General features: G+C 48.7%; 3 protein-coding genes and 2 non-coding genes across 12 annotated transcripts; 3 read left to right on the forward strand and 2 right to left on the reverse strand.

The window, feature by feature from the left end:
* Nucleotides 1-11,458: 11,458 nt before the first annotated feature.
* Nucleotides 11,459-17,069, reverse strand: LOC133351720 (glutathione S-transferase P-like). Of its 4 annotated transcripts, none has more exons than XM_061567148.1 (5): nt 16,962-17,069; nt 14,726-14,942; nt 13,937-14,071; nt 13,262-13,415; nt 11,459-11,890 (listed from the first exon to the last, which is right to left on the reverse strand). In XM_061567148.1, the coding sequence occupies exons 2-5, from the start codon at nt 14,913-14,915 to the stop codon at nt 11,677-11,679; spliced, it is 693 nt and encodes a 230-aa protein (XP_061423132.1). In that variant the 5' UTR covers nt 14,916-14,942; nt 16,962-17,069; the 3' UTR covers nt 11,459-11,676. The 4 variants fall into 4 exon arrangements, with proteins under 4 accessions (XP_061423132.1, XP_061423131.1, XP_061423130.1 ...); XM_061567147.1 differs by having other exon boundaries at nt 16,938-17,033; XM_061567146.1 differs by lacking the exon at nt 16,962-17,069 and adding an exon at nt 16,610-16,955.
* A 1,593-nt stretch (nt 17,070-18,662) lies between these two features.
* On the forward strand, nt 18,663-18,734 carry TRNAE-CUC (transfer RNA glutamic acid (anticodon CUC)). Its single transcript has one exon. It is a non-coding gene; the product is annotated as a tRNA-Glu (tRNA).
* A 1,290-nt stretch (nt 18,735-20,024) lies between these two features.
* TRNAE-CUC (transfer RNA glutamic acid (anticodon CUC)) lies at nt 20,025-20,096 on the forward strand. The gene has a single exon. It is a non-coding gene; the product is annotated as a tRNA-Glu (tRNA).
* Nucleotides 20,097-22,224: 2,128 nt separating this feature from the next.
* Nucleotides 22,225-43,938, reverse strand: LOC133351676 (inositol hexakisphosphate kinase 1-like). 3 transcript variants are annotated; one of them, XM_061567072.1, is made up of 6 exons: nt 43,756-43,938; nt 41,194-41,668; nt 37,494-37,737; nt 34,105-34,286; nt 32,837-33,012; nt 22,225-31,128 (listed from the first exon to the last, which is right to left on the reverse strand). In XM_061567072.1, exons 2-6 carry the CDS (start codon nt 41,405-41,407, stop codon nt 30,601-30,603), a joined length of 1,344 nt encoding a protein of 447 aa, XP_061423056.1. In that variant the 5' UTR covers nt 41,408-41,668; nt 43,756-43,938; the 3' UTR covers nt 22,225-30,600. The 3 variants fall into 3 exon arrangements, with proteins under 3 accessions (XP_061423056.1, XP_061423057.1, XP_061423058.1); XM_061567073.1 differs by lacking the exon at nt 43,756-43,938 and adding an exon at nt 42,244-43,576; XM_061567074.1 differs by lacking the exon at nt 43,756-43,938 and adding an exon at nt 41,842-42,176.
* Nucleotides 43,939-44,108: 170 nt separating this feature from the next.
* LOC133351675 (endosome/lysosome-associated apoptosis and autophagy regulator family member 2-like) lies at nt 44,109-102,674 on the forward strand. Of its 3 annotated transcripts, none has more exons than XM_061567071.1 (23): nt 44,109-44,368; nt 75,723-75,843; nt 76,495-76,687; nt 77,275-77,422; nt 82,795-82,884; nt 83,665-83,767; nt 85,989-86,141; nt 86,904-86,992; nt 87,190-87,370; nt 88,127-88,255; nt 88,938-89,028; nt 90,149-90,248; nt 91,851-91,988; nt 92,512-92,769; nt 92,909-93,082; nt 94,512-94,692; nt 95,693-95,792; nt 96,623-96,724; nt 97,341-97,467; nt 98,274-98,452; nt 99,374-99,530; nt 100,392-100,482; nt 101,640-102,674. In XM_061567071.1, the coding sequence occupies exons 3-22, from the start codon at nt 76,527-76,529 to the stop codon at nt 100,455-100,457; spliced, it is 2,727 nt and encodes a 908-aa protein (XP_061423055.1). In that variant the 5' UTR covers nt 44,109-44,368; nt 75,723-75,843; nt 76,495-76,526; the 3' UTR covers nt 100,458-100,482; nt 101,640-102,674. The 3 variants fall into 3 exon arrangements, with proteins under 3 accessions (XP_061423055.1, XP_061423052.1, XP_061423054.1); XM_061567068.1 differs by lacking the exon at nt 44,109-44,368 and adding an exon at nt 48,370-48,619; XM_061567070.1 differs by lacking the exon at nt 44,109-44,368 and adding an exon at nt 48,370-48,619 and having other exon boundaries at nt 98,277-98,452.
* Nucleotides 102,675-118,297: the final 15,623 nt, after the last annotated feature.

Below are 118,297 nucleotides of genomic sequence, written 5' to 3' on the forward strand. Positions count from 1 at the left end.
CTCGAGGTCGCCTCAGAGAGTTTATTCTCGATTTCAAGAGTCGAGATCGTCGTCCTTCCTCCGCGCACCTCCAATTGGCGCGGCGAAAGAAGTTCAACAGGAGTGGAGCACATTCCCAAAGGCGCAAAGACAAAGACAAACCGCCAGCAACAAACGGTACTCTGAAAGATGTAACAGATGAGAGTTGTGGCGCGTGTCTTGCGTTGGGCACGGTGTGTGGGAGCTTGCGGGAGTGACAGGGGCTGTGCATGCGCTCGGACAAAGCACTCCGCATGACGCGCTGGCGTGTCAGGGCGACAGTGAAGAGGGCGACAGTGAAGATGGAGACAGTGAAGAGGGTGCCAGTGAAGAGGGTGCCAGTGAAGAGGGTGCCAGTGAAGAGGGTGCCAGTGAAGATGGTGACAGTAAAGATGGTGCCAGTGAAGAGGGTGCCAGTGAAGAGGGTGCCAGTGAAGAGGGTGCCAGTGAAGAGGGCGACAGTGAAGATGGTGCCAGTGAAGAGGGTGACAGTGAAGAGGGTGCCAGTGAAGAGGGTGCCAGTGAAGAGGGTGACAGTGAAGAGGGTGCCAGTGAAGATGGTGACAGTGAAGATGGTGCCAGTGAAGAGGGTGCCAGTGAAGAGCGTGCCAGTGAAGAGGGTGCCAGTGAAGATGGTGACAGTGAAGATGGTGCCAGTGAAGAGGGTGCCAGTGAAGAGGGTGCCAGTGAAGAGGGTGACAGTGAAGAGGGTGCCAGTGAAGAGGGTGCCAGTGAAGAGGGTGACAGTGAAGAGGGTGCCAGTGAAGAGGGTGCCAGTGAAGAGGGCGCCAGTGAATAGAGTGTACATGAGCTCTCGTCTGATTGAATGATAATAAATCACCGATTCAACCGCTCACACAGTCGTACTGCAGTGCACGGTTTTTATATTTGTTAAAATTCCCCACCACCGCCAGCATAGCCAAGAAGGTTATGATGATTATTATGCTCACTCTGTGGGCTATCATCAACATAATTGAGTTGCATTCCACGCCAGTGCCATTAATATGCATTAGCCTACTTCGCCAGTGATACACCCCGAGTGAACCCAGCGGTGATGCGCTCCACACAGCAGTAGAATAATCGCCAGCATCACTGCCATGATCATCAATAACAAATCCTGTGTGGACTATTAAATGAAAGTACAGCATCAGCATCCACTTCTTCACTAAAGAATGAAGGCCACACACCCATCATCATCACCACCATCATTATCAAATGCATTGTCTGCTATTGCTTGAAACCTCATCATTATCATCATCCAATCCCCTACTGATGAAGGATCATGGTCGTGAGGGTTTCATTTCAGTCCGGTTTGTCTGGATCAGCGACCCAGAAACATATTCCCGCGACCGGCACACCACATCCAGTATCACTCTCACGATGGTTTAGGCTTCAACGAGTCACGTGCTCCGAGTTACCTCTCGCCCTGAATCCAGCGGGTCGGTGTGTGACAGGAGTGTGGTGACTTCCATGCCACGCCTCCCACTGGAATATTCCAGAGCTGGGGACAATTAGTTTATCGAGTAGATTTACCCATCCAAAAATGTAATCGATTCAATCTTGATTTGAAGCTTTCGTGACTGCAGGAATCATACTCCTTGGTTCTTTCGGTAAAGTCACGTGGGTAGACAAAATAATAGATCACGAAGTTTCGATCGCAACGCAAGCAATCGTCCTCAGGTGTGCTTCAGCAGTGTTCTTGCTGTGGTTGTCTCACCTGATGAAGATTGCTTGTGTTGCGATCGAAACGTCGTGATCTATTATTTTGTTTTCTACCTACGTGACTTTACCGAAAGAACCAAAGAATATAGTTTAATGGATTCTTTTTTTTGGTCGAGAGGACTCATTTTATAAACGTTGGACACGCCCACATTCCGCCTCCCGAAGGCAGGAAACCCCTACAAGCCACGCCCAGCGTGACGTGGGATGATGATACCGATGACATCAGCAAGCACTGCCCATCGACCGCCCGTCCAGCGGCACGTCAATGTCGCAGCAAAACTGAAATAAACCGAGAGGTTTCATTTTCCCCTCCGTATAAAATCGATTGAGCAATGGAAGTGGCGCCTTCCGAGTTGGGCTGCGTGTTGAGGAGCAGCCTTCTGTCCGGGGCACAGCGCAGCCCTGCACACAAAGTCCACGTATTCACTTTAAGATGTATTTTGTTCATGTTTTTGTTTTTTGTTTGTTGCGGTTGCACCCGATTCAAGAGCGGAATGGCTCACAGGGCTATACCTAATAAATGAACTTGAACTTGCTTGGCGGCTGTGAAGACTGGCGCGGTAAATCGGTGGAGTCGCCAATTACTCTAATTCATTATCAAAGAGGCCAGCGCTGGGATAATTGCTGCTGAAAGGGAGAAGTGCGCGTCGGGAGAGCGCCTGCGTCACGACCCCAGCTGGAGATTCAGCCCCGCAAAGATGACGATATTGCTGCTTTGGGCGCCGCCGTTTTCAATAACCTCTCTGTCACGGGACGTTTTGTCCGGCAATAAAATGTCACCGCGCATTTGCTATCAACTCAAATAAGATGCCACGTGAAATTTATCGCTCGTGCGTCAAAAGGAAACATTTGCCTAGAATGTATTCATTTGATACGCATTTTAGAGTGATGGCGTCAGCCCAAAAACACGCTGAAAGACCTTGGTTTCAAATAGCTCATCTGTTTTCTCTGACATATATACATATATCTGTATATATGTATTTACGTATAAAACCTCTACATTAACCTTTTAAAAACGTCACACTCGTTTACTGACTTCCACGGTTGGACCAGGTTGATGAACATAGATATTCAGGATATCTCTGGGACATGCATTCAAGGCACTCGTACGTTTGAGATGCGATGAACACGTAGAGCTCGGTGATGACACGGCACATGCTCATCATTTACAATGTTCAACAAGGATAGGTGTGTTGAACAGAAGCATTGTATGTTGACCTTCTTTCGCACCGTACGTAGTCAACCATGCTAATCGGAGGTGCGGGGGAAGAACAACAAACTCAACACAAAATGCAGTTCTCAAGAAATTCGTTTTCAATATAGATGTAAAAGTGCATAGCTCCACTAGCTTGCTAACATCGGAAGGCAGAGCGTTCCAGACGGGCGCATGAATTGAGTGGTGCAGCATCGCTTTGCGTGGTGCAGCAGCGCTTTGCGTGGTGCAGCAGTGAACCACGTGGTGCAGCAGTGAACCACGTCGTGCAGCAGCGTTTTGCGTGGTGCAGCAGTGAACCACGTGGTGCAGCAGTGAACCACGTGGTGCAGCAGTGAACCACGTGGTGCAGCAGTGAACCACGTGGTGCAGCAGTGAACCACGTGGTGCAGCAGTGAACCACGTAGTGCAGCAGTGAACCACGTGGTGCAGCAGCGCTTTGCATGGTGCAGCAGTGAACCGCGTGGTGCAGCAGTGATTTGCGTGGTGCAGCAGTGAACCACGTGGTGCAGCAGTGCTTTGCGTGGTGCAGCAGTGCTTTGCGTGGTGCAGCAGTGAACCACGTGGTGCAGCAGTGCTTTGCGTGGTGCAGCAGTGCTTTGCGTGGTGCAGCAGTGAACCACGTAGTGCAGCAGTGATTTGCGTGGTGCAGCAGTGCTTTGCGTGGTGCAGCAGTGCTTTGCTTTGCGAGCTGCGCTGTGAACCAGGCGACCGAGTTCCATAGACTCGCAGCCACGGTGAACATCAGTAGCAAGTGGTCACGGCTGACCCAGTTCTACATGCCATCTGCACTAAATCCCGTTGACCAGTGTGGTGAAGTATGGTCAAACAACCCCGCGACTGACTCCGCATGGGGAAGACTTTAATCGAGCAGTGGATTGACAAGGTTGTGTGAACGATCTTTGTTATAAACTCGTCACCGTTAGCAGGCTTGTCCTGCTTCATGGCATTAATGTAACACTTCACGGGATGAAAATGACGCCCTTCACGAATAATGGGGGGCCTGTGCTTGCAAGTGCTTAGCGTGGGGCTTCAAGCGCGGTGACACTCGGGGCTCTGAGCCTGCCACGCGGTGACCAACACCGACAGCGGCGGAGCTACAGAGGAGGAGGAGGGGGGGGGGCATTGGACCCCCCCCCCCCCACGCCAAGCCACGAGGAATCAATCTCTGCGCTCTCCATGTGAGAGGGCCTCATTATTTTTGTAATGTATTTCGCTGGTAAGAACCATCAACTCGATGATATTGTGCTAATGTCATCTCTCTCTCTGGCTCTTTTAGAAGCTTGCCAGCATGGACACGACTCGGCTAAATAGCACTTATAGAACATTGGCAGAATGTGTGCACATCGCCGACTCACGAGTTCGTACCCTTACAATCACCGGCCTCTTGGATGACAATGGCACAGGGCCGCACCCCGAGATAACGCCACGATCATCGTCACGAGCACAGCGGCACGACGCCGCGCAGTGAAGCTCTCGGCATCCGCGCTCGTGCGTTGAGCGTCTTTCGCACCGTACGTAGCCAAACGCGCTAATCGGAGATGCGGGGGAAGGAACGTGTGGGAATACGTTCCAGTACGTTCCAGTCAAACTGACTGTGTGCGCACCACGAAACAACGACCGCGTGCACCAACAGTCCCCAACAAGCCGGTGCCTGTTGCTCGTTGAACCCCGGAGATCCCAGGAGACGAAGCGACGTGAAAACAAAGGTTGCTCGCGTCTCTGTGCTCGCGTTCTTCATCCTGCAACTCGCTGCCTCCCATCGGGCTCCCACTTCGTCCTTGGGCCGGTGTCGCCAAACGGACAACTGACGCACTGTAGCGAGTGACAATATGTTGCACAACGCGGTTCATTATCTACAACCGCGGGGATGGAGACATCGCTCCTGCCTGTTAACACATGTATAGGTGGGCTTAGGGAGGGAAACGTCGCACTTCCGATGAGCGGGGTTGGCTACGTACGGTACAAAAGAAGTTCAATTTACGTACAGAAGAGGTGATGACCGGCGGTCGAGACTAATTAAGGAGTGGCAGCCAAAGGAGGGAACACGCCTGAGAGGCAATGGGATTATCTCGCGTGCAGACGATAGGACGGTTGTATCAAGAGACGATCAGCGATGGTGATGGCTTTTGGGAGGCCTTCATTCACAAGTAGATAGAGCATGGCTAACAATGATGCTGATCATTAGGGGATGGAAAACGTTATCATCCCACCTCTGTCCCATCGACGATTCATTGCCACGATTCAGGGTTCGTAATTGAATTCAATAACACAATTATATTAAACGAATGTAGCGCCACGAGGGCTGGCTGCAGGGTGACGCGCACTCCTTGCAACGGCTACAAAGCCCAACATCAAAAGTCACATATGATGCGCAAATTCATGCACGTATCACGAGTTCAAGGATGTATATTCATTGATGCTTTGTTCCACCACATCTGTTGGCCGATTACCGTCTACAATTGCATGATGCAGAATAAGCAGTCGGCACATGCATGCAGCTGATTAAGCAATCACGCACGAGACAGCTGCCTTAGCTTTTGCCTGCTCAAAATCCCACTCGTTTTATTTCCCGCATCGATTTTCATGACTGGTCCAATCAATTGTCCATTCAAAAAAAATCGTTGCCTAGAAATAAACCTCGAGCGTGGGGGCATCGGTGGCACAATGGTTATCGCGCGTATCCTATAAACCTGGTTCCTCGAGTTCGATTCCCGGCCACAGCTGCATCGGTGGGGATCGATACCTGAACCGGTCCTGGGCCCCCCACTTCACCAACCCGCACTGTCCAGTGTGTGGGGGAGTATGGCCAGAGAACCCGTGCCACCGGCACAGTTCGAGGAGGGTCTCATTCAGTCGTGGACTGACAAAGGGACTTTGCTTGTGCAAGCAGACCATGCAACAGGGTTTTGAGAATGATGTGCTTTTTTTCCCTGGAAGATCTATTATTAAAAGGAATTTTTTTTAAACATTCCTTTCATTTTCCAACATTCTGTGTGTGTGCCTCTGGCAGGGTTAAATTGTAGGCCTGAACCCGCATTGTCAGATAAGCCTTTGCCTTTAGGAGGAACTAATTTAAATTCCACGTGAATACAGGTGCGGTATATACAGGCCCTTCAGGTTAATGGCGGTCACGTCCACCCTGTTGCGAATTCTTCGTGGAAGGACGTTGCACGTGTGGACGTGTCGGTAAGCAAAGCTAAAAAAAAATTCAAACCAACAAAAGTGAAACTATATCCCGCTCAAGCAAACACTGGGGCGGCGTTCCTCTCTTGTTTACAGCCCAAGGCCGGTGGTGGACATTCCATATTTCTTTGGCAGGGGCAAGTCAATCCATAGGCCAACCACTGTCGACTTCCCCATGAGGCGGTGCTCAAGGAGACTTTTATGAATTCTAGACCCAATACGAGGCAAAGGTGTAGCCCTGAAAGAGCTTTGCTCACTCCGCTGCTGGCGGAAGGGCATCTGCGTTGCGATTTTGGTGAAAATGACGGCGCGATTGGGGCCTGGTAACCGCTGCTACTGCTATCTGTGCCACTTCTGATTTTGTTTGTTCTCCAGTGGACGGCAGACGCATCATGTGACCAGACAGCAGCCCCCTTACACAACTGTGTCAACGTAGTAGTGTAGTAGACGTGGACAGCCCCTTTGTTTAGTCCACTGCTGGATGAGGCCGTCCCTATGCCGTGCGGCTCGTCAGGGCGATTGGACGAAGGACGGCCACCGCCACGCTGGTGCGTGCGCATTGGGGGACACGATCACCCATCAGACGCGTGAATTGTGCTGGAAGAGTCAGAGGAGCTCCGAAGCTCTTCTTCACAGATGTCCACGCACCACGCAGACTCCGTCGTGCTCAACTCGCGAGGTCTCCTCGTGAGACCAGATTGACCGCATCGCGGGCGATCCTGCCCAGACGCCGACACGGATTGTGTCAATCCCCTGCTGCTTGACAGTCTCCCCACGCTGCCATCGGCCATGGTGGTTGTTTGGTCGTGTTTTGTTATTTTCTTTGAACATATCTACGTTACTTTACCAAAAGACCCAGAGAATATGTTTGACCGTACTTTAACCTGGCCACCCGCTATGGCGTGGATCAAACACGTGAACGCAGACAGCACGATGAACAAATACTGAAAAAACACAGAGCAACGTGGAGAGAGATACGTGTTGAGAATTTACGTTGAGAAAAAGCATGAATTTGAGAACGGACACAAACCAAGAGGCAATGGTATCTGCTAGTAAAGTTTGCTCGCTGGCGAGACAGCTGGCGGGCTGGCGGGGAGGGCTGATCGTCGATGGACGAGGCTGGTGACGGAATGGCAGCGCAATGAGGGCTCATGTCTGACAGATTGTCTGCCATTGACATGGAGTGGTGATGGTAGTCGATGCACGAAGTCCGCAGTGAGACGGAGATGGGGTGCGGTTCGCATCCAGTCGCGGGTGATGATGATGGCTCTTGATTGCACGTGTGCACACATACTGTGCACAGCAAGATGAATGTAAACATGCATTATGTAATATCGTCGTCACGTGGTCATCACGCCATACGGTTGTGACGAGTTTCTAATTTCATGGTAATCTAGACATGCCAAGATATGTCAAGAAAATTGCTGTTTTATGCAAAAACACCGCAACACTTTGTCAGCACATTTCAGACGTTATTACAAATCACGCCACGCTCGCGTTCCCATTCCTCATCAACGGGAACACGCGCTCGGTCCCTTGGCTGGCAATACCACCCACTAGAACCACCCAGGAATGTCCTTAACGCTCGTGACGTCACTCCACATCGAACAGCCTCCTCGTTAATATTCATGAGCAAGTGACTCTGTGTTGCATTGCATTATACTTCTAAGTTTACTATGTTTGTTTTCTCATTCATTTGTACCTGATGATGGTAGCTTGTGTTGCAATCGAAACGTCGTATTCTATTATTATTACATTTTTTTTCTACGTGACTTTACCGAAAGAACCACATAGTAATTCCTGCAGTCACGGAAGCTTCGAATCAGTTGTATCCGTGTTGCTGACGTGTGGACAGATGAAGCTGATGGCCCGGCTCTCGCACCATGTCCGTGACGCAGTCACGTCGAGCCTGTTGATGGTGGGCGACGCGGCAGTCGACTCGTGTGGACGAGCTGTGCACCACGATGCTGCACCACCACCACCACGTGGTGTACACGATGCACCACCACCACCACCACCACGTGGTGTACACGATGCACCACCACCACGTGGTGTTCACGATGCACCACGTGGTGTTCACGATGCACCACGTGGTGTACACGATGCACCACGTGGTGTACACGATGCACCACGTGGTGTACACGATGCACCACGTGGTGTACACGATGCACCACGTGGTGTACACGATGCACCACGTGGTGTACACGATGCACCACCACCACGTGGTGTACACGATGCACCACCACGTGGTGAACACGATGCACCACCACCGCCTCTCAGCGCAGTCGTCGTCCTCGCTGCGTGTTGACATCGCGGAGTGGCACCGATGTCGGAGAGAAGTAAACCCCTGGACAAAATTAGTGTCCCAGAAATCAAGTATTTAATTGCCTCGGTCATTTAGCATTATGTGCTACCCCGGGGTAACGCCATGAGGATGAAATGTGAAAAAAGAGCTTAATCGCTCATCTGATTCTTCCAGTATAAATACATTCTGATTCTGACATGCATGTTTGTGCTCTATGTAGCATGCACAGAACGTCCATTTCATGAACCTAGACTTCACATCCCAGGGGCGTCGTACAGCAAGCGTGGCGTGGGTAGCGTGAGTGGGATGGTGGGGGATGGTGGGTGGGTGGGAAGGATGGAGTGGGATGGAGGGGGATGGTGGGTGGGAGGGATGGAGGGGGATGGAGTGTAGACCGTCCACTCACGGCTCATTAGAATCATTATCCGACCTGATTACTGCCATTTAATCGCCTCTTGAGAAAGGGTGTGGGTGGAAAGGCATTCGCGGTGGCTAATTATAAAAAACAGACAGGAAGCTCGCAAGCCAACGCACCACCACCACCATTATCCCCACCTCGCCAGTGAATGCAAAATATCTCTGGGGTTCACGTCTACTCTCTCGCACATTTCCATCAATTCGTGTTCCATTCTACAATGTTCTAAAACTTGTGGTCGTCTTTTGGTATTCGTTCCTTGTGACATATATGGGATGTGCTCACCGATGGGCAGATACGATTGCGTGGGGTGGGGTACAGTGTGCGCACTCCCGTTCTTCCAAGATGTCTTACCAGCGTGGAAGAGTAGACCAATACAGTACAGTGCACCTTTTACAGGAGCTCTCCAGAGCTCCCTCCCGTGGAGGCCCTTCCACCAGCAGTGGCGTGAGCCAGCTATTGCAGGGACTGCGCCTTGACCTTTATCGAGTTCACATCTTCCAAGTTGTAAATCCCCAGCACGCCATCCAGCAGTAGAGACGTTCATTCGAACGCCAAGAGAAGCTAAGTGCCTGGGAGGGATGTCGACTGCGGAGAGGGTGGAATTCTCCCTAAATATTAACGCCTCTGAAATCTCGCTACAAAAGGTGTTGCAATTTGCACTGTGAAACTATCAAGGGAGCTTAGTGTTCACATACCTCACTGGTTTATCTGTAAAATCGACTGAGTAATTTAAATATCATTATTTATGTTTATTATTTGTAGAAACCTGAAGTTGGCTTTGCACGTGAATTGGCAGCATCTACTGCTCATCTGTTGCACAAACGAAGTCAAGCGACTTGAGACCAGAGGCAAACAACAGCTCTCTGCTGCCACCTGCCTATCGCGAGCGGAACAACATGGAAGTTAAACTCGCAATGCAATACCCAGGGTGCAATCGTGCTCGATGATGAGAATAATTCACTGGTCAACACACTTTTTCTGGCATAAGGTATTCCAACGGTTCTAAGGTAATTTTGGGGTGCTGATTCCAAATCTGGCATCAGTTTTTGTCTTTCACATCAGGTATTTGAGATATCAAATATTGCATTTTCAATAAAAACTGCAAAAGAAACATTAAATAAATGTGGATATCTACATAAAATGATATTATAAACACACTATCCTAAAAATACAGCACCATATTTTAACACTAAAGCAGTCCCTGACTCGCAACAACTTGCAATCATAAGTGACAGAGTTAATTTCGGGTAAAATCAATGAGTTCAAGAAAATGGGGTATGCCGATAGCATAAAAATGAGATGTGATAGAGCAAATCTGAGATCAGATTTGGAATCAGCACCCTGAAATTAGTCTAAAACAGCTGCAAAAGTCCAGGCCAGAAAAAAGTTGTTTTTGTTGACCAAATAATCTGTCTTGAATGGCATAAAAGCACGACTTCCCACTAGCGGCGACGTCACCGCCACTTAGTGGTGAACGGCGGTTGATGTTTTTGTGAAACTCATCTCTGTCATGATCTGTACATCATGTTACAAACAAGTTGTTAGTCACGCACACTAAGCAATCCACAGACCTTCCTATTATCTGTAAATTACATTCCTAATTATCCAAGCCATCGCACGGACACGCGGGAGAGACGTGGAAGTGACGACATCTTCCCACGTTTGTTGCGCTTCGCCGCATTATATTGCTGCTCACTTTTACACATCTTGCCCGAGCCCCTACCGATGTTCTCAAGAGGTGCACTCGGGGGAGAGGAGGGAAGCCTTTGGCCCCCTCCATACGTCTTGAGAAGGCCGTTGTTATGTGAAGTATTGGAATTCACGGCAGGAACTTCTTGACGGGTAACACACTTTTATTAAATCTTGACGTGTCACAATACAACGGGTGGTCTCTATCCTTTGGACTATACACTCCACTTAACTAGTGTAGACTCTATGCTTCTGGCTACACACAATACACTTGACTCGTGTAGACCCTATGCCTCTGGCTACACACAATACACTTGACTCGTGTAGACCCTATGCCTCTGGCTACACACAATACATTCGGCTCGTGTAGACTCTATGCCTATGGCTACACACACTACACTCGCCTCTGGGTTACACAGAGTCCCGGTCCCGTTAGGACAGCGGGACTAGGTACCGCAGGGCCCTATGTCTTCATCCCCGTCTTCATTCTTCGCTGGTTACATACTGCCCTTACGCCTGTGTGCATCCCCTTTTATAGCCCCTGCTCACGAGAGACGGAGCTGATGCGGACGTCGACGTGAGCATCGCTCCTTAGTGAACCAATCACGACGCACTCTCTCTACGATCCGTTTTCCCCAGCACGTGTTAACACTACTCCACCAATCACACCGCGCTGCCACCCGGTCACTCCCTCTCAGCGCGTCACCGGCCCACAGCCAATCATTACCCCGTAACCCACGACCCCGCGCTGACCCCTGATCCTCCACCGTCAGCGCGCGTCACCACATACACAGCCAATCATTACGCGCTGGCATACGATCCCTAATCCCAGCGCGTATCACCACTACATATGCAATAGGCCATTTTTAAGACAATTCACAAATGTGAAAATTGCAAAGACACAATGAACAATTCTTCACGTGCATTTAATTTTAGATGCATTTTGTACAACATTTTTAAAATGCGTAAGCCATACATTTTTCTTCCCAAATTTATAAATCGCCTTCTCAGAAATTTTTTAATTGATACGCCACCACCGAAATTTACGGCCTTCCTGAAAAAATTTACCCCCTCTGAATTGCCACTGCGCCAGAGCGCGTGCCAACCAGCCACACTCCGTCCCGCCTACATCATGCTGTTGCCCTCAAAGGGCTTGCAGCGCTCGGAGCGGAAGTAGGCGGCGAGGCGAGGTCGCGCCGACACGCGCTCCTGGAACGCTCGCAGCAGCGCCGTGACCTCCGCCGCTGCCGCCCACTCCTCGGGGAACTGCGCCGCGGTGGCACGCAGGGCGTGCAGCAGCGCCAAGTCCACGTACGTCAGCGAGTCGCCCACCAGGAACCTGCAGCGCCACGACGACAACGATGACAGGTAAAGGTGTCGCCATCACTTGATCGCACGGCTGCTGGCGCAAGGAACTCCACTTGGGGGAGCTCCAAAGAGCCCCTGTGGAGGGTATTTGGCCTCCTCTTTCATGCTGGCTAGAGATCTTTGACGAGGTGGGAGTAGCCCACACGAGACGTGCCCACCGACTACCTGGGGTGTACACATTTATACCGCGAGGTGGACAGAGGTGGAGGAGATTCTAAAAAACACTTGCACCATTGTTTCAAGTGTCGACCTCTGGATTGAAAGTCTAGTGTGCTAACCTTAAGCCATGGCAGCATTCCAAATTATTTTTGAAAATGCCAACAGCCGCACAGCCTCATTTGTACAGCCTGTGCACAGCCGAGGTGGAACGCCTGGCACTTTCATCGTGTGCTGGACAGGTCAGTCTAGCTTACCCACCTGGTTTGGCCACGCTGGAATCCAGCGGGTAGCGTCAATACGGCTACCGAGTCTCAAGATTCGTTCTCATGAGGGGCCTGCATTGGGATGCTTGGCCAGTTCCACCAATGGCAGGAAACCAAAGTACCCGGAGAAAACGCTCGCACACGAAGAGGGTGACAATCAGCGCTGCCATCTCCCGGCCACGGCGTCGCCCCACCCATACAACACCTCACGGTCTAGGCCGCGGTCGCCCAGGTTTAAGCCTGCTTAGTTTCCCACACCTCACGAGGTGCACTCACAGTGCAGTGCGCTAATCGCTGCACCACTGTGCAGTGCGCTAATCGCTGCACCGCCATTCACCATATGTGAACACAAAAAAATAATTCTCGCACCACTTGATGAATGCACATCGAGCAGAAGACTCAATTTCAATCAATGCAACAATATACCGTGACATGCCTAACGGCTAAATCACACGCCCCTATTATTGTCGCAGATTGTCAACGAGTACTCGTTGACAATCTGAGAGACAAAAGGTGACCAGGTCGAGCATAATTCTATCCTTGCCATCCCACGGTCATGTTCCTCGGGACGTACTTAATAAATGGTCACGAACTGCGCTTGCATAGGCAGTCTGTAGCACAGAACGGCTTGTCTCTGTGTACACATATGACCAGGAATGTGCCCTATCTCACCACATCTCAGAAGTTGAGCATATTTCAACTTGCACAGTGCTGGGATGGGTGACCACCATGCACAAAAGACGGTGCAGCATGCAGCGGACAGTGCTGCAAAATCCGTTCTTCCGCCCTCATCCCCGCTTCGCCAACCTGCGCGAACCAGCGTGGTGAAGTATGGTCAAATACCCGCCACGGCTTGCCGGGCGTGGGGAGGTGTCCTCCTCCGGCACGCACACGTTGACAGCGAAGAGTCAAATACACACCCTTGGCCTCCATCGTTGGCCTTGAGGGTGGCCTCAAAGTGTCCGAGGAAGCGGAGCAGCCGTTCCTTCACGAATTTCTCGATGTACGGCTTCGTCTCCTCCTGCTGCGTGAAGTACGACGCATGGAAGTCCTTCCCGTGGAAAGCCAGACGCCCTGTGTGAGACACGGAGGGGTAAAAAATTTAACGAGATAAAAACCTTCAAATGACACCTGCAAATTATGGGTTAACCTTAAAAAAATACTTGCACAGCGTGCATGTTTAGGTACATTGTAACCTGGCGTAATGAGTGGGGCACACTCTAGAGAGTCTTTAATCGGTTACCTTCTGGCTATTTAATTCGACCAAGCCGTGCAGTTTTTCTTGCTTGCGCATCAGTTGGGGTTTTTTATTTTACAATCACAAAACTGCATCGGTTTCTTATCGTCGAATTTTAACGGACAATCACTGGAAAAATGTAACGATTATATCGCACGGCACACATCTCGCGACATCATTACGTGGCCTCACCCCAAGAAATCTTTAACAAATCATATTGGCCGTGAACCTCCACGCTACGATTGTCACATCGTCACACGATCCCCGCAGCCCCACCGAGGCACGGCTCTCGTGAAGACAGAGACGGCCGTGGCGACGCCGCCGGGGCCAGGGTTGGTGGTGGTGCGGGAGGACGCACCCTCTGCGATGAAGTCGTGGATCGTGGCGTTGACCTGATCCGCGTGCCACTCGTCCTCCTCGCTCTGCGGCCACAGGCCCAGGCGTCGGCCCAGGTAGCGGCAGATGACGGGCGTCTGCGACAGCGTGAACGATCCTGTGGGACAGCAGGTGCGAGGGCACCCATGGACAAGATACAGTACTGCGTTCATATCTACTTTAGATCGCGTAAGAAGGGCTCACAAGTGATGTCATCACATCTATCCCTCTAATATAAGGAACGATACAGGAGGATTTCTTCAAAAATCTGGCTATCGCCTGATGAAGCTAGTTGTAATTACTGGCGAACGTCGTACTCAGATTGTAAATGTTGTGGCTTTACCCTCCAACACACAACCGGTGTGCTGCACTAGTGACGAATTGGCCACGTTCTGTTTACGTGACAACCCTTACTAGTTGGCTGTGTCGGGTGGTGGCGGGTTTAACGACACATTTATATATTTACGCGATCTAACCAAAACAAACCTCTATTATGGATAAACCATTTAAACTAAACCCAGTTTCCAAAGTTCAATTCTTGGCCACAGCTAACGTGGCAGTGTCACTGAAATCTGTACCGATCTTGGTTCCCACCGCATCTTGATCAACCTGCACTGACCTGTACCGTAGGTCAAACAACCTCCATCGCCGTCACGGCAAGGGGAGGCCTTCACCTAGCAGTGGGTTGGCAATGCGCCGTGCGCACAGCGCTGTACTGCGTCCACGCGAAGGGTCGGGGAGGTGAGCGCTGCGGGTTTGATGACCACCGGACCTTTGCGGATGAGCGGGGGCGCAAGCGCGGGGTATTCTTGGTGCTTGCCCTGAAAGAACATGGCCTCAATGCCATCGTTGACCTCGGTGTAAGGTTCCCCGGCCTCCTCCAGCACAAGGCGAACGAACTCGGCACGGCCCGCCAGCTTGGGCCAGTAGTAGAGCACCCATCCCTCGTCCTGTGCAGCCATGGCAGTGCGGACAACGATGGAGGTCCCCTAGGGCACGGGTCGACAGCCAAAACCACGAGAGACGGTTTCTTCTCGAAATACGTGAAAAACGACTCTTCTTCAAGAGCCCCAATGCACTGCGTGGTGAATACGAGACGGCGCATCAGCATCACCACCACTCGTGATGCACCACCACCACCTAATGCAGTGCTGATGATCATCACCATCATGATGCAGTCATGCTGCATCACCGCATGCGGCATACAGTCTACATGGCCAACGCACCGGCTGGACTCTCGTCTCTGACTTGAGAAGCTAAGCCGGACTCGGCCTGGATAGGTGTCTGGGTAACGAGTGAACAGGTGCTATAGGCGTTGTTGGCTGTGCTGTGCTGGGGGTGAGGCGCCGCGTGGGGTCAGATGCTGCAGGATGTTGCACTCTGCAGGATGTTGCACTCTGCAGGATGTTGCACTCTGCACGGCGCCCTAACGCGAGTGCCCAGCGACACGGAACACGCGACAAGACGATCATTAAGCCACGTGACGAGTTGAGGCCTGGTGAGGCCTGGCGAGTTGGAGACTCTGCAGCAGCCGCGTGAACCTTCCTGCTGCTGCTCTTAGTGTCTAAACCGTGGCGGGCAGACAACCACCAACACCCCCGTGGCATGCGGCAGTGCTGCTGCTGCTGCTGGGGCAAGTGCTGCTGGCGAGCCGGCACGGCACACACGAGGGGCTGGGTGGTCAGCACCACGCCCGGCCGCCTTTGTCTCCCCAGTGGCGATGTTTACACCGCACCGGGTACTCAATTGAGGCCGAGTCGACCTAGGGGGAGGCGGAGCCCTGCCTGCCGTGCTCGCAGACTCTGGCGGGACAGCGACACGATGCACGCGAGAGAGCCAAGAAGCACTAAACTCTGTACTCAAACAAACATCGTAGTGTGTTTTGCCTTTTGTTTCATAATAAGTGTTATTTATACAACCCCTTTGCTGACTTGTAAAGTGTTACATCACAAAGAGAGTTGACATGTTAACATGTACAGCAACCACAAACACAAGACGTCGGTTTACAATCTGTGAGTAAAACTATCCACGCAATATGCACGGACGTAAAATGTAAAAACTTCAATATCTTGGGAATAGTAGCCAATCAGCTGTTTTAATGTCATATTTGAATTCAGAACATCAAAATCCAAAATGAACAGCACATTTAATCTCTGAAGCGGACGACGACTAAAACATCACACACACGTGTACTCACACACGTGTACTCACACACACACACGTGTACTCACTCTCACACACGTGTACTCACACACACGTGTACTCACATACACACGTGTACACACACACGTGTACTCACTCTCACACACGTGTACTCACACACACGTGTACTCACATACACACGTGTACACACACACGTGTACTCACACACACGTGTACTCACACACACGTGTACTCACACACACACGTGTACACACACACGTGTACTCACACACACGTGTACACACACACGTGTACTCACACACGTGTACTCACACACACACACGTGTACTCACACACACACACGTGTACACACACACGTGTACTCACACACACACGTGTACTCACACACACACGTGTACACACACACACGTGTACTCACACACACACACGTACTCACTCTCACACACGTGTACTCACACACACGTGTACACACACACGTGTACTCACACAATACCACTGCTCGATGCCAATGAGGCGCAGTTGACGCAGCACGAGAGAGCAGGAGACCTCCTTCTACTACCACTACTAGTACTACTCCTACTACCCCTACTACTACACTACTACTACACTACTACTCCTACTACCCCTACTACTACTCCTACTACTAAACTACTACTACTAATCCTACTACCCCTACTACTACACTACTACTACACTACTACTACACCAATACTACTCCTAGTACTACTACAACTCCTACTACTGCCCCTACTAGTACTCCTTCTTGCCGCGCTGCTCGCGACTCCTCCACTCGGCACCGTGGTGGTGGTGCTGGTGGTTACCGCGTGTGTGGTGCTGGTGGTCACCGTGTGTCGGGGTGGTGGTCACCGTGGTGGTGGTGGTCACGGCAGGGGCGGGCTGCCAGCTCACGCCCATTCCCCTCGCACTGCCCACACAAACTCTTCTGGACACGCACACACTACACACACACCACACACACAACACACACACAACACACACTGTCATACTATGTACACACACACACCACACACTATGTACACACACCACACACTACACACACACAACACACACTGTCATACTATGTACACACACACCACCACACACTATGTACACACACCACACACTACACACACACCACACACACAACACACACACAACACACACTGTCATACTATGTACACACACACACACCACACACTATGTACACACACCACACACTACACACACACCACACACACAACACACACTGTCATACTATGTACACACACACACCACACACTATGTACACACACCACACACTACACACACACCACACACACAACACACACAACACACACACACTACACACACACCACACTACACACACACCACACACACAACACACACACAACACACACTGTCATACTATGTACACACACACCACACACTACACACACACCACACACACACCACACACACAACACACACACACTACACACACACCACACTACACACACACCACACACACAACACACACTGTCATACTATGTACACACACACCACACACTATGTACACACACACACCACACTACACACACACCACACACTACACACACACCACACACACAACACACACACACCACACACACAACACACACACACTACACACACCACACACACACAACACACACACAACACACACACCACACACACACCGCACACACACCACACACACAACACACACACACTACACACACAACACACACACACTACACACACACCACACACACACTGCACACACACCACACACACAACACACACACACTACACACACACCACACACACACCGCACACACACCACACACACAACACACACACACTACACACACACCACACACACAACACACACACACTACACACACACCACACACACACCACACACACACCACACACACACACCACACACACACCACACACACTGCACACCACACACTACACACACACCACACACACAACACACACACACTACACACACACCACACACACACTGCACACACACCACACACACAACACACACACACTACACACACACCACACACACAACACACACACACTACACACACACTACACACTCACACTACACACACACACTGCATACACACTGCACACACACACACTACACACACACCACACACACAACACACACTACACACACCACACACACACTACACACACACTACACACACACCACACACACTGTCATACTATGTACACACACACCACACTATGTACACACACCACACACACACTGTACACACACAACACGTGCGTTTGCTATGGACAGCTCATAATCCGTGTGACCGCCGCCCCGTGCACAGCACGCGTCCCTCGTCAAGCGAAGAAGAAGAAAGAGGGCTCTCTGGTGAATGCGGCTCCCCTGGGCTTCACGAGACGTGCTGCTACTGCTGCTACTACTGCTGCTGCTGTTGCCGCTACTGCTGCTGCTACTGTTGCCACATCGACAGCGGCGACCATATCAGCGGCGGTGTGGCGAGCGCGCACGTGTCTCCCTGGTGGTCTAGTGGTTAGGATTCGGCGCTCTCACCGCCGCGGCCCGGGTTCGATTCCCGGTCAGGGAACTCAACTTTTATTTATTTATTTCAGTTTGGTTAATGATGAACCAGGAATTTAACTGAGGTTGCCCCGGTTCATGGTTCTACTTGCGTAATCGCTTTGGCGCATAGAAACCACGTTGTATGCATGAATAGTGTTTTACTCATTGAGGGAACACGTGCTTTTATGTTGTTGCTCGCGTGTTCGTTTTAGTTGGGTTATTCATTTTTTTACCCAAGTGTTACGAAGAAGGTCCACTTGACCGAAACGTCGCCTATTGCATATACTGTTTTCATTTAAGGGGCAGTCTTATTGATGAATGCGGTTAGTTTATTTTCATTTCACTGGGGGTTTAGCTTCGTAATGACAATTTCAGGCATTAGAGGCCGCTATTTTTACGATACTGTACTGACAGTACTATACTGTAGTAGTTTTTTGTAACATTTTAATAAAAACCTTGACATTTGTGAACTTGCGGGAAGATTGGGTGACTCGTGACGCACATGGCTTCATTTTACATTTAATATTTTCCGATTAAAACGAGGCCCTGCCGTCTCCTCCCCGAAGCATTGTTCGACGGTATATTGTGTCTATAGTTCATAAGGAAGATGTTTGATGATCTAGACCTGTTCATCATCTTTACAGTACAGTATTTTCACTTGCAGGAGAAAAGTAGAGAACCATATAAGAGGGGGACAAAAATCCAACTTTTACACAGAACAGCCACCTGCTTGCTGTACTGCCTCCCTGCAGCCCTCTGCTGGCCCTGCGTGATCTGACACCCAACCAACACCTCTGCCAAGCTGCTTTATCACAGATGTGCAAACATTTTCAGCTCCACGACTAGTGTGTGTACGTTGACAATATGAATGAAGCACGTCCACTCGTTCCGCTGACGGAGGCTTCCCCACATCATGCCAGACACGAAAGCCCTTTGACCATACTTCACCATACTTCACCCTATTTCACCATACTTCACCATACTTCACCATGTCACCAAACTTCACCATACTTCACCATACTTCATACTTCACCACACTCCACCATATTTCACCACACTCCACCATATTTCACCATACTTCACCATATTTCACCACACTTCACCATACTTCACCATATTTCACCATACTTCACCATATTTCACCACACTTCACCATACTTCACCATATTTCACCATACTTCACCACACTCCACCATATTTCACCATACTTCACCATATTTCACCATACTTTACCATATTTCACCATACTTCACCATACTTCACCATCATCAGCGGCGAACGATAGCAGCTGTTGTGCGGCCACTCCGCACGTGGCTCCCTGGTGGTCTAGTGGTTAGGATTCGGCGCTCTCACCGCCGCGGCCCGGGTTCGATTCCCGGTCAGGGAACTCAACTTTTTTTTTCACTTGGGTTAATGGTGAACCAGAAATCGAACTGAGGTCGCCCCGGTTCATGGTGCTATTTGCTTTATCGCTTTGCACATAGAAAGCACTTTTAATCATGGATAATGTATTACTCATTGAGGGTCTCTGTAGTTTACAGAGATGGCACGGTTACCCTCTCTATCAACAAAGGTTTTGAACCCTCGGTTGCTGGCTTGGGGTTGAGAATACAGGACAGTAAATCATTGTATTGGTGCAACAACTGTGTGAAACGTGAGCCCTGCTGGGCGAAAGGCGGCCAAAAGCGCAGCCATGCAATGTGTTGCTCTCACCACTGCTGGCGGAAGGGCCCCACTGGAGGGCGCTCTGGAGCCCCCCCAGAGGGAGGACGCGTTGACTCTTCTCGCACGCGGGCCAGATGGCTTGAAGCCGCGCTGCGAGCACCCACCCTCTACCCCCACCACACACGCCACCTGCCGATCGAATGTGGAGTTACACGCCGTTCACGATGCTGTGTGGACAAGGAGCTTTCCGATGATTCTCAGAAAACGTTCCATGGCCCTGAACAGAACCAGCGACCTCTGAAGTTGCGATTCTATTCGCGCAATATTCGGAGTGTGAAAGTGGCTCCTGCTGGGGACTTCAACGAAACCAAAACAAATACAGCACTGTGCTCTTACTGGTACTTTGGGAATTTTATCATTTGGTATTATACACCACTCGATATGTGCACAATCCCTGTAGATTGTATCATCTGTGTAAATATCGTGCTCAATGTTGCATTGTTTACATGTTTGCCTTCCGCTAGAACTTGAAACCTATTTTGGGGGTTTAAGAGACAAATATTTAAACCAAGAACACTGGCATCATTACTCGACGTCGCCTTTTCACATTTGCGAACTTGTCCTGACATATCGGTTGGATGTGTCAAGCATCATACATGGTGTCATTTGCCGATTTCACGTACATGACTGTTGCCTGCTTTCCATGGGCAGTGCAAAGCATGCCGACCCCCAGTGCCTGTCTCAGGCTGCATGTCGAGCTGACGATGTCTCCACACACCAACCCAGTGGGCTACACCAACCTCTTTGCGTTCCAAAACGAGCTCCCCAAGGCAATGCCGTGGTTTCTGTTCCCACGACCTTCACTCACCCACGTCTCCACCCATGGTGATGACTGTCGACGCGACCGGCATGCTAATAGTGGCACGTGTTCCCTTTTAGCAACAGGCAAACGTTTAAGACGATTCTATAACAAATTTAAATACGAAATGCTTCGACAACCTTAACACACCAACCATAAATAAGTTGACAAAGTACTTATATACGAGGCATGTAACACGTTCTCCCCCCACCCCCACTTCACGATTCGATGAATTATGGACAAGAATCGATATTAATCCCATAATTGACGCATCGTTAGGTGCCTAAAATATACATGGTAACTATATAAATACATGGGATGCTGCCACAATGTAATGGTTAGCAGGCTGAATTGCATTACAGAGGTTGCTCCTTCAATCTCCTGGCAGAGCATTGAAAACAATGAATACGTTTCTTAAATCCTCCCGCCTCGATCCACCAAGCACTATAAATAGGCACACGAGTCCACCCGTCGGCCCCCAGTGGTTGTATGTTGGGTCCACTCATCTCTTCTGAGACACCAGGCCAGTGTGAGGTCGGGCAACGTACCCGATAGAGCAACTCTCTACAGATCCCTTTGCACAACCGATCAGCACGCTTGGCTACGTACGGTGCGAAAGAAAGTCAACATACATACAGTGGAGAGCCTTCTGCGAGCAGTGGCGTGAGCAAGCAATTGCAAGGCTCCACCTTTACCTAGCTTTTACAATGTAACACGTAAGCATGTTTGAGCTGAAATAAATGTTCATGGTGCATCCACTGCAGTGTTTTCTTTGAAACTTGACCTGAAAGCCAGCGATTAAATCGTCAACCATGTTCTATTACCACCGATGTTATATTTTCCAGCACCAGAGAGTAATTTAAAACTTCAATGAAAATAACTTCAGCTGCAGTACATTCAAAGTAACCGTAGCTTAATAGAATATACAAAATGCACATTTAAAAGACCCCTGGCGCTATGTCACACAGTTTAAAAATCACGATATACAGTCTGAATTAAATGCATTTATTAATGGATTTGGATATGCTTACAGAACATCACCAGCGCTAGTGCTAAATGCGTTAGATAATAGGCAAACATTAATGGCTACAGCAAACACAGCAACGTACATGTGAAATAAAACTGCTAAAAATAGACAATACATTGCATTAGTTATACTGCAATAGACAATACATTGCATTATTTTTAAACTTTGTCCCATCAAATGCATTGCAAATGGAATTGATGACCACTTTGTGCTAATGAAATTCATAAAATACCATGTTTTCTTTTTCTACATACACGTTCAAAAGTATACATTAGAATCTGCATTTTTACATATGATACAATCACATCAGACTTGCCCATTCAGCTCGGTGCCTTTGGGAATTTAAATGCTACTCCATCACAGTATACGATTATTGTTTTTCTCAATATGTACAATGGTGACGGATATTTTGAACTATATTTAAATGGGGCCGTCTAATTTATCAACAAATTGAAATGTTCACAAGTTTGCTGAATTTGTTGAAATGGTGGCACATTTAAATTTTAACTCCAGTGTAAAACACGAGTTATACTATTTATGTAAGTGATGTTTTCACTGGAAAAGTAGCTTGCATGCCAGTTTCCCACATTCACAATCTCGAGTGACAAGGCAGGAAGTAAACAGGCAATCATTTGTGCATTATACAGATCGTAATTGATACTCCAACCAGTTACTCGATTTCCATTCCTTAAATCCCTCCGTAGAGTCCAACACTTGTTAATGGCTTGCGGTTGAGGAACCAATTGCTTAAATATTGCAAACTTACAACACAAGACTTGCGATTTTTTAAGCTTTTAAACTGTGTTCAGTGCTCACTACACCAACCGATAAAACACTTGATAAATTGTATTTAATAAATAACAAACGTGATAACTTGTGTTTTAAGTGCACAAAGCTTGAAGTGAACTAGTGGATTTGAACGTTGGGATCCGGTATTTAGTGGCTGCATGTGACAATGTTGTTGTCACCAGAGCTGACTGCAGTGCAAAATTCCAAGAAACTTTGTGTATTGTTGTCAGTGGCATGTCTGATATCTAAGCACACATCCATAGACCAGCAATGGTTCAGTGGGATAAAAATACATTACTGCAAATATATTTATATGTATATACACACATATACATATAAAACACAAAACACACACATCAGCGATTACATATTTTATATATTCAAATCAATGCCAGCACACTGAAATACACAAGATATGTTCTGCATAAACAACACGCTTGTATAGGCCACAAATGTGCAGTAAAATATTTTGGGGTTTACCATCAGTGTGTAAATAGACGAGAGAAATGAAGGAAGATGTATTATCAGATTAATCAAGGGATACATATGCTGTATGTACCTATAGCTAAAGGAAGTGAAATTAGCTACTGCATGTTTTAAACTATGCAGATATTTTACAAGTGTGTTACAATTAATTGCAAGGTTAACCCCAATAATGTGATACACTTCTTAGGGTTGAAAATGCTGATAATTTGCTTTCGTCTTACAGGAAGTGTAACAATATGTAACAATGCACTTAATGTTTTTAGATCGTAAAGTATGTTGTAGGCAACACTTGTTTCGTAACACGAGTGCAAAATGATCAGGTATATAAACCACACCAGTCAAAACGAGAGCCATTAAGAGTAACGAGTCAACGGGAAGAGAAGAGAATAAAAGCATTCCACAGCTCGATATTTGTAGATTGGTCCTTGCGTGGCCCCCCTCTGAGGGGCTCTGACATAAAGCCAAGACGACGCGGCACGCTGACGAGAAGAGTCTCAACACGGAGGGCTCGGACAGAGGCTGCTCACTACGCCACGTGACGTCCGGCTGGATTGGCCTCGATTTACGATTCACAATCGCTTCAACAGTAATTGACAATCAATTTCTACAACCAATATACATCGAGCGAAACATATCAAAGTAACACTATTTTCATAAATCATACACATCTAAAATAGTTTTTACCAAAAGCATAAAAAACAGGTATATACTTTCTTAATTTCCGTCTTATCAATAATCATTCGAGAAACGCTCCTTAGAATGAATTGCATTTGTATAGTACACCCCAGCAGCTAAGACAACATCCACGTCTGCTGATACTTTGAATGCGACAGATCCGTTTCGACTCTCGGGGCTATTTCTAGAGAATGAAATGTCCAACGAAGCCACGAATTCAAGTGAACGCATCTATTTCGAAAGGGAGAGTGAAGAAATTACACGCACAAAAGTAATCAATTGCAAAATGTAAGCGTAACAACTCCAAGACTCAAGAGACAGGACCGTTTGGTGAAATGAATGCTGTGCCTCCATGTTGACAAGCCCATGAGACAGACGCTCGTCTTCCAGCATTCTCAAGTCATTCAATAAAACGTAGAATATGAATAAGTGTACTCTTGTTAGTCTCCCGAGAGACTTTGAGCGTTTTCTCCAGGTCGTGAAGAAAGCTGCACCATTGTAGAACACGTTAGATATATATACGGATGTAGTTTCCTTGGTCCATTACATTTCCCCACTCAACTTGTCCTCTGAGTGATATAAATATTGCGCATTCCGTACGATGATGTAGGCTCTGAGTGGTGCCAAGAAGCGCGTTGGAAATATACATAACCACTAAACACTTACAGTTACTGTATTCTTAAGTTGCAACACTGCATACGTTTCACTTCAGTTGAAGACGTCCGCCAAAAAATTCTTCAAAGCATTGTCGTCATTCTTCTCGCGTTTTAAAACTAAATCAACTCAATGGTGTCTGGCAGTACAATGATTCAAATGCCCTTTGAATTATGATCAAAATATATAAATTACCCATTACAGGATAAACAGGTTCCTTCTACACTGATATTCTTGAATATTTTGAAACTCAAGAGTGGGCATTTAATAGTGCATAACATTTTAACGTAAAGCTCAACAGCACATATTGGCCTGGAAAAAAAGCATAACTACTTAAAGACCTCTTAATAAAACCCAACAGTTAACGCTTAGCAGTTGATATATTTAATCCAATGAACATTTCACCTTTTCAACGATGATATAAAATTGATTGAATTAACAGGAAATGTAGCACACAAAAAATTTCCATACTTTGGACCGTAAAGAAAAAAAATCCCTTGTAAACAGGGAATTTTTTAGCAAAAAGTTCAGCTTAATCTTAATACATAATTCTTTTTAGACACTTACAAGTGATGTCACACGTAGCTAAAGCAACACTACATGACAGTGCGTGTTATAAGAAAATAATCCAGTGAAGCACTTGAACGCAACTAGTCAATCAATTAACAAGCCTGCAAGAGGACACGTGGCCCACCTGCTATTGGTCACATGTACAATGCACTCCACGACAACTTTGCCAATCAAATTACCAGGTCACCATTGTGTCAAACATTCGCCGACTTACACAAACGCCTTCAATGCGACCTGAAATGGACTTATACGCGTTTTAGATTCGTCAGCACCGCAGAAGATATTCTAAACACAATGGACGCGTTATCCTTATGGCCAGTTAGGATGTATGGATGTTGAACTTATTTCGCACCGTACGTAGGCAACCGAGCAAATCGGAGATAATACATTTCATATTTACCAGGCGCAATTCATGTTGGGTCAATTACAGTAGAGTACGTGCCAATGATATAGTTTAATAATCGCACAAACTAACTGGGTTAATGAGAATGCAGGGGAATCTTGATTACAATCGTGATATGTTTCATTCATCAACACATTGTGGCATACAGCATGACGTGGAAAAGTCCCCAAGAAACAGTGCACACGAGGAGGAAAAGTTAACAGCCAAATTTCAAATCAGCTTATTCATTGACCGAAAAAATTGTAAATTTTTGGCCGGGAGTGGCAGTCAAAGCATAAGAGGGGGGTGTTAATGTATTACAGGGAAGTGTCTGTTCTCTTTCAACTGACAGTAGTACACCAAGGACATTCCGTTCTAGGTTGAAGTGTGAGATGCTTGCAACTCAGCTCTGTTAAAGGGAAGCAGAATGGGCTAACCCAGGCACCACGTTCTAATGCCATTATTTAGGCATTTCAAAGAACGTGTGTCATCTTATTGGTGGCTCCTAAGCAATAATTGTTTGTGTGCCAGTCTCTGGATGAACCGTCAGACACAACCCGTGTGCCACTGGATCATTTAGAACTCAATGGTTTAGAGAACATAAGGACCCTACACACTAAACCCGTGATGTCATCATGAAATGCACTCCCTACAGATGAGCTTGAAGTATAAAAAACAGCTATGCACTTGCTTTTCACAAACACTGCACACTTAAACATTAACATTGTCATGCAGACATTCTCATTTGTATTCCGATTGTCTAAATGCTTTTCTAATAGGTGCATGATCAAAGTAAAACGTTTAAACAATTGTGAAATACTATACGAGTGCAGGTGAACGAGAGCTTGTGCATTGGCACGTGCAAAGTACCTTGCAAATACTCTCAAGCATTACAGTACTGAAAACACACAGGAACTAATCACACCTCACTTCGAATAACAGACTGGGTATTCAAATGCTTGCATCATTCCTACATCAAAATAAACCACTTCAATATGAACTACCCCACACATTGTACAGCCACTCCAACATCTGCATATTAGCATTTCAGTGAAAAAGTGCATATGAACCAGAACATTTACAACATATGGCCATAGCACAATCTGTATTTATACAGACGCCTATTTTTTATTCAAACAACACCCATCCAGAGTGAAATTGTGAATTTACAATGATCAAGGTGGACAATGATCAAGGTACCTTCAGATTTTAACTAAGGTCCAGCAATGTCATAAAAAGTAAATTAATACCTGAACCTCCATCTACCTACCACCAATGGGCAGGTGCTTAAAGCTGTCATTCAGATACACTTATTATGACTTGTTATTCCTGAGCATGACAATTGTGTTGCACTGCTAGTTCACAAGAACAGCTAATATGATATTGCTTACAATAACCACATCACCCACACCGGTGCATACTCTTATACTTGCCAAGTACAGTACTAGACAACGCAAAATGTGTGTGGTGACATGACGCTCCGTGAAGATGCTCAACACTTTTACCAGCGGGTTGAGACTTCCATAACAATCAGAAAAGAGCATCTGTTGCCTAAAACAAATATGCGAAACAGTTAATGGGGGGTTGGCTGCATACATTTAGAAACGGTGTCAATAATTGCATTAAAATAAACTTGACTATGATGGCAGTGGTGTATACGTACACGCAGAGAGCACACACAATTAACACTGCCTTGCAACTGAAAGTAAAAACACACAGCTGATAATTCGGGCAACAGCCCTCAAGAAGGAACAATGCCAGAAACTTTACAGTTAAAAAGCAGTGTTCATGACAATGGTGAGATTCATTGTTTTAAACGCCTATCAACGTTCTAATCTGTAAAGCGAAACTAATGTTTGAAGCAATCTGCCAGAATAACACTTGGGCTGTGGTTGACAACTGCTATAAAAATGTCTTGGAGAAGTCATGCATTGCCAAAGCAGATGTTCTTTTGGGAACCATTACATTTACACAAGCCAGATATGTCAGCTAAATGCTTTTTGAGCCACACAGCCCATCTTCACAATGTGACTTAACCAGTGCGCAAAGCCCGTCAATCACAATGTAGAACAACTTCTGTTATGTCCATAGCTGGTACAAAGGAAACAATGTTTGGTAAACCTCATCTATAGTAACGATCAACACGTTTTGACATCAGACACCTTCTTCTAGTGCTTTGATTGATAACAGGGAGGTAAATGTTTACAGATGAATTTCAATACAGTTTGCTTGTGTTGCGAACGAAACGTAGTGATATTGTTATTATTTAGAAAAAAAATTATATCTACGTGGCTTTACCGAAAGACCCAAAGAATAGTTTATAAGATGTATTTCATGAAATTGGCCAGGGCTAAAACACTGCCATTTTTGCAGCTGAATCATTATTTGGCAGTAAAAAAGAAGACATGCCTTCAAATAGAAATAACCTTTTGGGTAAAGGTTACTGAAACTCTTCAGTTAATTTAAAGTAAAGTTTATTACTTTAAATTGCTTGGCAGATAACACAACCGAGAATTCGAAGGTCATTCCCATCCGTCCTGCAAATATTGGGGGGAAATGCAACAAATATTGTTTTTATGCCAAGTGGAAAGGTACTCACATGGAAAAACATTTTTGCGAGTGTTGTCCATGGTAGTTATTATGGATATGCATATTGGGAATGTGCTTACAATTTTAGAATATGAAAAAACCCGAGATTTTTAGGGGCATACATAGCTAATTTCTGGTGATTGAGTTTTTATTATGATTCCAAAACGTAAAGTGATGACACCAAGGTGACACTTCTGCCAACTGCCACCAGCATTGAGTGAAATCACTTTGTGTGGCTGTGAAGATACAAATACAAAAGAAGGTACATGATCCAGAAATGCCAAAGAGATCAGAGAATGTCCTTAAAAATCCAGACATTTATATCCTAAACGCATCCCGAATGCATATGGCCGGCATGTTCACAAAAATGTAATTCAATGGGAAGGCTGGTCAAGAATTACAGCAAATCCTGTTGCCTGCTTACCCAAATATCGTGTAGTATTTCAGCCAAAGTTGTGCAGACTCGACATAAAAATAATGAAATACATCTTATACTAATATGATTTCAATAATGAATGTAAAACCAAGATTGATATGTATGCAAATCTAATGCTCATATAATTTTAGGATAACAAAATAACCAAGAACAGGCAGATCACAAAAACGAGTGGGTCCACGAGAATCATTACATGCAAAGGGCAGCGGGGGCAGCACGAATCACAAGCAATACTGCAGCGCTGACCTTTGTGAGAACAAAGCAATACTTTGCCCTATTGTATCCAATTAGGACTGTGTTGTAATTTCCATTTTGTATGGTTCACAATTCTCACAGCATTGAATGTGTGTATCTTCAGAGATCACAAATGCATGAATTTTGTTTATACTTAGCCTTGTATTGAGGAAATTTTTGGATGGTTCATACTTTCTTGTAAATTACACAAACATGTACACAGATCAATAAAAGGTCCTGTGATCATGTCTAGGTACGCAATAATTTTGAAAACATTTGGCAATTTAAAGGTATTTTTATTGCAGACCGACCAATTTTACAATATTAACAATCTGCTGTGCCAATGTTATAGTTATGTCGTTATATTTTGCCTCCTAATTCTTTTCAGAAAACCCATTGGGGCTTTTGATGATGTAAGTTCTCTTGGTAACGATTCCAGTCAATTCCAGAAAGCTCCACCAGTCCTTACCCTTGTACTTGCCGTTTTATATTGGTACACTGGCAAACAATCTTCAGCAAAATGTTGTAGTATTAAAATGCATGGCTAGTGAAGTGATTAGTGCCTGTCTCCAAAATAGTAGTTCGAACCTATCCAGCATTCTTGCAGCATATATCCAAGGATGTTCCACATTGAAAAATGACCAAGTGAATTAACATTTTCTATCCAAACCTAACTTTAAAAAAACAAAGTTGGTATTGTAATTCTGCCAATTTCTATTACACAATTAATCGGGTAATAAAGTTGGTGATGAAGTCCCCTGCTTGCTGGCCTGCAAGGATTGTTACAGCCTTCTAACACACATTGTTTCTGGCCTTTCAAACATGTCAAAAACACTTTCACACGCATTCAGCTATATATGTATGTTGAACTTCTTTCGCACCGTACGTAGCCAACCGTGCTAATCGGAGATCCTGAGTGAAAATTTCCTGAAACACATTTGCTTCAGTGAGACAAAGTGAAAAAATTGTCAACTTGGAATCCATAAATGCCAGCATTTCAAGTGTCTGGGCACATCATAAAATCAAAGATGTGGGCATCACAATAAACATCTAGGCATTACAAACAGCAAATCAAAGATAATTTTTATGACGTGAATAGATGGAATATTTTAAATATTTTAACATTTTGTTTCATTTTTCTCTTTTTTAGTCACCTGTCTGTAGCTATTGAAACCCTGTTGATACCTAATGACAAACTCAACGTGCTAAAATTTAAACTGAAGACATCTTGCGGAAAGAAAATAACCATCCCCCATGGGAGTTCTTACGCTGCCATCGCACAAGTGCTCAACGTGCAAACACTCACTCAGGGTGGTCGAGGGTGACGATTACAGAGCTACTGTGCGCCCGCCTGCTTGACAAAGACAGCGTTCGGCAGACAGGGCCGTGGCGCAGACTGACAAAACGTACAATTGCTTCGCGTGCTCAAGACGACTGCCGTTGGCTCTGCCAAGACGACAGACGAAGCGCTGTCCCCCGCCCCAGCGGACAAGGGGGGGGGGGGGGGGTCGAGGTTCTCGGCCCATCAGGCGTTCTCATCCCGGATCTCCGTCAGGATCTTGAGCAGGCTCTCCAGGCCAAACACGTAGCCGCGGTCGTGCCCGTCGTGGATGGTCTGGTCGTCGCGGAAACCCTTGAAGGTGGAGTGCGCAAAGTCGATCATGCGAACGTCCACCTTGGTGTTGAGGCCGCCTCCGTTCCCGCCGGTGCCGCCGCCGCCGCCGCCTCCGCCCGCGGCGGTGGTCGCGACGGCGACGTCCTGCTGGTTGCCCTGCCCTGTCGCCTCCAAAAGCTGGCGCCGCAACTCGACCTTGCGCTCCTTTCCGTCGTAGATGATGAGCAGCGAGCTGGAGTAGAAGCGGTAGGACACCTGCCGCTCCAGCACGGCCTTGAGCGTGCGCAGCTTGGCGATTATGGGATCAAGGAGGTCGCGACGGAGGTGGCGCCCGTTGAACAGGAACTGGAAGAGGGTTTCGCGGAAGCCCTCCTCGGACAGCCCCCGTCCGTAGTACTTGTTCCGGCACAGAAAGTGCCCCGTGTCCGTATGGTACACCTGCAGGGTACGCAGCGGGAGAGATTCGCGCAAAGACCATACTGTTCCTGCGTTCGCAACACAGCCAGTCCGCACGCAGCGATTTGATTCCTGACGGTGCCCAGCGTGGAAGTGTTCTCCAAGGGTAATGCGAGTGACTCGCTGATGCCATTATAAAATAGAGTCAAAAGTGCATTTCTACTGCATGATAAATATCACCTTCAATTCTATTATAAAATGTTTACAACTTTGTAAAAAATAATAATTTCACTTTAAATATATATTTAAAAATAATTGTAACTAAAGTATCAAAATCTGGCTCTCATAACACTAGCCCTGAATGTCCCACCAGTTAGGACGCTGTTATGCTGTTGATATCAAAACCAAGACCTCTGAAATCACACACTAGTGTAACAACTGCTACCAATGCGTCTGCTCATCGATTAATCTTGAACCCTCAGGCTCATTATATATGTGTTGAGTGTAGTAAGTCATGTTTTTCAATTGGTATATGTAGACATTGTATGTAATGGGTTTAGGTCACCCCGACCGATACATTCACCACAATGTTAATAAAAAAGAATCTATTCTCAAACCATGGGCCAGAATTACAAAATTCAGCAGTGGGGACGTAAGAAGTCTGAATCGTTCCACTCGCAAACCACCAAAGCAATGTGCAAATGACGATCCAGAAGCCCTGCCAGTGTAACACATCATCCCTACAACAATCACAAGCCCTGCCAGTGTAACACATCATACCTACAACAATCACCCAGGAATGTCTGTCCTTCAACTTTGAATAGTGTGCATCGTGTACATTATTTTTTGGCAACTCTGTCCCACAACGCACATAAACGCCACGATCCACCTGGCGCGGATCATTCTGTTGTAATGTCGTTCAAGTGAGGCGAGGACGAATGCGCAGAAGAGCTCAACAAGCAAATGCACTCCATGTACTCCATGCTCGGATATGGGCAGGATCATAAGTCTTATCCAAAGCTGCTCAACCTGCCTACACGACTTAAGTCCTTAATTTGTCATAACAGTTTGCACAATACAGCGAAACTGCTCTCTTATCTTCATTATTATTTGTGACCTACCAATGTCTGCAGCCAGAATCAATCGATGACAATCCTATTACCTGCAGATATTTAAGAGATGAGATGCGTTGCAGCGTTAATTCCTCCTGTTTGATAATACTTCTCTTGTCCGTATGCATCTGTGTAGATAGGCTTTTTTTGCGGTTAAGCCATAGTCCCCACATACCGCTCGTATCAATGTGGATAAGAGCAGCGGCGACCGACTACTCTGTAGAGTAACATTGGCAGAAACGCTTGTTGCAATATGAATAGCGCATTGAAAACGCATACTATTTTATGTACTGTTTACAAAGTGTGTTCACAAATCCACACTATAAGAAACACGATGATTAACAGAGGGGTGTGAATAATTTTTTCGATAGTGGATTTAAATACATGTACTGCAGGTAAGTAGTTTTCAGTTTTAAAGGCATAGTTTAACAAGACAACACTTGCCACCATCATTCAAACCCGTTGGTGAAAAAGAGCTAAGTTTTTGTTTACATTATAATATGTTTATGCGAGTGCCGGGGGCTTATGGGACCCCGGGGTCTCCCCCGCCATAAAGTTCAATTGTACAAACGACGTGACGATTCTACAGGCACCGTTGCTTCCGCCTCTGCGGCGAGAGCGCACGTGAGACCACCTGCCTGCATGCCGCACACGCGCACGCCCAGCTGGGCGGACGTGCTCTGCTGGCACTTGCGTGTCTGCCGGGCCGCCTTCTCCTCGGACGCGTCGTCGCCGTGCTGCCGCGTGCCCATCTTGAGGTCCAGGATGCAGGGCAGCTTGAACTGGGACACGACGTTCTCCAGCAGCAGGAACTCTGCGAGTGCCGCCGTTAAAGGAACCAGCCGCCTTCAGCGCAATTTACACGGGACCGTTATTCCTCGAACCGTCTCAAGTCTCATGTTGGTGGAAAAACCGTTAGCCCCGAATTTTTAAGTCACTGAGCCAATCGCTTTTTAGGAAACAAGGGTTTCATTCGTAAGTTTCATTCCAATATTAAGTGCTTTTTATATTTGTTTGCTTATTGCAATACCTTTAAAACCTTAAACCTCTACATCCACTGAATGAAAACGACTTCAAAAATCACACCAGGCTCAAAAGAAAGCTGTCTCTGGTGTGGACCCATCAGTTTCAAAGACAATGCATATATTGATTTGAAGCTTTCGTGACTGCAGGAATCCGTACTCTTTGGTTCTTTCGGTAAAGTCACGTGGGTAGAAAATAAAATAAATCACGACGTTTCGGGAGCAACACAAGCGTCTACCCGAGGACGACCGATTGTGTTGCGATTTATTTTATTTTATAAATACGTGACTTTACCGAAAGAACCAAATACAATGCATATATTATCAGAATAAGTTTTTTATTTGCATTCTGACCACAAGTATTGTGGTTAATTCAGACATGATTCCTTGTAAAAAGGTTTAAGTTTGGTGTTTTAACATCTTAACACCTGTTTTGTTGACAGAAAAAAAGGGGAAAATCTATTGTCATATTTTAGTACTGTACAAAGGAGGTCCCATAGATAGCTGATTGTGATTTAACTGGGATCTGCACAAGAAAAACATCACCTAACATTTTGTTATGGACTCATTTGGCTAATTTCCAGCTCTGATAATGAAAATATCAGTTTGACTGCCCTACGATGAAAATGATCTCATATGGCCGAGCAGCGGAGAAAGTGCTGCCCCTACTATACGGTTCATAGCTCACTTGAGGAGAACTTAAGAGGTAACTCTGCAATATCCGCGTCCATAAGCCATTTGCGAATGCTCAGGTTTGCACTGCTCTACGAGAGAGACCCCCCAATGGATTCTCCGTCTCATGAAAGCACAACGGGGATCCAATTGGGACGTTCATAAAATGAACACCGATGACACATTCTGCACGGCTGCATGGGGGAGGATACTGAACATCTTGCGGTCCTTGGACTCGGAGCGCATGCGGTTCAGCTGCTTCTTGTGGCAGCGCAGGCTCCACGGGTTGAAGCTGATCTTCTCGGAAGAGGAGCTGCACCCTCCATCGAGCATTTGGAAGGGAGCCTCCGACTGGATGTGCAGCTCAACCTTTGGGCTCTTGAGGTCTTGCATTCTGTATATACGCGCATGTACAAACACGGCATGAACTTGGGATCATTTATTTCAATTCATTTTTAAGTGGCAGGAAGAAAGGGAACTGACACAGTGGTTAGTGTACTGCATTCTAAACCCGGTGAACTGAGTTCAATTCTCAGCCATGGCTGATATCAGTGATGAGTGATGTGTGAACAGCTCCTAGGGCCTCCCCAAACCTGCACTCGCCGGCATGATGAAGTATCGTAAAAAAAACACAGACGGCTGATAGCCATGAAGAGGCCTTCATCCAGCAGTGGAGTGACAAAGCACCGTAGTTATTACGCACATGAAGCCCTACAAGAATCCTATTAGTAATAATTAGTAATTGTTGACAATTTCTGACTCAAACTCGGATAAAAATGCCAGTAATGATGCATGCAGTATTGCTGCTGCAAACTGCAATATGTATACTGCCAACACAAACTTGGCTCCCTAATTCAATCGCACTAGGGTCCAATTTTTTGGGAACGATAACAGAAGGGGACTGCTGATCAACATTAATATGGCCAAGTAGAAAAACTGCAATTAATTTGCAGCCAACTCAGTATTGAGCCAAAACAATCTAAAACTTAGAAAATGCAGAGCAACGCAGTTACTTTTCCAATGCAGCAAAATTTATTGAATTGGTAAAAAAACGAATTGCTGCATTAGTATTAAATACAAAGGCAATGCCATCACCTGGATATGGTAAATAACTCCACAATGCACATTAGATATGGCAGGAAAAGGGCGATACAAAAAATCGGTTTACGTTTCCATGAGACAACGATGCACTGCATCAACGCAAGCCACCCAAACACAGCGTGGCTGACGAAGCAAGATATTGTACAGGAGAGACGTGGACCCTATTAATAACACATTCTCAGGAAGGTCAAAACAATGTTAACAATAAACGACGCTTAAAATAAACTCAGTCGACTGGTTTAACTTACAGGGCTGCTGAAATGAGTATTCTGGAAACAAGTTGGCATGCTCGCGATGTGTGGAATGGCACCCCCTCCGTTTCATTTGATTCATTGGCAAGAATTTTCTTGAATGTTCTGAAGCCTACAAATGTGGGTGGTGTACCTGCGGGACTTGGTGGGAAACGATTCTCATCCCAGCGATTCAATTGTCATCATGGTCCAGGGTAATGGTTAAAACTAGTTTTGTTTAATTCGTTCCATCTCATTTTTGCCGTCTCTTTCATCTGCAAAGTTTGTTGTTTCTCATCTGAATGCTGGCTCATTTGTTCGGTCTCATTTGTTTTGTCTGTCTCCCTTGTGTTGTCTATTTTACATTGCTTGCCTTGTTTAAATTGTCAATCTCCATTGTCGGGTCTTGCTTGCAGTGAATGTCTGTCATGTTTAGGCTCACTTGTGATGTCTAACCAGCTTGCACTGTGTCTGATTTGTAATGTCCGGCTCATTTGTTTTATATCTGCACGGTGGTAATTAACACATTAGCATATCATTTGAATATACATTTTATACATAAATGATCCAATGCATGTATTGCAAGCAAAAGTACAGTAAAACCTTGGATTGCACGTAACTTGGTCTACGAGTGTTTTGCAAGACGAGCAAATTTTTTTAATACATTTTTACTTGATAAACGAGCGAGGTCTTGCAATACAAGTAGTACGTACAGTATACGCTTTGTCTGCCGAGCGTCACATGATCACAACTGAGCCGATGGTTCTTCTATCTCTCTCGCTGCGGGATTGTGGGTAATCGTCCCCCATGCTCAGTCTCAGTCGGCGTGCCTCGCTCGTATAGTCAACATCCGTGCGAGCGTAGACTGTTTACTATCGTGTTGTGACCACGTGTGTGCGCGTAAAGCATTGTTTTTATTTTGTGTCCAAGTTTAGTGACTTTCTTTAGTAACTGTACTGCAACAATGGCCCCTCCTCCTCTCCCTCGTCTCCCTCACACCAGCCACGATTAAATGTAATTAATAAATTTGATTACTTTATATTAAATTTAAATACTAAAAATATAAAAAGGTATTTTGTATTAATAATTTTACATGAATATTTCTGGGTTGTGGAACGAATAATCTGAGTTTCCATTATTTCTTATGGGGAAATTTGCTTTGATATACAAGTGCTTTGGATTACAAGGACGTTTCTGGAACGAATTATGCTCGCAATCCAAGGTTTTACTGTATTCGTTTTAATGAACAAATCTATGCACAGTAACTTTCCGATTTGCTACAAAAGTAGCTGATATTCCATTAAGTGACATCTTACACTGAAATGTACAGTGAAGAAGCCACCTTTAACAACAGTGCAACTCCTGGGGAAATAATAACAGCCTCTATTTTTATATCTCGACAAGGCATTACAAAGACTGAGTAAATATTGCCACAGCACTAAATTGAATCCTTAAATATGTAAAACCGTACGTGAACACAAATTAAACGCACACAAACACATGACATGAATATCAATGAGATACAGGGGCACACTTGTAAGCAGTATTTCCTTCATCGCTGAACATGTAAATGCACACAGCTCGAAAGTGGAATTCTAATCGAGCTCCATGGACGTGAAACGGTGCATTGAATGTATTTGTTTAAGCATCAACAGGTTGCTTAATTCACCATAACTGTTTTTATATATCTATACTTATATAGACACAATGGAATATAATAACCAAAATATAACTACCACAATATCGGAAGTGTTTAATAAAAAAACAAGGGATTAGCAAGTTACATTCTGCTTAATAAGAACATCTGTGTGTAATCCAGAGGGCTTAAGAACCCCACAGACAAAGCATTGCATTGCCCAATCAAAATAAAATGTTGTCCAAGAAGAAGCTTGCAAAAACAGATATCGTTTGTAGACCATTTCAAAACCAAGTTACAGGGTTGTATCTGACACACGAGGGATAAGATCCCCTCACCCTGCTTTTTAAGCCAACTTAAAATGCACACCAACGACTCCTGGAAAGAGGCCAGATAATGTGAGGATTTCTGGGCGGTGCACTCGCCTGCCCACAAATGTAAAACTCTCCAGTAGTGCGCACCTGTGGTGCTCCAGAACAGACCACACAACGTATAACGGCGCAAGGTTCGAAGGAGACATCACAGCGACACACTCTTCCCGCTGCTCTCGACGCGGTCGTCCTACTACCTGAATGTGAAATTGTAGTTGTTTGCTCTGCATCGACATCAGCCGTACGACAAGAAGAAGACTCACCCGCTAGTGGTGAACACGGAGCATTCGCTCGTGTCGCTGCCGTCGGGCGCCGACGAGGCCCTGTCGGAGCCGTGCTCGCTGCCGCTGGTCGAGCGCCGCAAGCTGCGGCGCGAGTGCTTGCGGCGCGGCTGCTCGCTGGTGGCGCCGGCGTCGGCCTCGCCCGCGGGCTCCGACTCGGCGCACAGGTGGGCGACGAGCGTGAAGTAGCCGTCGCTGTCCTCCTCAAAGTGCACCGACACCACGCCTGCGGGAACGCGAGATGGCGGGGGGAGATGTTTAGCGGTGCTGAGCAAACGGGTCGGCAACCTGCTTAGGTTTAGCAATTTGGGTCCCACCTGCATCGCTCCTATTTCTCAGGAGTAAGGCATCGTGGACAGGCGTTATGAATGTTAATTTGTTTTACTTTTTTGGCTTGCATAACTGTAATGGTGACTTGTATATTAAAATTATTAGTTTGTGTTATTTGCATAATTTTACTTCCTTTGATGCTTTCTCTGCACTGCCAATCTCAATAATACTAAAACACAACACCTCAATTATCCCATTGAAAGTTCACTACTCCATGTAATAGTCCCTCATTAGAACATAAGGGTACAATCCATGGAATTGACTAAGTGTCTCGTGCACATCAGAGGCAAACATTTCAACATTTAAAGTGCAGGAGTAGATATCAGGCAAAACAGCTGCATTCGTGTGCTTCATCTTCACGTTTATAATGAACATCGAAATTGCAAGATGTGTGGAAAACAAAGAATGATTCATCAGCTTCTCCTCTTGCTCACAAATGTAATTGAATGACTATCCAAGCTGGTAGGGAGTAACATTGCTGATACATACTTTATGAAGTATTCTGTACTGTGACAGTCAATATCCACTCACTCTGAAAAATAACAATCGTTCAAGATACTTCTTGTTCCTTCAACAACTTCACCAGAACAATTGTCAAAATGCCAAATATTTACAGAATAAAAGTCTTGAAAGCGTATGACCTGTGAAGGGCAATGCCCGATGACTGAGGCACTATATTTCTACCTGCATAATGGAAGAAGCAACCCGAAAGCAAACAGTGGTGATTGATAAATCCCGAGGATGTGTGCCCCAGACAAACACAGGCTTCAAACTTCATGAGACAAAGGACAGGAATATCAGGGTCAAGTTCAGTACCATATCGCTCTGGCGAAGCCTCTGCATTCACGATGTATTTAGACATATCGGTGACATCATTCGAGTGCGTAACAATTCATGTAAACTGAAGAGAATTAAAAGCTTGCAATGTGTGACACAAGTGCCATAATGACACTCTAAACTCTAAATTAAAAGTAAATTTTTTCCATTAACAAATCCAGCCAAAGTATGTTCGAGATTTTTATTTTTGCATTTCTTGCGTGAAGGAGCACAGCCTTCGAAGGACTAACCACATTCCAGCAGGACTCCATTTGTGAAATAAAGGACCTCAGGTTATCAACCAATGACCAAAACTGTTGAAGGCATCACTTAAAATAAGGACCACCTTCACATTCGTATAATTGCTCCCCTCAAAAGCCTGTCCAACACGCTTAGTGCACAAGCCACACTGAGCTCGTAAAATAATTTCCCTCGCTCTTAATCAGCACGCGCAGTGCTATGTGCGATTTAATCACGCACATGCTGTTCAGCTGCACACTTTCGACACTGTTCCCTGGGGGCAGTAGGTGTTGTATTTAAAAGACAACTATTACCTGAACATTCAGAACTGAATTTGAAAAACGAAAAACCTTCTGTTTCCTGTAGTTCAAAGAAATAATTGGGAACAAATTCAAAGTTTGGTTCGCACGTCCAGAGCATGTTTCACTCGTTGGTAGCACATATTTTGCAATGCGCATAGAAAATAAATCACAAGCCACAGCAGCTCAAGTGTCCATCTCAGGTATGTACCAAAAGCCTATACACTGTATTTAAAAACCGAAGAAAATGAAAAGCTTGCGATTCTGTTGTTCTCAGCTCGTGTAACCATTGAGAGGAAATCGGGGACCATTTAAACTACAAAATGTGTTTTTTGAGTCGGCAACGATTTTACAAAGCCCCGTTAATGAACCGCATTCCCCTCGTAACAATTGATGGGAGCAAAATACACTAACCATGCGGTATTTTGCTAAATGGATTGGTCCCCCCCCCATTATTTGGTGCTGTAGACAAGCACCATGGCCTGGCGTCTCAGTGACATCACAAGCATCATTTAACAGAAATCAACCTCGAGAGAACATAACTCAACGTGAATTTCAAATATTCATGTTGACATTCAAGTCCTCCTCCAAGAGTAACTGTATCAAACATTTACGAACGGCAGGTTACATTACCCCACAAATATTCCCACAAACACGGCAAGTCATTTTAATAGTAAACATACACAATGCACATAGGACACATTATTCGCGGCCTAATACCATATTGCATACAGCTGGAAATCAAATGCAGTAGAATTTACTGCATCAAATTTCACTTTAATCGGAGTAGCATTCAAACGCATAATAGATCTGACGATGAATTAAAAACATTAATTTTTCCCCCAATTAGCTTATGGAAAAGCACATACTGCACATACCTGTCAAATGTTGAAGTTTTGTTTTGGTACTAAATATTTTATACAAAGCAATTTAGAATTTTTTTTTATGTTGTGTACAGTAATGATTGCTGGGTATTCATAAAGGGAGTGAATCGAAGTTCTCGCCGATATGATTTTTTTTACAAAGTGTCCCACCGCAATTTATCTGGATTAGCGAGTCTCCACTGTATTGCGTGCTATGGCACTAACTGGGAATTGCTGGCCCTCAGCAAATGAAAAGATTAACGTTTCTAAAAATATGCCACACTGTAACTGCATTACACAAAGCATAGCTTAATCCTGGTTAAACGAAATCTGTGATTCTCTTCAATAAACAGATGGTGTTTAAAAGTGTGCTGATTTGTTAGCCTGTGACCTGAAATACAACAGTCAGCAAAGCCATTTTTATTCAAGCCAAAGTAGTTTTTTAATCAAACAACTTGGCAATGTGCATCACATAGGATGATAATTAAGCATAGCAAACATACAAGTATACTTATAAACATATATACACGCAGAATGACGGTGAATTTAACAATGGCTCAGTCGACCATTGTACGAAGAGAAACATTTCACTGCCTGGTTCTCTTCACGGTTCACAGCATGAGCAGCCGGTGCAGCGAAGTAAATGATTCAGTCGTAACCCTCCACCACCCCACACAGCCAGTCAGGTTCGTCACGTAAACAAAACGTGCAAGTTAGTTACTACTTCAGCCGACCAGTGTGTTGGAGAGTAAATCCACCTTACTGGCACTGATAATTACGTGATCTAACCAAAAAACTTCATTATGAATAATATTGGTCGCGAAACCCCATGTGGTAAACTAAATGACTGTGTTTCCCCACAATTGATAAGTATATTGTAATGTGGGACTGGTGATCTATAAAATGTGAGCATTCCTTTAGATACTAAATTTTATCCAGAAGTTAGTGTACATGGAATATAGGCGGGGGAGCAAAGTACAGCACAACAGTGGATTGCGCTGCACTGTCCTCAGCCATTCACCACGTAGCCCCGCAACCCGTAACAGCTGCATGGCGGCCGCACCGTCCAAGCACTATCCACAGGCTTAACCCCGCTGAGCCTCCCACATCTGCGATGACGAGGAGCCCCGTTACCTTTGTATAGCGGCGTGAACTCATTCATCTCCTGCGGCAGCGACTCGTAGAAGCGTTGCTCGCGCGCGATCAGCGGCTTGCAGATGGTGTCGTCGTCAAACTTCATCATGCTTGAGTGGCCGCCCACCTGGTGCACGAAGGGCTCCAGCAGCACTTCCCTGCGCGTGCTCCCCGTGCCCGACATGGCCCCCGGCGCCGCCCCCCCCCGGCACATCGCGCTCTACGCCGCCATGCGCCGCCCGGGAGCATGGGCCGGTGTCCCGGGCGACCGGCACTAGTCGCGGTGGCACGCCCGGCGCAAGGGCACCGGATCGTGTTCCGGCTCGCGGTGGCGGCGTTGGGACGACGATAAACGCCTCCAAACCGGTGTGCACTGCCGGCCTCGAGCACCACGCCACGCACATCAAAACCGCAGCGGCGACACTTCACGCTCCGGCGGGCTGCGAGTTAAGCGCCTGCGTGCCCCGCCGGCGCCCTGCACGTAACGAGAAAGCGGAGAGCGATGTTATTGCCGTGCCCGTCCGCGACGGCTGGTACATCTTATGTGTTGTACTTCATCCAGTGCCTGTGATCAACAATAACAAGCACCAGTGCATAGGTGTTTTTGCAGTTGTGCATATGGCCCTCCGATGTGTTTTTAGGTTGTACCACGTATTGTTCGGCATGGTGTCTGACGGCTCACTCCACGTGCGAAAGATGTTCCCAGCACGTGAAGAAACTCCAGTTATAAACACAAACACAACACATCATATCTTACCTAGACTTGTCACGATTACTTGGAATGCCTTTCTATCAAATGACATGAGTTTTGTTTAAATGTACACACATGCTAAATGACCATAAATTCGGAGATTAAAGTGAACAAAACATACCCCGTCTAAACGCCAAGCAGTTACCTTAAACGCCTAATGCATGTCCTCTTTAAATGCTACAACTCAGTTAAGAGCCACAAGTAATCCGTTTAACTCACCCAGGCAAAGAGCTTTTTAAATGACCTCCATTTAGCACCGTTAAAGGGACAGTCTGTCATTTTTAAGGGTACCAACTTACATTTTTTACGACGGTGCGTTGTCAAAACACTCATGTAGAGAAACACCTCCCGAAGGTTAACGTGTGGAGCGTTTACCACAGAGTCAATATTATGAGACAAAAAAACCTCCTTGAAAGGCACACGTGATTGCTGATGAGGATCTGAAAGTTAAAACCGGCCCGTAGTTGTCCCGCTCTGACAGCTGCTGCTGGAACACGCACACACACACAGGCAACGACTAACACTGCCGTCACAATTGTATACGCTGGATGTTACGTGATTAGCAGCAGAGGGTAGTGCAGCAAAATGTCAATGTTGTACCGACCTCCTATGCTCCCACTTCCATGCTCCCTTGCTTCACTAACCCAAACTGCTCAGTGTGGTGTAGTATCGTAAAATAATAACTCAAACCGGTTGCAGCAACGTTTAATTATATTCTTGTGGTTTATAAGTTTGAAACAATGCATTTAAAATCAAACCTTTGCCGTTAAAAAAGATTCTACATCCTGTGGTTCATCACGTGATGAACCATAGCGTAAACACTCCACAATAGCGTGTCTCCTAAAGTACCATCTAACTTCAACCAAAATTTAATAACTAAATAACTCGTTAGATTACCCTACAGTGAATTGTAATATTTAACCCAGTAATATCACCAATAAGTGAAAACTGACTAAATAGAATTGCAATTTGGTACAAGTGAACTACACTATTTAATAACCATAACACTGTAATAACAGTGAACTGCAAGAATGTTTAAAACAAATAACACCATAAACAATTGATTAAAATAAGTGAATTGCAGTAACGTTGATGTCATTTAATCAAAATCACCTTTGCTGCAAGACGTTTGGCCAGCGTGAGAGTCGGCCAAACCTCTGCCTAGAGCCCCCCCTCTTGTGGAAGCCCTTCCCCCACGAGGGAGGCGAGCGAGCCCTTGCAGGGCTGCGCCTTCACATCGCCCCCGTAATCACATTGCGTAATCAGCGAGGTGTTATAATGCACATCACGTGGCCCAGTCGGCACAGCGATGCACTGTGTAGCAGACAACAGCTCGTCACTGCCAAAGAATAAAGCCGGAAAACTCGCGTTATGCGCCTGAACTCCGCAAGGAATTCCGATATGTAACTACAATAACGCTATACATGCAGGCATAATGCATATTTCACATAGTTGTATCTCCACGTAATAACAATATCGTGTACACATTCCATCAGCCACACGTCACTGCTGGGGAGCGAATCTCATCAGCAGGACTTGGCTCAACATGTACAGGCAGCCAGCCTCTTCGTCTCGGCATCGCCATCGCCGCCGTGAGGAGCCGGGCCCCGGGTCACGGCGCGCAGGAGCGGGCCGGCCTCCACGGACTCTAACGGCTGAAATAATGACGACGATGACGATGATGATGATTTACAAACCGAACAAAACCGTCAACACACACCGACATGACTACAGGAAACTGTAAATGGAATTGAAACTTGATGGCAAAGAGTTCATTATAACCCGCTAGGCCTCAGCCAATGCGAACCCACCTCGTTACTCCAGCCGGGGGCGGGGGGGGGCAATGGCATTGACAAACTGCTGCTGCGGCTGCTGTTGCTGCGGCTGCTGCTGCGGCTGCGGCTGTCGTCGTCGTTGTGGCACAACGGGCGCGTGTCGTGGCTGTCGTGGCTGGGGTCGCGAACGGCGCCGCCTCCTGCCGCTGCTGCTCGCGAGTTGGGCACGGCAAAACAACATGGCGTAAACAAGCCCCGCGGCGCCACGTCATCGCGTGCTGACGTCATCGCGTCGTGACGTCACCGGCACGCGGCATTTGCATAGCGACACAACAAAGATGCCCCCCACCCCCCCCGTGTCGCCTGTGACAGAGGGCAGCGCCTGTGAATGCCGGCACGGCACACGAGGGGTGGGTGGGCAACACCACGCCCGGCCGCCTTTGTCTCCCCCTCCCCCCCCAGTGAGGATGTTCACGCACCGCGCGCCAGGTGCTCGTTTGAGGCCTCAAGTCCACCTGGCCTGGCACTGGCGGCGTGGTGACGTCACCGTCACTCGGTGCCTAATGACGGTTGTATTGGGAGGCCCACGTGACCGCTTCAGATAACGGCCACCGGTGTGGGCCTGCGAGCGGGAATCCAACTCGGCCAGGTTCGTGGCGCTCCCGCTCCCCACCGACACATTTTGCTTCCAATCGCATTGACGGCCGCGCTATGACGTCATCGGCCAGTGTTTGCGTCTTGTGCAGCGGAGCGGCGCGCGAGGCGTGCGCGGTGACGTCATCGAGCGGCATCAAGCTCCGTGCGTCCGGATTGTTACGTCATGTCCTCACGGAGCACGTCTTTACTTTGTGACGTCACGAGGCCGTTGCGTCACTCTGTTATGTAATTAGCGCTCCTGCTTTGACGTCTTGCTGACTAATTAAAGAGGACTGTAAACCACTCTTTCGGGTCTTTAGACAACGCAGCGTGATGGGAATTAAGTTTTTTTTTATCTCTGAAGATCAGCTTAAATAGGCATTGAATAGTTACACAAGCAGTGGCCATCGCAGGCCATACACGTGATTTGCCTGCTGATGTTTAGTGCTATCTCGTGGCAAAATGTAGAAAATAAAAATATTGGAGACACGTATTCGGGTTTTTTTTACAGAAAATAAAACTGATCAAGTTTACAAAATTAACGAATAAAATGGTGTCTGGCTGCATGCAGGGTGATGTACAATTGAGAACATGCAAGCTGTGAGAGTTCAAAAGTCATCCACCCACAGCACGTGCCTGGACTCACACGCTTTTTTATTGCTGCGCGTGTGTAAAATGTACTTGAATCAATTAATCAATGTCTCGTTACAGTTGTCGGTTTGGATTATAAGCACGTTAATCTACAAGCGTCTACTGAGTATCAGATACGCCTGTAGCCCTTCCACAGCCAGGTGTTTTTCAACAGTACATGCCCTTGCAGCTCGCCACTTTATTTTTTTATTAATTGTGTAAACTTGGCCAGCTTGATTTTTGGTTCAATGTTTCAGAAATTACCCTGGTGCTGCGAAATATTTTTTATTTTCAAAAATGTGCCACTAGATGGCAGCAGACACATCACGTATCGTCTGTGTGGCTCGCAAACAAAACATGCGTTTTGTTTGCAGCCTGCACGATCATAATCCTCTTCTCATCGCTTACAGATTTGAATACATTTGATCAAGTGGAATATCAAATTCACCCGAGAGTAGATGGGACGAGCTGCGAAAGAGTGAATTTGAAAAATCGAGTTCATGACATCGAGGCCCACTCAAAACTGCAGGTGGGGCTCTCATGGTGGAAGATCGAGAGCCCTGGAGAGAGCATTTGGTCGAATCTTCCACACACCTCGGAATAGGGAGGAGTTCTCACGCCTTACCCCGCCACACGTGATCTACGGATTTAGTAATTGTGGTGTACCCATTTATACTGCTGAGTGGACAGAGGTGTGGGATTTAAGAAGCGTCCGTCTCTCATAGAACCAGCAACCTCTGAAATGCGAGTGCAGCATGCAAACCACTCCACCGCGGAGCTGTCCCATCACGCATCAGCGTGGAATTTGTTTAAATTGTAAATTCGTCATACGCACGATTTTATACATCTAATGTGAGCTGAAGAATTGCTATTAGTTGAATCGATATATCTTTACGTCGTGATGAATGTGGACGTACGTGTTTGTGAGTGTGTGTGTTAGCGCTGGGGGGAGCGGTAGTGTCGTTGTTAGCGCTTCGCTGCGCTATGAACCCGGCGGCCCCAGTTCGATTCCCGCTCACGGCCAACACCAGTGGCGATTGTTTGAACCGGTACTTGTCCTCCCCTAGGTCGATTCGGCCTTAAGTGAGTACCTGGTGTGGTGTATAAACATCGCTACGCGGGAGACAAAGGCGGTCGTGAGTGGTGCTGGCTACCCACCTACTTCGTGTATCGTCCGGCCTTCATAGTTGCTCGCGAACAGCACTTGCCCCAAAATTCTGCTATGGCTATAAGGTGGATGTTTGTTTTTGTTGGCAGGTACTATACTCTGTACTATTCGCCAAACCCGCCGGTTATGCTTGCAGCATATCACAAAGCACCCTGCCTCACCATCTCCAACCCTTAATAACATCCCAGGTGTAATTGTATGTCTGCATTGACGCCTAACGCTTACACTCGTTCTCATGGAGAAATCTATCTTTTTGTAAACCGTAGCTCTTAGGCCAGATGTAAACCTCCCCTTTAGCATGGAAACGCACGCAAGTAATTGCCCCTGAACCCTCATCACTAGCCCTAGCACCTCATCCTGCATTCATGATTGACATTTCCATGATAAGGGGGCCATGAATGTTCGCTACTTCTCGTTGCAACAGTCGATGCACGGGTGCTGTTGTCAGTGAAACAAATATTTTTAATCTCAGCAAATTATTTGCAGATAAGATAATGAGATGTAATTTTTGGCATATAAAACCAGCACATGCTGACATCTTACTCTTGCCAATTATGTAACTTGGGTTTTAAAGTTCACTCTGCAATTTAAAACAAGGTTTTTCTAGTGAAATTTACTTATTTGAATATTGTTACTGAATCATCCCTTCAGATGGAATATCTAGCTTTTAACGGTGTCCAGCAGACTTTGGTAATTACATTTAAAAATACACGCTCCTTATCATTGTGTTACATAAAGTATATTTAAATAAGGTTTACAGAAACAGTGATGGCTTTAGGAGGTTGCCAACATTTCAGAGTACATCACAGCCGAAGCGGAATGCTGTATTGTTTTCTATATATAAACAAAATGTAATAACTTAATGACGCACCACAGACTTATGGGCGTATGTTAATCTGCAGGTTGAGAGATGAACACCCAGCAGAGGGATTTAATTAAGATCTGGATAGCCTCACCGCTGCCGATGAACACAGAGGCGACACAGCGACACGTGGCAGAAATATCTTTATCATAAGCGGCTAATGCACGGGCCAGAACAGTGGAGCTATTATTAAACTTAACGTGATAATGAGCATTCCGGTCACAGTTAGGGATTTAAAAACACAGCTCACGCTAAAGTATAATTTTTGAACGAACCATGCGTGCTTCAAAATGGAACTATCATCACGATCCATCTCCAGCCAGAAATATAGACCATGAAAAGACATTTGACTTGGTGATGGAAAGTGATTCAGCCATACATGCCGCATTGAGACGACAGATCTAGCGGGGGTGGAAGGGGGAGATTTGGGGGGGAGATTGAGGAGGGAGGTGGAGGGGGAAGGTGGAGGAGGCGGTGGAGGGGATAGGTGGAGGGGGAGGTGGAGGGGAGAGGTGGAGGAGGTGGAGGGGGAAGTTGGAGGAGGGAGGTGTAGGGGGAAGGTGGAGGAGGTGGAGGGGGAGGTGGAGGGGGGAGGTGGAGGGGGGAGGTGGAGGGGGGAGGCGAAGGAGGGAAGGTGGAGGGGGAAGGTGGAGGGGAGAGGTGGAGGAGGAGGTGGCGGAAGGAAGGTGGAGGGGGAAGGTGGAGGGGAGAGGTGGAGGAGGAGGTGGCGGAAGGAAGGTGGAGGGGGAAGGTGGAGGGGGAAGGTGGAGGAGGAGGTGGAGGGGGGAAGGTGGAGGAGGTGGAGGGGGGAGGTGGAGGGGGAAGGTGGAGGAGGAGGTGGAGGGGAGAGGTGGAGGGGGAGGAGGTTTCTGATTTCCTTACCCCAGTAATTTCTTCACATTTCCAGCCCTGACGCTGATCCCCTCTCCACACGGATGACTCTCTGAATCTCATTTATTTTCAGGAAAGGGGTACATTGTGTTTTGTTCTTGCACATACTGTGTAATTGAAACTTTATATTTGCAAAAAAATCCTATTTTTCTGAGAAAAAAAACCTATTGTGTATTTTCTAGCCTTCGTCCATTGTGATGTTTACCTTTGCTATACTCTGCACTCGTGTTCTTATTTTGTTTGTTCTTGCACCCTTCTGAGCCGCCACTCGTTGGACATCTGTGAAAAAGAGCTTCATAGCTCACCGGATTCCTCCTCCTGCTGCTGTTGCTGCAGTCTCAATACAGAATCTCATCCTGTCAATCAACTCCGTGCTGGCGGGCGGGTGGGCGGGGTGGGGTGGTGACGTCACGGGGGGTGGGCGGGTCCCAGCGCGAGCCGCTCTTATGTGTGAGCGCCCAACCGAGCATCCCACACAGCATCTCGCAACTGCACACACACACCGCCAGCGCAGCTGGTTGGCGTGTCTTCTTTTGTTTAGCCTTCGGGAGGGTGGGGGTTTTGTTATTGTTGTTGTTTATTGATTAGACTGAAGACAATTCTATTTAGATTCGCCTGCTTGAGAAGACAGTATGGCTGGCCGGTGGTGCTGGTTGTGGCTTCTGCTGCTGCTGGTGACTGTGCAAGTCGAATGCCAGCGCATGTGTGTGGAGGTAGGTGTCTGTGTGTGTGGAGGTAGGTGTCTGTGTGTGTGGAGGTAGGTGTCTGTGTGTGTGGAGGTAGAGGTAGGTGTGTGTGTGTGTGTGTGTGGAGGTAGAGGTAGGTGTGTGTGTGTGGAGGTAGAGGTAGGTGTGTGTGTGTGTGGAGGTAGAGGTAGGTGTCTGTGTGTGTGGAGGTAGGTGTGTGTGTGGAGGTAGGTGTGTGTGTGTGGAGGTAGGTGTGTGTGTGTGGAGGTAGGTGTGTGTGGAGGTAGAGGTAGGTGTCTGTGTGTTTGGAGGTAGGTGTGTGTGTGTGGAGGTAGGTGTCTGTGTGTGTGGAGGTAGGTGTGTGTGTGTGGAGGTAGGTGTGTGTGTGTGGAGGTAGGTGTGTGTGTGTGGAGGTAGGTGTGTGTGTGTGGAGGTAGGTGTGTGTGTGTGGAGGTAGGTGTGTGTGTGTGGAGGTAGGTGTCACTGTGTGGAGGTAGGTGTCACTGTGTGTGTATGTAGAGGTAGATGTCTGTGTGTGTGGAGGTAGGTGTGTGTGTGTGTGGAGGTAGGTGTCTGTGTGTGGAGGTAGGTGTGTGTGTGTGGAGGTACAGTGAGGAAAAAGTATTTGATCCCCTGCTGATCTTGTACGTTTGCCCACTGACAAAGAAATTATCAGTCTATAATTTTAATGGTAGGTTTATTTGAATAGTGAGAGACAGAATAACAACAACAAAATCCAGAAAAACGCATGTCAAAAATGTTATAAATTTAGTTGCATTTTAATGAGGGAAATAAGTATTAACCCCTCTGCAAAACATGACTTATTACTTGGTGGTAAAACCCTTGTTGGCAATCACAGAGATCAGACGTTTCTTGTAGTTGGCCACCAGGTTTGCACACATCTCCCACTTCTCTTGCACACATCTCCCACTCATTAAGGTTTCGAGGCTGACGTTTGGCAACTCGAACCTTCGACTCCCTCCACAGATTTTCTATGGGATTAAGGTCTGGAGACTGGCTAGGCCACTCCAGGACCTTAATGTGCTTCTTCTTGAGCCACTCCTTTGTTGCCTTGGCCGTGTGTTTTGGGTCATTGTCATGCTGGAATACCAATCCACGGCCCATTTGCAATGCCCTGGCTGAGGGAAGGAGGTTCTCACCCAAGATTTGACGGTACATGGCCCCGTCCATCGTCCCTTTGATGCGGTGAAGTTGTCCTGTCCCCTTAGCAGAAAAACACCCCCAAAGCATAATGTTTCCACCTCCATGTTTGACGGTGGGGATGGTGTTCTTGGGGTCATAGGCAGCATTCCTCCTCCTCCAAACACGGCGAGTTGAGTTGATGCCAAAGAGCTCATTTTGGTCTCATCTGAACACAACACTTTCACCCAGTTGTCCTCTGAATCATTCAGATGTTCATTGGCTAACTTCAGACGGGCATGTACATGTGCTTTCTTGAGCAGGGGGACCTTGCGGGCACTGCAGGATTTCAGTCCTTCACGGCGTAGTGTGTTACCAACTATTTTCTTGGTGACTATGGTCCCAGCTGCCTTGAGATCATTGACAAGATCCTCCCGTGTAGTTCTGGGCTGATTCCTCACCGTTCTCATGATCATTGCAACTCCACGAGGTGAGATCTTGCATGGAGCCTCAGGCTGAGGGAGATTGACAGTTCTTTTGTGTTTCTTTTATTTGTGAATAATCGCACCAACTGTTGTCACCTTCTCACCAAGCTGCTTGGCGATGGTCTTGTAGCCCATTCCAGCCTTGTGCAGGTCTACAATCTTGTCCCTGACATCCTTGGAGAGCTCTTTGGTCTTGGCCATGGTGGAGAGTTTGTAATCTGATTGATTGATTGCTTCTGTGAACAGGTGTCTTTTACACAGGTAACACGCAGAGATTAGGAGCACTCCCTTTAAGAGTGTGCTCCTAATCTCAGCTCGTTACCTGTATAAAAGACACCTGGGAGCCAGAAATCTTTCTGATTGAGAGGGGGTCAAATACTTATTTCCCTCATTAAAATGCAAATCAATTTATAACATTTTTTACATGCGTTTTTCTGGTTTTTGTTGTTATTCTGTCTCTCACTGTTCAAATAAACCTACCATTAAAATTATAGACTGATCATTTCTTTGTCAGTGGGCAAACGTACCATCACTGTCACGCTGTGATGGTGATGGTGATAGTAAGTCACCATCACGGTGTGCAGCTGCTGCTGCTGCACTGACTGCGTCGATGTCGTCTTGCGACGTTTCGGCGTCTGTCCTACGCAAGGACACCACGCGCACACGTGATGATTACACACACAAATCGCCCATCTCGAATGGCAATGCATCACGTAATCAATGGAAGGTTGGCGTATTGAGGATTTCATATATTAGAATATCAGTGCGGTGTTTGTAGCCTGCTCGCCGTGTGTACCTTCACTTGGCACGACACCAACACAGTCCGTGGCGATGTGCACATAGCAGGGGTAGAGGGGGGTGCAGGGGTAGAGGGGGGTGCAGGGGTAGAGGGGGGTGCAGGGGTAGGGGGGGTGCAGGGGTAGAGGGGGGTGCAGGGGTAGAGGGGGGTGCAGGGGTAGAGGGGGGTGCAGGGGTAGAGGGGGGTGCAGGGGTAGGGGGGGGTGCAGGGGTAGGGGGGGGTGCAGGGGTAGAGGGGGGTGCAGGGGTAGGGGGGGTGCAGGGGTAGGGGGGGTGCAGGGGTAGGGGGGGTGCAGGGGTAGAGGGGGGTGCAGGGGTAGGGGGGGTGCAGGGGTAGAGGGGGGTGCAGGGGTAGGGGGGGTGCAGGGGTAGAGGGGGGTGCAGGGGTAGAGGGGGTGCAGGGGTAGAGGGGGGTGCAGGGGTAGAGGGGGTGCAGGGGTGCAGGGGTAGAGGGGGTGCAGGGGTAGAGGGGGTGCAGGGGTAGAGGGGGTGCAGGGGTAGAGGAGGGGGGCAGGGGTAGAGGGTGTGCAGGGGTAGAGGGTGTGCAGGGGTAGAGGGGTGTGCAGGGGTAGAGGGGGGTGCAGGGGTAGAGGGGGTGCAGGGGTAGAGGGGGGTGCAGGGGTAGAGGGGGTGCAGGGGTGCAGGGGTAGAGGGGGTGCAGGGGTAGAGGGGGTGCAGGGGTAGAGGGGGTGCAGGGGTAGAGGAGGGGGGCAGGGGTAGAGGGTGTGCAGGGGTAGAGGGTGTGCAGGGGTAGAGGGGTGTGCAGGGGTAGAGGGGGGTGCAGGGGTAGAGGGGGTGCAGGGGTAGAGGGGGTGCAGGGGTAGAGGGGGGTGCAGGGGTAGAGGGGGGTGCAGGGGTAGAGGGGGTGCAGGAGTAGAGGGGGTGCAGGGGTAGAGGGGGGTGCAGGGGTAGAGGGGGTGCAGGGGTAGAGGGGGTGCAGGAGTAGAGGGGGTGCAGGGGTAGAGGGGGGTGCAGGGGTAGAGGGGGGTGCAGGGGTAGAGGGGGGTGCAGGGGTAGAGGGGGGTGCAGGGGTAGAGGGGGTGCAGGGGTAGAGGGGGTGCAGGGGTAGAGGGGGTGCAGGGGTAGAGGGGGTGCAGGGGTAGAGGGGGTGCAGGGGTAGAGGGGGTGCAGGGGTAGAGGGGGGTGCAGGGGTAGAGGGGGTGCAGGGGTAGAGGGGGTGCAGGGGTAGAGGAGGGTGCAGGGGTAGAGGGGGGTGCAGGGGTAGAGGGGGTGCAGGGGTGCAGGGGTAGAGGGGGGTGCAGGGGTAGAGGGGGTGCAGGGGTAGAGGGGGTGCAGGGGTAGAGGGGGTGCAGGGGTAGAGGGGGTGCAGGGGTAGAGGGGGGTGCAGGGGTAGAGGGGGTGCAGGGGTAGAGGGGGTGCAGGGGTAGAGGGGGGTGCAGGGGTAGAGGGGGGTGCAGGGGTAGCGGGGGGTGCAGGGGTAGAGGGGGTGCAGGGGTAGAGGAGGGTGCAGGGGTAGCGGGGGGTGCAGGGGTAGAGGGGGTGCAGGGGTAGAGGGGGGTGCAGGGGTAGAGGGGGGTGCAGGGGTAGAGGGGGGTGCAGGGGTAGAGGGGGGTGCAGGGGTAGAGGGGGTGCAAGGGTAGAGGGGGGTGCAGGGGTAGAGGGGGCTAGAGGGGGTGCAGGGGTAGAGGGGGTGCAGGGGTAGCGGGGGGTGCAGGGGTAGAGGGGGTAGAGGGGGTGCAGGGGTAGCGGGGGGTGCAGGGGTAGAGGGGGTGCAGGGGTAGAGGGGGGTGCAGGGGTAGAGGGGGGTGCAGGGGTAGAGGGGGGTGCAGGGGTAGAGGGGGTGCAGGGGTAGAGGAGGGTGCAGGGGTAGAGGAGGGTGCAGGGGTAGAGGGGGGTGCAGGGGTAGAGGGGGTGCAGGGGTAGAGGAGGGTGCAGGGGTAGAGGGGGTGCAGGGGTAGAGGGGGTGCAGGGGTAGAGGGGGTGCAGGGGTAGAGGGGGTGCAGGGGTAGAGGGGGGTGCAGGGGTAGAGGAGGGTGCAGGGGTAGAGGAGGGTGCAGGGGTAGAGGGGGTGCAGGGGTAGAGGGGGTGCAGGGGTAGAGGGGGGTGCAGGGGTAGAGGGGGGTGCAGGGGTAGAGGGGGTGCAGGGGTAGAGGGGGTGCAGGGGTAGAGGGGGGTGCAGGGGTAGAGGGGGGTGCAGGGGTAGAGGGGGGTGCAGGGGTAGAGGGGGTGCAGGGGTAGAGGGGGTGCAGCAAGGCGACTTCACGTGTGAGTCGTGTGCTGGTCCTGCACGTCGCAGACTACCGCTGTGTCGACTCTCGGCACTTACATGGCGAGTGCGCACTCTGTGTATGTTTATATATGAAGACTGTATTTGATGTGTACACATGTGTACATATAAGCACACCTGTTGATTGTTACACGTTGCAGTACTGTGTAGTAGTATTATCAGCTGCGTGTGTGTGTGGAGGTAGGTGGTTTGCATACGAATGTATGGAAATCCGTAGCAGCGATATGCAAATGTGTAAAGGTATCACTACTATCGATACCTGTCAACCCATACGGGTTAGCCGTATTCTTGTGCAGGGAAATCGAGTTCTCAGGCCCATGCGGCGTACAGGCGTTTCGTTCCGAGCAAACACAATCTGTCAATGTGTTTGTGTTTCTCGCTTGATGTGACTTTGTAGCATGTGTGTTGAGATGTATCACGGGGCACGGGGTGCCCATGACGGTCTGACTTGGTCTGTTATAAGGTAAGGCAGCACTGATAAGGGGGTGGCAGATATGTATTATATTGTGTATATGTTTGTAATTCGTGCACATTATCAAACTCTTGGCCATGTTTGGTCGTGCTGTTGAACGCCTAACGGCAAGGGAGATGATCGTACTACTGTTACGCAGTCGAATGGTAGAGAAACCTTTCCCAAAAGGGACCGTGACGATGACGATGGCAAAACGACGGCCTGGCAGCTCGAGGTGAAAGTACGCACGAGGCTTGGGGAAGCCCTCATCCAGCAGTGGATACATAATTGTTTGAGATTTGGTAATCCGAGGTGCGGGAAGGCAGACACAGCCGGCGCTAACGAATGCCCACGCTCTGCGATCCTGTAGCTGGATGTTGGACAAACTGCAAGACCCGAGCGTGTGGGTGTGTTGCCCACGTAGGAAGATACCGGAGTACTCAGAGAAAACTCGCCCGCGAGAAGAGGGTAGGTAACACGATATGTGACGAATGTAATTGTTACCTGGCTGTGCTGCCATCCCAGACAACCACGGCGAGGGAGCTTCACGAATGTGTGAGCTCCCTCGCCCCCCACAAGTGCTGGGTCACAGCGTGCCCACGTAGCCACCGAGACGAGCAAGGCGGCATATTACATTTCGATTGCAGAGTTACCATACACTGGCCTAAGTTGGGGTTTACTACATTTACTCTATTGCCATTCAATACTAAAATGCACTACTGCGTGTAGTTGCACGGTGTTTCCCTGCGCACGTGGCAGAAACACACAGTCTTTGCCATCTCCAGTGATCAATACATCGTCAGTGAGTAACCTGTGCTTAAATGACAATGCACATACAGCAGGAGATAATAATGATGGCCCGTGGCTGTGTATTAAATGGCGCACTGGACTGGAGCCAGTTTGTAGGGTGAGTCACACCCACTGGCTTAACGCCTGCACGCCGTGCCTCGCCGTGTCCACGTGTCCAAGCAGGAGCACGCCGTCAAGGCCCCCACGCCTTCTCCACCTGGGTGTGCACGCCGGGCTATCTCTGCTGTCACTGTGGCCGAGTGGTTCACTGTGTCTTGCTTCAAACGAGGCGCCAATGTTTGGCACTGCGAGCATTCACGTGAGAGATGTTCCTGTTTTGGGGAGCGGTGGCGCAGCGATTCGGTTACTACGCCAAGAACCCTAGAGGCCGCAGTTCGATTCCAGGCCATGGCCAACATTAGCGGTGAGTTGGTCCTGGACTTCTCCACTTCACCAACTCGCACTGACCAGCGTGGTTGAAGTTGGTCAAACAATCCAGCAGTGGATCAATAAAAAGACATTTTATTTTCTGGTTGGAGTATATCTCCACCTGGCCTCGACCATGGCAATGTGTCATGTGGCTTGGCACAGTGCTGCCGCAACGCTTAATTGAGTGGGAAGACACTTGGCTTCAATATCACTTCTGATTGGGTTTTATATACTGCATTGTCTAATAGACTGTATTGTCTAATATACTGTATTTTTATAGACTTTATTGTTTTATAGACTGTATTGTACCGTACACATCTTACATCATGGTTGGCACTCATCCGTATTGATAAAGTACGAGTTTATGTCAGATTGTCTACACGAGTTTGATCTATGTTGAATTTGCGCTATGAAAAACCAAAACACCCAGTATAACTTTCCACATTTGTAAACCTTAAATGGAATTGTATATCTATATACTTTAGCACCTACTATATACAGTACCTGTATTTTTATGCCTAAAACTATTGCACTGCAAAATACAGGACTGCACGGTAGCTGTGAACTGCTAAACTAAACGATGTCACTGGCTATTTAAGTGTTGTGTTGTCAACATCAAAGCCAGGCCGTGATTGTAAAGGTCACCCCGTATTTCATAGAGGCTTGCAAGTTTAGTATTGCACAGACGTGGGAGCTTTCTGCATTTTTTTGTTTAATCCGATTAAAGTTCTGGCATTCGATTTCAAACAACCAGGTGGATACCGAGCAACTGATAGACACATCAAATGTAGAACTGTGAATTCAAATAAATATTAAATGATAAAAAATATAATTGCAGTCCTTGGTCCAACGACTACTGCTGGGTGAAAGAGTCAGCACTCTCTGCAGGCCGCGTGGGTTGTTTGACCATCGTTGACCCCGCTGGTCAGTGTGGGTTGGTCACTCCTGGCCATGTCCAACATCATCATTGATGTTCACCAAGGCCAGGAGTCAAACTCGGACCACCGGGTTCCCATGTAGTGAGCTAATCACTGCTCCATGCCACAGCAGTATTAATTGGGTATAAGTTAATTGCGGTTATGAGTCATCGGTTGTACACGTTTCAACTTATTTTGCTCAGTATCGTCATTATCAGCTATTTTATGTTCTTTGTTGGATGAAATTTCCATGGGTGGGAAACCATTTCCTATTGTTGACGCCCAAAGGTTTCATTTTACTGTAAAAATGCTGTACGTTCACAAATGGGCATCTCCAGTCGCTCTCCAGTGTTTTCTGCTTGTACTCTTTGGCATGATGTTTGACGTGTCGCTGCTCGTGCCGTGAGCTTGTTTAGAAGCTGAATTCATTTCATGAAATCAACTCAATTGGACAATATGGGATAACTTAAAGCACAAACCTACGGAGTAAAATCATCTACAAAGGTTCATAAGACAAACGAGCAGCCATTGTAACAATATAATATCTGTTATTCACCTTAGAAATCTTCGCTGTCCCTAGACATTTTCAGGAATGTCCTGCTTGGGATGTGTGGTCACATGTTTTACTTGTATGTGTGCTTGTGGGAGGAACACTGGAGTGCCCAGAGAAAGCACACACATACGATGGGATTACACTAAAATGATCCACGTTCTATTGATAGTTCAGCAGCTTATTTTCTGTATTGTTTTCTACAGGACACCTGCGAGCATAACAGCTGTGTTGTGCACTCAAAAATCCACAAGCCCTGCCTCCTGCAAATAAATGAATTGGAGGCGTATACAACCACCGCTCCACCACCACCACCGCTACACCACCACCACTGCTGCACCACCACCACCATCATTACACCACCACCACCACTACACCACTACCACTGCTGAACCACCACCACCGCTGCACCACCACCACTGCTGCACCACCACCACCATCATTACACCACCACCACCACTACACCACCACCACTGCTGAACCACCACCACCGCTACACCACCACCACTGCTGCACCACCACCACCATCATTACACCACCACCACCACTACACCACCACCACTGCTGCACCACCACCACCACCGCTACACCACCACCACCGCTGCACCACCACCCCGCTGCTGCGCCTGGCACAATGTCACTGTGCCCTACATCCTCGGCACCCGGCGGTGTCGTGGGTTTACGCTAGATCCCGTCTAGTGTTGCGTGCACCGCCCTGCAAGTGTTTCCATGAGCACAACACTCCTGTTGCAATTCGTGAGTGGCAGAGAATGAAGGATAAATGGTAATTTGGGAGCTTTCTGGACGTGCTTTCGTCCGGTGCGAGTTCATAAAACACCCCCGACGAGAACACATTTTCATATAAAAAAGGCAATTTTCAGCGATGGGTTTTCTCATGTCCTCATATCTTTGGGTGCATGTTGAGAATTTTAAAATTGAAGGCTTGGAGGCTAGACATTGGTATTAGATTGTACAGATATTCAGCCATACATCCATTCACTCGAATCTCTAAATTGATCTTTGTTTGAGATGGTGTATTGAGAATCCACCACAGCATAATACATGTTTTAGTCATGATGACACATGTTTTAGTCATGATAACACATGTTTTAGTCATGATAACAGCTTACTGGAGCAGTGATAATAAACACCAAATTAATGGACTGCGTAGGCAGCGTAGTCCATCTACACATTTAAAAAATGAGTGTCACATTTACATTGCTCTGAAACAGTTGTCAAGCATTATTGCAGATGATGATACACTCATCTGATAATGTTCTTGTTGGAGTAAACAGCTGTACAACAATGCTCGTAAATTTGAATCAAGGCATTTATCTTCGTCATTAATTTACAGGGTCCATGCACAGTCCTTAGGCCAATCAATGGTTGGATGAAGGCCTCCTTCATGGCTTGCGTATCCATGGACGTTATTTGACCATTCTTCACAATGGATGTTGCTGCCCACCACGTAGGCCCACAGCCTATAACACTTTATTTGTATTGTATTTATGGTTGCCACCCATGCAATCGCTGCTTAGCTTTTCAGTCCTGACGAGAGTGTGTGCATTATGGATGCTTTGGTCATAGGCGAAATAGTCCATATCATGTATCATATGTACTGGTGTAGAGAATTGCATGGTACTCTTGTTATTACAATTATATAGCGGAGTTCTTGAGCTCATGAGGTTGTCATCATCATCATCATCCCTCTTAGTAAATAGTGCCCCAACTGGTGAGGCTGCATTACACGGAAGAAAGTTCGCTCTGGGTTTTAACTGGAGAGGCTTGTGGCTGCCATCGGAGTGTGGAATATACAACCCTGGCACAAGATTCCCGACAAAGGTGAGCACCACCCAACGATCAATGTCACATTGGTAGGCAGCATTGAGCTTGACTGTGAAAGGTGCAGAGCAGAGCATCTTCATGAAAAAGCAATGGCGCAGTGCACATCACTCTGGACTTGCGCTGGCAGTGGAAATTCCTCATTCCTATGGCAGGGGCGAGTTTTTTTTTTATCATTGATCGTCCACTGTTGACTTACATCAAAATGATGCAGTACATATTCATAATGTTGGCCCGAGAGGGATGGTCGTAGTGGAAGTGTTTATATATACATACTGAACACGTATTAAGTCGTGTGTATTTCCTGCTGTTACGCATAGACACCGATAAATAAAATTAAAGAAAATCTGTAAAATGCACAAAGAAGCAAAGCAAGATCCATGATTATTATAACACACCCGTGAGACAGTGAGGAATGTGGATCAGAAGGCACGGGCAAATTAGACACAATATTAACAGTTAAACAAAGTAAGTGGGCTTAGAAGGACCCATGCCCATAAGTGATGATGGCAGCAAAAGGATGGACCACGCTCGAGAGGAGACCACAGCGGAGATGGAGCAATGAGATTGGCTCATGTGCAAATGGATTGTCACATCACGAGATGGGGAGGGATGGCAGATGGCTCGGGGGGAGACCTTAATGCTCAGTGACTAGAGCGTGGTTGATGATAACGATGAAGAAGTACAGTATGTAAACGTATGCTTTAAACAAATGTGTAAATTTATCCCCTACCACTGGGCTTTGCCGAACAAGTAAGGTGTGGGTTTGGTGCATGTAAAGTGGGAATTGCCAATGGAAATGATCCTTTAAATAAATGTAGTGCTGCCACCTTCGCAGCCCTTCTGGGGACACACAGGTGTCCTGTTGAGCAAGCTCCCTTCTGCCACGTGTCACAACCAGCAGCCACCCTGATGAGCCTGCGAAGCAGCATTCGTGTGCTTGCGTCATGTTCTTACGCGCGGCTTGCGGTGAGTTTTCGGCGTTTGCAATTGTGACTCGTCTAAACACGCCGCTTCAGGCAGCGTGTGTAGAATGCAGCGTTTATGCCCATGAAGTCATAAATAATGAATGCAAACTAACTGGCGGCCAATTTTATATGTGCCACATTAAATCTTGCTGCAACTTAACGTCCTTTCCAAAGGGCGCTTATTATCTCATTGAAACTGAAGCACACTGGAAAAAATGGGGAAATTAAACAATAGCAGGTGATTTAAACTGATTAATACGTTTAGGATCAGTGTTTATTATTGCCATACTTTATCCTTAATTTAACCAGGAAATGAAATAGACCCCTTGAGACGCATGAAGCACTGCCTCTTGCGAGCGCGACCTTGGTGACATTGCTTGCTCTCACACAAGGACCAGAAAACGTGGACATTGACAAAGCGAATGGAACAAAGGCTGAAAAGTGTTCCAGGTGTTGTAGCGTGGAGAGGTGCATGTGAAGAATTACGCTGAGAAACAGAAAATGTGATGTGTGGAGTAGAGAAGACGTGCAAGTTAGAGCCATCGGATTCACTGTTCGGTGAAGAACACAAAGTGGACTTGGACAAGGCGTGTGTCGCTAGAAGGGTTGATGATCAGTGCTCGAGACTTATGACAGCGGAAGACAAAGGAGGGAACACGTGTGGGAGATGACCACCGTGGACACGGAGAGACATAATCGGCGCTGGCTCTGGAGTTAGACGGGTTGTATCTCAAGACCGTGAGTGATGGTGATGACTGGGAGGCCTTCATCCAGCAGCGGATTGACAAAAGGGCAGTACAAAATAGTACAACTATATTGTACAGTATTGCACAAATGGATATCTTAGTAATTCGAGTCACCCATGGTTTAGTTATTGTAAAAGATAGAGGTGCAGCCCTGCAATTTCTTTATCGTGCCACTGCTGGTGGAAGGTCCACTGCTAGAAGGAGCTCTCAAAAGAGCTCCTCGAATTGGTACTTGGCCTTCTCCTGCCAGACACCTTGGAAGAGGTGGGACGACTTTTACTGTCGCGTGGACAGAGGGGTCAGGGATTCAAGCAACTTGCTCCATTGTTTCAACTACCACACCGAGGGATTGAACCGCGACCTCTGGATTCTAAGTCCAGTGCGCACACTGTTACAACTCCTGTGTCTGACACAAATGGATTTTTACAATTTATAAAACAAAAATCCACATCCTTAGAAAAACACCTAAAATTGTTAGTGGGGAGCGGACTCGGTTCAAGGCAGCAATTCCATGTTGCACCTTTCGCCATGGCATGACTCTGTGTAGTGTTGAACAGAAGGGTATGTTGAGAAAAAATGTCCACGATCATAACCAGTTGATCTGCTGTATACCCATGATTAAAACGTATAGTTGCATCAGCTACATAAGCTTTGTCTTTCACAAGCCCCCTTCATTATCTTAAGTCAATATGATACCTGCAATTTTCTCTTGTTCTCTGATTCATATGTTTTTCTTTCAGTGGCATTCCAACCACGCTCCTCTCCACGGTTATTTGTACAGGGTTAATATTTTGGTACATTGCAATTGCCCATGTCCTTGTTTGCTATGCATATGTCATAGCAGGTAACATACACCCTTAAAACTTTTGTATTACTCAGCACATTGATATGTTGTTGATTTTCGTGGTCAAGTGAAGTTTCCCCGAATCGCTCAAACCTCCTCTGTGCTACTGCTCTCGGCCATCATTCGAATGTGGAATTTCCACTCCTGGCTCAGAAGCCAGTACAGAATGAGTGCGTCCCCCAACTCTGGCTCGAGCAGGAAGACCCTGACTTGGGTCCTGTTTATGTTTACACAGTTGTGCTGCATATCAGCTCTCCGATATGTTTTTGGATTGCGCCGTGTGCCGTTGGCGATGATTTTTGATATCTCGCTCGCGTGCACTGTAAGCTTCTTTGGGAACTGAGTAATAATAGTAATAATCCCGTGAAAAAGCATTGGCACTGATTTGGTCATTTGCTTAAGGAGCCCCCAACACATGGAGCGAAATGTTGGGCATGGTGCCGAACAAACACGCGGTACATCCCAAACACAGTGGAGGGAAGAGACGCGTTCACTTCAGTCTCAACGCACATATCTGCTCCGGTGTTTAATTTAGAAACGTTCCGTTTGACCAAAACGCAGCTGCATAACCGATGAACAACCTGGGGCAGGTGTCTGGTTGCTGTTCCGAGTTGAAAATATTCATACATTCAGGAGTTCAGACGCACTGCCCTCGAATGAAATACAATACAGGTGTTTAAAATGTTTTTTATTTGAATGTCTGAATCGAGAATAGCACTGCTACATCGCACAAAACCTGTTCATGGTAGAACACAGTGTCAGAGAATATCATTTAAATACTGACTTTGGTAGAGGGGTCCTGGTTTCAGCCATACATGCTGGAACTGTGCTCTCAAGCGGAGCAAGTTTATGGTCTCAGCTCAATCACCTCTTATACATATATTTTTATTTACATTTTATTTTACTCCCGAAAGCCTCGCTGAGTGTCATGATTCGTTTTCAGGAGAGTCCTGCCAAGTTTTCACAGGACAGGGCGACATTGCTGCAGTGTGTAATCCCAGTGGAGTAATTGCATGTCATATTTCAGCATTAATATGTATGGCTAATACCAGGTACATTTTTATGGGGGGAGGAGGTTTAGTTATGGGAGGAAACTGGAGAACCTGGAGGCAACCCATACAGAACCGGAGGAGAACATACAAACTCCACACAGAAAGACTCCAGAATCAGGACTCGAACCCAGGTCCTTCTTGCTGCGAGGCACGAGTGTCACCACGTGGCCACCCTGCCGCCCAATCACGACAAGCACGCACATTACAACAAAATTGGTATTAACTGTTTGGAAAATTCTGTCTTTTGACGATTACAAATTCTGGTTTGACACGTCACTATTTTTAGGGCAATGAAAGGGGTGCCCCGACTGTGGATTTAGGGGCCTCGGTGAAGCGACTTCACAAGTAGAATCGGCTGGTGCCGTCAACTTAGCTCATTCATAAGTAGGCCTTCTTATATTTTATATATCTTCTTTAAAATAGCGTGACCATAATAACAATGTGAGTGTAATTTTAAGTAACTTAATATTGTTACACTTTTCCTGTTTGCCAAATTTAACATCACCAGATTTGCGTTTCAGCTTAATCACTATCTTGACGTTTTTTTTCCACAAATGTACGACGGGAAACAGACAAACATGTCGAAGACAATAGTTATTTAGTCGTTTGTCTGCTCGATATTGATGGGAATTTCATGTTTGCCAACACATGTAGCATGTTTGCATTTCTTTTAGTTGCCTTCCGATTTGATATTTGTACACCTGAAAAAGTTCTACCCTCTTCCCCTGTTTTATATATTTGTACCAAGGAATTAGCTTTCCAGATATTAATTCTAGATTTGAAGCTTTCGTGACTGCAAGGATTCATACTCTTAAGTTTTTGTTCGGTAAAGTCACGATATTCCTTTATAAACACACACAAATGGCCCGAACATACGGTGGCAGATGGGCAGTTGCCACCAATTTTCGGGAGACAATTTTCCAAGTTAATGTAAATGTAAGCAATGTTGTCATGATCCCACGGGGTCTCCGGGTTTTCCCTCCAGATTTAGAAACATGCATTGAGATTATTTTGGCGTTACAATGGGCCACTTTGTTGCTATCATTTGTGGCCAAGGTTGCTTCTGAAAAATAAGGGAATACCTCCGTGGGCTTTGCCTGGTAGGATAGGGTTGGTTGAGTGTTGTATTTGTTTGTTTACCTTTCTTGTACTTTGCACTATTGTGTTTTAGTATTGATTGTTCTAACGTTATTACCCTCCCCGACTGGACATCTGTGAAAAGAGCTGCATAGCTCATCGGATTCCTCCAGTAGAAATACATATTTAGATTCTGAAGTATCAGCAGAAACGGTAATTCCACTTGGCCTGTGAAGGTGATTTTTGCGCACAGCGTTGGTGTACGGTGCTTTTTCTAGAAGACTTTGCAGTTTTTTTCCTGGATTTTTCTGTTTGCGCAGTCACTTTAAGATGTTTTCTTGTTCATGTTTTTGTTTTTTGTTTGTTGCGGTTGCACCCGATTCACGAGCCGAATGGCTCACAGGGCTATACCAAATCAACTGAAAAAAAAACTTGTGAAATTTCGGCTGCTTCTGTGTGCATGCAGGGGCCTCTTGTTTTAGAAACATTCTCTCAAGAAAATTGTCAGCTCTAACTTTACTTACTCTTACTTTGCATTATAGGCCTTTTAACCTCTGCTTAACAAACTGTGATGAAAATAATGACACATCCCAAATGGTTGATTCAGCAAGAGCGCAGGCGTCGATACCGTCTTTCTAACAAATGCCACGTTGAGTATGTTTGACATGTTGAGTATGTCATGGATATGCAAGCATGCACAGGGCAGATGGTTTAGCCACTCCTTGCTAATGCAATTGGTGGAAAGGACATACCCAGCGCATTATAATCATGAACCTCCATCACGACTCTGGGGATTACATGTACAGCTTGCTGGAAAGTGATTGTCTCGCGGGTAAATAAATGTGTGGAAAACAATCATCGTCTGACCAGGTTCGTTTGACTAATACCAATCATGTTGCTCGGTTTTACCATGAACCTCGCTGGCTCCCCCGTCCGCGGTAATCTCCAGTTGTATATTCCATCTGCCGTGCCCAGGTCATTTGGAATATCATCGTTGTGTTTGTGTTGCACGGGCATAGTCATGTCTTGGATGGACTGGCCCCCACCATGCTAATGTGGTATTTATAAAATTACCTCCAGTCCACGGATGCAAATGAGCATTGCTCCAGTACTCGTTTGAGCACTGAGATAATTTGATGTCGGCATTAATTGTATCACTGCACTGTATTTGGAATTCCATTGAGAGACAGATAGTGGATTAGATGGATCTGAGAACATCATCATCATCAGCCATGATCAGTCCACTGCTGGAAGATGGCCTGCCAATATACGGCCATCCATTCGATACAGCAATGTAACAATCCACCCAGTACGGAAGCCAGTGGGTGTCCGTTGGCTGCCATACTTCTCACGCAATACTTCCAAAGACCTTTTGGAAAGAAAATCTATCCACATGCATGATTTTTCCTAAAAAAAATGTTTTACGCCACCACAGCTCCCCTGTGCTTTTATCAAGTTCGTGTTTTCCTGACGTAATCATAAAGAATCTAACATTATTGAGACTCAGGGATCTGAGCCTACCCTGGAAAATATGATTGCCTCTTAATTGTCTTATTAAGAGATTCATATGCTATAAATCACTGGCTTTTAAAACGTATCCTATAATTAATAACATTGAAAGGACAAACGAGATATATAATTCCCTTTGTGTGCATAAAGCAGTTCCATTGATGGCCACACAAGATTTGACATTAATTCAGGAAGGGCCAGTTTATATTTGCAGGTCGTATATTGTATTGACCCGAAGCAGGCTTTCAGCCAGGGTGCCCTCATAGTCCTGTGGTTTAGATGATTTGTGTATGCCTATCATTGGATCTGCAATAATAGCTGCAAGCAAATACGTTTGTTTTATATCTACTGTTCTGAGTCAATCTAATTCTGGATGAAGGCCTTGACATGCTCCTTGAAGTGACGTGCGTTGCCTGACCATACTTCAGATTCTATATTTGTACTGGAGGAATCCGATGAGTTATAGGGCAATTTTTTTACAGATATCCAGTCGTACTTCAGGCTGGTTATTTTTGTGTTGTGAAACAGGGAGGGACAGGACCAGTTCAGACATCACTCGCCGCTGATGATACCTGTGGCCAGGAATCGAATTCCAGGTGTATAATTTTTGTATTTACCAAATCTTAAGCACCTCACTGTTGATGTTATTCACCAGCCAATAAGCTAACCAAATCCAATTTCGCTTATCTTCCAAGATATGACAAGATCAATCTCGGAGTTGTTGCGAGACATTCTTATTTTTACGTCCAAATAGTAGTATGAGTGAGTATAATCAATAATTATTAACTGAAAATAATTATAATCAATCAGTATAATCAATCATTACAGCTGCTCACGGTCCACGGATCAAATTGTGCATTCCAGATTTAATTTTTTAAGATCCATGCAAGTTATTCTGTATGTTGTATGCTAATGTTATATTGAAGCTAATGGAGCAAACTAATATACGGAAAAGAAATGGGGAATTTTCGTCAGAAACGATACAATACAAATTATCCTGTAAACAATGAATGTCACTGTGAGTTTGTGAATTGAACCAAGACAATGTGGCCCATCACGGGGAGAGCGAATAATTACATGCTTCGCAGAAAGCGACGATGAAATATCTTAACGGAGCCTTTTTCCTCCAAACTAATCCTAATGATTGGTACATTTAGCTGTGCAAACTCGCGTGACTCATCTGCGGTTGATGACGTTGACAGTTGCACGGAGGTTAAATGCGCTGGTGCTCAGCCGGACCATTACTTGAGCTATGGGATCTGCATCAGGACCGGTTTTGCAATTTCCTCTTTTGATAAAACAGAGATAAATTTCACGAGACGATTAAAGAAGTAGCCGGCCAATTTAAATGTCATGATGGCATAAGGGAGAATTATTTTTTTAAAGATGCTGGTACATTAACAACCCCCTGTTGTGAACCCCCGACTGCTGGATGAGTGCCTCCCCACGCCGTGCGAATCGTGGTTTATCTCGCCATTGCTTCACCGTGCCGCTCCGTGTAGGCTGAAGGTGGGAAGCATACACGTGGGAGTCGATAAGAAGCAGGAGAGAGATGTATGTCACTGCCCTACGTTGCCTCCAACATATACCCCTTTAGCCTATAATACCTGTTGTGTATGTTGCTCATCGGAATACCGTTCAGGCGCAGCTGTGCTGAGTCTCTAAGATCTGTTGAGGTCAGATAATTCTTAGATTTATTTTACAAACGATGACCATTTGGAGAGGGGGGGGGCACCCCCACCTTGTTCCAACGCAGCCTCTCCCCACCTTGTGTTTCACATTTGGCTGCACGCGCTGGCTTCGCGTAGAGGTTGCGTCCCCGCTACTCTTGAGATGGGCCGAGAGAGGGGGGTGCCCTCTTTCCCTGCAGTGCTTGTGCGCCGTGGGGGCGGCACGTGTCAGCCCGCTCGCCGCCACCCTGGCCTCGCGTGTGCGTGAGAGCTCGAGGCGTCGCTGGGTCGATGGGGAATAAGACGGTCATTTTCTGCTCAAATGAGCAATGAGGCATTGGCGTTCAGCCGATGTTTGCTGACCGCCCCGAGCCATTGGTGGACATTCCTCATTCCTATGGCGGGGCGGATTTCTCTATAGGACACAATCAGTGTTGACCTCCCCGCAGAGTGGTATTGAATTTGATTGACCCCGGAGAGATGATCAGCTGGGTAAACTCAACCAGGATTTAAACTCAACCTTCTGATTGCCGGCCGCGTGCTGTATCACGGAGCCACAGCGTGGGTCCTGCGTCTCCTGCCCTGTCGCCGTGTTTATACTTGCAGCCATCCTCTTGCTTGTAAATTAAATAAGTCGCCATCCTTTTCCCCATATTGATGAGCGCCAGAGTCCAGAGTGCGCGTTGTTTTAACAAATGCTGCTGCTTGTAAGCTAATAGGAAACCGATCATAATGTGTTATGTCTGTGGGGATAAAGAACGTAAAGTGATTTATTTAAACTACTACTATACCCACAGGGCTCAGTGAGGATTACACTGTTTGTTAATGGTCAAACTTCGTTTATTTAGCGGTGTTTGCGGGCGTGCTTGTCGTCACCGCACTAGAAAGACTTGGGTTGCTTAATGAAAGGGACTGTCAGATGTAATGGCGGTGCTCAATAGGTGTGCTTGAAAGTGGCCTTTGGGAAGTCAAGAATGGTGGGTGCAAGATCCACAATTTTGTTTGTTCATTTGAAGTGCTGTGATGGCAGTGTCAAATAGAACGCTGGCATGTGTACACGTGGGGTGTATGTAGTGTGTATAATCTGTGGTGTGTATAATCTGTGGTGTGTGTATTTGTGTATAATCTGTGGTGTGTGTATTTGTGTATAATCTGTGGTGTGTATAATCTGTGGTGTGTGTATTTGTGTATAATCTGTGGTGTGTGTATTTGTGTATAATCTGTGGTGTGTGTATTTGTGTATAATCTGTGGTGTGTGTATTTGTGTATAATCTGTGGTGTGTGTATTTGTGTATAATCTGTGGTGTGTGTATTTGTGTATAATCTGTGGTGTGTGTATTTGTGTATAATCTGTGGTGTGTGTATTTGTGTATAATCTGTGGTGTGTGTATTTGTGTATAATCTGTGGTGTGTGTATTTGTGTATAATCTGTGGTGTGTGTATTTGTGTATAATCTGTGGTGTGTGTATTTGTGTATAATCTGTGGTGTGTGTATTTGTGTATAATCTGTGGTGTGTGTATTTGTGTATAATCTGTGGTGTGTGTATTTGTGTATAATCTGTGGTGTATTTGTGTATAATCTGTGGTGTATTTGTGTATAATCTGTGGTGTATTTGTGTATAATCTGTGGTGTATTTGTGTATAATCTGTGGTGTGTGTGTTTGTGTATAATCTGTGGTGTGTGTATTTGTGTATAATCTGCGTCGTGTCCCGCGGCTGTTCCGCCCGGCTCGCCGTGGTGCGCCTCTCTGCTTGTGCCACGTGGCTCGGCGGGGTGGTGGCTACTGAGATGTGCGTGCACACTTACGGTGGTCCACATAAGATGCTCTGATTTGATTTTAACGACTGTTTATACCTTCCTGTTTAGCTGTGGGAACATTGCTTATCAACTCTAACCGTTAATGGATCTGTATATGCGGGAGTGCAGGTCGCTTTACACTATAACAGCCTTCATTTAACTCCCACAACCAGTCATTACGAAATAGCGCCATTGTTACACTCCTCAATGGCTCCACAGTAACCTCCACAATAACGTCAGCGACATTTAGAGTGAGTAGACGTCTCGCGCTTAGATAACATCTCTCTCTCTCTCTCCCGCTACCTGCCACGCTGCGGTGAGCCCACAGGTGTTCCCCCAAGTCAGCCCCGTCCCCAGCGAGTGGTACACTGACAACAACAACAGCAGCAGCAGCAGCCTCTGTTCTGTACAACATTCAAGAGCCCCTCCAGTGCAACCAAATCGTCATTTCTGAAGAAGGGAACCGATTTTGAAACATTGCAGTCTTTTTTCCTTCTCGTTGATGCAAAAAGACAAACCTGTACACACCGTGAATAGTGTTGACCAGATGAGCCTGTATGTGCTCCCTTCTGCAGAGTTGACCACACGAGAGTGCTTGCCAGGTGTTGTAGGAGCGAGGCTGCGAGGTGGCCCAGGGATTGCCTTGTTGAGTATCCCCCCCCCCCCCCACCGTACGTGTGGCTTGTCTCTGCGTACTCCGGTTTCCTGCCACTTGGCAAATCCTCGTGAATGGTTCTGGCCAAATAGCCCAATTAAAGGCCCTCCTGAAAAACAGCCTTGGGACTCGGAAAAGTGTTCCTGGGGAAACAATAGCACTTTATCTTATTAATCTCTTTATCTTATTAATCTCGCTGTGCGTAATGTATCTGCAAGGACAACAGTAATTCAATGCAGTGCTTCTAATATTACTTATTTCAGGTAATTTTGACCCTAAAATACGACACTTGCAAAGTACATGGCAGTACGTGAGTAACATTATCTGCTGTCTTTGTGTTGCTTTATTTTGCTGGGTTGCTTTAAATATTGAGCGCCAATTGTTTTGACACAACAGTTTGTATGCAGCACATTTTTTATTTACCTTTACAGTTTTGAGATCACAATTCTGTTTGTAATTGCAATTAGAATCAAATCTTATTTATTTACTCTGAAGCACATTTATTTTGTTTCTCCTTTTATTTGTTTCCATGTTGCATCTCATTTTACATCTCAAGCTGGGCATTGTTGCTCTCTTACAGCTGCGATTACTTTTTTAAAACAATTTTCGACCCGAATTTTTTTTGTATGTCACCTGTGTTTTTATTTTCTACAACTGGCCCATCCTAACTTACTCGGTTGTGTCAGCATGGGAAGTTCTTCATCCATCTGTGGTTTGAAACTTTTATGAGCCCACGATGACGATGGCGTCTCCAAGTTGAATCGCATCACTTAGTAATAATCATGCATGCTAGGAAGTACTGTTCGGATCGCAGCAACAAAATCCCACAAGTAAACACTGGGGTCCGTGGGGAACAGCGGTGCAGCGATTACGAACCCGACCACCCGAGTTCGATTCCCGCTCACGGCCAACACCAGTTACGATTATCTGCGCTTGTCCTAGCCCTCCCCTAGGTCAGGGGTCGGCAACCAAAATAACAAGAAGAGCCATTTCTTTCCAATTCGGTACAAAATTCAGTATTTCAAGAGCCGCAATGCATCTGAGTACATACTGTACATATCGTCAAAAGCAGCCTGTAAAGAGCCGCATGCGGCTCCGGAGCCGTAGGTTGCCGACCCCTGCCCTAGGTCAATGCAGCCTCAAATGAGTGCCCGGTGCGGTGTGTAAACATCGCCACTGGGGAGACAAAGGCGGTCGGGCGTGGTGCTGGCCACCCACCCCCCTTCGTGTGCCGTGCCTTTCAAAGGTGCTCGCTAATGGCACTTTCCCAGAAAAGTAAAAGGCTATAAGGATAATTTTTGAATCTGGTATTCTCATTATGCCTTGCATGTCATGCGATTTCACTACTCTGCATGTTTAACGGACGCAGCTTTGTATTAGACGACCAATTCAAAGTGTTGAGTCAAAATTGTGGCCACCTTTCCCAAGCCAGCGGTGTTAGCTGGCTGGCCAGCTACGTATCTGCCGTGTGTCGTTCACCGCTTCGCCAGTTTGCAATGAGCCATCTGGCTCGCTTCTCACAGCCCCCCCACTCATTCATGTCTGAACAACATCATCGGGGCGTTGTGAGCATTAACAACTGTTTCACAAGAGGGGAGGCTGTTGTCTTCCATGATATCGTCATCCCAATCCCCGTTGATGAATAGCCAAGGTAAGAGACGGGGCCCACTGTTGTTACACAGGTCTCTGAGGTGTAACACAAATGCCCGGCGGGCGTTTGGCTGATTAACGAAAGGACTGTACAGTAAATCCGTACGTAATATTCACGGAGACATGTTCCTGGAGAACGGCTCGGATGTTAAATTCGCAAATATTAACAATTAAAGCTTAGGGTTAGGGGGCATACACATAGAATCTGTATATATAATTTAAAACATATTGTACATTATTATTTTTATTTAACTTACCCTCAATAGTGATGAACAGAAATATGTTAAAAGTGCAAACATTCAATTATTAATACATATATATGACACATTTTGGTAATTCCAAAAACCGGTGAAAGAGAGCGCTGGCGTGAAAAAACGGTGCGGCGGGAGGAGTGGGCGAGGGGGGGGGGCAGGAGGGGGGGAGGAGGGGGGGCAGGAGGGGAGGGGGGAGCAGGAGGGGGGGAGCAGGAGGGAGGGAGCAGGAGGGGGGGAGCAGGAGGGGGGGAGCAGGAGGGGGGGAGCAGGAGGGGGGGAGCAGGAGGGGGGGAGCAGGAGGGGGGGAGCAGGAGGGGGGGAGCAGGAGGGGGGAGCAGGAGGGGGGGAGCAGGAGGGGGGGGAGCAGGAGGGGGGGAGCAGGAGGGGGGGGAGCAGGAGGGGGGAGCAGGAGGGGGGGAGCAGGAGGGGGGGAGCAGGAGGGGGGAGCAGGAGGGGGGAGCAGGAGGGGGGGAGCAGGAGGGGGGGGAGCAGGAGGGGGGAGCAGGAGGGGGGGGAGCAGGAGGGGGGGAGCAGGAGGGGGGAGCAGGAGGGGGGGCGAGTGGGGGAACGGCGGCGTCACGTGGGGACCTCCTCGCTCTCTCGCGGCCCATGCCGCTCCGATGCCTCGCTCATTCTTGTCGGGGAGCAGCATGCTCTGGCCAGCTGTGAAAAAGAGCTTAATAGTTCATCGGATTCCTCCAGTATATAATACATATTCTGATTCTGAATACTTCAAATACAACCGCGCGAATTTAAAATTGCGCTGAAATAAAAGTGTCGCCAGCGTGCAATGCCGCGATTGTAAACCCCGTGAACATTCCGGGTTCACGGTCTTCCTTTCTGACTTCTATTACTCGGGGCCCCTTTCAAAAAAGTGGCAGCCCCAACAATCCCTGCCCGGCGTGATGCGCTGAGGATGTCATCTAGCCCCGCCCATCACCTCCCGTCCAACGGCACAAGTGGGAACAGGTGGTGACTTTTCTTTGTCCGTGGCCCAGCAATTATTGATTGCAGTACAATAATCAGATAACTCAGTTTCATTGCTGTGGTCCAAATAACGTTTTTGCACGTTAGTCTATTTCATTGTGCAAACCCTTTGTAAACTAAGCAGTAGAGAAACCCACATCTACGGCCAATTACATTTTTAGTGTAGAATTTTCAGAGCTGTAAAATGGCACGACCCAATCCCAACTAATTTCGCTTATTGACAGAGTGGCGGTCTTCTTTTTCTTTAGCGAAGAACATCTTGAACAAACATGACCACCGGGCCCTGCGCGGTGAGAATGAGCCATCTGTCGCTGCCGCTGCTGCTGCACTTGTCCTGTACGCCCAGCTAATTCCGGGCCTCGCCATCGGCTCACAGGGATTTGAAACGCGCCTCGTCACGATGACACATTTATTCAAGATGAATGGCTCAATTACAGCAGCAAAAGTTGTGCAAGACACATTTCTTTTGTTTAGGGTACTCAATCATGTGTGATTAAAAATAAAATGAGAGTCAGGTTGATGTTTGAATTCATTACAGCGTTGTGCATTTCCATTAATGACTCTGAACCCACCCTGAGCCCGTGGTGAATACCGGGGTCAGCAGAAGTCCAAGGTATTAGCAAGAACACGGTGTGAACGTTCTGACGATTCCACAGTCCACCATGCCAAAAGCACTGTTGACTTCACAATGTTATTCCATCTGGCCACCCGGAGCGATAATCGGCCGCCTTGACTTTACACCGCGACTCGTAATCGCGACCCTTCCCATTCCGACATGAAGCCGAACGGCAAGTGTAACGAGACAAGCTGACATCACAACGGAGCCATGGAGCACAGCCGCACGGTGGCACTTGCGGTTGTGAGTCACACACTCTGCAAGCACTGCAAGTCCACGACCCGTGGGAATAGAATCGAGAAACGTGACTCTTAAAAGACAGGTCCGAACGGTGGCGTCTTTTAGATCGTGTGCTGCTTGATGGTAATCGTCGGCGGCGGTCGCCTGCGGGCTGCTGTGGCGACTCGCCCGCCCGTGCGCTGGTGACGCTTGGTGCAGGTGTCTGTGAGCGCTCGCCACGACAGATGTGATGGCCGCAAGCTGCTATGCCTGCCTGGCTTGCGAATCTTATCAGCTGCTGGTGTTCTGGGCGAACGCTAAACAGAGCCCGGCACAGTGTATGTATAATGCATGACTCATTAGGCCGTCAGAGGTAGGGGTGCTTCTTCTAGAGGCTGTTGTTGCTGCAAATGATTGGTCAGGTGTGCGGATTGATGCCTGGAATCTATCGATTTAGATGTGGAGTTGGTGATTCGGTTGTTAGTGAGTCTGTGTCATTGGTCAGCTGCAGGGACATGTTAAAAAAATATACAAACCCTATATCTATGGGATCTTGATGCGAGTATCAAAAGGATGATAAGATAAGAATAGGCTTGACTCTCTCTGGCAATAAAACAGGAAGTGTTAAGATGTTCGAACACCAAATAATTACCTATCGCTAGGCATCATGTCTCTGCAAATGATGTGCATGGTCTGGAATCGAACCCAGATGTCCAGGAACGTAACACTCAGCGCCGCTGTTTCTCCGCGTACACAGAGACATGCTGTATTATTTACATCCTTTATTTTCTTAAACGTTGTCTTGATACTTTTTCAATGTCAATATTTTCATGCCTCATTTAAAGTATGGCACGTGACCTTTATTTACACACTCCTCTTTCGGCTGGAGGCAAGGCAGTCGTCGCACAGGATGAAATAAAATCGCTTCGCGTACGTTGCATCGTTAAGATGGAGCTGTTTTTACACTTGTAGTTAAGATGCAAAACGTTTGCGTGCATTTCAACGTTACAGGTGGCCGTTACATTAGGGGTCCAGACACTCAACGTAAATGCGTCTGCCATTGCTCGTGGCTAAATTGAGCAGCGGGTGAGCGAGACAAAGGGCAATGCATCAAAGCCACGTGGCTTTGTCTTGCTTTGTTGCTGCTTATGTGTATGAACAACTCGGAATAAAGCAGTCTTATCTCTGCTTAGGGGGCAGTCTCGTCCACAATGGCATGATTATTATTAAGCCTTGTTATTTACCCTGTAAATGTATGCCCTGAAACGGAGATAAGGTAATGCATGTTCTGGTTTTAAAGTCAAATTTACACCCAAGGCAAGCCCTAAGGTCCGCAACGGATTGTGAGATTAATTTAAAATCCAGTATAGCATCGTGGACGTGGTGTAAGTTTGACTTTGGCTTTCCAAGAAAGCTTCTGGTGATTTTGTAATTTCCGTCGTGGTGGGGTGCTGGGGGTAAAGTCGCCCGCAGTTCTCTCCGCGAAACCGTGACGTCGTGGCCTCGGGGCCCTGAGTAGGCCCGCGCGTGTGGATCATGGGTGGAAAAAACCCGATTTTTCCAGCGGCAGGCATCGGGTTTTTCCTTTAATACAATTAAACCCGATTTCGGGGAATTAAAACCTGGTTTAATGAATACGAAACTCAGATCCAAGGCTTAGGCTGCTTCCTCGTCGGTGCTGCTATCGTACTCGGGGCCGTCGGGCACGGGGTAGTCGTAGAATGCGGCGGGCAGGTTGGTCTTGATGAACACGAGCTTCTCCTCCACAATCGTGGGTGCCAGTGAGTTCCTTCGCTTGGAATGGATGAAGTCCATCGTTGAGAAGTTGGCGAAGTGCGGTTCTGCAATTAGAACCAATTAAACCGGATTTCTCCCAATCTCAGATGATCGGGTTTAATATAAAAAGACAATTAAACCCGATTGTAAAAAACCCGCCTGTGCCACCCTTGGTGTGGATCGGAGGACACGGCCGACCGCTCCGTGCGATGGGAATACGAGAACGGCGACGCCGCACAATCTCGCGATGCACTGCGAGCTTCGGCGGTGGCCATGCGAGCGCTCAAATGAAGCAGCCTGCAGTCCACGCTGACGCCGTACAGTGACACGTTCCGACACCTTCAGAGCGCGGTCGTGTAGAGAGAGTGTGTGTGTGTGCAGTGTGTTGTACCATCACAGTGACCCAGGTTTAGTTTCTGGCCATGTTCAGTACAAGTGTAAAATTGGTGTGTGAACCTGTTCCACGCCTCATAGCTGTCGAAATCAATAACTATATTCCATACCATTTCGTATGTATGTACGTATGTTGAACTTATTTCGCACCCGTAGCTAACGGTTAGTGTTGGGGTAGGGGAGCGTTGGGGTTGAGTAGGGTTGGGGGTAGGGTTAAGTTCGTCCTTTAACCATTCCTAAGCCTCGTGGTCAATGCGGGTTGGTGAGGGGGGGGGGGGTGAATGGGGGGGGACAGAACTGGCTCTGATATTGCTCACCGCCACGTTGGCTGTGGCCGTACATCCAGCAACGGGTCGCCATCGCTGGATTTATTCGACCACTCTGGTCAATACCTCGCCATGCTGGTCCGTGAAGGGGAGTGCACTCGGCAGGCACAGACCTGCTTAGCCTCTGACTTTAGATAGGCTCAACTGCATTCCGTGTGATTTGATCAGTGTCGATGTATCGGTGTAGGTATTCAAAATAAAGCCATTTTACAATAAACCCAAACCAAGACAAGCATCTGCTGAGTGTATAATAAGCATGCCGTGCTAGCCTCAGTATACAGGGTGTTTCAGAAAAATGGACCAAATTTGAAACGCTATATCTCTGCAACAACGATCCGCCCGTGAATGAAACTATTACCACTTGAAAGTGCGGGGCATAGAGTTTCAAATGATTACCGCTCGATGCCTCTCCCAGCGCACAAACTGCCCCTAGCCTCAGTCATTCGCAAGACGGCGACCCCGCAACACACAAGGGGCGTTTTGCGTTCTGCAGTTCAGCAAGACTGAATCCGTAATTGCGGTGCAGCGTGCGTTTCAACGGCGTTTTGGCATTGATCCGCCAATGTCAAAGATCATTGGTACCGACAATTTGAGGAAGCAGGCTGCTGTTGATGTAAGGGGAAGAGCACAGGGCGACCACGCACCTCAGAGGAAAACGTGAGAAGAGAGGCGTTTGGGACGAATTCAACTATCGTCTCGATGTTCGTACAGCAGGTGGAGGGCGCATAGAGCATTTATAAAATGGTTAGTAAAACTTGATAACTCATTAAACCGTTTGTAACTTTTTGTGTAATTGTAACATGTTCCCATCGTGAAATATACTGCTTTGAAATTGGGTCCATCTTTATTAAACACGTTGTATAGTTGCTGCCAGCACACTTTCCCCTGTGGTGTATGTGTGTGTGTGTCTAAGTGGGGAATGTGTATGTGTGTTCCCGCAGTCTGACTACCGATACCAGTACACGGAGTGCGACGTGACGGGCGGGCGGTGGCGCGTCGCCGTGCCGCACTCCCCCGGCGCCTGCACGGGGCTCCCCGAGCCCGTCAAGGGGACCGAGTGCTGTAAGTTTTGAAGAGCGTTCGCACCGCCATTGAGCCTGCGTGCACATCGTCATTACGTGTGGCAAGTTCATTAGGCCTGCAAGGGATGACATAAATTAATTTACGTAGTTTTTGTATGAAAATGTTCCTATTGTTGCTTCTCCGCACCCTCCCTCTTCTTTCTCTCACCCTCTTGTCATCTCTCATCTCCTTTGTCTCCTCCTCAATCTCCTACCTCTGAATTGAGCTCTTGTCTTTCGCATTCACCGCCTTTTTGCTCAACTCTAATCTGTTTAACGCTTCCTCTTCTCGCTCTTCGATGTTCCTATTGCTGTGCTGTACCTCTCCTATCCTTCTCCATTTCTTACCTGTCTTCTTTTCCTATTCCTTCTTACTTCTATTTTCACCAATTCCTTATCTTTTTTCCCTCTTGCCACTCCTTGTCCTCCTTCTCTTAATAATGCTTCTCCTATTCATCCTCCCCGCTCATTCTCATCTTTTCTCCTCTTACCCCACATCTCGTGCTCCTATTTAACGCTCTTCCTCCAACTTTTTCCTGCTCATCTCCTTCAAAGTTTTCTCCACCCGTTTTTCTTTCTTCTTGTATTAATTGGTCGGAACACTTCGCCCCCCCCTCTCGCCCCCCCCCCTCTCGCCCCCCTGCCTCGCCAGCATTCTCGTGCGGGCCGGGCGAGTTCTTGCAGATGCTGCAGCAGACGTGCGAGCGGTGTCGCGCGGGCTCCTACTCGCTGGGCGACGGCGTCCTCTTCGACGAATGGGACGCCGTGCCACCAGACTTCCTCAACATGGCCGCCATGGCCTCCGTGGAGGACGGGCCCGACACCCCCGTCGAGAACTGCACACAGTGAGCCGCTAGCCGGAGTCTCCTCCACACCTGGATTAGACCTCCGCTCTTCAACGCCTGGGTTAGGCTGGGAGCTACGAGGTCTGGGTTAGGCTTAGCGCTACTCGGGCTATTAGGCCAGGGTTAGGGCTACTAGGGGCTGCGAGGTCTGGGTTAGTGCTACTCGGGCTACTAGGCCAGGGTTAGGGCTACTAGGGGCTACTAGGTCTTGTTTAGGTTTAGGGCTACTAGCACGTTGTACTGCTATAATATGGTACGCGAGACCCTTGAATTTCGCGAGTTTATCATCCGCGGTTTCGACTGATCGCGGGCAACCTCTTTGTGCTCCAAGTTAACTATTTCGGAAGCTTTGGCCATTCATGGGTATTCTGTACCCAGAAGTCCTGTATCATTGGCTGACCCCGTGGTGCGGGGCGGGCGAGGGACGCGAGGCAGTCGGTGACACCTCGACCTTAGCCGCCGGCCTTCATAGGTGCTACTCGCTAACAGCACTTGCCTCAACGGTATGTTAAGGCTGTCTGGGGGGGATCTTTGAGTGCGTGTGCTCCCCATGCACGAGGCCCACGTCCTGCTTGTGTGGCCCGCAGCTCTGGCTGGACTCCCAATGGCGCCGCGATCGTGTCCAACCAGGACGAGTGCACCGCATCGCTCGTCTACGCCGTCAACCTCAAGAAGCCTGGCGAGTTGGTCTTCGAGTACCAGTACCCAGATGCCGGCCTCTTCTTTGAGTTCTTCGTGAGTACCCGGTTCCATCCCCTCCCAGTGTCCCACAAGGCTCGCACAAGGAGAGTGTCACATGAATTAGCAGTTTTGTTTAGTATCGTGTGATGTGTCTATTGCCCATACTGCGTTGTTTTGTACGTTGTATTTGGACTCACTCATTGTCATCTCTTGTCGGCAGGTCTCTCATCATCTCTGTTTCTTATTTGTCTCTGATCTCACTGAGCGGTAACACGTTGTGCCCCAGTGAGCCATAGCTCCATGGCAGTCTCATGTCCCTCGGGCCGCTCTTCATTACGAGCACCGGGCGTAGTACATATCATAGCAAGGCCGTAATTATAATATATATTGGGGAGGACACATCCCCCCCAATATTAAAATATGCTCAAAATGTCCCCCCCCCCCAATATATTGCTATGAAAAATGTTTTAAAATAATCATTTCTATGCTATGTAAATAAATAAAAACTATTTGCTTAACCTTGGCCACAATATCTGGACTTGTCTTCATATAACAATGCATAGATTTATGTTTATATTATTGTGGTTATGGTTGTACTTTATTAATCCCTAATCTCTGCCATTACATACAATGAAACAAGAAAAGGTAAAAAAAGAAAAAACAGAGCAATGTAATAGAATACACTATTAGACATTATTGTAAAAAATAAATAAAAAGCCCATCCCATGTGTTAGTGAATTTTTTTTTAGATTTTAGGCAGGAAATGAGTTTTCAAATTTAGATATTTTTCTGGGTTGGGACTCCCAGACCCCCTGGGAGATTTGGTCCACCTCAATGTTGTCTCCATGGCGACGGCTTTGTATCATAGCAATGGTACAACTGACAAGAATGGTATTTGGTACGTGCTCCAGTGTGCTTGTGATAGCTAAATAAACACGTGGTCAATGCAAGGCCGCAGAAGCATGTTGTTAACAGTTAGTAATGATTGTCTTGGTACTCCATCAGGGTCATGTGTTGGGTAATCTTAGAGCTTGCCACACTGGACCGGTTTGGTCATGACAGGTGACAATGCTGTCTGGAGCAGCTGTGCTGGGAAAGTGTGCTCAGGTTTGTTTACAAATCCTGCCTTGGCTCCTTTGTTTAATAGAAGGCAAACAAGCACAGATGCTTAGTTAAATAAAGATAAGATACATTCCAGGGAGGATGGGGGGGTATTTACATGAAGTTTGCAATTGTTTTTCCTACATGCAAATCTTTTTAGAATTGTAAATTAAATATACAGTGTTGGATCTGGCTGTGCTGTGGTTAGTGTTCTTGAATCTTAATTGGGAAACGTTGCGAGTCCAAAATCGGGCTCGGGCTCAGTTCATTGCCTCCAGCGTCTGTCTGTGGGATGAGGACCCCGCTGTGGGAAGTCTGCAGCGGTTGTCCTATGGAGAGCACTACCCCTGTCATGGGAGTGTGGAATTTTGGTATTCGCTCGCCATCCTCCAAATGCCAGCAGTTAAATCGCTCGTCGGTCAAATCCATACAAAAGAAGATCAGTGACGATGCCTCTTAGGCTTTAGAATCTATTTGTTGATGAATCCATGCATTGTTTCACCCCACTGAGGATGGTGAGCAGTGAAGCTCCCCGTAGGCTCTCACCTGCTTGACTAAAGGGGGCACTGCATTGATGCTCGCTGACAAAGCAGCTGCCGTCGCTGCGCCGTGCCCAGCGCCGCCACCGCCGCCGCCACTAATGGTGTTTTGACAAAAACAAAGTGCGTCTGAGTGCGGCGCTCTCTTAGGAACAAGCGTGCGGTGCGTCGGCACCATCGCGTCCCAGTCGGAGTGCACTTCTGTCTCTGCAGCGATCGCGGTCCCAGCTCTGTGAGATGACTTGCCTGCAGCTCGGGGTGGTCACGTGACCATAACACAGCAAGACGAGTTTGTCCACTGCTCTTTTTGGTGCATTTTTAAGCTTTTACTGTTGATCGTCCTGGTTTATGAATCAAGCTTTTGCACAAACCGTTTTATCATTTGTTACACGTCCTTAGAGGAGCTGCATTTTGTATTTCTGTGTGGGACGAGGGTGCTGTGTTTCAGAACCATCATATCGAAGATCGCATTGCAGGTTATTTCTGCAGTGTCAGCATTTCGTGCTCTCAGTGGGATACCATACCTCGAGTTGAGTGTGGCCGTGTAATACAAAACTCATGAGCAGAGAAAAATCCCAATATATACGTTCAATAACCAAACAGTGATGTCAGTGTAGATGCTTACTTATGTTCTCCGAGCACTCCATCACAGGTTAGAAGCCCTGGTAGCCACACGCGTTCTTGCAGAGGAGGATTACAGTGTAAGAGACCCTCCATTTAGCCCCACAAACTCGTGTGGCCGTTTGGCCGTCACTTGGTGAACAATCTCCGAGCACAGTGTGAGGGAGTGCCGCCCTGCTGTGTAAAGGATTAAAAGGCCACTTGAAGGCTATTTCAGGAGAAGTTCTGTGAAGAAAATCTTCCACCGGCCATCCTCCGACACGCGCGACACTCCCGCTCTGTGAGATTTCCGAATGGCCAAAAACAATTTTTGGACTTAAATAAATGGCAGACAATCAACGTCCACACGCGCACTTGCACGTATGCACAGATGAGCAGATTACACGCTGCCCTGGTGGGAAGGACACATGTCCTTGTGGTGGCAGCCAGAGCCTGTGCTGGTGGTGGCAGCATGCTGCACTTGCTTTGCGGGTGCACTTCCACTCTGAGCAAAGAATGTGAGCAAGCCGAACAAGCATCGACTATCTCCCCGTTCCATCGTCTGCCACCTGCAGGCCACGCGGAGGCATAGAAATGACGTGATCCGGCCCGTGTTCACAACACAATCCAACTTCTATTTTTAAAGCGTCCGAATGCAAACAAAAAAACTCACAGCTCGTGATTGTATCTACACAGTGTGGTTCTTACTCTGAAGCTTTACATTCAATCTACCCTTCATGTAGAATGAGGGTTTGGAGATGAGGGTTACATTGGTGTGCGTAGCGGAACCTTCCACGCTCGCACTGATTGTTGCAAGTCCGAAATCGGCTCGGCCGCTCACCGACTCGTCCCCTCGTTGGGGTTGTGTTGCACCACATTATGACAAATCGACCATTTTTGTCCTTGGGAGAGAACGGTATCTTCAGGAGCAAACCGACAGACGTCTTGCAGAACAACCACATGGTCTGATCTGAAAACACGTTGGACAGAGATCTATATTTGCAGTATGCATGTACACAGCACAATCGTGAAAACCCTACGCGGTCACTAAAGAAGGCTGAGGACCCCCAATGGGTGAACGGGAGGCCGCCGTCCCGGGGTGCGCTGGTGACGCAACATGCCGAGGGGGCCCTTCTCCGCTGTGTTTGCGAGTTGGCGCTTCGGCCGCGCTCTCCAGACGGACGTCAAGACGCGGGGCGGAGTGTGACGAGAAGAAATTCTCTCTCCCTTCCTGCCCCCATCGCCGGGAGCCTTGAGAACGCGACGCTGCTTTACAGGGGGGCCGACATCGTGGGAGGGGGGGCTATTTACTTTGCCATCGCTCGCCAGTGTAACCGCAGGACTGTCGGTGACTTTGCCTGAGAGATTTGTGGATGGATCTCCTTTGGGGGCTGGCTGCCAGTCAACAGCTCGTCATCTTGCCGTCAGAGTACGGTCCCCGAATATGGTGTTGGAGCTCCTACATCTGAAGCCACTTGAATACGGCTTCTTTGTTGACACGAGGGGAAGACCTTTCATATGCCCTGCAAGCAATGCTCATCACGTCAATCAAACTGAAACTTGTATTACTCTGTAAACCTTTATTGAGTCAAAAACTCACACTGTCGCTGTGTTTTTGTGTTGTGGTGAGCTGAGAGCCTCAACTCACTGTACCTGACAGCCCAGTTTTTTTTTTCTGGGTGCCGCTGTTCGTCTTGGAGATTATTTAGATTATTTTGCTGCTAAAAATGTCCAAATGATAAGACACTTTCTTGAGATATAATTTGTGATGGCCTGGTCACTTCTGAAAGATAAGTTAATACCTCGGTGGCCTCTGCCTTGTAGAATGGGGATGGTTTAATTTTATTTGTTTGTGTTTGGGTGATTTGTTTACTTCTCTTGTACTTGGCACTCCTATCGTGTTGTTGTGATGTTGTTGTTGTTGTAACGTTCCTATCCAGCCCTACTGGACATCTGTGAAAAAGAGCTTTATAGCTCATAGGATTTCTCCGCTATAAATAAATATGTAGATTCTGATTCTTTGTAGGCTGGGTAACAGCAGCGCTGTTCTGGCTCAGTATTAGCAGCCAGAGGCATCCAGGGACATAACGCGCACACACAACAACAACTCTAATATATAGCTGCACCAATAGCCTCCTTAACAATAAGGCTTACCGCCAAAAATGGGGCAACCGAGGGAGCTAATGCTGCATATCTACTGTCGGAAATATGTATTGCTTTGTCTTAATAGGCCAATTTATGACTGTTCCCTATAAATTTGGAGCCACATTGTAGCCAATATATTAGATTTAACAGCAGGCAAAGGTGTGATCGCATGCAGCAGGAAATCACGACTCTCATTGCCCCATCATACCGCTCCTGTTGTGATGTGTTTTCTCATCTTTTACAGAAAGTGTTGGGTTTGAATGGGCTATTAAAGCACTGCATTAACAGACTTTCTATACGGTAGAGACTCACCGCAGGTCCTTAGGCTCTTTCAGGAGGGGACTGCATTTGGAGACTCTCTTCGATGAGTGCTATGCATGTGGGAGTAAAGTTGGCTACCCGGAGAAAACCGATGTGCACACGGGGAGGACGTTCAAACGCTTGTAAAGAGCCACTCGCTAAGCCACCTTGCAACCAGACTGGGTTTGAGAGATCCACAGCACGTGATGGAATTTTCATGGCTCGCCACCCCCGACTCCAAAGCACCGGGTTGAGTAACCACATCTTCCGAGTGGACTTTAACCGCATTTTGGTTAAACCCATTTTCACCGCGTGCGGTTACACCACCGCGTGCGGCTTCGCGGTGGTGCCGTACGGCGCGCCGCTGCGTCTCGCACTGCACCACGTGGTGCCGTTCGCCGTCGTGTTCCGACGTTGCGCTCTGCCTGCTGGGAGCTCCTTGAGGAGGCCGCGTGGGGAGAGACGCGGGGCTCGGTGCCAAAACCACACGCGGTGCAGCGTGGAGCCGCTCATCCAGATTCCTCGGTCGCGACACGTGGCACGGCACGGGGTCACTTGGCGATGGGCTTCGTTGTAGAAGACGACACGCGTCGGCTTTCTCAAGGGCTTGACTGCGACTGCAAGTCAAGACGCGAGTGGGGTTGGTGGGGGGGGGGGCGACTCGCGTGCAAAGATGCGGCGACTTGCATCGGGAGCGACGACGTTTACCACAGCGAGAGTCTTGCGTGCCCCTGCCCACAGATGCAGAACGACCAGTGCCAGTCGCTCACGGAGGAGCAGGAGCAGAAGTGGATGCCTCGCACGGACCGGGGCCAGTGGCTGGAGCACCGGGTGCGTGCGTGCGTGTGTGCATGCGTGCGTGCGTGTGTGCGTGTGTGCGTGCGTGCGTGTGTGTGTGTGTGCGTGCGTGCGTGCGTGTCTGCGTGTGTGCGTGCTTGTGCGCACGTGGGTGCGGCCCGCGTTGGTGCCAGCGACAGCACCCACGACGTCGTCATCCGACATCGCTGCTGCTGTTACTATCATCATCACCGTCATCAATACCATCGTCTTTATTGTCGTCAACACCATCATCATCGCATTCACCACTCATCACCCATTAGTATCACCATCGTCAACAAGCATAAATACACTTACCAATGTCAATATCCTCATCACCACTGTGAGCACCAACATCATCACACTTGCCACTGTCAGTACGTAAGTATTCATTTATTATAACAATAACTGGCTCTTCGTGCAAGGGTCTCCCCTAGGACACGATGTATAACACAATGGGCTCCTGTCCGCACGATTCACTATAATCCATGGGCACCTCGGTGTCACGTGGTAGCGGTGGTGCAGCGCGCTAAGCGTGAACCCGGCGACCCGAGTTCTATTCCTGCTCATGGCCACCAACCCCAGTGACGAATATCTGTACCCACCCTGGGCCTCCCGTAGGTCGAATCGGCCTCAAATGAGTACCCAGTGCGGTGTGAAATCGACCATTGCCACTAGGGAGACAAAGACCTGCGGTTGTGGTTCTAGCCACCCAACCCCTCGTGTGCCGTGCCAGGCTTCTCTAGGTGCTGCTCGCTAACAGCTGCACGGGGCGTCTTTGTCTCGACGGTGCAGGTGGCCCTGCAAGTGGGGAACAATGTCGTCTACTGGCGCACCACCGGCTACCTCCTGGAGAAGGTCCCCAAGCCGGTGATGATTCGACGCATCTACATCACGGGTAACTCAAGCCTCGCCCCCGGCTCGATCTCCCCTCCGCACACATGGTCCGACGGTGCGTCGTCGACAGAGCGGCCCCCGGCTCTTCCGGAACGCCGTGCGGCTCCGCTGTCCTGCTGTGGCCAGCCTGGTGCCACGGCGGTAGAAGAGCCGTCGTCCCGAAAACTCGGAAGGGTGCAAGTTCCAACCTGGTCACAGGGAGACTCGCTCCATTATCCCAATTGGGTCAATAAAATGAACATTGGTTGTATTATAAAACATTGGCCCTGACATAGCAATGTGGAATTTCAATGACTTGCTCAGGGCTGCCAATGGAAATGAGTAGAGCCGTGTTGCCGATGTTATTTCTGTTATGGTGGTTGGTTTGTCATCCTTCCACTGCACCTCCAATGAGCACGGTTGACCACATACGGTGTGAAAGAAATTCTACTCACATTGCATGTTTCAGTCATCGACTACCCTTGCGGTTATCTGTTCAATTACTCGCCTAGTCGGAGCACACGCGAATAGTTGGGAATAAATCGTTCCCTACCTCCAGTGTCTTATTCTATAGCCTCAAAAGGCACAACATCTGTGTTGAATACCTACTCACATGTACCATCCTCAGCAGTTGTATGCCATGTTCATATTGAGTGCGCTTCTTTAACATAATAAAAACAAAGGTGTGCTTTACGTGTTACTGGTCCCAGTTTAGTGTCTAAAAGGGACATAAATAGTAAAAAAATTATGTACGGTATGTTGAGGATGGAAAGCTTAAGCGTGTTATTTAACCGCGTCTCTTTATGGACTGGACAAAAAATATTACAAATATTTACCACTGAATGAATTTGACCCGACACTGATCTGTTTACAGCCCAGAGCCAGCGGTGGAAGTTCCACATTCCTACTTGAAAGAGTGATTCTTTGAAAAGGAAATGTACCAACTTGATAAAAAAAACATACATTTCCATTTACAGTATATGCAAAATGCCCACATTTTTAAAGAGATACTGTGTTCTATGGGGACCTCATTTGCCAGTAAAAATATGATAATTGGTTCTTTACCCTTCTATCTGGCAACAAAACTGACACCTTTTTGCAAGGAGTCATGTTTGCATAGACCGCAATACCTGCAGTCATAATACAGGTATTGCGGTCTATGCAAACATGACTCCTTGCAAAAAGGTGTCAGTTTTGTTGCCAGATAGAAGGGTAAAGAACCAATTATCAGATACTGTGTTGTCAACTATTTGAATAGTAAATTCTACCAGATATCTGCTTTGGTACCTGCTGGCCAAGCCAAACTATTTATGCATATCAAATATATTCATGGCATATACAAAATATGTCAACCAAGTTATTTTAAAAAAATTGCCATTTTATTTAAGTTACAAGGCATTCCAACTTTTCAGAGTAAATGCCACGAGGTCTGTGTTGCATTACTCGCTGGTGAAGCCACTGCGTCGATCAGGATCCCGGTTCTTTTGTCAAGTTTAACTTTTTAGGGTTCCTTTTTTCGTGTTCGTTTGACAGAACCGTCCCAAAGTCTCCCGTGACCAAGAACGAGCCGCGTCGCCAACGCGCCCCGTTTCACTTGTTTCCTCCCAGATGTGAATCTGCACCGAGAGCTTTTGTGTGGAGTGAATGAATGTGGCTCGTCACGCTCGGGAACATTTCGCCGATCGGCAGGTCACACGTGGTGGGGTAGAAGTGTGGAAACCCTCGCCTCTTACAAGATGTGTGGCCAGCGTGAAAGAGTAGGCCAACATTCCCTCGAGGGGTTCTCTAGAGCTCCCGCTAGAGGGAATTGTGGCCTCTAAAGCTCCCTTCCCAGGGAATGTCAGCCGACGATGAAAGCCTTCAACAGAGCTCCCTCTGGAGGGTGTCTTGGCCTACCGTTGTGGAGGCCTTTCTGCCAGCAGTGGCATGAGCCTTTCATACAGGGCTGTACCCTTGCCTACACTCAGGTCCATTGCGTTGCTTGTTGCATCTGTCCCAAATGTGTGCGCCTGTCCGTGTGGGCAGCGGCCACGTCGTGGTTAGCGCACTGCGCCCCGAACACGATGGTCCACATTTGATTCCCGCTCACAGCTAACATCGGTGGAGATTATCCGAACGGGTCCCAGGGCCACGCCTAGCCTTCACAGGTGCTGCCCGCTCGCAGCACGTTGCCCCGACAACCGTGCTTAGGCTACGCGTGGGATCGATGTCTTTGTGGCTGCCGCCCGCCCGCCCGCGCGCAGGAGTGGCGTACACCTCGCAGTGCTTCCCCTGCCGCCCGGGCACGTTCAGCGAGGCGACGGGCGCGGCGTCCTGCAAGCCCTGCCCTCGCAACACCTTCTCCAGCAAGGGGGCCGTGTCGTGCACCGCCTGCAACGCCACCACACACTACGCAGGCACGGGGGCTGGCGTGGTGGGGGGGGGGGCACGGAGACTCGTGGCAGTGAGGTCAGGGGGGCGCTGTCCCTACTCCGGGGGCTCACTTGTAACATGCCCCCAATGTTATTGTCATCGTTGCCATCACGGTAGCTCTGTAGTGTCTGCTTCCGTGGGTATTTCTCGAGCACAAATGGATGCACTGCTCTGAGAGGTGCGATTTTAAACTTTGGTTTCATTGCATTACGACGGCAGCTGAGTGGGGATAAAAATGTGGAAAAACCACTTTTATTTACGTAAAGTAAAACAAAGGGTCCCGAGAGGTGAGACGTGCGGCACATATCACATCACCGTTGGTGATCACCGTGGGTGATGTGTGTGTCTCAGGAAAGTTTCCATTGCTGTTATACTATATTTTAATGTTTTTAGATTTGCGCCAATTAAAAATCTGGAAATTGCGGGTGTGTGAGGAGTGGTGGTGTAGTGGTTAGCGCGCTGCGCTACGAACCAGATGACCCAAGTTCGAGTCCCGCTGACGGCCAACACCAGTGACGATTATGTTGACCAGTTCTGGAAACCCCCTAGGTCGACTCAGCCTCAAATGAGTACCTGACGCGGTGTGTAAACATCGGCACTGGCCTGGTGCTGGCCACCCACCCCCTCGTGTGCCATACCGGCCTTCATAGGTGCTACTCGCTAACAGCACTTGTCCCAATAGTCTGTTAAGGCTATACGGGCAATCTTTGTGTTTAAATGTGCGCATGCCTCCATGTGTCCCACAGAGCCCGGCTCGTCCGAATGCAAACTGCGGCCTCCTTGCACTACGCGGGACTACTTTGAAGTACACAGCCCCTGTGACATCAACCACAAGGTGAGTGGGCTCGAGGATTTCTCCGGTGCCTCCACGCATCATACAAATAAACTAATGACAACAACAATCCTTTGATCAACTACAAGACTTCTTCTCGCTTGATTAAAGATCATCCTTGCGTTTGCTCCTACCTACATTTCTCATGTGATGAACACGCAAACGTAACCTCCCCGCCCCCGCGCCCCCGTCCGGCACAGACGCAGCTCACGTACGAGTGGGTGGAGCCCAAGAGGTGCCGCGAGGACCTGGCGGGCGCCGTGCAGCTGCCGGCGTCGGGGGACATGAGGCCGTGCCCGCCCTGCAACCCGGGCTTCCAGAGCCTCAACGCGTCGCTCTGCACCGCCTGCCCACAGGGAAACTTCTCCAACGGCACTGACGGTAGTGCAGCTGCCACCGCGCGCTGCTGCTACTGCTGCTACTGCTGCTGCTGCTACTGCTGCTACTGCTGCTGCTACTGCTGCTACTGCTGCTGCTACTGCTGCTACTGCTGCTGCTGCTACTGCTGCTGCTACTGCTGCTGCTGCTACTGCTGCTACTGCTGCTGCTACTGCTGCGTGGCTGCTGCTACTGCTGCTTTAGTGGGAGAGATGTTATCTCCTTTGCTTGGTGCGCGAAAAGTCATGGGTTCGATCCCGGATCTTGAAGGTGGTCGTGTGGATATCTCTCCGGGTCCTCCGGTTTTGCCATCCTCTTCATTTAGAAACAACACGCGTTTAGATTATTTGGCTGCTGCTATAAATTGCAACATGTGACGATGTTATAAGCCACTTCAATGACCTATCGCATGTTGCCAAGTCGCCTCTGAAAAAGAGCTGATAGCTCCGTAAGCCTCACTCACCTGGTCAAATAATACAGTTACATTTATTTCAGTTGTGGTGGTTCAGACAAGGCTGAGCATTGTGCACGCAATGTGGTCATCACATGACACGCATGCAAGGCATGGTGGGAGTTGTGCCTCGCTGCGGATGGTGAGCATGCCGGCGGGCGTTGTTGAATCTTCACCATTGCCCCTCTCGACGTGCCCCACTACGCTGCGGCTCGATGAAAGGTGCTTTGTCCGGCGCAGGGGAGAGACACCGGACCTCGTGCGTGTTGCGTTTGTCCCCCGTGCCCCGATACTCGCGGACCACTCAGCGTGCAAGAGCTGCCCCGTGGGGACGGAGTCCGTGGCCGGGCTGGAGTACAAGTGGTGGAACAGCCTTCCCGACACCATGAGCAGCACGTGTTACAGCATTCACTACATCAAGTGCGAGGGCAAGGAAGGTGAGCGGTCCCCATTCACCTGCCCCAGTGTCAAGCTCTGACTCGCTCGGCCATCGCATTCATCAGAACCAAAGAATAATTCCTGCAGTCACGAAAGCTCCAAAATTAAGATTCATCATCACGTTCACCAACTCCCTTATCAGTCAATATGATGTCTCTAACTTGTCTATATTTTCTCATAACCATTATCATCATTATCATCCTTCCTCGGTTCATAAAATTAGATACATTTTGAACAGTTCTTATTCGTTTCTAAATTTCATGGTCCCTGCCATAGGAATGTGGAATTTTCTCCACTTACTCAGGGCTGCCAATGAATTTTAGCATTGTCCAATGCTTTCTTAAATGAATGGTCATTTTGGGATACATTTCCGTCTTTACCAATACAAGCTGTTTGTCCATTGTGCCCCATTGATGGCAATGAAAACTCTTGACACATTTGAATCAAGGTAACCGAGGCATTGATTTGATTTTGACTGGACCAGGTGTGCTCAAGTGTGCTAAAAACGTTGAGATTGAATTAGATTTCGCTGTGAATGTGTGGGCTGACCGGCATTCTAATCTTAGAGGCTTCCCGCTGCACACAGTCAAGCACAGCGCCTTCCAGCCCGGCACACTCCCTTTGCTGGGGCAGGTTTCACTCGCAGCGCTCCGCATGCAGATTGTCAATGTCCCTTTGCAGCCTGGACAGTGGGTGGAGACCACATCAAGAGCGGAATTGGTAACTCGGATGAGGACTACCTCGTCCTGTCTCTGCAGGTTCCCTTCTTCAGGTGAGTAGTTGGTGCACGGGATGTTACGTTGAGTCCCCTTCATTTGAACAAAGTGAGATCTCATCAGACCTCTCTTTTGCAAGAGTGGCCTTGAAAAATGCATGGAGAATTACAGATGTGAGCACGCAAGGTGACAAAGAAATGCTAAAGTGTAAAATAACAAGTATAGCAGGTACAGACCGATACATCTCTCTCGTACATTTGCAGGTAAATTATCTTGCTGCATTATAAGAAGCGTCACTTCTACGACTGACTCAGTCTGTCGGTCACAGCTCATAGTTAAGTAATCTTCATCATAGAGTTGAGTGAGGGCTCATTTTAACTATAGACGAAGCCAGGGTGTTAATGATGAATTAACGTTTAACATTGGTCAACAAAACCATGAACAAAATTTTTTACTGGATTTTAGTAAGTTCACAATGCTTTCCCTATAATGTTCTTTCATTCATTGGCTTAACTTGTTGAGGTCGAAAGTGACAAGGTGCTGGAAAGCACAGCCTACCGAGGGGTCGGGTCACTAAGTAGTGAGGTCTAGAAAAAGAGTCGCCTTGTCTGCAGGATCGGCTGTTGCTGGCTTGTTTACTGTACGAGATAGCTGTTGTACAGTCCTTTGTCAGTCCGCTGCTGGATGAGGGCCGTTCCGCTTCGTATCGGCCATGAGTCGGTGCGGTGGAGGTCAGTGGACTGGCTTTGACATCGCTCGCCAATCATGTTCGCCACGGCCGGGAACCGAACTCGGATTTCTGGATTCGTAGTACAGTGCGGTAACCACTGCTTCACTGCTCCGCCACTTAAGTAAGGGCTAACTCTTCAGGAACATTAAAACCTTATATTATCAAAGATATCGAGCACATGCTATCATCTCGGCAGTCTCGTTTAGATTGCTGGCCACAATTACATTGCCGCTTGCAATTGCTCTCTCATCCTGGCTTTCACCTCCCGTAGAGTTGCCGGGCCTCTTGCAGTGTGATCAACATTGTAGCTTAGGGGACAAAAGCACCCAGGCTTTGGTCTCAACCACAGCAATGAATCTGCCTTGTGCTGACCCTAATAGGCGCTCGCTAACACCGTCAATCCTTGTGCAGGTTGATGAGCTGCTGTGTGTGCGTCCCTGTCCCAGGCCTTCGCTTGTGGGCTACGGAGAAGGAGGTGAGGTGGGAACAATCAACTTTGTGTTTGAGACCATCTGCTCATCAAACTGCGAGTTCCACTTCATGGTGGTGAGTACCGTTTATATATATGTGTGTGTGTGTGTGGTATGTGTGTGTGTACATATGCACAGCCCTTTGATCAATCCTCTGCTTGATGAACTCTTCCCCCACGCCATCTATGCATGTTGAACTTCTTTCGCACCGTACGTAACCAACCGCACTTACCGGAGGTGCCATGAAAGTGATGGTGGTTGTTTGACCCATACCTCACCGCGCCGGTCAGTACGGATTGGTGAATGCGGAGAGCGTAGATGTTGGGACACGGCCTATGATCAGATCACCCAGATGTTGAGCGTGGATAGTGCTCGGTTGGGTGATGATCAGGCATGAGACAGCTGTTGTAGGCAGCTGCGAGGCGATGTTATCCGCAGGGGACAGTGCAGCAACATGTATTTTGATGGTACTTCTATGCTCCCCACGTTCACAGACCCGTACTGACCAGCATGGTGAAGTATAGTCAAATGCTGCCCATGGGCCCACGTGGCTTGGGGAGGGAGGCCCTCATCCAGCAGTGGATTTAAATTATCAAAATAATTATGAGTCCTACAAAACACAGCTGAGAAGTCGGTTTATTTAATGGTCAGAATTTATTAAAAAAATTGTCACTTAATTCTAGATTTAAAGCTTTCGTGACTGCAAGGATTCATACTCTTTGGTTTTTTTCGGTAAAGTCACGTAGGTAAAAAATTATTTTTTTCATTTTTGTCACCTGACAACTCACTTGATTGTTTAAAAAAATAATCCAGTAAAATGGTTGTTTAAAAAAAGACACACTCGAAGGGTTATTGAGCATCATCAGCAGGAAGTGTCCCTTTAAATGAACGCCACTGCGTATGACATGCTGCTGAGCCCTTATGAGGGTGAAACACCTCTGTTGAGCAGAGTGGTGAAGTGGGTATAGTTATAGAAAATGCTGGCAATGATAGTGGCTATGGTAGTCATGGTAATGGTTGGTCATAACAATGGTGGTGATGCACCTGCTGATGGTGGTGGTGGTGATGCATCTGCTGACGATGGTGGTGGTGGTACATCTGCTGACGGTGGTGGTGGTGGTGATGCATCTGCTGACGGTGGTGGTGGTGGTGGTGCATCTGCTGACGGTGGTGGTGGTGGTGATGCATCTGCTGACGGTGGTGGTGGTGGTGGTGCATCTGCTGACGGTGGTGGTGGTGGTGCATCTGCTGATGGTGGTGGTGGTGGTGGTGATGCACCTGCTGACGGTGGTGGTGGTGGTGGTGGTGATGCACCTGCTGACGGTGGTGGTGGTGGTGGTGATGCACCTGCTGACGGTGGTGGTGGTGGTGCAACTGCACCACGGGCTGGCGGGGCCCAGGCCACAAACAGGAGGGACATTGGACAGGGGGCCCCGTTGCATTCCTTGTATCCAAGCCCATGCCACCCATGCTGCGCCACTGCTGGTGACGGTGGATAATCCTGGTGGGGGTTGTGGTGTCGGTGCTGATGCTGCTGATGTAGCTAACGGTGGTGATGCTGCTGACGGTAGTTGTCATGACAATGGACAATTGTGCTGCCGATGCTGCCACTGGGTGCATCTGGTGCTCGTGACGTTGCTGGTTGGTGATGTCAACGTTGGCTTTGGTTGTTGTTCAGGACAAGGAGAAGCAGCGGTCGCACGTGGTGGAGACGTGGCGGGGCCCGCACGACAAGCAGTCGTACACATTCTCCGTGGCCACCAACGGCTCCTTCACGTTCAGCTGGGTCTTCCAAGCGAACATTGATGCCGCCAAGGTACGGATAAAATTCGTCTTGCATTTAGGTGGATTGATCATGGCTGGTAATGACCTCTGAACTGCCAGGCCACTACCACCTTACAAAACCACAAAGGGGACAAAGCAAGTGATAGAATAAATTGATGAAAAAATGTTGCTATTTGCGACCCCAAATCGTGATCATTTAGCTAATCACGAGAAGGGTAAATCATTACCTCACGGTAGTTGAGATGTGAAGTTTAATAAATGTGCCCGCATGTTTCTACACAGCGTCTCGACTTATGGGCACAACATGGGACGCCGTATAAATCCACATTGAAACGTTAACAAGTCGGACCTGGGGTCGGTGATCATTACCATTACAGCGGCGTCATTTGCTGAAATGACAATTGCAATATGAATGTTAATTCATCATGAATGGCACAATTACTTGAAACAATTGACCCCACGTCCGATACAAGTTGTGGAATGTCCTCCCCCGGGCCCGGGGCTAGCAATGGAGACACTTCGCCCCTTTGCCCCTTCGCCCCTTCATTGTCCAGGACCATCGACAGACGGGCAGCTCCGCCCGCATCTACTCCATCAACGTGACCAACGCCGCTGGAGGGGGCGCCTCATACTGTCGGCCGTGCGCGGTGGGGGCCGGCGTGGCGGGCTGCGTGCCGTGCCCCCCGGGGCACTACGTGGACACGGCGTCGCGCGAGTGCGTGCCCTGCCGCGACGGCACGCGGCTCGCGGCACGCAAGCCCTACGGACGCGAGGCCTGCCTGGCGTGCGGGCCTGGCACCCGCAGCAGCAAGGTGAGCGCGACGTCGTCGTTGTCGTCGTCGTCCTGACAATAGCACAGAACGATGATCGTTGGACACCTAAGATTGATGACCATACTGACACAGCTGCCACTGCTGCTGCAGACTACTGATAACCCCCCGCCCCCCACAGGACCATGCGTCTTGCTTCAGCGACTGCACGTACTCGTACACCTCCGGCGAGCGAACCTACTTCTTCAACTACACGGGGCTGGGCGGCCAGCATGACAGGCGATTTGGGCCCAGCTTCAGCCCTAAGGGAACCAAGTACTTCTACGCTTTCAACTTCAGCCTGTGCGGAAACGAGGTACCAGCTCTCGTCACGTCTCTCGCCGCCGCGCGCGTCAGGAACAATGTGCGGAGTTGCGTGCCTTCCCCCGGATCCTCACGCGTGGCCGGCTGCTCCCAAATCTCAAAAGCTTCCTTGACCTAAAGCCCTGTGACCATTTTTTTGACCGGACCCAAATGTCCAAATGCGCTGTTGGCCGTGCGTCGTAATCGACTACATTGCTTTTTAGATGCTGCTTTGTGGAAGCCGTCGTGTTTTGTAATGAAGTGTTTCTCGTAGTCGGCCTGTAACGATTTCACCCTCGTCACCAGCCCCGCCACACTCATCATGCAATGAATTGCCGTTATTTGCGGTCATAACAACAGAATGTTTGTTTAACCAAGTGGTAGTGCATTGTAGCATAACTTGTGGCTGTCGGGCTGATCTTAAAGTAACTTTATCATTTTACTACAATAAGGTAGTCGACTTTTGTGAGCAAATAAACATTCTTGTGAGTACCGGTCTTCCAGATGTGGTCAGGTGATTGATGGTTTGAGTGTCCCACTCGCGCTCAGCTGAGTAAGACATAATGTAACATTAGCTGTAGTAAAAAAATGTATTTACGACATTTAAACGATGTTACCGATTGCTTGTAGTGTTCGGTGTAAGTGAAAACAGGAAATGGCACTGAAATCACTGCCATTGGCACCTTTATCGCTCGGACAGATAACAAAACCACCAATCAGTTCACAAGTAAATCTGAATAACTTCCAATTAAGATCACTTTGTAATTAATGAACAGGATCTATAGCTTGACTTAAAGCTTTCATGACTGCAGGAATTCATATTATTTGGGTCTTTCGGTAAAGTCACGTGGATGCTTAAAAGAAAATAACAAAAAACTACGATGTTTCGATCACAACACAAGCGGTCGTCATCAGGAGGGAAGAGGAGGAAAGTTTTACCGAAAGACCGTAAGAATAGGATCTATAGCTATTCGTTTGTCTGAGAATTTACAGACGTTGCTAACCTTGGCAGGTGATCGATTGACTAATGCATGCATTATGTTCACTCGATTTTGCCTGTGGGATATTTTTTCAAGCAATCCAGCCAGGTGGTGTTGTCGTGAGGGCACTCGGCTCTCCATCGTGGGAAGGTGACGAGTTCAAATCCCGATCGTGGATCAAATTGGCCGATTAATCCCACTGGCATTTGCAAGTCAATGATTGTGTTTTTTTTTTAAGAACCGGCTGCCATCCATAGGATTGTGGATGGAGGATTTAAATGATTAAGTTTGTTATGTGACAGTCTGCGGGAGAAGAGGAAATAAAACTATCAATTTGATTGTGAAGTGTTTCGTGGGTTATCTATAACAAGTCAGTGTGTGGCTTAGCAGCTCTTTCTAGAACACCCCTCCATGTTGTTTCCTGCCCTGCGGCCCGCCGTGACTCGCGCACTTCGCCGTCAGGGCCAGAAGATGGCGGAGTGCGTGGACAACGTCACGGCAGAAGCAGAGGAGACGGAGGGGCCCGCTCGCGCGGTGCCGGCCGGCGTGCGGGCGCTGGCGTGCCGCGCCACCATCGTGCCGTCGGACGTGCGCTCCACCACGCTCTCCTCCCAGCCCATCGGCCTCGCCGACAGCATCATCGGTAACGACGCTGTTGCACCCCCCGATTAGCGCGGTTGGCTACGTAGGGTGCGAAAGAAGTTCGATGAACACGCGTAGAACGCGCGCCGCTCACGGCCATCGGTCTCGCAACCTCTCCGTTACCGAGCGCCGAGTTGGACTTTAAATACCTTTTGGCGAGACGTGGATTAGTCCGTACCGACCTTTGGTCAAGCCAGGACCGTGTGTGTTGACCGTGTGCTCGGCACTGCTGGGGACACCCATTGCAAATGAGACCATCCTCGTCTCGAGTTGTCACCTGGTTCATCAACTTGAAAGACCACGGGTGACAGAGTATTAGAAACAGTGTTGCCAGGCTGATAATGGCTCCCTCTCCTCTGCTTGGGCTGTTTCAAACTATTAGGTCTCATGTGGCCGTGGGAAAGGACATCGCTGGCCATTTACGGCTTGTGGGCCTTCATTTCAGTACCCTGGATTAAAGGCCGGGGCTGGTCCGCACTCAAAGCCAAGTGGAAATATCTCCTTGTCTGCTGAGTGTATTGTCTAATTCAGCTGTTAGGAGGTAGGGTTGGTGACTCATTCTGTTGTCATGATGGCAGTATAGCATGTATGTTGACGACATATCTATACGGATTTTTTAGTTAATAGCTATCATGTTTTCTGTGAGCTTTCCAGTTCATGTATAGTCAGAAATTACATCAAGTAATATATCCTTGACTTGAGATAGCAAACCTAACCTATGTTGCACCTTGTTAAAAAAAAATGTTCAAGATCGCGACTCTGCGGTAGAGACGAAGAGGGAATGGGCTTAGCCCACAGAGCTGTGTGATTCTTGACATAGCGCAACACGAAGCAGCAAGCTCTTGCACACCGCGCGTGGAACCGCCCAGCCTGGCTGGGACCTGCCTTCTGAAGGCTGTGGGGGGGAAGTGTCACTCGTCCGTGTCCAAGGCGACGCGAGCGGTGACCTCACAACGTGGTTCTCTGTGCCGACTCTCCCCGCGCCGGTGTTGCCGTTGCAGGCGTCACTACTCGGGAGTCGATGGATAACATCTCGGCCCCCGTGGGATATTTCCCCGAGTCCACGGTGCCTGACATCCCTGACATCATTCACTTCTACAGGTGATGCCCTGCTCGCCCACCAGCTGTCTGCAGTCCTTGCCAGGGGATGATGCCAAGCACAGACGCAACAGAGAGTTACCTGTCCTGTCATGTGCCCACACTCGGATCCATTTCGTTGTCTCCTTGAGCCTTATTTCTTTGCTCTGGTTGCCAGTTTAGCTTCATGCTTTTGTATGTATATATAGATCTGTGTCATCCAGCAGTGGAATGACAAAGAGCTGAATATAATTGTTTTATCAATGAGGTGTATGCGGTTTGAGAGATTGGATGTGATCGTGGTTTGTGCACGGGGCTCCTATCCCGGTTACCCCGGCACGACTCTTGGCCACTCGCACCGCTGGTGGTCATCGCGAACTGAACCCGCGCCGAGTATCCGCTGGGCGTGTGTGGCACATCAACAATAGCACCAGGGGAAGAAAGGCAGCCGGGCGGAGTGATGGCCACAGCACACAGGTGATATTACAAAAGAGAACATTCTTCTGTAGTTGACATTAACGACCCCCTAATGCCATTGACGACAAGCCAATAATTGTAAATGGAAAATTACACTCAAGCTCACCGTAAATAATGAATAACCGTCTCTGCTTAACTATGGCCACCCAGGTCTCTACAACGGAAAAACGCACCTGCGTGGATCCCCGCGTGGCTAAATAAACGATGAGCGCACGCCGAGTGGCGCCGTGCACGCTGCTGCGCAGGCGCTCCCCGTCGCGCTCCCGGGTTTGTCCCGCTCGTTGTTCGGCACGGTGTCTGACGTTTCGCTCCTGGCAGCCAGAGGTCGTGCCGGGAGCTGGACATCGAGCCCAACGTGGACACTTATTTTCCTGCAGGTCGTCGGACAGAACTGTGGCCTGTCCGCAGGGCCGCGCCTCCACCGTGCGTCTTCGTTGCAACTCGGACGGCCCCCCCAACGGGGAGATTGTCCTGCCCAGGTACCGCACCGGGGGGACGGGGGGGGGCACCATGGGGAAGAGTTGGGCGGCAGTGGAGAGAAGTGGGCAGCTGCTCTAAGCAAAACGTAACTGACTCGCATGTACACGTGCGGCCTGCATGTGGGAGTTCTCGGAGATAACCTTCACAAGTGAGTTCAAGTGGTGCTCCACTGGTCGGTGCGCAGCCTACTTGCTCTACTGCCATCTGGCATGTCATGGCACTAAAAGTAGTGCATCTCAGATGCACGTGATCTCTGCGTGGTCCGCAAACTCCTTGCCTCCAAGCGCTCTGCCGCACGTTGTATTGAATGACGGAGCCGCTTCGAGCAGTCGGCTCGCGATCGGAACGTTGCGAGATTGAGGTTTGACTCGGCCCATCATCTCTCCGGGATCAACCAAAACAGGTGCTACCTCATGGCAGGTCTGCAGTGGTTGTTCCCTACGGAGACTGCTGACATAGTAACGTGGAATTTCCCCCACTGGCTTAGGGGCAGTAATAGGGATGATGAGCACCGCCGATGCTTCCTTCAGCGTGTCAGCTCTCCGACCTTGGCTTGAGTGGCTCGCTGGAGGTTTGTGCTTGGAGCTGCTGACGCGCCGACGCATGGCTGTGCAGGCAGTGCCCCGCCGGCACCTGTGACGGCTGCACGTTCCACTTCCTGTGGCTGAGCCCGCTGGCCTGCCCGCTCTGCACGCACCACGACTACCAGCTCATCACGGAGACCTGCAGCGGCGGCTCGGAGGTCGGTCCCGTCACTGCCATCGCACTAACCCGGGCGTGCACCACGTACGGTTTGCTGGCCCGCACCGTGATTCTGACCGGGTCCGCGAGCACCGGGGGTGACAGGTCGGCTGGCCACCGTCCACCCTCTCGTCCCGCACGAAGCTAGCAGATTCTTAATGCATCCCGCACTCAAAACAAGTTGCACCCCCTCTGTATGCCAAGCTGTGCGGCCAGTCTGCCATCCTTCCCACACACCGTCCTGCAAAACCAACGCGGCAGACTAACTAACCAAACCATACTATCGAACTCTACCACACGATTGAACTATACCACTCAATCATACTACCCGACCACACACATCGCGCGAACATGCGACTCAACAACTCGGTAATTGTGCGTGGCATCGGCGGCACTGCTCGGCATCTGCAGTGGAAAAACAATGCGGTGCCTCCTGAGCCGCGCCAGGCCGGCTCTGCACGGCGCCGGCATGGCCTGGCTGTCCAGTGGACAGGAGGTGTAGCGGATAGCGCTACGCTGCGCCACCAACCCGGCGACCCGAGTTCGATTCCCGCTCACGGCCAACACCGATGACGATTATCTGAACCGATCCTGGGCCTCCTCTAGGTCGACTCGGCCTCAAATGAGTACCTGGTGCGGTGTGTAAACATCGCCACCGGGGAGACAAAGGCGACCGGGGTGTGGTGTTGACCACCGAACCCATCGTGTGCCGTGCCGGCCTTCGTAGGCGCTCGCTAAAAGCACTTTCCCCAACAGACTTGTACAGGCGACACGAGGATCTTCGTCTCTGTGTGTGCGCGTGCGCAGAAGCTGCGCTACATGTGGCGGCGCCCACGCGTGTGCCACGGCGGGGAGGCGCTGCCCCCCGACGGGCACCGCAAATGCGAGCTGCTGGGCTTCTGGCTGCGCGTGGGCATCGGCGCGGGCTCCTTCCTCGCGTGCCTGCTCTGCTCGCTCACCTGCTACTTCTGGAAGAAGAATCGCAAGTAGGAGACGAGAAGGCACAGGCCGCTCCCCGCCGCACGCGGTGACGTGGCCACAGGGCCTCCGACGCAGCGGCGTCCGTCCAGACTGGGCGTCCGCTGCAGGCCGCGTGTGAACCCGGCCCCTGTTGGATGCATTGCGCGATGGCAGTTTGACCCAAAGCATCCACTTTCCTAAAGGCGACGCTGTTCAACTCCAGTAAATCGCTGCCAATCAGTCGTGTTCACCACGAAGTGAAAGCCGCCCGCTGCTTCGTAGACGGCGGGGTAGTTATTCGGTATGCAGGCGGTGCAACTGCACCGGGAGTGACAAGCTGGAGGGGGGGGTGCCCAGGCGCCGGGCTACGAAGAGGAAGGAAATTAGACGCTGTGCGGATTACGGGTCTTCTTTGACCGTGCTTCACCATGCTGCTCAGTGTGTGTTGGTCGAGGCAGTAGCATACGAGCACAGTCCTGTACATGGATATTGCGGCACCGATCCTCTGCTGCCCACGACGTGATCTAAATCGCGGCTCGCTTTGAAGAAACAACCGCCCCCCTCCCGTCCCCGCGACGCGCAGCGTCACGCTTCCTTGTACAGAGCCGAGAAATGTGGCAGCGCGTCATCAACACGCGTGTCGCGACGTGTCGCGTCATCAACACGCGTGTCGCGCCGTGTCGAGTCATCAACACGCGTGTCGCGCAGTGTCGAGTCATCAACACGCGTGTCGTGCCGTGTCGAGTCATCAACATGCGTGTCGCGCCGTGTCGTGCCGTGTCGAGTCATCAACACGCGTGTCGCGCCGTGTCGTGCCGTGTCGAGTCATCAACACGCGTGTCGCGCCGTGTCGTGCCGTGTCGAGTCATCAACACGCGTGTCGCGCCGTGTCGTGCCGTGTCGAGTCATCAACACGCGTGTCGTGCCGTGTCGTGCGCTCCTCCCAGGCTCGCCTACAAGTACTCGCGGCTGGTGCAGAGCGCTTCGTCGCGGGAGAGCGAGCTCCCTGCGGCCGACAGCTGTGCCATCATGGAGGGGGAGGAGGAGGACGTCATCTACACCAACAAGGACAAGTCCCTCTTCCACAAGCTCATGAACATGAAGGTGAGGACTCTCCCAGTAACCCCTCTGGAAAGTTGCCCGTTCCCCGCTGCTGCCCCACATTCTGCAGGGCAGCTCCTTCATAGTGGCGACCTGTGCAATAAACTAACATTTCCTGGTTAACTAACAAATCGCCCTTCTCTTTCCATATTTGCGGAGATCAATTGAGAATAATTGCTTGAAGCGAAAAAGAGGGGGTGTGAATTACGTTGATGTGCGGTCCACGTAGTTTAAGCAGACAGCCGAGGACTGAACACATTTGTAGTTTACTTCCAATGTTCCACTTGCAAGGGCCACCCTGCAGAGCTCCGTTCCCACAGTCGTCCGAGCTGTCGACTCCCTGCCCCAAGGTTAGGCTCAAGATCCTCCTTGTCTCTCTGCCTATGGGTATGTGGATCAAATAAATATGCCCACCACCGCCTAGAGATGTTGGTCATATTTAGAGGCGATGTCCATATAAATGGTATTGTTCTTGTAATCCACACCACCTGGAGGGCGTCTTTCAACCTGATCTCGGTCAGAGGGCCAGGTCGCACAGAGGGTCGCACAGTGGCTGTGTCCAAGGCACTGACCTACAACTGCTGGGATACTGGGCCTATCTCCACACATTTGTACTTCAACCGTGTTCGTTAATATAGCACTGCTGCGTCGCTAACGGTGCGCTGGTGCGTCGCTAACGGTGCGCTGGTGCGTCGCTAACGGTGCGCTGGTGCGTCGCTAACGGTGCGCTGGTGCGTCGCTAACGGTGCGCTGGTGCGTCGCTAACGGTGCGCTGGTGCGTCGCTAACGGTGCGCTGCTGCGTCGCTAACGGTGCGCTGGTGCGTCGCTAACGGTGCGCTGGTGCGTCGCTAACGGTGCGACAGGCCACGTCCCCGTACGAGGGCGAGCGCGAGGAGCGACTGGCGCTGGGCAAGACGGAGCGGAACTGACCGCCGCGTCTGCCGCCCTCCTCGGGTAGGAGACGGCACTCCAAGCGCCGCTCGTTAGCGCGCACCGCCACCCCCTTCGCTCACCACACTCACTCACATTACACTCATCTCTCGCCCACACCTCACCATCTTACACTGTAACGCACACGACAGTTAAACAGACTCCACCATGACCCACACCACCACACGCTACAGACAACTTCACCATGACCCACACCACCACACGCTACAGACAGCTTCACCATGACCCACACCACCACACGCTACAGACAGCTTCACCATGACCCACACCACCACACGCTACAGACAACTTCACCATGACCCACACCACCACACGCTACAGACAACTTCACCATGATCCACACCACCACACACTACAGACAGCTTCACCATGACTCACACCACCACACACTACAGACAGCTTCACCATGACCCACACCACCACACGCTACAGACATCAGCACCATGATCCACACCACCACACGCTACAGACATCAGCACCATGATCCACACCACCACACACTACAGACAGCAGCACGCATCACTATAGCTCAAACGGCTCACTCTGCATTTTAACTATCGCCATGTCCCTGTGAACTATAGCCTCCACCACACGAGGGTTTAGTCTACATTGTTGTAATAGCCAAGTCAGTTAGTGCAAAGACTCTTCGTAAACCGGCTCTCAACTCGTTTAAAAGGGGCCACTCACAACTGCTTCCTGGTGTAGCGGTGAGCACACCGGACTCGTAATCCAGAGGGGGCCGGTTCCAACTCGTGGCGCGGCAGCAGTGGAAGCAGCGGTGCCGGTGTCGCGAAGTCACTTCCGGCCTCTGTCCACCCAGCAGAATACCGGAGCACACTACGGTCAGTAAATCGATAGGTTGGGTGTGGTGTCTGGCTAGCTTGCAAGAGCAGGCCATATACCCTCTGCAGGGGCTCTCCAGTACTCCCGCAAGCGGGTGGGCCCTTCCGCCACCAGGAGCGCGAGCAAGGGATTTGAGGGCAGCACCTTTACCTGTTTTATGGCAATCCTATCCTCAGACCCCCGAATCATGAATGCATCCACCTGCCCAACATCCAGAGCCATCCCCAGGGTTCGGTGAATCAGGGCGAGCGCCCCAGGCCCCGTGCTCTGACTCCGACTGCCACCGCTCACGTGGCGTGCGTTTTCCCTGTGTGCAGTTGACGGTGGGAAGCGACCAACGCAGCGACACCCGCGGAGCTGCAGGGAAGGGGGGGGGGCCCTGCCGCTCTGCTCCTCCCGCAAGCTCGCGAGCGTGCGGCCGATGGCGCTCATTGCGTTGAGCATTCGTACAGATTTCACCGTAACGGTTTTTGAACTACTGCGATAGTATTTTTATACGTCCGGTCATCGCGCACGTCCACAGCAGTGTCGTAAGAGCCGAGTCGCATGAGCCAGGCAGAGACGGGGGCCGCAAGCTGTGGGTTCGGAAACTCTCTTATCCGTGTGTTTGTTGGGGCTCAGCAGGTGATCCACATTTACCTTTGATTTGTAAATTGCTTGTGTTTTTTTTTAAGTTATCCTCATGGTAAAAATGGTTAAGATGAATGCCAGGAAGGTGATTCTTGACAAGGCAAGTTCTGCAGATCCAGGGATTAGGCCGCATGTTGTACCTGCGAGATAAGACACGGGTTACAAACTTCCTGTGATCACCAATTCTGTTGTCGCTCGATCCAGTACCAACAAACCGGATCGGCCGTCCCTTTGACAAGTAATTTGCATTCAGTAGCAGATGACGGTCGATGTGCTGTGCTGAGTCACTGCTTACTGGCTTGTGTGATGTCCGTGGGAGATGCGTGTATTTAATTTGTGAGCGTGCTTGTGTGTATGCGTGTGCGTGCGTGCGTGCTATCGTATCGAGCCAACAATTGCAGCAATTCAAACCACAAAGCAAAAATTTTCAAGTGTATTTTTTATGGGGGGAAAATATTCACAATTCAATCATCTCTCTGGACTTTCTCTTCATGGTTTGTCATGTTCACAGTTTTCCTTTGGCTCGCACCGCCTTAATATCGCGCACAGGCAGATCTGTGAAGCGAATAATTATCAAAGTGTTGCCAGAGGTGCAAATGTTTTATTTAATTTATAAAGCATTACTTTTTCTGTTTTTGATGTTTAACCGGCACATCTTTTATAATTAATATTTTGTTTGATTTCAGCCAAAGGTAAATGAATAAAGCAAATGTTAAAACTAACTCGGTGTGCTTACTGTATATCCTATAGAGCAGTGTGGCTTCAAGAAGTTCCAAACGTCGTCTCGATAGAGACCGGGTAATATAGTCAACCCAAATCAATAAAAAACCCATCAACTCGCCTAAATTTGGCTGAATTCACATTTGGATGAACGCTGAATTTATGGCAATTTTGTTGGGGATTTTTTTTTATTTTAAGGCTCATCGGTAATATAATTGTTAGCAGTCTTTGAAAACACCCATCGTCATTTCTGTTAGGCATGACGTTGATGCCTTGTGGCCTGGCCGGAAAGTCGGCGCACAGCTCTGCTATGAGCAGTTGGCCAAACGGACAGGGCCAACATTCCACTCCGCTGGGTGGGGGGGGGGGGGGGCCTTGCACCATCCTGGGCAAGCGTCCCACCGAGGACAACGGCCCACCTTGGGACCGGGGCCATGCCACGCACCTTGCTTGGTAGGCTGCAAGTGTTCCACTCCCCAACATGAATCTGTGAGTTGGAGTATCCATTGGGATCCCTCCCGACGCATTACAACCCCTCTCGTTCTGTTGGAGAGCGGCTCGCAGAGGCTGGAGCTCTCGCCGTCAGTCGAGCTGTGATGGCGTTGGTGTGTAGATGGCTGTGGGTGCTGCCGGGCCACACGCAAATATACGTTTAGAGACTTTAGCGATGTAAGATTTGCGTAGGCTTTGTCCACACCCACGGGGGGGGGGGGGGGGTAGGAATTGGACAGGGGCCTGAAACGTCTAAAGAAAGAACCCCAGGGCTAAGTCTGTGGTCCAATCCGCAGGGGAGACTGAGGGAGCTGCCCTCTCGCCTCGGAACTACAGATGAACTCATGGCCTGCTGCATTAGTGCTGTTGGTTAGACAGGCCCGCTCATACAGGTGCAAGAAGTGGGGCGACAAGCCCCGAGTTATCAGCCTGGCCTCTCGAATAACCCATCTTGGCAGAGGTGGCAACAATGTCATACTTTACTGAACACATTTATGGGCCCCAAATGACTTTGGCCTGTACCTGGAGTGTTCTGCTCATCGCGCACAGTCGTTGTCAGACGCCTGTAACCTGTCAAAACAGTCGTGCACCTTCACGTTCGTGTTGGCTGCGCCATATCATTGCTGATGTTATTTACTGTAATGTGAAGAAGCCACCTTGTGCATTGATTTTAGTGCCAGCCGAAGTTTGTTTACTTGTCTACATCGACGTTGTTTCTGAGTGCCTGTGACTTCGTAATAATTCGTGGTAACGTTCGTCAATGCAGGGGTGCTCAACAAAGGGTGTGCAGATCCCAAGAGGGGTCTGAGACAGGGTTGAGGGACATGCGGATGGCCATCTACAAGTGCCGGGTTTGCTTGGTGCAGTTCTAAATTCCGTTGACGATAAACCAACATCCGCCATTTGCCACAAAGTAGCGGTGATGTCACCACGGCGATTGGACTCGGCGACCTGCACTTTTAGGTCAACGATATAACGCTGCTGACACTCACTGTAACAAAACTATTGCAAGCAGAATGAAATCCAGGAAGTCATCCAGAATTCTGATTGTTATTCTGGCTTTCTGGATTTTTACAAAAATTATTGGTGCGGTTTAAAGTTAAATCTCTTTTCATATTGCTAAATTTGTTGGAATTATTCTTAAACGTTCCAGCGAGCTGAAAGAAAAATTTGCGAATTAAACACTTCCACTTGTGAGTTTTGTTTATTTCGCTATTGTCGCGTGGTGGAGGGTGGAAGGACAAACGTAGCCAGATCATTATTGCATGGCCTAACCCAACAATTATAAATCAAATTTCGATTTAAAGCTTTCGTTACTGCAGGGATTCATCTTCTTGGTTCTTTCGATAAAGTCATGTAGAATGGAAATAATAAAATAATAAAAATAAAACATAATTAAATAATTCTCACGACGTTTCAGCCACAACGCAAGCAGCCGTCCTACGTGACTTTACCGAAAGAACCAAGAAGAATTATAAATCAATTTGATGGTTTTCAGTTGAAATGCTGGTCGGGGTTCAACTCCGCCTGTGATAAAATGAGAGCCGCTGTGTGTGACATTTAACGGTGGATGTTCTATTGATATCCCGTGCCCCTTGTGAACTTTCCACCACTGGCTTCGGGCCACTGATGCTGAACGCTGTGTGACGCGTACCTGAGCAGGGAGACACTGACTTGTGAGATGTGGGGAGCTGCCATTTATATAGGGGCGCCTTGCACGATCGGGTTGAGGACCTCTGCACTCAAGACATTCCCTGCGCTCTGTCACCCTCTGTCATACCGGTCACGCAAGTCTCAACGCGCCTTTTGTCGATCACAATTGAGACTTGCTTCATGCGGGACACCGTGGCCTTGGGAGTGTTTGCTGTGCACCGAGCGTTGTCTGTGTGGCCGTTAATGGGACGTCGACAGCGGTTTCCCTGTGGAGTACATTTTCGCCGAAGGAACGTGGAAGTTGCACCAACGGGGATGAGCACAGCTAGGCACTTCGTATGAGCAGGGAGACCCTGGTGGAATGCGTTGGGGTGGGTGTGTGTGTGTGTTACTTGGGATCTGACCTCGGGTTTTCTCTGTGCAGGGCTTGTCTTTGGTTACCAAAACCAGTAGAGTAGCTGCAGTTAAAAAAATATAAACAAAAAAGTAACGTGTGAATTCGCTGTTCGGACGACGGTGCCTCTGTACCTTGTCGGCTCATGGGAGTCCTTTGACCATACTTGACCACGGTGCGGTCACTGTCAACTGAATAAAACCGAGTTGACCCAAGAATTCTTCAAATTGTTTTATGTAGAACTACTTTTGCAAACCCATAGCATATCGGCACAGAGGCACACCGATAATGCTATTCCATTTCATTTGTCGTTTTTTTTTCCGTGTTATTTCTTTTTTTAGATTATTGGAAACCGCTTCTGTGCCAATATTTAGACAAAAAAGTTAAATTGCAGATAAAATTATAAGTTGGTCAATTCTTGTGGGAAATTATGCCAAAAACTGCCTTGCCGCCACACGTTTCGCACGTGAGATATTTATTTGTATTTCATTCAGTAGAACTTGGAAGACTGCGGTCCTTAAGGCTCAATGGCTTTTCACTGAAATTATTTTCATTGATTTCTTCAAGCACCTTACTTGAATTTTGACAATTCAACATTCGGTTTATTGCACAAACAATAACTCTTTAAAAACATAGCGAGTCACATTACTGCTGCACTGCTGATTTAGTTAACTATTTACGTAAGCCATGATAGAATAATTTTTGTGCTGTATTTTCTTGTCTTTAATTCATCGTAAGCGTATACAAAAACAACCGTATGCTACATGTTCAGAAATTGTTGTGACTGCGTTCACTGGATTATACGACATGCACATTTTCCCTTATTATTTTAAATAAAATGTAGTGTGGGAATCTTATAACCCAGGAGGTGTGTGCAAGGCCACACTTGTGCAACTTTATTGACACCGGCACAAGTTTGAGGTGCATATTCATTTCCAGAGCCACCATATAATCCAGAGAAGATGGTGTATGTTGTGTAAGATCCTTATGAATGTCGTTTATCAAATCAGAAAGCCATTGACAGCAGCTCGGTAAGTATACGTTTCAAGGGGCATATATGGGTCGACATTTGTTTTTACATTTGTAACTTCACGTTCTTTTTTGTAGATTCATTACTTTTTGACTTTCAATAAAAAGTGCTTTTCTGAAAAAGTGAAAAAAATGTTTACATGTAAAACAAAATACTTCTGCCAACTCTCTGGAGTGCGATTTCGTTGGGCGTGTGGCCCCGATCAGGTGGATGTCGTCGGGAACAACGATCAGCAGTGTCCACCCAGCCACCCACAATGCACCCCGTCCGGTCTCATCTCAGAATCTAATGCGAGACGGGGCCCATGTGAACGCGCATGGCGCAAGAGTCGTGGCGGGCAGCAGAGGGCAGCAGAGGGCAGGGCAGCGAAAGTCGCGGCCCTGCACCCCCTTGGCGACCCGCACCGAGCAGCAGGGCGAGGTGTGGCCACGTCAGGTGTCCCTGACGAGCCACAAGGCATGGGGAGGGGGCCCTCATCCAGCAGTGGATTGACAATGAGCTGTACACAGATATGGATAGACAGCAAATGTCTACAGGGCTGTGTACACTACCAACCTCTGGTTACCCTTACATCACAAGAGCGCAGTTCGTAGATCATGTGCAGCCATTTACTAGCCACCTGGCGAGAAAGAGGTGGACAATGGGTGCCAGTACAGCAAGTAGGTTGCCGATTTGTGCGTGTGCAACATGAGTGGCAGGTCGCATCTGAACTTGTCCGGGACCTACCATAGGTAAACTCGGCCTTAAATGAGTGTGGAAATTGTGTACCGGTGGTGACGTTAACTCTTGGGTTGGTGACCGTGCTGGTGGTAGTGCTGGTGGTAGTGCTGGTGGTGCTGGTGGTAGTGCTGGTGGTGCTGGTGGTGCTGGTGGTAGTGCTGGTGGTGCTGGTAGTGCTGGTCGTGCTGGTGGTGCTGGTGCTGGTCGTGGTGGTGGTGCTGGTGGTGCTGGTAGTGCTGGTGGTGGTGCTGGTGGTGCTGGTGGTGCTGCTGGTGGTGCTGGTAGTACTGGTGGTAGTGCTGGTGGTAGTGCTGGTGGTGGTGGTGCTGGTGGTGCTGGTGGTGGTGCTGGTGCTGGTGGTGGTGGTGCTGGTGGTGCTGGTGGTGCTGACCTTCATAGGCGCTCAGTGACGGGGCTTTCCCCGACAACTTCGTGGACAAACAGCGGATCGCTGTGCGTATTCCCCAGCGTGTGCAGCTCTTCTCTCTAACACTTAACTCGAATTTGGGGAACATTGGCCACATTAATCTGACAACGTTGCTACAAATGACAGCCATTACGTATCATTCACAGCCTCCACAGAGCTGCTGAATCAAAGGGACAGTACTAGTATCGTGTTTCCCCATCCCGCGGTCTCGTGTTCTCGCTCTCCGATTATCTCTCTCCTGTCTCTCTGCCCCCCCTCCCCCCGTCTCTGTCTCTCACTCTCAAAGTGTTTCTGGGGTTTCTGTGGCCGCCTCACATTGTGCTTTAAATTCATTTTCAAAATAAATAAATGACAAGGTTCTAATAACGATTCACAATCACCAGGTTTTTTAAAGAATATAATTGCTTTTCCAGTGACTCGACATAAAACCAGCCCATACTAATTAAAATGGGAAGCTATTTCATGTTTTGGTAGTTACCGGCACATGTCTGTGCAGCGTGCACATTCAACACGGGATCGTGCGTTACGCAATTGTTTTATGAGCTCACGCACTTTCCCCCCAGTTCATGGGACTTCTGGTCAAGTCGAATGTGAAGGTGCCAGTGGTAGAAATTCCACGTTGCCATGGTGGGAACTACACCCGCGGACACTGCAAAATTTAACCTGTCGGGGATGACAAGTCGAGTTTCATCTCAACCATATCAAACGGTGCAGCTGGTTATGTGTTTCCTCTTCTGTTTACAATAATATTTCTACCTTCAAATCGTGCATCTATTTCCCATTTTTATTCCGAATTATTTGCGTGTTGTCCCAGTTCTCCCTTGAAGCAGAGACTTTCTTTCTCAACGGGCTTGCAGCTGCTAAATGAAGGACATTGCGACCATATCACTTGAGTGTTGTCCCTGTGTATCGCTCCACGGCCTTGAAGCTATGGTCACATTGCACTCTTCACAAATCTTGCGACATACATCTGGCCACCATCTTCAGTTTTCTCCGCTGCCATTCTTATTCTTCTTCTTGCTTCCCCGTCTCATCAATTCCTTCACCAAGCCGGGCGACGTGAAATCCATCCCAGCAGATAAGGACACCCTCACCCCCCTCCCCCACCACATCAGCTCCATCGCATCGCATTAAAAATGTACCGTGGCACAACCGCGCGGATCATCTCGGGGAAGCGTCGCATACCACCCCAGCGTTCGTGTCGCTACCTAATTAGTCTAATGAACCCGAATCCCCTGGTCGTCGGACGCCTCGAAGTGTCGCTCGTGCTCCCTGTGCCTCTCGACGGCCGTGGCCGGGGCCTTCAAGGGCCTCGCCGCCCGGAGCTGCCGGTGACCTCGTCGTGAGCGTGGCCTGGCGGCCTGCGGCGGCAGCGGCAGCAGCAGCAAGAGCAGCAGCAGCTGCAGCAGCAGGAGCAGCAGCAGCTGCAGCAGCAGGAGCAGCAGCAGCTGCAGCAGCAGGAGCAGCAGCAGCAGGAGGAGGGCCTCGACTCGCGTGGCGGTTCCAGCGCCGCCTTCTCTCGAATCGTTTTCTTTCCAGTCGAGTTTGTCAGTGCAACTCGGTGTTATTATTACTATTTGACCTCCGCCGAGAGAAATGTACAGAAGCAGCTGATCCAGCGTGGACTTGTCATCGGGTACATTCGTACGTGGACCGCGTCTTCATGCCGCTTGCCGAAAATGCTCCTCGCAGCGAGTGTTGAAGAGGTCACTCGAGGCCGGCGCGCTGCTTCCCCGCTCTCCGCGCGCGGCCCCCGCCGGCTCCGTCCGTGTCCACGCCGCGAGACGCGCGCCGCGGGCTGATCCCGCGGCGCAGCGGGGAGAGGCGTCGATGCCGGGCCGCCCACGCCGGCACGCCCCGGAGGCAGAGTGGCGGTGGGGCGCCCGCAGCGATGGGCGCCTACCACGGCAAGAAGGGCCAGGAGCGTAAGGGGAGAGAGGCGTCTGCGAGGAAGAGGGGCGGCTTCACTGCCGACCTTCTCACCCTGCAGATCTCGGCGTTCCACCACGGCGGAGACGCGGGGCCTCGGATAGCCGCCAGGAAACCTCTGCGGAAGGAAATCTCCAAAATGCCAATCATCGCCGAGGAAGATGAGAACAAGGTAACTTAATGTATACAAATACAATTTACATGATATTGATTTCAAATATGCCAAATCATAGTCCAGCGTCGTTAGTTTTGCTCGGCATGCAGAGGTAGATGTGCAGCAGTGTCCCTGAGCTTCACCCGTCAGTGAGAGCCACCTGCCGCTATGGAGAAGAATCCAGCAGTGATGTCACAGGCCAGACACACTTTGTAAGGGCTGTCTTACCACACACACACACACTGCTAGGACTGTGTACCGCAGCTGAGTATGTCTTTTATTGTGGTTCACTCTTCATGTCCGCCAACATTTTCCTAAACTCTGCTCATCTCACTCAAACGCAGCACGGGAGTGAATTTGCTGAGAGGCTGTGCAGGTGAGTGAGGGCTTCCCTCTCATCTAAAGTCACACGTCAAGGTTTAAGACTCGGGATTCGTAGAATAAAATCCAAATATAAGTTGACGGTGTTTTGTGCAGTAGTCGGTCACTGGCCTGGCCCCTCCGAACTGTGCCACCGCCAACTGAGACCCAAAGGCCTCCCCGCATTCTCCTGAACGCAGCTGAGAGCTTTGAGTCGGCTGCTGATGGTTCAGTCGGTGATGATGGTTCAGTGGTGTTGATGGTTCAGTTGGTGATGATGGTTCAGTGGTGATGATGGTTAAATGCAGAGGACATCAGCCCCTCGGTCCACCCGATAACATTCACACCGACTCTGAGCCTCACGAATTAACAGATGCCTAAGAGTTCTACAGATGGCTTAGTCTGGCCTAGCCTCAGGAATTATTATTATTCAAAGGTGCCTTTGTATGGTTTTGAACCTTAACCATTAACACCGAAGCCTAAGAATCCTACAGGTGTCTTAGTCTGACTCGATGTTCTGTTGCGTAGCTTGATGTATGCGGTAATTATGCAAATTGTAAGTATACAAAAACCGGTTACAAACGGGTTACCGGTTTGCCGCACTTCGACAAATGTCGACCAACGATCTCTCGTGGTGTCAATGTCTCGCTCGCTGAACTTGCAAATCACCCAGGGGTGGGAGAACCCATGAGCCCGCACGGCATTTGAAACAATTCTGTTACAATCTTGGTATCTGTTCCAATCTTGATTCTGTTACATTTCAAAATCGATGCTGTCATTTTACTCCTCAAAATCCAAATGGAAACGGTGAACGGTTCCCGAGCGTCGGAACCTGTAAAGGATTCTAGAAACGGTTACCGGTTATCACTGATCAACTCCCTCCCGGCCTCGTGCGGTGACTCTCCATCCGGCACGAGGTTGTCGCCGAATCGTCGCGTGAGGGTCGCCGGGCGGGTTGTTCACGGCCGCGTGTGTCCACGAGAGGGCAGCAGAACTACAACACCAACATCGCCCTCGCCAAGCTTGTGCTGCGGTCGTTACGGTCGAAACGTCGTGGGTTTTTGTCTTAAAAAAAAAACATTTTATATTTATTACCGAAAGAGCCAAAATAAGTCTTCCTTATAGACTGCCATATCGCCCACTCAGTTCAATAACCATTGCTACAGTCTACATTATAGATTGCCAGTACACTCATCATACTTAATAACCAGGCTACAGGCTACATTATAGACTGCCAGTACACTCACCATACTTAATAACCAGGCTACAGTCTACATTATAGACTGCCAGTACACTCACTCCGATTAAGAACCAAGCTACAGTCTACATTAGTATTATTTATATTTTTTATTCACTTTATTATTTGTATTATTATGTTTCTATCTACGTGGCTTTACTGAAAGAACCAAGAACAGAGTGATGGGCCTTCCACGTTCTGGGGAAGGCCTCTGTGTGATGAGGCGTCACTGAGTGAGTGGGGTCACGGATCCCTGGGTCTGATCACCATTAAAACAAAAGTTGGTCACATTCTTTATCGATTCATTACAAAGCTTCCAAAAACATTAATTCAACAAACACACGCTTTGCAAGTTCAAATGTTGCAACGCATGCTTGTTATGGCAGTCGCTGTACAGAAATAGCGTGCACAGCTTAAATTCATGCATAAAAAATAGCATTCCAAATATGAATATTGCAAAGCGTTACTGTGCTCAACTAAGCATGGGGCAGTGCTCGTCTTCGTTGCTGGCCCTGGTACAACAGAGGAAATTCCACATTCTCATGGCAGGGTCTGATCGTTTTGCCATATGAACCTTTTGGCGGGACCCGGGGTTCCGCCATAAGCTTCAATTATAACCACTTCATAATTATGATAACCACTTTATAATTATGATAACCACTTCATAATTACGATAACCACTTCATAATATTCCTCATTTGATTGAATCTAGAAAAATGTTAATCGCCTCCAGAAAGATGTGCCTGTGGTAATATTATTGAGAATATAAACTCCTCTACACAAGAATGATACAACTACTGCACCGTACTGTATATCTTACACACACACACATCAGCAGCCTTTTGGGAGTGTATCATTTCAACTGCATCGGTTCAGTTCCAAGCAGACAACTCTGGACCTGGATCGGTTTCGACACACAGTGTCTCATCAGCAGAGTCGCTTGAATCAATGCTGGTGAACTAGCAGCTGTTGCAGTCAAGGGGCCCGGTGTTTAAGACTGTGGGCCCCAGTTTGACGTACAATCGTATAACCCAAACAAATCCCATCGCCTCAGCGGGCTGTCAGCCGGCGAATAATCAAAGACACTTCGACAAACGTGTGAACAGAAACACCACGGGAACAGCAAACGTGGGTCCGTCGGGGATTCGCCAAATGGTTTCTGCGGGCTGGGTGGACGAGCAACGTCCCTGCAGGTGCACGGAGCCCAGCAGTGAAGCCACACAGAGGAGGAGGAGGGCTTCAATGACAACCAACAGTGCTGCAGCCACAGCCGTCGCCATGGGACGGCATCCGGAGGCTCGTCGACGGAGTCGCTGTGGCATCGCTGCGGCTCCCCTCGAGGGAATTTTACAGCACAAGTCTCTGGCGCCAGCTTTGCCTTTTTGGGCATAAATCTGTCCGCACAGAAGAGGCAGATAAGCCCCCATCGATTCGACACAAATCAGCATAATTTACAGAGCCATCTCACGCACAACTCGAAACACGCTCCCTCACCATGTCTCCACCTGTGCAGGCGATGCAATGTCGCCACTCCTATCTCCCGGCGTGGCAGTTGAAACAAAGATAAACTCAGGGGGTTCTTTTACCCACCCCCGTCTCTGTCTACCCAGCAGGTAGACGCTACACCAGTGAGTTTATCGGCAGGTTGTGTGTGTGTAGTGGGGTGATTAGTGGATATTCCCACCTCTTTCAAGACGTCTGGCTCGCGTGTAAGAACTCGGCCACGTCGCCTCGAGAGGGGCTTGCGAGTGGAAGCCGCTGGCCAGCAGTGGCGTGGGGTGAATAGTTGCTCTGCTCCACGTTCATCTGTCATACTGGATGCAGACGGCACCTGGGCCGGAATTAAATACGTGGCTAATTGCCTATAGGCTGGGAGTTCCCATGGCTGGCTGTGGATCCCCTGTATATATGCACGTGTGTGTGTGTGATGACGAGCCGTGCCGTGTGGTCACACTTGGGGGTCCATGTGTGTATGCGTCTCTACAGATTTGGCACTAATAAACAACAGCAACATCCACACATAGCCCCACTCAAACATGCAGGAGTACAGGATTAAATAACTCTTGCGTGACCTTGTTTAAGGCCTGTCCCCATTCCAGTCTTCTTAAACAGTTACGTTGGACCAGCTGTCTTAGCCCTCCGAATGTCTGTTCACACAATGAGAAGACAGACGCGTTCACATTTTAGTCAGACACTCTGCATGATAAATCCTGGAATGCATTCAAAAATGTTCAAACGTTAATGACTCATTGCACGCACAGTGAATGGTTGTGTCTGACCCTCGCCCACCAACACTGCCTCTGTACACCTCAACATTTTTTTCTAAGAAAGCAATTCAGCTCAAATGTTGAGATCTTACTTTCCCTCTGATGAAGGAAAAGAAAACACAATTGTTGTTTTTAATTTTAAAATAATATTTCTGGTGATATATAGACAACTTCTTTCCCCCCCTCTGTGTTGTTGTTATCGCATCCTCTGTCTATGTTCTCAATTGGCTGCTTCTTAAAAGCCATAATATGCATGGCGCACATGTCTGTGAGCAGGTCAAGGGACGTGTTAGAGCAACATAAACCACTTTGCAGAGCAGGCGTATGCATTAGCGTCAGCAGACGGCGGTTTAAGACAGCAGTAATGTCAGAGTCAGAGCCGGAGCGAGCAACTAGAAAAAACACAACTTACTGCTGTTCTGAAAATCCACGTGTGTTTGGAAGATGATAATTAATTTGTGTATCGCATCATTCCTCCAAAATTGCATCTCGCAACGCTCTGCGAGAGAGAAGTAATGAAAATAACTAAATATTGCGTTTCGCAAGCCACAGCGCACCCAAACTAAGGTTCGTTAAATGAATGGCCGTACTTGAATGAGACTTTAATAGTGTAAGGGACTTAATACGAAGCCAGACATGGCATGAACACATCGGGTACACGACTTGGAAGTCAGGAAGAGACGAGAGCTGAGTTTGAGACGGAACCAGGAGGCGGTGTTCCCAACGGGCAGGGCGACTGAGACGGGGACATTGCAGCCGCACCCACAGGCGGGTGGCCAAGCTGGTGGGACACCTCCAGTCACGTGGTGGGACACCTCCAGTCACGTGGTGGGACACCTCCAGTCACGTGGTGGGACACCTCCAGTCACGTGGTGGGACATCGTGAGAGGCGTTGTGGGTCAGGTGTCGACTGTCCACAACAGTTGTGAGATCGGGCCGCAGGAAGGAAGTGACGGCCAGGGTGTTGGTGGCATCAACAGCGCTGACCGTGATGCCCCCTTCCGAAGCGACGCATCCCTGGGTCGCATTGCTTTAATATTGCGCCGTGTCACCTTGCGAGATGTTAAATGGCTGCGTTAAACTTTGATGGCCGCGACAAAAGGCGGCTATCCATCATGGGCCTGCACACGCGGATGCCAGAGCAATGGAAGAGGCAAAACAGGAACCCTGCGCCTCTATTAATGGCTGCATTATTGAAGGGGACCGAGTGGACATCTGATGCCGGTGTGAAATTTAGCTGCACACAGCGTCTGTTATGAGTGCTGCTGCCCCCCCCCCCCCCCACCGTGACGCAGAGGCGGACACAGGCGGCGCAATTAGCAATCATCTTACACGCGCCAAGCCTGTGTCTCAATGGGTCACCCTCTCGCTGTGTGTGTGCTTCAGGGCTTGTTTGGCGATCTGCTTGTCCGCGGGTCTGGCTCGGAGCGCCCGCGCCGTCTGCCTGCGCAGCACCGCAGGCGCTGGGGGGGTGGGGGGGGGGGCTCCGTGTTTGTCTTCGCGTGCGCAGTCTGTGTCACTGCCAGGACGAGGGTGCTGAACAAGCAGACAGACACTTAACTGCAGGGCTACCAATCCACACCACACAAACAGTCAAATCGATAGATGCCTCTATTTAAAGCACGCGGCAGTCCGTATACTTAACCCAGCAGGTGGCTCTTGCACGGGAGATCGAGCCAAGGTAATAAAACAGCTCAACATGTCAATCGGCGCATGATTTTGAGAACTAATTTTAACGTAAAATAACTTCATCGAATAAAAAATCGGCACGTTCCACCGAGGATGCTGATACGTGCCATTTTTTTTAAATGCTGTCGTTATAATATCAGCAATTATTTAGTTTCGGAAGAGTAAACTGGTACTTTGAAGTAACAGTCGTGTTGTGTGCGCCTTGTAGGTGCGCCTGTTGGTTTAGGTCCAAGTGGGTGACTGGGGCACTGCCAGGGCCGTCCCTAGGGTACACGGCGAATCGCGGCGACTGCCCCGGGCCCCGCGCTTTGGGGGAACCCACGCTTCGACGTCACGGTGGTGTCAGATGTCATACTTCCGGTTTAGTTTGAATGCGTCGGGAGACCCACAGTTGTGTTTGCCCCGTGTCCCGCATCCCTCCCATTGATGGGCCTAGGCACAGCTGTCATCTGCATTGGTGGCTGAACCCAGCGGTGTAAATTCCACTCTTGTACGGCAGCGGCGAACCTCTCAAAAGGATGACGACTGTTGATGATTTCACACAAAGTGGCTCTTATTTGATCAGCCCCTGAGGGATGGCGGGGTGAGTCGACCCCATCTCCAAGTTGAATGCGCAGCAGTCCTCACTGCGAGCCCAGGTGCCCTGACCCCGCAGCCGCCGCCGTCAGTCTGGGATCTAAGAAACTCGAACTCGACATAACGAGAGATTCCTCCAAGTAGGAGATTGTGCGCGTTTCCAGTACCGTGGTTCCAAAACATTTTGGCTGCCGCTTGCCCTCGGATTGGCAGCACGGGGGGAGCGAACAAACAGGCCAGCGGTCTCCAGATTTGTTTACATTGAGTGGCCTTGCCGAGCTAAAGTTTGTCTCGCCGATGCAATAAAAGTCATAAATGGTGCTGAAACATGGATAGCTAACAGAGCGCTGAATAATGCATGCCGCGCTCGTGAATATGATCCGCGCTGGCACAGACTTGGCTCCCGCTGACCCGGACAGATATTGTGTCCATTGTGGCGTCTGGCAAAAAGCGCTGGCTCACGTTTCACATCCCAGAAATTAAAAGAGTCTGGAAGGATAAAAACAAACGGCAGCGTTTCTCCAGAGCTCTCGCAGGCGCCGGCAGCGTGTGAGCCTGCCGCTATGGAGGGGTTCCACTCTCATTGCGCCCACACGCGACACACGAAGACGTAGCGTTGTAGACGTGGTCAGTGTGGTTCAAGTATTTGACTTTGATTCATGCGACTTCAACAACACAGGTAAGACTGAGATAAGCCCATCATTTGTTTGCATGTACCTACGTACATGCATGTTGTATATCTTGTATGTATGAATGCTGAACTTCTTTCGCACCGTACGTAGCCAACCGTGCTAATCGCAGGTGTGTATGGAACATTATTAAAATATGTCATTTTAATGGTTACCCTCATCATCATCATTGGCCATGATTCATCAACTGCTCATGGGGTGTATGTGGGTCTTTAAGCATTCGACCAAATCACCCTGAATGCACCTGATTCTGGACAGATTCTGGACAGATTCTGGACGTGAGCCTGGTTATTACTTGGATGGGTGGCCGCCGGGGCTTGCCAGGTGTCGTAGGTGCGAGGGTGTGCGGTGGCCAGAGGGCGGTGTTTAGTGTCCCCTCGTCGCACGCGGGCCGGGTTCTTGCTCCCGGTAATTCGGCAATCGTCAAGTGACCGTCTGCAGACCCAGTGAGGCCCTCCTGGGTAAACACTTTGTGTTCATTATATATTTGGTGTGAAGTATGGTTTTATACGCTCGTGTGTGTACGAATGCATGTATGGTTGTTTGCTTGTTTGTTCTTATATTCTTTGACGTATAGAACAGAGCCCTTTGGGTTCTTGAAGGGTTTGCAAGACTAAAAAAAACACGTGATATGTATTCCTAGAGAACGGAATAAACAATTCACCTGACCAGCAATTGCATTTTAATATGCATGTATGTATGTATGATGTGTTTAGGTGAATGCTATGTATGATAAACATTGTAACAATACACACCGAGCCACTGCTCGCAGTAAGTACATCGCTGTTCTCCTTGGCTCGGAGGCGCTCTTGTTGAGCGGCACGAACTGTGTCCTTCATTCGGGTGTCACGACTCCCGTGACCCGAGTCCAGTCCCTGTGCACATCGACTCGGAGCTATCGCGTCTCCCTTTCCCCACGGGCAATGTGGCAGCACTTCGCCTTGGTTCATGGCCCTGATCCAGTGGTGGACATGCTGCATTCCCATGGCAAGGGCCAGTTTGTTTGTGAGACAACCTTAGTTGACTTCCGACAGAGCGGTACGTATTTTCTCAAGCTCCGGAGGAATGATGCGCTAAGTTGAACCCCAACGGCTCACGACCTTGCAGATGCCCGTCAAGCGCCCATAGCCACGGCACCAGCATGTTACCGGATGCTTAAGCCGAAGATCATTTAATGTTAAGAGAGGGATTTTCTTGTTGTTCACTAATTTTTTTGATAAGTGAGACTTTGATTAAATGTTTTGCGAATAGACGTATTTGCTGCGCTTGATGGGTCGGATGGTGAAACAAACAAATATGTAATAAATCAGCGAGTTCTGTGCGGATGATATTTGGTTAATGGTTAACGCATTCCTCGACTTGCTGCACGTGACAATGTGCGCGCTCTGCTCGTGTTTGAAAAAGTCGAGACCACGGCCCCTTTCAACTCCAACTCGCAGGAAAGAACCGTGGTCTTAGACAAAACGAATTGAGAGGAAACAGCTCAGAGCAGTTTAATACGGAGGCTTTCGCGACCAATATCATCCATAATACAGGTTTTTTTTGGGTTACGCGATCTCAACCGAGAAGATGGGTACAGACTGAGCAATCATTGGAAGGACGTTATTAACCAGTTTAAGTCATAACTGGCTGTGATGTTTCCATCCTACCTTCCGATGTTAGTAGTTATTGTCAACTCTCTGGTGTTACATTAACAGGTTAAATGTCTCATTAACACACCCACCATTGCTCGTTTTCTTCCATGTGGCGGTGGCTGTGCGATCTCACATTGACATGCAAATTTATCACTTTAACATCTCTAGCTCCGCCCACTTCACTTATGACCCTTGGGCTACACCCATCTTGCTTGTGTTGCGATCGGAACGTGCTAGTTTTTTGTTATTTTCTTGGAACCTATTTACGTGACTTTACCGAAAGACCAAAGAATATGATATCCACTTGTTTGATTTAAAGAAAAATGAAAATTGACATGACTAAATCTGCATGTTCTTCCAAAATATGTATCCAA

This window comes from Lethenteron reissneri, chromosome 38, assembly GCF_015708825.2.
Source record: "Lethenteron reissneri isolate LAM-NWPU_2019-01 chromosome 38, ASM1570882v1, whole genome shotgun sequence".
NCBI lineage: Eukaryota > Metazoa > Chordata > Hyperoartia > Petromyzontiformes > Petromyzontidae > Lethenteron > Lethenteron reissneri.

What these genes read in the sequence shown, in the direction of transcription:
- LOC133351720 (XM_061567148.1), bottom strand. Translation starts at nt 14,915, where the DNA reads ATGGCTGCACAGGACGAGGGATGGGTGCTCTACTACTGGCCCAAGCTG. An exon ending in GCCCCCGCTCATCCGCAAAG is followed by an intron (nt 14,072 to 14,725) that starts GTCCGGTGGTCA and finishes GCTGTCCCACAG; the next exon opens with GATCGTTCACGCTGTCGCAG. An exon ending in CCACGACTTCATCGCAGAGG is followed by an intron (nt 13,416 to 13,936) that starts GTGCGTCCTCCC and finishes TGTCTCACACAG; the next exon opens with GGCGTCTGGCTTTCCACGGG.
- LOC133351676 (XM_061567072.1), bottom strand. Translation starts at nt 41,407, where the DNA reads ATGTGCCGGGGGGGGGCGGCGCCGGGGGCCATGTCGGGCACGGGGAGC. An exon ending in TCCGTGTTCACCACTAGCGG is followed by an intron (nt 34,287 to 37,493) that starts GTGAGTCTTCTT and finishes GCGTATATACAG; the next exon opens with AATGCAAGACCTCAAGAGCC. An exon ending in CAAGGACCGCAAGATGTTCA is followed by an intron (nt 33,013 to 34,104) that starts GTATCCTCCCCC and finishes CGGCACTCGCAG; the next exon opens with AGTTCCTGCTGCTGGAGAAC.
- LOC133351675 (XM_061567068.1), top strand. Translation starts at nt 48,539, where the DNA reads ATGGCTGGCCGGTGGTGCTGGTTGTGGCTTCTGCTGCTGCTGGTGACT. An exon ending in TCAGCCTGTGCGGAAACGAG is followed by an intron (nt 93,083 to 94,511) that starts GTACCAGCTCTC and finishes CTTCGCCGTCAG; the next exon opens with GGCCAGAAGATGGCGGAGTG. An exon ending in TTCTGGAAGAAGAATCGCAA is followed by an intron (nt 98,453 to 99,373) that starts GTAGGAGACGAG and finishes CGCTCCTCCCAG; the next exon opens with GCTCGCCTACAAGTACTCGC.